The 144179-nt window shown below is 42.6% G+C and overlaps 7 protein-coding genes and 2 non-coding genes across 30 annotated transcripts; 4 read left to right on the forward strand and 5 right to left on the reverse strand.

The window, feature by feature from the left end:
* Positions 1–2564: 2564 nt before the first annotated feature.
* On the forward strand, positions 2565–16377 carry slc31a1 (solute carrier family 31 member 1). 5 transcript variants are annotated; one of them, XM_014128234.2, is made up of 6 exons: positions 2590–2825; positions 4047–4155; positions 12993–13116; positions 13376–13448; positions 13603–13771; positions 14226–16377. In XM_014128234.2, exons 3-6 carry the CDS (start codon positions 13006–13008, stop codon positions 14425–14427), a joined length of 555 nt encoding a protein of 184 aa, XP_013983709.1. In that variant the 5' UTR covers positions 2590–2825; positions 4047–4155; positions 12993–13005; the 3' UTR covers positions 14428–16377. The 5 variants fall into 5 exon arrangements, with proteins under 5 accessions (XP_013983708.1, XP_013983709.1, XP_045545869.1 ...); XM_014128233.2 differs by lacking the exon at positions 4047–4155 and having other exon boundaries at positions 2565–2825; XM_045689913.1 differs by lacking the exons at positions 2590–2825; positions 4047–4155 and adding an exon at positions 5462–5743.
* On the reverse strand, positions 16366–17859 carry cdc26 (cell division cycle 26 homolog). 2 transcript variants are annotated; one of them, NM_001140845.2, is given in 3 exon segments: positions 16366–17004; positions 17170–17270; positions 17758–17832. In NM_001140845.2, coding segments are annotated over 2 exon segments (267 nt in total). In that variant the 5' UTR covers positions 17251–17270; positions 17758–17832; the 3' UTR covers positions 16366–16818.
* Positions 17860–17910: 51 nt separating this feature from the next.
* Positions 17911–29664, forward strand: prpf4 (pre-mRNA splicing tri-snRNP complex factor PRPF4). Of its 5 annotated transcripts, none has more exons than XM_014128188.2 (14): positions 17911–18187; positions 24281–24487; positions 24574–24760; positions 25030–25117; positions 25228–25307; positions 25421–25514; positions 25608–25702; positions 26114–26172; positions 26316–26439; positions 26699–26788; positions 27006–27128; positions 27999–28106; positions 28302–28420; positions 29088–29664. In XM_014128188.2, exons 2-14 carry the CDS (start codon positions 24328–24330, stop codon positions 29279–29281), a joined length of 1521 nt encoding a protein of 506 aa, XP_013983663.1. In that variant the 5' UTR covers positions 17911–18187; positions 24281–24327; the 3' UTR covers positions 29282–29664.
* LOC123725287 (small nucleolar RNA SNORA47) lies at positions 27706–27842 on the forward strand. The gene has a single exon (XR_006757788.1). It is a non-coding gene; the product is annotated as a small nucleolar RNA SNORA47 (small nucleolar RNA).
* On the forward strand, positions 28817–28950 carry LOC123725286 (small nucleolar RNA SNORA47). The gene has a single exon (XR_006757787.1). It is a non-coding gene; the product is annotated as a small nucleolar RNA SNORA47 (small nucleolar RNA).
* A 230-nt stretch (positions 29665–29894) lies between the features above and the next one.
* Positions 29895–33281, reverse strand: LOC106563026 (RING finger protein 224-like). Its single transcript, XM_014128231.2, has 3 exons — positions 32725–33281; positions 31758–32034; positions 29895–30475 (listed from the first exon to the last, which is right to left on the reverse strand). The coding sequence occupies exons 2-3, from the start codon at positions 32031–32033 to the stop codon at positions 30176–30178; spliced, it is 576 nt and encodes a 191-aa protein (XP_013983706.2). The 5' UTR covers position 32034; positions 32725–33281; the 3' UTR covers positions 29895–30175.
* A 9407-nt stretch (positions 33282–42688) lies between these two features.
* On the reverse strand, positions 42689–45323 carry si:ch211-202f5.3 (uncharacterized). Of its 2 annotated transcripts, none has more exons than XM_014128229.2 (2): positions 44945–45323; positions 42689–44441 (listed from the first exon to the last, which is right to left on the reverse strand). In XM_014128229.2, exon 2 carries the CDS (start codon positions 44419–44421, stop codon positions 44101–44103), a length of 321 nt encoding a protein of 106 aa, XP_013983704.1. In that variant the 5' UTR covers positions 44422–44441; positions 44945–45323; the 3' UTR covers positions 42689–44100. The 2 variants fall into 2 exon arrangements, with proteins under 2 accessions (XP_013983704.1, XP_013983703.1); XM_014128228.2 differs by having other exon boundaries at positions 42689–44569; positions 44945–45316.
* Positions 45324–49776: 4453 nt separating this feature from the next.
* On the reverse strand, positions 49777–99276 carry pisd (phosphatidylserine decarboxylase). Of its 7 annotated transcripts, XM_045689915.1 has the most exons (9): positions 99037–99275; positions 97411–97481; positions 93597–93772; positions 65299–65464; positions 61111–61347; positions 55173–55320; positions 54732–54881; positions 53347–53507; positions 49777–52162 (listed from the first exon to the last, which is right to left on the reverse strand). In XM_045689915.1, exons 3-9 carry the CDS (start codon positions 93605–93607, stop codon positions 51938–51940), a joined length of 1098 nt encoding a protein of 365 aa, XP_045545871.1. In that variant the 5' UTR covers positions 93608–93772; positions 97411–97481; positions 99037–99275; the 3' UTR covers positions 49777–51937. The 7 variants fall into 7 exon arrangements, with proteins under 7 accessions (XP_045545871.1, XP_013983696.1, XP_013983698.1 ...); XM_014128221.2 differs by lacking the exon at positions 65299–65464 and having other exon boundaries at positions 99037–99276; XM_014128223.2 differs by lacking the exons at positions 65299–65464; positions 99037–99275 and adding an exon at positions 98311–98449.
* Positions 99277–110946: 11670 nt separating this feature from the next.
* LOC106563022 (protein PRR14L) lies at positions 110947–131744 on the reverse strand. Of its 6 annotated transcripts, none has more exons than XM_045689917.1 (6): positions 131615–131744; positions 121452–121837; positions 121305–121365; positions 120700–121029; positions 118466–120439; positions 115271–115478 (listed from the first exon to the last, which is right to left on the reverse strand). In XM_045689917.1, exons 2-5 carry the CDS (start codon positions 121827–121829, stop codon positions 118668–118670), a joined length of 2541 nt encoding a protein of 846 aa, XP_045545873.1. In that variant the 5' UTR covers positions 121830–121837; positions 131615–131744; the 3' UTR covers positions 115271–115478; positions 118466–118667. The 6 variants fall into 6 exon arrangements, with proteins under 6 accessions (XP_045545876.1, XP_045545875.1, XP_045545873.1 ...); XM_045689916.1 differs by having other exon boundaries at positions 131379–131741; XM_045689918.1 differs by lacking the exon at positions 131615–131744 and adding an exon at positions 131127–131367.
* Between the last annotated feature and the right edge of the window lie 12435 nt (positions 131745–144179).

Raw genomic sequence — 144179 nt, forward strand, 5'->3', positions numbered from 1 at the left:
GCTTCCTCCAGGCTATTGTTCAGCAGCCCAATCCAGGCACACAGGAACGGACCAAAGAAAGCAGAACAACTGCAGCCATGTCTGTGACTTATAAGACAATTTGTTATGTACATCTAGGCAAACTCAATATCTGCCCCTGCTGAGGTTTACATGCCACTGTTGTTCTCAACTATTCAAGTACCCAAATAGTTCCTCCAGAGGTCACTACAACTTGCCTGACGACTCAAACTAAATTCTTCTACTGCTCTATTTGTTACATATGTCAGTGAGACTGCCATCATTTAAGTCGTTTGTGGTGATGTCAAAAAGAGGGGTGTTGTACAAAACAAAGTCATCAGCGATTGGATCAGCTCTAACCAATCAGAGTATCAAAGCCAATGACACATTTTCAAAACTCTGCTTTACCCACGTGTTCTGGCCCAAACCAATCAGAACGGTTAGAATGTGTTTGCATTCTTGGGGGGGTACTCGGATCCAGACTCAACTGCGGAGAAGAAACTAACGTCTGTGGTTGTGGCGCAGCATTTGGCCGGAGCCAGTTGGCCCAATTTGTAGTTCCAACAAAGACAGTACAGGATAAAGATAGGCAGAAATCAAATAGAAATAGAATCAAAGAAACTGCTTCAATAGAAATCTCCAACAATGCTTGTAGGTGATATCATGGCAACGTTGGCTAGCTAAGCCACAGAAACGTAATCGGGGTCGATGCATATGCATTTTGTTTTGCCGGATGTTTAGCCTGCATTTTCCATACTTGACGCACATGTGCTTCGCTTTTCAACTAGCTAAACCCTAGCTAATTGGAGTGGTGTGTGTACTTCTGTTTGTACCACCGCACGGTATTTTAAAGGCTTAATTTTAGGGGCTTAATCTGTGTCCGGGAAACCTGCCCTTAATGAGCAAGTACCCCAGACACCAGTCGTGGGGTCAATACCAAGTGCATTTGACTGCTTAGCATATTGTTTACACAGTAAATTATGTGAACTGATGTATAGTACATGTAGTCTAATCCTTTTCATATTGTTTAACCAGTAATTTATGTGACCTGATGTACATGTATAGTCTAATCCTTTTCTGTACAGTGAGTGTTTTGTACATGTGATTGAATCAAATTCTGTTCTTCACATGTTTACTGACAAAAGCTACATAAAGGTTAAAAATTACTGCCGGCTGTAGTGATGCTGACATGCAATCAATTACCGTACAGTAAGAATATTTGTGGACTGTTACAATTCCATGTTGCACAATCACAAATAATAATGAGGAAGGTGCAAGGGCATGAAGTAATGGCAAACCCATATGCGGCAAATCCCATATGCTGCAAAAACACCTCTCATTCTAGTAGCCTATGCACTCACTACTACCTGGTTATATTTTGAGAAAACCATCACAAACATACAAAACAAGTCTTGTGAATGTTAGAAAGAGTTTGGGCTGGTATGTAATTTCCTTATTAAGATATGCATGTCTTGGACCGTGTTGTTCATGTTCAGCTTCGTGTAGGAGAAGTGGAATTTCGATGGCATCCACTTCATCGGCAATAACAAAGGCGAATTCCATGTCTGCCATTTAACATTTCCTAGAAAAAAACAGAAGTTGTCAGACAGCAAACTGTCAGTGCATAAATATGTACCTCCCTGACTTTACTCGTTGACTTACGTCTACAGTCGGTTTACCACTCAAACGCGCACATTTACTTCTCAATCCTAGGCCTGGTCTGTCTGCTTGGTCTGTGTCGCAGGCATTCCCGGAAGTCTCACAATGTTATGCTTCTGGTTTAAGAACGCAGTAGGCCAGCGGTACTAATATTGGTACTTGAAATTATTCTCATCATATATATTTGTTAAAATTAGGTAATTTAAAATGTGGAGTGAAGCAGCCTGGTCTCTAGATGTAACATAGTAAAAGTAAATCCGGAATTCTAAAATAGCATTATATATTGTGTTTAATATGGTTACATAAAACAGATGGTTACTTGAGGCAAAACGAAAGTAGATTGGTTGTTCTGAATGGGTGTACAATGCAAATGAATAGCAACCCAAAGATTGTAAATTCGTATCTCTCTGGACAATTTAAGCTTTTTAGCTAATTAGCAGCTTTTCAACCACTTACCTACTTTGCAACTATTTATTATGTTAGTTAACCCTTCCCCTAACGTTAGCCAGCCAGCTAGAATTAGTAACATATCATATGTTTTGCAAATTCGTTACATATTATGTTATGCAAATTCGTAAAATATTGTACGTTTAGCAAATTGGTAATATATCATACGAAATGGGTGATGGAGTTCTACAAATTAATACATGCCATATGAAACGTAACATATCATCCTAAATGGAGTGTCTCGGATTTACATACAGAATAATACGAAATACTCTGAGACCAGGTTGCCATCCAACCCAGCCATTGAAGAGACCACCACGAAAATACACACATTTTCTGAGAATATCTGTGAATTAAAAAAATACATTCGGTGGTATTTTGAGGGCTACATTAAATGTAAAATACACACAGGAGATGTTATAAGGCGTTATGTAGGCTTACGGGCTGCCATGTGGCGGCGGAAGTGCCTACCCTGAACGGGGTCGCCTGATAAGCTACTACATGAAAACATCCGTGCTACGTCTACATTTTCCTGCGCTGTCAAATGTCAGCTTACTTGGGCTGTCTGCGTTTTGCCAGTAGAATAAACGTGAGTCTGAAAGCTCATAGTTAATGATTAGGTTGTGAGTTATCTTGGCCCAAGAAAATCACGCTGGAACCACAGCTTTTCTGAACGTACTGTACTGTCGACGTTGCAGGCACCGTGTTATCTATATTGTGAGGTAAGCGCGTGCGTGCTTTCCCAGACTAAGTTAAACTTGTTCTTTTGGACTTGTTTGACCTCTGTAGCTACTAGATAAGCTAGTTGGCTAGCAAGTACAGCGACTATCTAGTTCATTAGTTAGCAAAGTCGTTTTTTGGTATTATGCAACTTGAGCCATCTCACAATTTCAAACAAATGTGCATATGTTAGATCCCATTTTTTAAATGTGTGTATATATATATATATATATATATCTCATTTCTTTTTTTTCTTTTTTTAAGACAACCCCATACAGCTAGTTAGCTGCCACCAAAACAGATTTCTAGCCTTTGACTATAATTTTACTATGCAGACGGTCAGTTGTTGAGAAACACTTGGCTTTTGTATTTGCTACACAGCTACAGTACACAAAACTCTACATTGTTTGCCAAAGACTCATTGATCTTAGTCTCTCCACTACCTCAAGGTTTTACTGTGCTCTTTTTCATCATACTCTCATATTGTGAAACAATTAAGCTATCAATATCTATCACATTGTCATGCTCATGAACTTGTCATGAAGCACAAACGTGCAATGTTCCCTATTCCAATGTCTTTCCTGTTCCACAACTAGAAATTAAGCTACAAATATGCAAAATAATATTTTTTTTCAAGCTATTTCAATTGCAGCCTTTTCAGAGCATTGTGTTGTGCGTTGATGATGATGCCGAAACAGAACCAATTGTACTGTGGTCCTTTTATATACTCTTTTCAATTACAGCTTTGAACACATTACCTGTCAGTTATCCCCTTTATAACAGAGAAAAAAAAGTGAGCCTCTCTAGAGCCAGAAAGTTCCATGACCTGGTAGTCATTATTTATGTCAATCCAAAAGTACATCAAAAAATGGTCAAGGCTGGTCAACCACAAGAAATGTATGGAACTTTTATCTCTCAAATGGTCGGTGCTCACTGATCTTATTGTGGGAAGTCTGCTATTGAGTGGCACTCAACAGCCACGACAAACTCTTGCCACAAGACTTGAACCCCAATGCACAAAAATCTATGCAACTTAGATGCTGTTATAAAGATCTGCTTTTCACTTTTGGATTTCGCTTTCAATTCGACTGCTCTGGGAATAACAGGGTCACTCATAGTTAACTGACTTTGTTATATTTTCATTTACTCACAGATATGTGAATGGGAGGAATGTTTATGAGTGGGTCTGAGTGAAACAGTGCCCAATTGTCTTTATGTATCAGGAGGACAGGGACAGTATCCAATGGGCCAGGCTGTCCTCCAGCTATGCTGCTGTAGTTGGCCCTCCTTCCCTTTGGCATCACTCCTACATGACTGAACCGTGTTTGCCTGGTAAGGGTTCTCATTCTCAACAACCAGTTTACTTTACAGACAGACTTATACTTAGGCTAGTTGATGATGAAGGCGGCAGGGACCAAGTGTATTTGAATACAACTTGTCAGACCTCCGCCAAGCTTAACTGACCACCTTAAAAGTTGAAGTGGATTGTAAGTAATTGTTTTGATCTTGGTTATTGATTGAGATTGCATCATAGTTACAGTAGAGAAAATCAATCCCCTCCTGGACCAAGATCCCTGCAGCCTAAATTTGTTTTTCTTACACTTAAAGTAATAGCGCCCCTTGTGTCCACTGCCAGTAATACAGTATACCCCGGGATGCTACAGGAACGGTATGCAAATCTGGTGACCGCCCAACCCTAGTCACATACAACATTCCATGAATGGAAAGCAGTGGATTGATAACACAGACATGACAGGTAAAATAAAACAGGGCTAAAACAACACCTGTAAATCAAAGATGGATTGATGAGAACATGATCAGAATCTAATGGAGAAATTCAAGTTTGAATTGACAAACTTTTGGTTATTGTACCTCAACCTGTATTGTTCTGTACCATCTTGTTTTAAAAGTCGGAAAGTAGGCTAACTTTGCCATTGTACACTCTTAGCTAGCCTGTGTACCCTTTACTGTACTGTATTTGCATCAGGTAGTGGGTCTTGTGCATTCATTAGGAATGTGTTTAAAGTCTGGCAATTATGTAGCAAAATTAGGTCAGTGGTGTACTGTTAAATGTGAAAGAATTAGGCTTAGGTCTACGTGATCATGTGAGGCCAGTTAGGGTAACTGATGGCGATATCATACAGTTTATTTATTTAGATAAGACTGATTAATTGCACACTTTCAAATTGCAGGTCAAGGGTTATCTTTACTGTCCACTGAAGTGATTAGTGAATTAGGCAGGCCTTTCCAAATGGCATGTTGCCACATTGACAGACACAGGCAGAGAATGGTTTTGAACGTTGTCTTCTCTACTCAGCCCTTCTTTGTTCCATCAAGGTGTTGAACTTGATGCAGCTTTTACTAAAGGCAAGAGCTGAAGAAAGTTAATCTCGCTCTCTGAACAAAGCTACAGTGTACACACACACACACACACACACACACACACACACACAAACTGTTGAGTAAATAGTAGGCTTCACTGAGTAATCATCACCTCTGACCTCTAATCACAATGTTTGAGTTGCACAATCATGGAATGTTTTGTTGGTCAGTGGTTGTTGATGCTCTTTTTTCCGTTCCGTAATTTTGTACATTGTGCTATTTACTGAACATTTCATCATTGCTTCAGTCACTTTAATCTTCGGCGAGGATTATTATGAGCCCGTTTTATCAGCGCCTATGGCTTTCATATAATATGCCTACGTCGGCCTTGACTTGACATGCACTTTTACGTCGTGTTCCACAAAGCTGGAGGTCGGACTGTTCTGTCACAGTCACACTGTAACTCATTTTAGACTAAAGGTGCAAGTACATTACATGTACAGTGCCTTCAGAAACAATTTGGCGGCAGGTAGCCTAGTGGTTAGAGCGTTGGACTAGTAACCGAAAGGTTGCAACATCAAATCCCCGAGCTGACAAGGTAAAAATCTGTCATTCTGCCCCTGAACATTACATTTACATTTTTACATTTTAGTCATTTAGCAGACGCTCTTATCCAGAGCGACTTACAAATTGGTGCATTCACCTATAATATCCAGTGGAACAACCACTTTACATGGCAGTTAACTCACTGTTCCTAGGACGTCTTTGTAAATAAGAATTTATTCTTAACTGACTTGCCTGGTTAAATAAAGGTAAAATAAAAAAACGTTACTTTTTCCACATTTTATTGTTACATTGCTTAAACTTGAGGTGTTGTGTTACTGATCTACACACAATGCCCCATATTGTCAGTGGAATTTTGTTTGTAGAACATTTTCCAAATTGATAAAAAATGGAAAGCTAAAATGTCTTGAGTCATTAAGTATTCAACCCCGTTGTTATTGCAAGCCTAAATAAGTTCAGGAGTAAAAAAGTTGGTTAAAAAATCACAAGTTGCATGGACTCATTCTGTGTTCAATAATAGTGGTTAATGTCTTTTTTGAACGATACCCCATCTCTCCCACATACAATTATCTGTAAGCCCCCTCAATCGAGTAGTGAATTTCTAGCACAGATTCAACCACAAAGACCAGGGAGGTTTTCAATGCCTCGCATTTTTCATCCACTTTGACCTTACAAAGTATTTTATGTAGATCGTTGCCCAAAAATGTCAATTAAATCCATTTTAATCCCACTTTGTAACACAATAAAATCTGGAAAAAGTCAAGGGGTGTGTATACTTTCTAAAGGCATTGCATCGCTGCAGTGTATCCATTATCCTTTATCTTTGTCTCCGATTGGTCGCCATAAAGTCTAATGATTAACAATTCCCTGTACGTGGACCCAAGCACAGGAAATGGCATTATTAGTTGTGTTCTATGCATCAGCATTCAGTTTATGATCAATTATTTTGATCAGGAAAGTGTTCTTGTGTTACTGTATAGGCTAGCTTATGTGGGTTTTACCGAACACTGATGAACACAAGCCTACACTGTTTGGTCCTGACTGTTTGTCTGGTCAAAGGACAGTTTTATGAAATATAAAAGATTGTCTGAGCAGCAAACAAATAAGTGAGTGGACATCCCATTATTTCGTCAGCTAATGTATGTTTTGTCCAGCACTTGTAGGGTATGTTTTGGATGTGTTTTAAAGTATTTGCTTTTGAATTGGCTCTTTTCCTCATTGGGGGGGGAACCCATGTGATTGGCTGGATCAGAGGAAATAAGAGGCAGATGAACAGTCACATGAGGAGGGCAGTCATGAGAGAGAGCAGTTTATTGCACAACACACAGTCACTTTCCCAGACTCAAGCAGGAGAGCACACTCAGGATCAGACCACACACCTATACGCATTGATAGGTTGCATGAACACACACACATTGACAAGTATCTTGTCATTGATTTGGCTGTAACAGAGACATTTGGGTAAGTTTTAATGTGGTGAGACATTTGGGTAAGTTTTCAAATTGGGTGAGATTTTATCTGGAATGAAACTATTTCATATAAATTATCGAATCAAGAATGTTTAGGCTACCATTTAATAATGTACATGTTCCTTGTATGAAATGTAATTCAGCTGTTTTTACTTCTGCATGCTCCAAACAGTCTGACTGTTCTGGGGGGGAGCATGGACTCTGTTAATTATGTGTTTCCTGTTTTTATGTCTAGCTCAACCGAGTAAGCGAATATATGCAGGGTTTAGGCTTTTAATTTGTAAGTCGCTCTGGATAAGAGCGTCTGCTAAATGACTTAAATGTTAAATGTTTTATCCACAGTACTTTGAGAGCAGTCGTTTCTAATGTGAGTCCTATCTATATGATGATCACCGTTGTTTTTTATTTAAGGGGCTAGATCAGCTTTAATTTTGCAGAAAATGCTGGGTTCTATCAATGTCATTTTTGGCATAATTTCCAATCCCCCCCCAAAAATATTTTTTTACATTTCCATATTTTTAATTTATTTTACCCTAACCCTCCCCTAATTGGAGTAAACCAAGGACAACTATACTTAGGCATCTACTTCCAGCTTATACATACTAAATACATTTTACAGACACAGTAAAATTTTTTATATTGGTTTACTTTTTTCATTTTTATTTCATCCTTCAGCCACCCTCAACCCCTAAAAACTATCCAGTCTTGACTTATTTCTGCTGTGATGTTTCACAAAAGTTCTGAACCTTTCTATTCTCAAGTTTCCACAGATTCTAAATGAAAGATGAACACCTTTACTAAAAGTACAATTATATTATTGATCGACTGACCATGGCTTTTCAAGTCACCCAGCAGTGCTATTTGCAAAGATAGATTTAAGTAAATGTTGTGATTTATTTTTGTATTATTTTTCTCAGCCATTCATGAACCTGCAACCAAAAACAAGCTACATAGGGGCAGTACCAAAATAAATGATCTAATGATTCTCTTTGCAGCAAAATCTGCAGAGCTGGGATGGTTGTATCCTCCATATGAACTCAGCAAAAAAAACAAACGTCCTCTCACTGTCAACTGCATTTATTTTCAGCAAACTTAACATGTGTAAATATTTGTATGAACATAAGATTTAACAACTGAGACATAAACTGAACAAGTTCCACAGACATGTGACTACAATAAATGGAATAATGTGTCCCTGAACAAAGGGGGGTCAAAATGAAAAGTAACAGTCACTATCTGGTGTGGCCACCAGCTGCATTAAGTACTGCAGTGCGTCTCCTCCTCATGGACTGCACCAGATTTGCCAGTTCTTGCTGTGAGATGTTACCCCACTCTTCCACCAAGGCACCTGCAGTATGGCTGGTGGCATTGTCATGCTGGAGGGTCATGTCAGGATGAGCCTGCAGGAAGGGTACCACATGAGGGAGGAGGATGTCTTCCCTGTAACGCACAGCGTTGAGATTGCCTGCAATGACAACAAGCTCAGTCTGATGATGCTGTGACACACCGCCCCAGACCATGACAGACCCTCCAACTCCAAATCGATCCAGCTCCAGAGTACAGGCCTCGGTGTAACGCTCATTCCTTCGACGATAAACGCAAATCCGACCATCACCCCTGGTGAGACAAAACCGCGACTCGTCAGTGAAGAGCACTTTTTTGCCAGTCCTGTCTGGTCCAGCGACGGTGGGTTTGTGCCCATAGGCAACGTTGTTGCCGGTGATGTCTGGTGAGGACCTCAGTCCAGCCTCTCTCAGCCTATTGTGGACAGTCTGAGCACTGATGGAGGGATTGTGCGTTCCTGGTGTAACTCGGGCAGTTATTGTTGCCATCCTGTACCTGTCCCGCAGGTGTGACGTTCGGATGTACAAATCCTGTGCAGGGGTTGTTGCATGTGGTCTGCCACTGCGAGGACGATCAGCTGTCCGTCCTGTCTCCCTGTAGTGCTGTCTAAGGGTCTCACAGTACAGACATTGCAATTTATTGCCCTGGCCACATCTGCAGTCCTAATGCCTCCTTGCAGCATGCCTAAGGCATGTTCACGCAAATGAGCAGGGACCCTGGGCATCTTTCTTTTGGTGTTTTTGAAAGTCAGTTGAAAGGCCTCTTTGGGGTCCTAAGTTTTCAGAACTGTGATCTTAATTGCTTAGGAGTGGGACGCCCCGGTGTACAACTGAGCACGAGGAGAAGTACATTAGTGTCTAGTTTGAGAAGCAGAGTTGCAAAGAAGAAGCCATATCTCAGACTGGCCAATAAAAATAAAATATTAAGATGTGCAAAAGAACACACACTGGACAGAGGAACTCTGCCTAGAAGGCCAGCATCCCGGAGTTGCCTCTTCACTGTTGAGACTGGTGTTTTGCGGGTACTATTTAATGAAGCTGCCAGTTGAGGACTTGAGGGGTCTGTTTCTCAAACTAGACACTCTAATGTACTTGTGCTCGGTTGTGCACCGGGGCCTCCCACTCTTTCTATTCTGGTTAAAGCCAGTTTGCGCTGTTCTGTGAAGGGAGTAGTACACCGCTTTGTATGAGATCTTCAGTTTCTTGGCAATTTCTCGCATGGAATAGCCTTAATTTCTCAGAACAAGAATAGACTGACGAGTTTCAGAAGAAATTTCTTTGTTTCTGGCCATTTTGAGCCTGTAATTGAACCCGCAAATGCTGATACTCCAGATTCTCAACTAGTCTAAAGAAGGCCAGTTTTATTGCTTCTTTAATTAGCACAACCGTTTTCAGCTGTGCTAACATAGTTGCAAAAGGGTTTTCTAATGATCAATTAGCCTTTTAAAATGATAGACTTGATTAGATAAACAACGTGCCATTGGAACACAGGAGTGAATGTTGCTGATAATGGGCCTCTATACGCCTATGTAGATATTCCATTAAAAATCAGCCGTTCCCAGTTACAATAGTCATTTACAACATTGTCTACACTGTGTTTCTGATCAATTTGATGTTATTTTAATGAACAAGAAATTTGCTTTTCTTTCAAAAACAAGGACATTTCTAAGTGACCTCAACTTTTGAACGGTAGTGTATGTAAATAAGGTATCTGTTTTTGTATTTTTATAAATTTGCAAACATTCTGAAAACATTTTTACGCTTTGTCATTATGGGGTATTGTGTGTCGATTGCTGAGGATTTAATTTTTTTTTTTAATCAATTTTAGAATAAGGCTGTAACGTAACAAAATGTGTAAAAGTCAAGGGGTCTGAATACTTTCCCGAAGGCACTGTACGTTTGTGTAATGGCTAACTTCTCGCTGTGGTAGTAACTGAGTCTAGCAGAGCAGAACAATATGAGGCAACAGATGTTTTGACTGGAAACCAGCAGTTTAAAAGATGTGGTTTTTGTGTCTTCATTTAGATTCTCGATGTCTGTTTTGCTGATGCCATTGGTTTCCCCCTCTGGGTGTTCCAGGCCTTTTTCATATATCTTGTGTTTCTCAAATTAATTGACATTGTCCATTTAAGTGGGCATTTATTGTGTTATAAAGGCAGTTTTTACAGATGTGGCCTTGGGTTGTTTAGACATTAGATTAGTAAGGGTCCTAATGGCGCTCTCGACTCAAGTGGCTAATTCTTCCTCTTCGAATGATTGCTCTCTTAAGTAGGGAGTGAAGGTGATTTTCAAAGTGACATGTATAGTAGATTTAGATTTAACCTGAAGCCGTGTATGAAATAGCCTTGGCACACACTGGTCCGAACTGGCTTCACAGGGACCATGTTGTTCTATCTGTAGCCTAATATGTGTCTGTTCTTTCCTCAATTTAGGTACTCTTCAGATCTGACAAATGCAACTATAATTAGCCTAACTATTATAATTGCATTATCAATAACTCGATTACAAAATGGCAACGCTGTAATCGTTATTTTGACCTATATACGTTTATGGTCTGGATACTGTGCTTCCTTTTGCACGTACTTAATGTCCAAGAAAACCGTTTCAATTAGCGTTTACAATAGACCCCGGCCACCAGTGGGTTCAGTACAGTAGGTTGAGGTTCATGGTTAAAACACCTCTCAACTGAATCGCACCATCACCGTCTCTCCATAGCAATAACACTGGGTACTTTGGAGACTTTGACTGACTCGTTTTAATTACGGTCCTAACTTTTTCAATCGGTGCTAACCAAGGAGCATTAGAGAGGATCTGGGGCTTGTCCTCAGGCTAGTGGCATGGTGCCAAGCCAAGGACCAGGCTACTCCAATTCTGAGGGATTACCCACTTCATCCCTCTTTAAGCTCACAGTCAAACACGGACCTGTGTCCTTACAAACCTGGAAAATTTAGCTTGAGAGGACCTAAATTCGACGTGCAGGCCTACACCTGGAAAATTGCACACTATGCATTTTTCCTAGACGATAATAAGCAGGAGTCCTACACTGTGCTGCTAAGGGTGGGGCAGTGTTCCCTCTAAGCTGTGTGCGTGCGTGGGTGCTGAAGAAATATCAGCCCACAGAGAGAAGCATGAGATTTAACTTGACTTGAAATAAGGGCTGTGTTTCATGTAGGCTTACCCTGGCATGATGTTTTGATAACCATGTAAATCTCTCTCAGACAAGGGGGACTTTTTTATCAATATATTCGTCTATATTTCCGAAAATGCTAATTAGCATCAGAGTAGACATCATGCAAGACTACAAATCCCTGCAAGCTCCTGCACGTCATCTCTAGCTGACACCTTTGCTAACGGGTATTGTGTCAATTAAAAACTTGCACAAGACAGTTCATAGAATTGTCAATTTAAAGAAATATTTCCAATTTATTAATTACAAAATGTAGCTAACTTTACATAGTTAATCCAGAGATTCTTACCTTTGCCTTGAATCAGGCTGTCGCATCCAGATCATGGCATTTGTTATAGCCGCATTAGCAGCTAATTTAGCATTTCAATTTTGGGGGGTAAATACAGGGAACTATGTTGATATAAATCACCTTGTCCTAGAGAGATTTACACTTATCAAAACGTCATGCCAGGGTAAGCCTACACGAAACGCAGCCCTTATTTTAAGTGTTTCTAAAATCCCCTATAGGAAAAATGAATGGTGGAAAAACGATTAGACCCATTTCCTTGTTTGACCCCAAGGTTTTATGGGTATTATGACTCAGACTCTGGTACTCTATAGGCAGCAGGTAGCATAATTTGTCTGATTCTCTGTAATAATGGAATGGGCATAATGCATTTTATTTTGTAAAGTGGTTTCCTGCATCAAACAACACATTTTCAGTCACCTCCTTGTCTATTGGACAAGTGGATAAACAGCTTAATATCAAGCCTTGCATGTTTTTTTACATAAATCTCAAGGAATGTAGGCCTACATTGAACACACCACATTGGCTGCTACTGTAGGCTGAATGATAGAACAACTATTTCCATGTTAAAATGTTAAGGGATGCATTTTTCTCCATTGTTTTCAATGGTAGGCCACTCTGGTAGCACTACATTATGATCAAATAGCCACAGTAGCCTACTTGGCCACTGTTAAAACTGTAACTTAAAGCGGGTACAGCCTCAGTGTTCACAGTAAACGTGTGTTGGAAGTTGCACAGAATTTTCACAACGTTCAAGTTTGGGCTCAGCAGACCTTAAATGTGCTCAGTGCCCAATTTATTTTTAGTGAACATTTGGGGTGGGGTTTGTTTTATTTTTGGCTTGATGTCTGTTTCCGTCTTGTCTTCACAAGAATTTTCTGAACACCTTTGGCACTGCCAAATACCTACCACAAAAGCCACCTGTCGTGGTCTGTGTGGAGATGTGAAGTGTGTGTGACTGATGTGTGTTTTGTCTCTGTATTTCCTGGTTCTTGCAGTCCTACAGTACAGATGAACATGGACATGCACCATGATCACCACAACCACGGCACCATGGCTCCTCCCACGGGGACAGACTCCCATGAGGATGGAGCAGTACACTGTGCAGGAGGAATGATGATGGTGAGTGGGCCTGGCATTCAGAAATATGTCACACACTAATTTCTCTCTGTTACAGTGTGGGATTTACTTAGGCTTGGCACCCTGTCACTGCACTTTCTACCACCAAAGTTGCAAATCTGATTTTAAGATGAATGGTTTTAAACTCTTAATTCAAATGGCCTGCTTGACATTTCTCTCTGCTGTGTGAGCTGAATCACTGTAAACCCCTTGGCTCTGTAGATGTGTGTGATACAATTTGTTTTCTGTTCCTCTTCTGAAGCAAATGACCTTCTACTTTGGCTACACAAACGTGGAGCTGCTGTTTGCCGGTCTTGTCATCAACACACCTGGAGGTAAGAGTGTGTGTGGTTTCCAGGATGCATTTGTAGACTTGAAATGTAGTGCAAAAAGTATTTTATGACCATGGCCATTAACGATTCATTATTATCCCCAAAAAGAAGTTGAATATCTAACCAACATTAACATCTCAATCATGTCTCCTCTCAGAGATGGCAGGGGCCTGCATTGGTTGTTTCCTGCTGGCTGTGCTCTACGAGGGGCTGAAGATCGGCAGGGAGTTCCTGTTGAGGAGGAACCAGGTCAACGTGCGCTATAACTCCATGCCTGTCCCGGGAGCAGACGGTACCATGCTCATGGAGACCCACAAGACTGTAGGGTAAGTGAGACCAAATATGCAACAGGCCTCCTCACTAAACGGACACACAGTAGTACTGCAGTGAAGTGTTCCGATTTATACCCCAAATGTGAGACTTCTAGACATGGCAGCCAAAAAGGGCTACTGGCTCCACATTAACTTGTAGTAGGACATTTTGAAGCTTATTTGTCCCATTTCACACATGTACACATGTGTATTAATACACGTGTGAATTGTAAATGTGTTTTTTGCATATCCCAACTCTCCCTGAGACACACTTGTAGACTGGCCCAATGCTCTAACCACTAGGCTACCTGCTGCCCTGCCTTACTGTTTGTGGGGAATGTTGTAGCCATAACAGGAATTTTAAAAATGTCTAAGTAGCCACTAACACCTGACTTGCAGAGTGCTGTGAATGAGTTGATTGAAAACATGACTCTCTTAATATTCCTGTTTCCTTCTCTCTCCCCTGCAGCCAGCGGATGCTGAGTCTGTCCCACTTGCTGCAGACTGTGTTACACATCATCCAGGTGATGGTCAGCTACTTCCTTATGTTGGTCTTCATGACCTACAACGCTTACCTGTGTATCGCCGTGGCAGTGGGGGCCGGGGTGGGATACTTCTTATTCAGCTGGAAAAAGGCTGTGGTTGTTGACATCACCGAACACTGTCACTGACACCCCCACCTGGTCTATTCATCCTACCACACATGTAAAACACACACACACATACAGGCATTCTCCTTTCAATCCCCATCGTCATGCATCCAGTTTGTTTTGTTGCATGTATCACATTTAGACAGTTCACTTTGTCACACTAACGCTTGATGGTAAATCTAAATTATGACCACGAGCTTTTACATTTGTGAGTCTGTCCTATTGGTAGCTCTAGATGACTACCCGTGTCACCGTAACACGATGTTGGTATTCCAAATTCTTACGCCTCCTGTCTCAATCTCCACGTCTCTGTCAAAAGAGCTGAACGTTCACTCTTCCCCCAATCGTGCCATTCTTAATCAGTATTTTTATTATTGCACAACAATCGGTGCACGTTCATTCTTACAGCATCGGACCTAGGGTTTTCTGCTCACACAGGGCATTTGTGACATTTACAACTACTTTCTCCTTGAAGAACAGTGTGCTGGTACAAGCAGTCATATGAATAGGGCCTACAGTATCTCCTGACCAGGGAACAATGCTGGGCCCTAGTTGAAGCATTCTGAAGCCAAGTCCTCTGCATTCCATCTGACAGTCCGGTGGGGGCCATACATAATCAGTGTCTCACAACAGGAGTCAAAAGTCATACTTGAGATTGGCTGTATAACTGAGCCTTAGTAAACCCTTTGCCTTAGAGGAAAACATGTGACAGCCTAGGCCAACTGTAGACAGGACCCATAGTCTACTGATAAGTGCGAGCACCATTTTAAAGAAGTTTGTCCTTGTACTCGTCACGTGATTATATTAATTAGAATATAATGCAGCAGAAAGTGACAACCCTTAAAACCCTCATGATACACACTGCTATGCAATGTTCAATTTTGGATAGATTAATTTTTTTTAAACTCAGTATTTACAAATAACGCTTCACTTAAGCATAGGCTTGATCTGACCCATAAATGTACAATAAAAATTTGCTCTTGCACATTAAGAAGCCAATGTAATTACAATATGTACATGTCAAACACACCTACTGCTAGTATCACTTCCAATGAAGATCATTTCACATCTAAATTCAAGTGTCTGCCTTTCTAAATCTTTACTACCATAAATTGTTGCTGGACAAATCTTTAATTTGCTTGTTTCAAGAAACTAATTCATGTTGAACAGATTACTGGGTCTAATCTGAGCACATAAGGAGGTCCCTAAAAACCTCAACCTAAAAAGAGTTAACTTTATCACTTCATGAAGTGGGATTCCCCGCTATAATTAGGGAGTAACTTTTGGTGTGTTCATTCAATAGGCTTAAAGTAGTGCATGTCAACACAACATGGACACTAGTGTCCTTATTGGAGCAAGTGCTCAGGTCCCAAGGACAAGCAGAGAACTGGGAAAGTAGCAGGCTGGATCCAGTGCTTTCTCAGACTGGCCTAGTAACACATGATTTCTGCACTACTTTGTGACCCATCAGTGTCACACACTACAGACCGTACATACTTTGACAGAAGGGTGATTTCTATGAAGTAGAACCTAAAAGAGAAAATATTTCACTTATATAGGTATGTCTTTTTAGTTTCTTAATGGTGTACCTTTTTTCCATTTGAGATAAATGACTGTAGTACATTTATCAGTTGCCTGAGTGACATTGTGTTGTGCCTGGTTTGGGGATCAAATTCCCAGTTGCTATAACTGGATTTAACAGCCACGTGTTCTCATTACATTACATTACAATAAAGCCAGGGACATTAGTATATACTTGAACATAACCGTTTCTGCTTTACCATGTGGGATCATGTATAAAGAGGATATATTATGGTCTACTGTACAAATGGAGTGAATTGGCCAAAAACAACAGTGGGAATCTGACCCCCAATCCAGCACAGCCTCAGTGTGAACATGTCTGTATAGTTTTACATATTTATAGTGCTGTAATCTTTTTAGAGAAAACAAGTAATAAATGGTATCATTCAAGAACTGTATTTGTTCAATTCTGTTGCAGTCTCCTGTCCTTGACAACACAGCCTTGAAGGCAAATAAAAGTACAATCATACCATTGTAAGTAATGACTGATTTAGTTAGTCCATTCAGTTAATCCGTCTTTCCACAGATGCTACCAAGTCCGGATGTTTGTAATAAAGGAGGAAACCACTGTACACGACCCCTCCCATCAAACATGACATTGTACAATAGGCTACCCTTTGCATCACAAGTCATAACTTTTCAGGTAAATGTAGCAACATTACTTTAGACTTATGAATGCAATATGATCCTCAAAATACACATTTCTTTGTAGAGAAACTTCTCAGGTAAACAAATACCCCTGACCATGTCAAGAGCAGTCACGGTGCCAACCACACACCAATGCTGGAGGGGCCAACCATTTTAGCGGTCTCTAATGTGCCCATTAGGAACCTAAAATTGCAGGTTTCCAAAGAGCGATGGCAAGGTGTTGGGTTTAGGATGGGGCTTGTAGCCTATTCTCTCATTGATCATCTGTTCCCGTGTCTTCCCATCCCCTGTTCCACTACCGGCCCCCACCATGTCACTCGACATCGCCACGCCAACAACATCCACCTCATCTCGCTGTTTCTTCCGACTCTGAAAGAGGAAAGTGTGGGTGGTAGTTAGACACATGGAAGTTCTGCTAATCATCAAGCTTTTCTTGCAAAGTTAATAGGGAACTGCATTGTTCATACACTAATAAGATAGCATTTTATACCTGCAAATACTATAGAGATTATTCATGATGGTGTGGCTACTCACCTCAAGCTCTTTCTTGACACTCTCAAACTCCTCCGTGTCGTCCAACTTCAGCTCCAGACGGGTGGGCTTTCTGCGCAGCATCTTCTACCCACTAACGTTAGCTGGGAAGCAGATGTGCCGTATCAATGAATACTTATTCACACAAGTGCCATAGGAAACTGTTGTACTATTATAGCTGGCTAAAGATAGAGAGAAAAGGTGACAAGTCAAGTGCTGAGTGCAATAGGTAACGTTAGCATTAAATCACTTAGTGCTGCATATGAACATATGAAATTACAGAGTAATTGTTAACTCTGCATTGTTGAAAAAGGACACGTAAGTATGAATGTCACTGTTAGTCTAGACCTGTTGTTTACGAAGCATGTGACAAATAACATTTGATTTGATTTAGGCTGCCAAAGAAATTAATTGCACTAATATCTCTGCAACGTCCTACTCCTAGCTAGCTAAATAGCAAGCTGGCTAACTAGAACTAAGACTACAGTGACGGACCAAACTTGGCAAAGGAGACCAAAATAGCGAGCTTCCCACGTCAATACTTTGTCTCTGAGACCCAATGAAACAAGCAAATCGTTCATATTTACTTACATTTTGTTGTTTATTTGGATAGTAGCTAGCCACGCTCTGTAGAATCCGCCATAAATTGACGAAGAGCTTCTGGGTAAAGTAGTTTTTCAGCTGTGCCTTGCTTCGGCGTGTTTGACCCTTGATTACAGTCAGTCGGCTTGTTCGACATAGAGATCGCCATCTTGTAGTCCTAAAACCCAGAAATTAGTTACCTCTGGTTCGTTCAGCCATACATATGGCGAAAAGGAATTGGAAAGAATAGGGTTTTGGGATCAATGCCGAAAATAATGTCTGAGGTTAACACAGGCTTAATATCAGTCAGTTAACATGACCTTTATGAATTCTTTCCCCATACATTTTTGTCATTTGAATGGCTGAACGAACCAGATGTAACTCATTTTCGGGTTTTTGGATTACAAACTGGCGAGCTCTATTGCAGCCGACTTTAAAGGTGAGTCAAGACTGACTTATTTACAAATCACCTTATAACCAGTGGTGTAAAGTACTTAAGTAGCACTTTACTATTCATATTTTTGACAACATTGACTTTTACTTCACTACATTCCTAAAGAAAATAATGTACTTTTTACTCCATACATTTTCCCTGACGCCCAAAAGTACTAGTTACATGTTGAATGCTTAGCAGGACAGGAAGATGGTCCAATTCACGCCCTTCTCAAGAGAACATCCCTGGCATCTCTACTGCCTCTGATCTGATGGACTCACTTAAACACAAATGCTTTGTGTTGGAGTATGCCTCTGGCTATCCGTACATTTCAAAAACAAGAACATTGTGCGGTCTGGTATGCTTAATATAAGGAATTTGAAGTGATTTATACTTTTACTTTCAATCTTTAAGTATATTTTAGCAATTTCATGTATTTTTGATACTTAAGTATATTTAAAACCAAATACGTTTAGACTTACTCGAGTAGTATTTAAGTGGATGACTTTCACTTTTACTTGAGTCATTTTCTATTAAGGTATCTTTACTTTTCCTCAAGTATGACAAATTGGGTACTTTTTCCACCACTGCTTATAACTTACTCAATGGGCGCGCGAAAGTAGACGACTGTAGACAGAAGTCGATGAATGAACCAACTGCAAGTCGGACAACTTCAACTGTTTCTAGGAAACGTGACAATGGCAGACATGGCATTCGCCTTTGTTATTGCCGATATAGTGGATGCTATCAACATTCCACTTCTTCTACACAAAGCTTAACATAATCAACATGGTTCAAGGAATGAATATCCTGATGATAAAGAAATTAGATACCAGCCCAAGCTCTTTCTAACATTTACAAGACCAGGTAGTGAGTGCATAGGCTATTAGAATGAGAGGTGTTTTTGCAGCATATAGGACATGCTCTGTTGTTTGCCATTACTTCATGCCTTTGTACCTTCCTCATTATTTGTGATTGTGCAACATCAAGATTCAACACCAAGATTCTTACTGTATGGTAATTGCTGCATGTCAGCATCACTACAGCATGCAGTGTATGTCTTTAATACTCAGCCTTTATGTTGCTTTTGTCAGTAAGCATGTAAAGAACAGAATTTGATTCAATCACATGAAAGACAAAACACTCACTGTAGAGAAAAGTATTAGACAATAAATGTACACCAGTTCACATACTGGGCAAACAATACGTATACGATCACTTCATATAAGTTACTGAGTAAACAATATGCCAAGCAGACAAATGCACTTGGTATTGACCCCACGACTGGTGTCTGGGGTACTTGCTCATTAGGGACCGGTTTCCCGGACACAGATTAAGCCTCTAAAATTGCCAGTGTAGAAATGCATGACAATAACCCATGTGTAGCCTACAATATGTATTCAATTTTATTCACACTTAATAGACAATCAACCAATTACAATTTGTTTGGTGACAACAATATTACAAACAAGACAATTGTAGGCTATAACATTGGACACATTACAGTAACATCTAGATAAATACATTAGCTAAATTGTCACAAGTGGGATATTTTATTTATGTTAGAAATGTGGATCACATGTAGGCCTATGCAATTAGCGAATCCAAGATGGCGTAGTAGTCGGACATGCGTGTTTGTCTTGTCCCATGTAAATAGTCGGTCTCACTGTTTTTTTTCTTCATATATATTTTTTATATTTTAATCTCACTTTCCACCTAAGATCTAAATATACTTTCCTGCAACCCGCCCCATCCATTGTGGTACGGATCTGTTATTTTTATACGTTATAACTGGAACCTCCATCAGAAGCTAGCCAGTTAACTAGCTAATAGTCACTGTTAGCCCTGCTAGCGGACTTAATCTTTAGCTCGGTCACCAGCCAGCTTTAGCTCGGTCAATACCTGCAAGTCTGCACAGCGCGATATCAGACTGCTTTTCTCCACCATGTCATCGGATTCCTGCTGCAAGCTCTGAGCCATTACACCGGATCATCGCAGCTAGCTAGCTGCAAATGATTGGCTAACGCCTCTGTCCCGAAGCAAGCACCAGTTAGCCTTGAGCTAGCCTCGAGCTATGCCCATCTCCCGGCTAGCCGAAGAGGTATACCCGCTAATTCATGGGCTACAATACCTCTTTTGCCAATTGGCCTGGACCCCTTTATTGCCGACACGGAGCCCCGCCGGTCCATCACGACTGGTCTGCCGACGTAATCATCCGATGTGGTTTCAACAGGCTTTTCCGTTGCTTTGTCACTGAAGACCCTTCTGCTATCCCCGGCCCGCTACCTTTCTGAACGCCGTGCCTCCCGCTCGCCTAGCATAGTAGCGACTACCGAACGGCTCCCGGACTCATCTATTGCTGCTCATTGAACCCTATGGTCACTCGGCTACACATGCCTCTCTAATGTCAATATGCCTTGTCTTCTGCTTTTTCAGTTAGTTATTGTTTTATTTCACTGTAGAGCCCCTAGTCCAGCTCAACATGCCTTAGATTGCTCTTTTGTCACACACCCCACACATGGGGAGACCTCACCTGGCTTAGCTGGTGTGTCCAGAGATGCAAGCTCTCTCATCGTCACTCAATGCCTAGGTTTACCCCCACTGTACTCACATCCTACCATACCCTCGTCTGTACATTATGCCCTGAATCTATTCTACCACGCCCAGAAATCTGCCCCTTTTATTCTCTGTTCCCAACGCACTAAACGACCAGTTCTTATAGACTTTATCCTACTCGTTCTCTGTTCCTCTGGTGATGTAGAGGTTAACCCTGGCCCTGTAGCCCCCAGCATCACACCTATTCCCCAGGCCCTCTCATTTGTTGACTTCTGTAACCGTAAATGCCTTGGTTTCATGAATGTTAACATCAGAAGCCCCCTCCCTAAATGTGTTTTATTCACTGCTTTAGCACACTCCGCCAACAATGACGTCCTAGCCGTGTCTGAATCCTGGCTTTGGAAGGCCCCCAAAAAGTCTGACATTTCCATCCCCAACTACAACATTTTCCATCAAGATAGAACTGCCAAAGGGAACGGAGTTGCAATCTACTGCAGAGATAGCCTGCAGAGTTCTGTCATACTATCCAGGTCTGTGCCCAAACAGTTCGAGCTTCTACTTTTAAAAATCCACCTTTCCAGAAGTAAGTCTCTCTCACTGTTGCCGCTTGTTATAGACCCCTCTCAGCCCCCAGCTGTGCCCTGGACACCATATGTGAATTGATTGCTCCCCATCTATCTTCAGAGTTCGTACTGTTAGGTCACCTAAACTGGGAAATGTTTATTACCCCAGCCGTCCTACAATCTAAGCTAGATGCCCTAAATCTCACACAAATTATCAAGGAACCTACCAGGTACAACCCTAAATCAGTAAACATGGGCACCCTCATAGATATCATCCTGACCAATTTGCCCTCTAAATACACCTCTGCTGTCTTCAACTAGGACCTCAGCGATCACTGCCTCATTGCCTGCGTCCGTAAGGGGCCCGCGGTCAAACGACCACCCCTCATCACTGTCAAATGCTCCCTAAAACACTTCAGCGAGCAGGCCTTTCTAATCGACCTGACCCGGGTATCCTGGAAGGATATTGACCTCATCCCGTCAGTAGAGGATGCCTGGTTGTTCTTTAAAAGTGCTTTCCTCACCATCATGCCCAATTCAAAAAATGTAGAACTAAGAACAGATATAGCCCTTGGTTCACTCCAGACTTGACTGCCCTTGACCAGCACAAAAACATCCTGTGGCGTACTGAATTAGCATCGAATAGCCCCCACGATATGCAAGTTTTCAGCGAAGTCAGGCACAAATATACACAGTCAGTTCAAACAGAAATTTGCATCCTGTAGCACTAATTCCAAAAAGTTTTGGGACACTGTAAAGTCCATGGAGAATAAGAGCACCTCCTCCCAGCTGCCCACTGCACTGAGGCTAGGAAATACTGTCAACGCCGATAAATCTACAATAATCGAGAATTTCAATAAGCATTTTTCTACGGCTGGCCAAGCTTTCCACCTGGCCAGCCTTACCCAGGCCAACAGCTCTGCACCCCCCGCAGCAACTTGCCCAAGCTGCCCGCACCTGCCCGCCCGCCTAGCATCACTACTCTGGACGGTTCTGACTTAGAATATGTGGACAACTACAAATACCTAGGTGTCTGGTTAGACTATAAACTCTCCTTCCAGGCTCACATTAAGCATCTCCAATCCAAAATTAAATCTAGAATTGGCTTCCTATTTCGCAAAAAAAGCATCCTTCACTCATGCTGCCAAACATGCCCTCGTAAAACTGTCTATCTTACCGATCTTTGACTTCGGCGAAATACAAAATAGCTTCCAAAACTCTACTCAGCAAATTGGATGTATTCTATCACAGTTCCATCCGTTTTGTCACCAAAGCCCCATATACTACCCACCACCGTGACCTGTATGCTCTCGTTGGCTGGCCCTCACTACATATTCGTCGCCAAACCCACTGACTCCAGGTCATCTCTAAGTCTTTGCTAGGTAAATCCCCGCCTTATCTCAGCTCACTGGTCTCCATAGCAACACCCAACTGTAGCACGCGTTCCAGCAGGTATATTTCACTGGTCACCCCAAAGCCAACATCTCCTTTGGCTGCCTTTCCTTCCAGTTCTCTGCTGCCAATGACTGGAACGAATTGCAAAAAATCACTGAAGCTGGAGACTTATATCTCCCTCATTAACTTTAAGCATCAGCTGTCAGAGCAGCTTACCGATCACTGTGCTTTTACACAGCCCATCTGTAAATAGCATACCCAACTACCTCATCCCCATATTGTTATTTATTGTTGTTGCTCTTTTGCACCACAGTATCTCTACTTGCACATCATCATCTGCACATCCATCACTCCAGTGTTAATGCTAAATTGTAATTATTTCGCCACTATGGCCTATTTATTGCCTTACCTCCCTAACCTTACTACATTTGCACACACTGTACATAGATTTTTCTATTGTGTTTTTGGCTGTACATTTGTTTTTCCTATGTGTAACTCTGTGTTGTTGTTTTTGTCGCAATGCTTTGCTTTATCTTGGCCAGGTCGCAGTTGTAAATGAGAACTTGTTCTCAACTGGCCTACCTGGTTAAATAAAGGTGAAATACTTTTTATTTTATTTTTATTTGATTGTAAGGATAAAGATATACTTAAGCTCTAAATAGTCATCCATCTAAAACAGTAAACATGCACTGATAATAACCAATGATAGTTATGCGACATCAACCATTTATGAGCATGTAGTGCCCTTTGCTTCCAAAAAACAGAAGCCTGTCTCCTACAATGCTTTAGTTCCGACTTCATGTTGCAGTTGGTGAGGGGCAAATGCAGAAATTTCCAGTTGACTGCAGTCAAAAGTTTATTACCTTTGATCACATGGTTGTTGTAAAGGTCATGCAGTCGACATGTCATCGCAAATCTGACCTATACCCATAATGCAACACACTTTCAAAAGTGGTGACCAACGTTGGTCAACGTGATCTGCTTGTTTCTAGATCAATCAGTCAGAATTTACAGAATTTAACGTCACGGTTTGGATGCTCTCGAACACGCCCATTGATTTGACCCAGAGGAAAATATTTGGTTTGACTCCTTTACACTAGATGTCGCTGTGAAATTTCTAACCAACGTTTTCGATTAACAACTTCCTGTTCCCAGACCGAGATACAACGCGGCTACCACTTCTGTAATTTGATTTTGATAGTTACTTTTCTTTTGTAGTTGCTTTGTTATTTGAAACCCAATACTGAAATACAGCTAAACCAATCCCCGTAATGTTGAGCATTTTGTTTGGTTGGGGATGCTTTTGCTGTTGGCAAACTCTTGAGTATTGTTTGCTAACGTTAGCTAGCCAGTTTAACTAGCTAGGCTATGTCGACGTGCTCTTGTATAGGAAGGCAGCACGAACTCCCAATATTTTGTCAATGCATCTTATCCATTTGATTTACTGATTAGGGACTTGGCTATTGTTGGTCACCAAATTGCTTGGTTTAATAGCTTTACACTTTGCCTCATTAACTATAGCGATTGAGGTGGTTGGCTATCAAGTACTCAAATCATTAATCTGCGTATTTCTTGTCTATTCCAGGGCAGTATCTTTGTGGTAAACAGTGGGACTATACATAAGGACCAGAGATGTCTGACGATGAAGAAGCTCCGCTGGTGAAGAAGACCAGGATCTTCTATGGCAGTTTGGAGGAGAAGGAGAGGGAGAGGCTGGGACGAGAGGCCTCTGGGTCAGGCAAAGATTCTGTCAAAGCAGGAATCGAGGCTGGCAACATCAACATCTCCAGTGGTTAGTATACCAAACCCAAATCTGTATTTGAAAAGAGTTATGAAGAGTTTGTTGAGGTATCATCTAACTTCTCCTCTCCCCTCAAGGCGAGTCCCTTGAACTTGAGGAACGTGTGACTGAGCGCCAGTCTGAGGTATTGGCTGACTTTGAGCGCAGAAAGAGAGCAAGACAAATCACAGTATCCACCGACGACGCAGAGGTCAAAGCCTGCTTACGGGCCCTCAGGGAACCAATCACACTGTTTGGGGAGGGGCCTGCTGAGAGACGAGAGAGGTGAGGGACACAAGCATGGCTCTGTCCACCCCTTCAAATATTTGAATGTGTGAATCAACAATTAGACAACAATCCACACATCTGTGACCCTTTGATGCTTTTACAACATGTTAACTCACCATTTAAAACAGCCGTTTTGAGGAATTGCCCTAATGCTTTAACACACTGTATCGATAGTTATTTCACGTGCATTATGTCCACCTTTTTAATCATTGCTCACAATCTCTCTTCCCCTCTCCTGCTCAATTTGTACTTGCTCTCTTTTCCAGGCTAAGGAATATCCTCTCTGTAGTGGGTCCAGATGCATTGAAGAAATCGAAGAAGGACGATGAGAAATCCAAACGCTCCCAAGAGGAGGTGTGATATGTGGCTTGACTCTCCTATATCTTTCTCTCACTACTACAGTCCGTATTCATGCAATATGGAGACACACGCGTTTGATGTCTTCTCCTGTTCCCCCCTTTCAGTGTCAGCAGACATGGTACCATGAAGGGCCGACCACTCTTAAGGAGGCAAGGCTTTGGTTGGCCAGATACTCTCTGCCCAGGTACAGCTTGATTCTAATGTTGGACCATAGTTACCATGATGACAATGATAGTTTCAAAGGTTGTTTTGCAGCAAAATCGTATTGATAAAAAAGCGCGCGCGATGTCTCAACAGGGCCGTCAAAAGGTTAGAAGATGCCAGAGCTCACAGGGAGATCCCAGAATCTACACGGACAGTCCGGACGCAAGAACTTCACAAGACGCTCAGGGTACGTCCTCCATCAGTCTCCGAAAGCATTAAAGGACTTGTCTTGTTTGTGAAAAACAGTTGTAGAATGACATGATTTTCTCTGTCTATCTAGAACCTGAATAACTTCTGCAGTCAGATCGGTGACGACAGGCCTATATCCTTTTGCCAGTTCAGCCCCAACTCCAAAATGCTGGTGACCGCGTCTTGGTGAGTCCCTTCTCTCACTCCTCTCTCAGTGCACCGCACAGGCAGCAGTGAGCATGATTACGTGCACACAATAATACGATTATTGTGGATAGTAAGATGAATATAATAGTTTGTTTTAAAATGTTTACGTACTTCTCCAAACTCACTTCACTCGCGCACAAGAGGAAGGCTTGAGCTACCGTTGCAGGCACATGCACAGATCAGATACACCGTTGGAACGCTGATTTTATTAAAGCTGTTTACATGTCCTAATAATTCTAAAGATTGTTCAGAAAACCGTTTTAATATCAAATTGTTCGTTTGCATGTAAACGTACTGTTTGACTTTGGGTGTTTTTTGTATTTAAAATGTTGCCATCAATAAAGGTATTTGACTTTTCCTCATCTCTTCCTGACTTGTTCTTTTCTCTAGGAGTGGCCTGTGTAAACTGTGGAATGTTCCTGACTGTACCCTTGTCCGTACCCTTCGAGGTAAGAAGGATCTCTTGTTTTCCTCTTTCTTATCCCTTTGCAATTCCTCTTTGCTTGGGCAACGGTAGTCCGTAATAATTGTAAGTATATCCAACCCTAATACATCCTTATCATCGCGTGATCTTCTCTTTCCCTTCCCACAGGCCACAACACCCATGTGGGGGCCATCTGTTTTCATCCTCAGGCCACTCTGACTCTGGAGGACTCTGATGTTAACATGGCCTCCTGTGCTGCCGACGGCTCCGTCAAACTCTGGAGTCTGGACAGGTCTGCTCCGATTGCTATCGTTACTGTGTTTCTGTCTTTATTGCCATCTGTCAAATAAGGAAGGCTACCAAATATTATTCAGGCATAAAAGGGTGAGGGGTCGACCAAGAGCAGTGAAGCTTATTCCCAAATGTTCCTCGGGTACCGTCATAAACAGTAGCTGAGGTTGTGGAGTGAGCTGCTGAAATCAATGGTGGCCATTTAAAAAAAGAAAATGCATGTTGATGTGTTGTAACTGTGGTAACCCCTCTCTTCACAGCGACGTGCCTGTCGCTGACATCGAGGGCCACTCCATGAGGGTGGCAAGAGTAGCCTGGCACCCCTCTGGAAGGTTCCTGGGCACCACCTGGTGGGTGAATTTATTCCCAAGCATTATTTAATCCGGCAACGCCAGTTGAGAACTTGTTCTATTGTTTTTAGAACGGCCCATCCAGGCAATACAATAAAAACAAACATGATCACTTGCCTCCACCATAGACCATAGATAAATTGTATTCTGGCCGGGCTTGTGTTGTTCAAAGTGAATCTAAAGTGGGGCTTAATCCTCTCTCCCCTCTCCCTGGCAGCTATGATAATTCGTGGAGGCTGTGGGACCTGGAGGCCCAGGAAGAGATCCTGCACCAAGAGGGACATAGTAAAGGAGTCCATGACATGCAATTCCACCCTGATGGATCTCTGGCAGCTACTGGGTAAGATCTCACTGGATATGCTATGAAAGTCAATGTCGGTTGTCAATATTTGTTCACAATACGTCATTATTGGAGAGACGGTTGAAAATATCTCTGAAACGTCTAAAACAAATCGCATTCATTTCTGTGTTCTCTTTTGCTTGTCTCTGTTGCAATGTATGTTGCCAGTAAATCTAGCACTTTTGGAGAGTATTACCCCATTATTTCTACAACAAACCTTGGCTTCAGATAACTGGGATCTGTGTCCTCCCCGAAACGAAAGTACTATCTAGAAAAGGCTTTAATCAACCCCGTAATTGAAGTGCTGTCAGGTCAAAGAGCAGATCTAGATTAGCCTATTAAAGGGAATGGTTGCTATAGTAAAACAATGGTTGGATTCAGTAGTCTGTTTTAATGAAGGCCAGTAGATGTCCACCCAGTTTTCTCAATTAGAGGTTTGGCAGAACGAGAGCCTCTGTGGCTGGCTTGGTCTGAAACATACAGGGATGTTCCCTTCATGTCCCCTAATGATAACATGCTTCCTTACACACACCCACACACACGCTACTCTTTCAGTGCACATTGTTGCTGAACAATTTGGAGGACCGAGAAGGTTTAGCAGCTTGTTCTGTGCTGTTATAACTGGTTATAACCTCCTAAATGGAAAATTAGGCAGATGCAACAAACCGGCTGCATGTTACACATTAGAGCTGGCGTTGTGTTTGTGTACAGATCCATCTTATTGTTTGTTGTAAAGCTTCTTGACAGGTGCAATTCAGCACAGAATCATTTACAGTCGAAAGAATTACAGATCCCTATTTACCCCTCATCAGCAGTACTGTTGGCTGAATCCTAGTTTGCCTCAGTACACAATATTCATCTCTCTCTCAGGGGTCTGGATTCATTTGGCCGTATTTGGGACCTTCGGACCGGGCGCTGTGTGATGTTCCTGGAGGGCCACCTCAAAGAGATCTACAGCATCGACTTCTCTCCCAACGGGTAAATGACATGGAAGATGTTGTGTTATTCATATCTTATGGATGGGGTCAGATATTCCTCAAACATATGATCTAGAACTACAGCCTGGAGTTATTCAATGGTCAGGAAGAACTCCTGGCCCTACGTATTGATGATGATGATGATAAGCCGGAGTGTGTTTATAGGTCCACTAATGAAACCATCTTCTCCGTTTAGCTACCACGCAGCAACAGGAAGTGGGGATAACACCTGTAAGGTGTGGGACCTGCGTCGCAGGAAGTGCATCTACACCATCCCCTCCCATCAGAACCTGGTGTCCTCTGTCAAATTCCAACGTGAGTTTCTCCAGGTCCCACAGACCTCCATTTTTTAAAATATTTAATCAAGCAATTGAGTAATCACAGGGTTCAAAGTTGTTAGTCACTGCGACGGATTTCTGCCATGTGGATGACCCGTCAGGTTTAAAACGTCTACAACTGGTTAGAAAGTATGAGGAAATGAGGATGGACCTATATATTTTCAAATAGCTGCCGTTTTCTGGCCTGCAAATCCAATTTTGACCGATAAATCGGACATAAAGACATCTGTGCTGCCCTATGTTGAATTGTGAAATCCCAAATGTGGTCCTCAAGCCAAAAACGTTTGAGATGGACTTGTTTGTCATGGGATTTTTTTTAGATATATTTTTTGCGTTAGACTGAGCTGATTACAGGGGTTATCTCACACACTTTTGGAGGACTGAGAAAGTTTAGCAGCTTGTTCTGTGCTGTTAACACTGGTTATAACCTCCTAAATGGAAAATATGGCAGACACAACAACCGGCTCTGAGACACTTAAGAACTGATGTTGTGTTTGTGAACATCATTTTGGACTAGTAATACCACTGTCTTTAACCAGTTTAAAAAGTCTGGACTGAAAGTCTAACTGGATTTATAAAAAGAAAAAAAGTTTGTTGCAATATTTCTGTGCTCACATTTCCCTCCATCAATCTCCCTCTGTTAGCCAATAACGGTCACTTCCTCCTGACTGGGGCCTATGACAACACAGCCAAGGTGTGGACCCACCCGGGCTGGTCCCCGCTGAAGACCCTGGCGGGCCACGAGGGAAAGGTGATGGGCGTGGACATGTCCCCTGACGGACAGCTCATCGCCACCTGCTCCTACGACCGCACCTTCAAGCTCTGGATGTCAGAATGAGGAGGGGAGGGAGGACAACTCGTAGAAATAGAATGTACCATAGAATGTCATTCTATTTCTATGGCAATACCTGACTGTCATTCCATTCAAGTAGAAGAATGTTGAACCAAGATCTGTAAAATGTTAACTTCTCGATTGATGGATTAATCTGAACATCCTAAATATTCGGAATTTGTCTTGACATTTAGTAGATTGTTCGATTTATTATTGAACAACATTTGAGGCTATTAATATCTACAACTTTGAAGTTGTGGGTATACTTTGTCCTTTCTCCCAGATATTTTTGTTTGTTAATAACATTGTTTTAGGTGATTTTTAAACACGAGTAATTTGGTGTCAAGTTGATCCAATTGCCTTTTTTTAAATAAAAACAAACTCACTAATATCTTTCATTATTTTACACTTGCACATGACAAAATGGTTACATATATTCATTAAACACACTTACAAATAGTACTATAACTCAACAAGGTGTGCATATAATGATTCAACAGTTGACTCCCACAAGGTACCAATAGCCCATATGTCCAGTTGCCTATTTGAAAGGAGGCAGCAGAGGATTCTTTGGGTTGTAGGCGAGCTTAAAAATGATGTCCTTATCAAGCATCCCATTTTGAGTGCTGAAACATTTTTCTAGGAGTCTTCAAATCGTAAACGGACAACAATGTAAAAAAAAAAAAAAACTATCTTTGTAAAACGACAGACTCAATGTTGTCTCCCACACAACTAAGGCCTGTTGTCTTGGTTAGGTCGGGCAGACAGGCCCTAGGTATTTTCCACTTTGTAGCCTTGGAAGCCCAGGCATCCCTATAATCAGCTGCAGGAGGTATTGTAATGGGAACTCTTGGCCAGATGCTTTAACCAACTCCTGTCATTCATACATGCCTGAGCAGCCTAGCAGCACCACCAGCAGCAGAAGAAGCGCCTGCAGCAGGGGCTCCTATGGAAGCGAGGCTCAGCCAATCCTCCATGGTTCCAGGTGGCCTGAGGCTGCTCTATGATGGACTGCTTCCCAAAAGAGGGCTTGTGCTCCAGCTGGGTGCCTAGCTCTCTTCCTCCCTGCCGTGAGCAGGACCTCTGGTTTTCCATCTCGGCCTTGACCCCCAAGAAGGCTACTAGGTCCAGGTCCAGGGCTGTAGCACCCCCGCGTGGGAGGGGGGTGTTCTGCCGACACTGTGGACAGGGGATCCACATCTGCTGGGAGTAGAAGAGAGGGCAGGGTAAGGGTTGTCACTTGGGACACGTTAGTGTCAAACTGAACAGACCTCTTTTCTAAGGTTTTCTAAGTGGTCTGACTGTTGTGCTCAATACAGAGTCCCTCCTTAGAAAAGTACAGCTGAAGTCAGAAGTTTACATACACCTTAGCCAAATACATTTAAACTCAGTTTTCACAATTCTTTTGCTGTTGTTCTGGGATTGATTTGCACTTTTCGCACCAAAGTACGTTCATCTGTTTGGAAATTGCTCCCAAGGATGAACCAGACATGTGGTCTACAATTTTTTTCAGAGGTCTTGGCTGATTTCTTTTGATTTTCCCATGATGTCAAGCAAAGAGGCACTGAGTTTGAAGGTAGGCCTTGAAATACATCCACAGGTACACCTCCAATTGACTCAAATTATGTCAGTCTATCAGAAGCGTCTAAAGACATGACATAATTTTCTGGAATTTTCAAGATGCTTAAAGGCACAGTCAACTTAGTGTATGGAAACTTCTGACCCACTGGAACTGTGATAAGTGAAATAATCTGTCTGTAAACAGATCATGTTGGAAAAATGACTTGTATCATGCACAAAGTAGATATTATAACCGACTTGCCAAAACTATAGTTTGTTAACAAGAAATGTGTGGAGTAGTTGAAAAACAAGTTTTAATGACTCCAACCTAAGTGGATGTAAACTTCCTGCTTCAACTGTATCTTGACGCGGCAGGATCTATTGTGGGACCGGTGTCGTGACAGTCAGTCAGACCCACCTGTTCATTGAGGATGGTGTCGTGACAGTCAGTCAGACCCACCTGTTCATGGAGGATGGTGTCGTGACAGTCAGTCAGACCCACCTGTTCATTGAGGATGGTGTCGTGACAGTCAGTCAGACCCACCTGTTCATTGAGGATGGTGTCGTGACAGTCAGTCAGACCCACCTGTTCATTGAGGATGGTGTCGTGACAGTCAGTCAGACCCACCTGTTCATTGAGGATGGTGTCGTGACAGTCAGTCAGACCCACCTGTTCATTGAGGATGGTGTCGTGACAGTCAGTCAGACCCACCTGTTCATTGAGGATGGTGTCGTGACAGTCAGTCAGACCCACCTGTTCATTGAGGATGGTGTCGTGACAGTCAGTCAGACCCACCTGTTCATTGAGGATGGTGTCGTGACAGTCAGTCAGACCCACCTGTTCATTGAGGATGGTGTCGTGACAGTCAGTCAGACCCACCTGTTCATTGAGGATGGTGTCTTGACAGTCAGTCAGACCCACCTGTTCATTGAGGATGGTGTCGAGGCGTCTCAGGCAGGCCTGGCAGAAGGTGTGGCTGCAGTAGAGTTTCCGTGGCAGCCTCTCAGTCAGGTTGAAGGCACAGTAGCAGATGATACAGTCCAGTTTACGGCTGTCTCTGGATGGCTGAACTCCCCCTCCCTCCACACCACTCTCTACTGGGGGATCTTCTGGGGCCTCTAGGTCAGGGGACTCCGCTGGGTCCTCTGAGGCAAGAAAGTCTGGGGCATTAGGAACTGGGGCTTCCTCCTCGTCCATCCTGTACAGGAGAACAGATTAGGAATGGGTGCTTATTGCTATGGCCCAGAGTTTCTCCTGGTTAGGTTGGATTCTCAAGAAAAACTCAGGGCCCTTTAGTGACATTACTACTACTACTACTACTACTTTATAGTTAGCATTTCAAATAATCAAACACACATGCAACCATGATTGAAGTAAACAGTTACAGTTGATTAATACAAAAATAGAGATATTGAATTGCTAATAAATTTAGACTCAAGAAAAGGATTGAGACCCAGATGTTTGATGTTAGCTGTGAACTTCTGTTACGACATTCTCTGTCCGTTCAGTCAGTTGTGGGATGATACAACACAACAGGTTGGTTGTAAGCAGAGACACATATCTATTTACTGGCTGAAACGATGTCACTGAAAAGGGGAGATGGTTATCCTGATGTGCTAGGCTAGGTGCTTCTCCCTTTCTGCCGTGTCCGTGTCTAATACTTCATTGAAACGTTCATACTATTTTAAGTATTTTTAAACTCATAGCTAACAATCTGTTGGAAATGTATTCAATACATTTGGACGTCAACTCGGTGAGAAAAACGTGTTAGAAAATCGAATGTGTCAGTCACACTCAGATCTTCTTTACCACCTGTTGATAGAAAACTGGCCTCAACCAAAAGCATGCGTAACAGAACTGAAAACCTCCATAACAAAACATGACATACCTTCTAGTTTGTCCTCCAAACCCCCTGAAGGTCCTTGGTAGTTCTCTGGAGTCCTGCCATGGCTTCTGTTTTCAAAGCAACCTCCTTCCCAGGACTAATCCACTGTAGTTTTCCTTTACCAGTTTTCATTATGACAAACTAATGCTACACTACTGATGTACATTATAGGATCAGATAGTAGCGAGAGAAACTTATTACCTAGTCCCTGTGGATCCCTAGCACAGCTCACTAGAGGGTACGTCCTCCCTTTATCTCCCCCGCTGCTCTGCTCTGCTCTTCCACAGAAACTGCTCTCCTCTCTAATGAAGGGCAAACAATGCGAGCCTGCAGCAGGTCATCAGGCCCTTTAATATTTCAGGCCGCCCTTCCGTGTGAACTCCCGCTCATAGGCCTGTCAATGGAGCGGGTTACATATTAAAGAGGCCCCAGAGAACAATGGGGTTCTCCGGGGGAGAGGGAGCTTATTATCCGCATCTATGGGACCCGATGGGATGGGCCCTCTGCTTCTCTGCCCTAGCATGTATACAATCCAGCGCACATTGGCACAGGTATGCACATTGGCACGTGCACGCAAACACGTGCGTGTGTAACCGATGTGAAATGGCTAGTTAGTTAGCGGTGGTGCGCGCTAATAGCGTTTCAATCGGTGACGTCACTCGCTCTGAGACTTGAAGTAGGGTTGCCCCTTGCGTTGCAAGGGCCGCGGCTTTTGTGGCGCGATGGGTAACGATGCTTCGTGGGGTGTCAGTTGTTGATGTGTGCAAGGGTCCCTGGTTCGAGCCCGGGTTGGGGCGAAGAGTTGTTACACGTGCTAACAACACTCACACACACGCGGACGGACGGAGCTGGTTGTGTGACAAGTCCTTTTCCACCTCCTACTTCTTGTTGTGAGTATCCCAACAGTCTGGCCAGCTGAAAGGCGAGCCAGGCTCACGTTCCTGTATGGAGGGAGCAGGCAGCAGATCAGCTTACACTGGCAACAATAGACAAGCAGAAACCCTACACTCTCGATCCACCAGCACTCACAGGAGCCAGTTGCCAGCACAGTGGGTTGGCCAGCTGAGTCCATAAGAACCAGTCACCCAGGGCCATAAAGCAAAATACTGCAGGTATCCTAAAGTAACCTTTACAATGTGATATTGCCTTGTCCAGGCTGAAAATCACCCTAGCCCCCATTAGCCTCTTCTCCCAGCAAACCACATTCAGTTCTGAAGAGACTGGATAAGTGAAAGCAATTATATGGCGATGGACTTCATAGAACTTACACCTATCCAGTTCCTAGTGATCTGAAAACACCAGTGTCAGGAACAAGGTTACCCTTCATTAGGTTACCCTCTTGTCTATGCCGTAAACTCCCTTCTTGTCTATGTTGTAAACTCTAGGTTTGTTCATAATCAATGTACAATATAGACATGCATACAAGTACAAAGCATTGTTTAATTGCAGGCTTGAGGAATGTTTTAAATGGACTGTCATGAAAAAAAAACGGTGCTTGATATGTTGGTGTTCAGACACTAGATGGTAGCAAAGATTAGATAGACAGCCAGAGATGTACATTTCAAGCCAACTCCACAGCATGTTCAGGGATGTCGGCGGCCGAGCTGAGTGGAAGATGACCGCGACAAATGGACTGTCTACACAAAGACTGACCACTGCAACATATGATTGAGGGAAGTTACTGTTGTTTGTTGTCGAGTGCGTTCCTTGCTTGTGACCGTAAAACAGGTCTATGAAAGATGAGTAAAGGATGAAAACGGTTGATTCTCATCTTGGTCTTTCCCTGTCCCTCTGAACTTCTGTAAAGTTTCAGTTCTCACCAAGTTTTCCTAGAGAGTATATTGTAGGTAGTTTATTAGCTTACTGTAGGTTATTGTACTAGATTAAATTGGGATATATATTTTTTTTTATAGCGGAACAGTCCTTCATATAACAGAAATATGATTAATTTCCACCATATACTGTCTGCTATGTGATGGAAAAACATTGTACTTGATTTTTAATATATATTTTCAATGAAGCCAATGTTCCATCCTACAAAGTAACACCCGAATAGCACTGTTAATGTTTGATAGACGGTCACCTCCAAAATTATTGGCACCCTTGATAAAGATGAGCAAAAAAGATTGTATAAAATAAATAATACAAATACTGAGCTATATTTTATGCTCAATTTTATTTTATACTAACGCAATTGCTCAGAGAACGAGATTTTGTCTCTTTCTTTAAATGTAAAAAAAAATCTAAAAGATAGGTGTAAAAAGTATTGGCACCCCTGTTTTCAATACTCCGGCACCCTCCCCTTTCGAGGATAAGGGCAATGAACCTTTTTCTGAACTGTTTTTTTTTTTAGATTGGAGAGGGATCTTAGTCAAGTCGTCCGTACAGAATCTTCCCAGAGCCTTGATATCCTTCAGTCTGCGTTCATGGACTGCCCTCTTCAATTCAAACCACTGGTTTTCATCTTGTTACTGTTGTCTGTGAGATAGCGTTGCAAAATATTGATTTTGTGGTCAATTAACCATTTCTTTGTGGATTTTGATGTGTGTTTGGGGTTATTGTCTTGCTGAAAGATCCACTTGGGCCAAGTTTCAGACTCTTTTAGTATCAGGAAATATTCCAAATGTGTGCAAAGCAGCTTTTGTGCTACCATTCCATGAGGGTGGGGATAGTAGTGATCTTGATAATTATTGACCCATTTCCAGGCTCCCTTGTCTTGCGAAAATACTAGAATCACTGGTTAACAAACAGCTACGTTATTTTCTATCTGTAAATTGTAGTTTTACTGTTAATCCATCCGGATTCAGACCTAAACGTAGCACCACTACAGCTACGGTGCTTGTTGTAAATCACGCGTCAAACTCATTCCACGGAGGGTCGAGTGTGCGTGTTTTCGCATAATTGACTAATTAAGGTCACTAATTAGTAAGGAACTACCCTCACCTGGTCCTCTAGGTCTTAATTGAAAGGAAAAACTAAAACCAGCAGACACTAGGCCCTCCGTGAAATGAGTTTGACACGTGCCTTAGATGATTGAAATAATTGTGCTGCCATGTTTGTAGACTTGTCAAAAGCTTCTGATACTGTACACCATGTTATTCTGCTGAATAAGATGTCCACGATAGGGTTGGGTACTGTTGCTTGCCAATGGTTTCATAATTATGTCAATGACAGAAATCAGGCCATCAAGGTAGCTGGGGTCAAATCTGAGGTCATTGAGTTACATAAAGGGCTTCCCCAAGGTTCGATACTTGGCCAACTACTGTTTGCAATCTATATAAATAACATTGGTAATGCTGTAAAAAAAATTATCAATATTCATTTGTATGCAGATGATGCAGTGTTGTATTCCATTGCTCCATCGTTTGACCCGTTGCTCCATCGTTAATCTCATCCCAGATCAGTGGTTGGTTGGGCACAACTTCTCCCTCAGTCCACGTCAAACCTTACCCGTCACGATCTCCTGTACTGCACAGCTGAGTGAATGAACGGCTAACACACCTCACAAACTTTATTACGAAAGAACCGACCAAGGGTACTTCCAGTGCAGCATGTGTGCTAGTGTCATGGGGAGGAGTGTTTCAGTAGCTGGTGAATTGTATATTGAAACTCGTATTCACCAACACTTAAACAGGCTTTACATGAGCACACAAAGGACAAAATGTGAGCTAGTGATGATTCCCTAATGTAAAACACATTCATGTATGAAACATGTTGTGAGCCAAATAGTCCCTATACTGAGAGATTTATACCCACATTGGGTCAGCAAAGATGAAATGTTCAACTATCTCATTTGTTAATCATTTACCCATACAGACCACCCAATTTCTTTATTTGCTTATTTGGATCCCTGTTAGCTTATGCAGAAGCAGCAGCTACTCTTCCTGGGTTCCACAAAAAAAAAAAAAAACCCATGACAAGTAAAAAAACACTGATAGACAAGGACAGTCACACAAATTTACGCAAAGACTGGTCCAAATTGTCAACCCCTAATAACTTCTAGGTCTCAATAGCTAATAAGGCAGCAAGAGCTTCTGTTTCTGGGAATTGCCAAAAATAAAAACCCTGACTACCATTTCCCCAGTCACGTGAGGTGACTGGAGGCCGTATGTGGGAAGGACCGTCAACTGACTGGCCAAGACCAGTATGACCACAATTTCTTTCAAATATGAAACCAGTTGAAATAAAATGCAGATTAAAAGCATCACAAATCTTAACTGATCAGAGTGACCTATGTTGTATTGAATGCAAATGTGAATCGTGACGTCATCTTGAGTCTTACTCCTGCCACAGAATTTGACTGTACAATCAAGCCACTGCCGATTGGCTTTGGCATCACAGAGATTCATAACATATCCTATAGGCTGTGTGTGGGTTGCTCCACCAATTTGGTGCCTTTTGAGAAGTGTAACTTGGTAAAAACATAAAAAATATGTTTGATGTCACCTAATTTAAACCATCTGTCATAAAGAACACATGGTCAACTTCATAAAAAAAATGTTTTTTCCATTTCAAGAGGTTAAATTTAAAAAATGACTAGAATAAGTGCCAATTAAAGTAACAGGTTGACCATAACAGGGTTGCGATTTCCTCTGAAATCAGCCACGAATCCTCTTGTGACAGAGGAAATGGAAGCGTCTTGTGTGCAACAAGGATGGGTAATTGAATGCAAGCTTAAATGTATTTTATTGTTAAAGGTCCAGTGCAGTCAAAAACTTTATTTCCACAATATGAGGTTGGAATAATACTGTGAAATTGTAAAATGCTGATAATGCCCTTTTAAGTTTAAGCCTTCCATGGCGACATCACAATGCGGTAAAATAGTTAATAGACCAATAAGAAATAGAGTTCCAAACCCATAGAGACCCTATACAATTATGTCTAAACCTCTCTGCCAATAACAGCACATTTAGATTTTTTTCTTTCCTTACCTAGACCACTCCCTGACAATCCTATCAAAATTCTTGCTTGAGAAATTGTCCTTTGCTAAGAAGCTATTTTTGTTTCTTATTTTCTACCATTTTAATTGAAAATGCACACAGAAAAGTATTTAATGGTTACCCAGAAATGATTTGATATTGACCTCGTGAAGATACCATTGGACCTTTAAAACATTTCTAGCCTGTCTATCTATGGGTAAGAGGGTTGACTTGTTATGCTTGACCCGGTCAGTTTTCTACCGTAAAACAACAGAAAATGGCCAAAAAAAGAGTAGAATCAGCTCACCTGCTTTTACACTAGTTGACTATTAGATTTTCAATGTTCGTTTTGAAAATAATACTTAAATATGAATAGTTTCACCATATTAAAATGAGAGTTCAGTTTGCGTAGCTGGGTTGACTTTAAAATGAGGGACAGACACTAATCACTAATCACAAATAATACTCTTCAGAAATGACTTAATAATAACAAAATGACTAGAGCTTTACAATGATGGTGAAAATGTAAAACATTTGGGGGTTAAAGTGGGTTAAAATCTTTCTAGAAGTCACAGATGGTGCACGGACAGACATGTCTAAATGCAGAATTTTGGCACTTTAGCAAGTCTTTATTCATATTGAAAATCAGATTTATTGAATTCTCCAGGTGATCTATATTAAAGGGCACTACGTTTAATATGACAGATTTGAAAAATTCAATATTGGTGCACAGTTGCTACTTAAAATATCAAAGGGACGCAAAAGGCACTCATTTTGTGGAAGACCCAGTTACATTGATGGACATATCCTCTGTACTTTTACATTAAATGTTGGTAAATGTTATCTTTCTGGGTTGTTGTATGTGTACAAGCAAAACAGACTTCCCTTACAGGCACAATAACGTTGTATATTATTGTCTTGTTGTATGATTACTGTGAAATGTAGAGATCTATAATGTATGATGTTGTGCACGTCATGAGAAGTACATTGCATTTGGTGGATGTTTTCTGGTGTGTTATTATTTTCTAGCTATGACCTAACTCTGTTTATACTGTCAACCATCTGTGGGAAGTAGAACAAATACACTTGCCTAACCCTTTTTTCTCTCTTTCTCTCTCTCTGTGTTGCCATGGATACAAATGGTTTTCACTAGCACTTAAAGAACCTATTAATCTTGGTGCCACTGATAGCTACAATACCTGATCTAACAGCATGTACACATAAACATAGAGGACACTGTGAGAGAAATTACATCTTATTATGCAAATGTCTATATCGCCCACAACCGACCAATGATAGGTGTCTTTGAGTCGACTAACTCTCAGATCATCCTTCACTGACTGGGCCCTGTTTACGCCTCCAAGGTGCCCCCTCACACAGGAATACACACTCAGAGCTTACATAACAGAGGCTTTTCTTAAAAACTCCACTTCGCGTGTTTCACTCACCTCTTTCTTTTAAAAAGAAAAACTAAGTTCGAGATGTGGTATCCACTCGCATCTCTGCCTCTCAGAACATGGGTGGGTCCATCTGCTCCGTTCCCAAAGTGTGGTCTCCCTGAGATCCCAAGTTTGAAGGATCCCTCGTCTACGATTTACCCAAGTCGTCATGAGCGGTCACCAAGTGAAGATTCACATCAAATCAAATCAAACTTTATTTGCCACATGCACCGAATACAACAAGTGTAGACTTCACCGTGAAATGCTTACTTACAAGCCCTTAACCAACAGTGCAGTTCAAGAAGAAGAAAATATTTACCAAGTAGGCTAAAATATAAAGTTATAATAAAAAGTAACACAATAAGAATAAGGCTATATACAGGGGGCACCGGTACCGATATCCCCATCCCCGTCGCCAAATGTGGTGGTTAATTTCTTTATTATTAAATGAGGAGAGACAAACTTATCACACAAGTCAGTTATACTTAAACTAAATCTTTATTCACTTGTTAATAAGGGAGCAGGTCAATACAACACACACATATAAAGTGAATCGATTGAGCGCTCTACGTTAATGATGGCTGGTCGACGAATTGAGAGGCCCGAGACAAAAGTACAAAGGTCTTTTATAGCAAAGATACACCCCCTTCAGGCTACATGACAAACAACAGATGTATGGAATGGGTCACAAGGTTAAGATTAGTATGAAAGATACTGTCTGCTGTGAATTATAAGTATCTCATTGTATAGAGACCAGGGTCTGGCCCTGGGGTCATCTCTCCCTGGTACCTTATAGAACAGAAACATTAACTCATGTTCTGGAATGCGGTATCACCCAAAGACATCGTAAATCTTCTAGAGGCCCATCCTCAGTAGAACACACACACAGATGAGCGTTCTAACAACCCATTATTCTGTTGCATAAAACAACCATTTGATGCAATAACAGCATTATAACATCATCTTGTAATTTCTCTCACAACACTGGCGTAGCTAGCTCGTTGCAGCTGCAACATTTTCTCTCAGCCTCATGGCAAAATGTGTAGCTAGATTAGCAGGAAATGAGCTCTAAAACAGCAACATTTTCTCTCAGATGAATGGCAAAATGTGTAAAATAGGTTTTGCCTTGCGAAACTGTGCTACGCCACTGATAGAGGACAGAACATTCCATGTTGACCAGACTGAGGGCAGGGGCCTATGGGCAAAGAGCAGGTAAGGCCAGTTATTCCAGTAAGTATCTTGGTGGAGAGACTTGTAAGGCATGCATGTCATAGAAAACAGACACACCAGTGGCCTATCCGGTTCCACTAGCCGGGACCGGGATGTAGATACAGCCGTATATAGTACACTCTACTCCAGAACACTTACATATTACTCAGGAATCACAACCTCTGATGGAATGTGTGAGCTGGAACAGGTGCATTAATTGTTCTGTGACACAAGCTTCCGAGCAATGCACTCAAACCTGTTATTGGTACTCTGACAGCTCACTGAAATGAGTTGAGGACCATTAAGGACAGGAATGCATTCTTGTACTCCCACAGACACATTAGTAAAATGGTCTGTTGCTAACAAGTGACAAAGTTACTGTAAAGGGTGAACGAAAATGGGGTAGTAACTCCATAAATTCAACAAGTCGTGCATTTCAGTATCCTCATAAGTGCAGTACGACATAATGATCATAATTATAATCACCAATAATGTGAATGAATGGCAGTAGAAGTAATAGATTCATCTGTAGCTCACTATTTCTGAGGAGCTTAAAAGGCTGGAATTCAATGTTTACCCACTGCCTTTATTTACAAGTGTCTACCTGCACAATGTCTACCTATTATTTTGAAAAAACATTAAGCCTCAACTTCCTGCTTTGAGAAGCACAGCAAGTTCAACCTAAACTGGTTCTGTCGCTGCCGTCACCATCCTGTGACTGTTACACCTTAACCTCGTCATGGGTAGAAAGAAGACAGGGGTAACCTTTTATCTGTCAGTGTTTGACTGAATCACACACCATCATGAAAAGGACCAATATTTGGGTCAAACAATAATTCTATTGGGTTACCTGACCAGGAAAAGCTCTAAAAACTCCTATGAAAAAACCTATACTAATGCAGTTATGTATACTGAACAAAAATAGAAACACAACATACAACAATTTCAAAGATGTTCCTGAGTTACAGTTCATATAAGGAAATCAGTCAAAGGAAATAAATGAATTAGGCCCTAATCTATGGATTTCACATGACTGGGAATACAGATATGCATCTGTTGGTCACAGATACCTTAAAAAAAAAGGTATGTGCGTGGATCAGAAAACCAGTCAGTATCTGGTAACCACCATTTGCCTCATGCTTGCAGGACACATCTCCTTCACATAGAGTTGATCAGACTGTTGACTGTGGCCTGTGGAATGTTGTCCCACTCCTCTTCAATGGCTGTGCGAAGCTGCTGGCTTTTGGCGGAAACTGGAACACGCTGTCGTACACGCCGATTCCGAGGATCCCAAACATTTTCAAATGGGTGACAGGCCATGGAAGAACTTTGACATTTTCAGCTTCCTGGAATTGTGTACAGGTCCTTGCGACATGGGGCCATGCATTATCATGCTGAAACATGAGGTGATGGCGGTGGATGATTGGCACGACAATGGGCCTCAGGATATCGTCACGGTATCTCTGTGCATTCAAAATTGCCATCAATAAAATGTTAACTGTGTTCGTTGTCCGTAGCTTAAGCCTGCCCATACCATAACCCAACCACCAACATGGGGCACCCTGTTCACAACGTTGACATCAGCAAACCTCTCGCCCACACAATGCCATACACCCTGCCATCTGCCTGGTACAGTTGAAACTGGGATTCATCCGTAAAGAGCACACTTTTCCAGCGTGCCAGTGGCCATCGAAAATGAGCATTTGCCCACTGAAGTCGGTTATGACGCCTAACAGCAGTCAGGTCAAGACCTTGGTGAGGATGACGAGCACGCAGAGGAGCTTCCCTGAGACGGTTTCTAACAGTTTGTGCAGAAATTCTACAGTTGTGCTAACCAATAGTGTCATCAGCTGTCCAGGTGGCTGGTCTCAGACCATCCCGCAGGTGAAGAAGCCGGATGTGGAGGTCCTCAGCTGGCGTGGTTACAAGAGGTCTGCGGTTGCGAGGCCGGGTGGATGTACTGCCAAATTCTCTAAAACGACTTATGGTAGAGAAATTAACATGGCAACAGCTCTGGTGGATATTCCTGCAGTCAGAATGCCAATTGCATGCTCTATCAAAATGTGAGATATCTGTGGCATCTATGTTGTGTGACAAAACTGCACATTTTAGAGTGACCTTTTACTGTTCCCTGCACAAGGTGCACCTGTGTAATGATCATGCTGTTTAAATCAGCTTCTTGATATGCCACACCTGTCAGGGGGATGGATTATCTTGGCAAGGAGAAATGCTCACTAACAGGGATGTAAACAAATTTGTGCACATTTTAGAGCAATGAGAAGCTTTTTGTACATATGGAACATTTCTGGTATGTTTTATTTCAGCTCATGAAACATGGGACCAACACTTTACATGTTGTGTTTATATTTTTGTTCAGTGTAGTTAATACCACAGTCCCAATTATCATTCGTATATGCTTTATTTAAAACATTTTATTCCACTTTATCATTACACAAAATCAAGCATACATAGTGTCGACCTTTGCTATACATTCCTTTAACTGGGTCCTAGTAACCTACGGAGCTTTGCTGAGTCATTGCAGTCCACTGCTGTCTGGAGAAACAAATACCAGTTCACCCATTGAAGTTCTAACTCCTACACGTCATGTCATCCTGTTGGGGGATTAGGGGCTTGAACTAAGAGGGGCTTTTATACATGGGACCAGTTCATGAGGTGACCCTAATATGCTGTACAAGTTTGCAAAAACATTTTTTATATCGAATTTCTAAAAACGAACAATGCAGAGTAGAGTTTCAGTAATCGTTTCACAAGGCTAAACTACGGGACGCACAGTGGTTGTGTAACTCACACAAACAAGACAGCATGAGCATGGCCATATCACATTTCAATTCTCATCCAGTCAGGCCTCGCTTTCAACTCTTTATGGTCAGGAGGGACAGTGAGGTACTGTTTTACCACATACACAGAGCAGAATGACTGGGGTTGGAGCTGGGGCTGCGGGGGCCTGTGGCCTGGTTTCCTGGGACCCAGTTGCACAAAGGCAGCATTGTAAAGCAGCAGCAGCAGAGCAACCAGCCCAACAGATGGATCAGCAGGACGGAGGGGTGTGTTATGGTGTGGTATGGGTTGGGAAGACTGGACTCAGTAAGACCCATAGAAACTAACCTAGCCTCTGAGCTAGCTGCCCCTCCTCTAGATCCACCTCACTGGTTCGGTCAGGTCTGTCCGTGACAAATCAAAAAAGGCCTAGCATGTCATCTTTTGTGACGGGTTGGTTTGACAGAGGAAGTAAAAGGTTGTTGCATATTAATTCATTGACATGTGTACTGTAGCATTTGTCTTACTCTCTACCACTCCCTGAACACTGGCTAGTTGCATCATCCACCCAAGTGGCCTTTTTGACGTCATTCAAACACTGACAGATAAAAAACTAATAAGGCATAAAGACATTAGGGTATAAATATTTAACAAAAAAAACCATAGCTAAATATAGTCGACAGTCTTGTCGACTAGAAGAAAAAAAGCAAGCATACAAAGTCGTAAGTGAAAGGCTTATGTAAAACACTTCTGTTTCAAAGGCAGATTCTGCCATAGTGGCTGTGAGTGCATCTTGCATCCAATCTCAAAAAGAATCCCTTTGGAAATTGCATAAAATTTAAATGATACCACTGATGAATCCTTCAAAAACTATACGTTTCACCAGTAATGGCTTTGGCTTTTAATCCAGCTGGTAACACCAGGTTGGACAGTGTCTGCCGACAGTGTCCCTTGATTGTCTTAGTTCCTATACCCTGAACCTTTGTAGCCGGGCGTTGTTTGACGGTTTCCTGATCCGGGTGGAAGTTGCCAGTTCACTTCCGTCGGCAGCGCAGGCAGCAGGCCCGAGAGCGACCCACCTCCTCTTCCTTGTCTTCCTTCACTGTGTAGGAGGACTGGCCGTTGTTGCGCGGGGGGTTTGAGGTGTCACCATCCCCATCCTTGGTAACTTCTGAGGGGCCTTGCGACTCCCCATTGGGTTTGAAGGCACCGTACGGGTTGAGGGAAGAGTTGCGGTTGCTGTAGGTACTTCCAACGGCCATGGGGTTGGTGATGATCGTGCTGTCCTCTGCAGAACGTAGCTTGGCCCGAGGGATGGTCACGTCTCCATAAGAGCTGTCCAGAGACAGATTCATGATGGCTGGTTTATAGAAGGCTGAGAGGACGAAACACAGGTAGATAGGGTCTGTGACTGTCAATGTCTTAGATCTCAGACATGGTATTGAGGCTCTGAGACTCTGATCTGAACATTAAGCTTTGCTGTCACCATTTCCAAGAATACTCCTGTAAAAGACAGATTGAAAAACAACTGTATAGTTATAGAGAATTCTGAAACTACAAAAGCTCTGGTTTTGTTCTGCTTGACATTTGAGAAATTTGGGGAAGAGGAGTATCACATTAGAGTAAAATAAAAGTCATTTTCAGTCCCTCTGCTTCATAATGTTCCTGCATATTCCTGATCCAAAGCTCACTGTAGGATCTTTCTCACTTTCGGGTTTATCCATTAACTCATCTTACTGCTAGAATTGTTCTGTCCCATTCTCTTTCCAAATCATTTTCATGATCATATGTCACGTCGACACTGAAACGTCTTTTATATGGAACTTTTAAAAATACAAAATACTTCACCAGTAACAAGCACTGATTGTTCACGCTTACCTCTTCAACTTGTGGAGTTCCTCAGCAGTCAAGTGTTGTATGACATCCAATGTCAATTCCCCTGGTCTTTAGATGGCTCATACAATCCAGTGAGTACTTAAAGGTTTAATGGTTGTCTCTTGAAGATCCTTCTAGGCGTACTTCCTCTGTGTCTCTTTACAGGAAAAGGGAGCCACACCTGTAGCAGTGTGTGTCAGAGTAAAGACTGAGATGGCCCACACACATGCTCCGGTGAGGTAGAGTGCTGTTGCTGTACCTGGGAGCCACCTGACCCCACCCCTATGAGAACAGAGCAGACGCCCGAAACCCTGAGAGGGTGTGGTGACGCCTGGCAGCCTCAGTCCTGGAATGTCATTCCTCTCGCTGCTCAACACGGGTGCATTTGACATGGTGACCAGGTCACTCCTCTCCCTTTGTCTCTCACAGTATCTCAAATAGTATCTGTAGCCTGCTGCTAAACTACACCGCCCATCGAAATATGTAACTGGTAAATGAGTGTGACCACTCAAAGCTATAATCACACAGGTAGTGTGTCATAGTGACATGACAGTCTTGTTTGTTGTATTTGATACTTTTTGAGTTGCAGATAGTGGTCTATAGAGACCTCAAGTTCAAACCATGATACTACAGTACCTGTATGGGTTTTGTTGAATTTGGGTTCATTCCAGTGTTACATATGAAACACATTCAAGTGGCTATTTATTCTGCTTTCACCAAGAACCTTTACATTTGTATGATCAGCATGTTTGTGAAATGAGTCAAAGTGAACAAGCGCATGCAGACAAATGGACACACAAATGCAAACACACACAGTCTTGTATAACTAACCTTGTGGGGACACACAATTCAGTCCCATTCAAAATCCTATTTTCCCTAACCCTATCTCCTGACTCTAATTTTAACCTTAACCCCCTAGAAATAGTATTTGACCTTGTGGGGACTGACAAAATATACCCAGTTGGTCAATTTCTTTTTTCATTTACAAGTGTTGTGGGGACTTCTGGTCCCCACAAGTATAGTTAAACACAACCGCAGTCACTCTCTCACACACATACGTACAAGCATGCACACACACACACGTCATGATTTTGTAAGATAACAATTCTATGGCCCTTTGTTTCCCTCAAGTGGTTTTACTGGTCAATGCGTTTCACTTTACAGCAACTAAGGTTCCGTACTTTTTTTGTGCATTTATGCTATTGAGTATATTATTCTACATTACAGTTGAAGTCGGAAGTTTACATACTTAGGTTGGAGTCATTAAAACTCGTTTTTCAACCACTCCACAAATTTATTGTTAACAAACTATAGTTTTGACAAGTCGGTTAGGACATCTACTTTGCGCATGACAAGTAATTTTTCCAACAATTGTTTACAGATTATTCCAGTGGGTCAGAAGTTTACATACACTAAATTGACCGTGCTTTTAAACAACTTCGAAATTCTAGAAAATTATGTCATGGCTTTAGAAGCTTCTGATAGGCTAATAGACATAATTTGAGTCAATTGGAGGTGTACCTGTGGATGTATTTCAAGGCCTACCTTCAAACTCAGTGCCTCTTTGCTTGACATCATGGGAAAATCTAACGAAACCAGCCAAGACCTCAGAAAAAAAAAATGGTAGATCTCCACAAGTCTGGTTCATCCTTGGGAGCAATTTCCAAACACCTGAAGGTACCACGTTCATCTGTACAAACAATAGTACGCAAGGATAAACACCATGGGACCACGCAGCCGTCATACTGCTCAGGAAGGAGACGCGTTTTGTCTCCTAGAGATAAACGTATTTTGGTGCGAAAAGTGCAAATCAATCCCAGAACAACAGCAAAGGACCTTGTGAAGATGCTGGAGGAAACAGGTACAAAAGTATCTATATCCACAGTGAAACGAGTCCTATATCGACATAACCTGAATGGCCGCTCAGCAAGGAAGAAGCCACTGCTCCATAACCGCCATAAAAAAGCCAGACTATGGTTTGCAACTGCACATGGGGACAAAGATTGTACTTTTTGGAGAAATGTCCCCTGGTCTGATAAAACAAAAATAGAACTGTTTGGCAATAATGACCATTGTTATGTTTGGAGGAAAAAGGGGGAGGCTTGCAAGCCAAAGAACACCATCCCAACCTTGAAGGGGTGGCAGCATCATGCTGTGGGGGTGCTTTGCTACAGGAGGGACTGGTGCACTTCACAAAATAGAGATGGCAGCATGAGGAAGTAAAATTATGTGGATACATTGAAGCAACATCTCAAGACATCAGTCAGGAAGTTAAAGCTTGGTCGCAAATGGGTCTTCCCAAGCATACTTCCAAAGCTGTGGCAAAATGGCTTAAGGACAACAAAGTCAAGGTATTGGATTGGCCATCACAAAGCCCTGACCTCAATCCTATAGAACATTTGTGGGCAGAACTGAAAAAGCGTGTGTGAGCAAGGAGGCCTACAAACCTGACTCAGTTACACCAGCTCTGTCAGGAGGAATGTGCCAAAATTCACCCAACTTATTGTGGGAAGCTTGTGGAAGGCTACCCAAAACGTTTTACCCAAGTTAAACAATTTAAAGACCATCCTACCAAATACTAATTGAGTGTATGTACATTTCTGACCCACTGGGAATGTGATGATAGAAATAAAAGTTGAAATAAATCATTCTCTGTACTATTATTCTGACATTTCACATTCTTAAAATAAAGTGGTGATCCTAACTGATGTAAGACAGGGAATTTTTACTAGGATTAAATGTCAGGAATTGTGAAAAACTGAGTTTAAATGTATTTGGTTACGGTGTATGTAAACTTCCGACTTCAACTGTATATTTCAGTTTTTCACTTTCAGAATTAGCCTCAAATTCTGGGAGTTACACTACAAGTATGTGGACACCTGCTCGTTGAACATCTCATTCCAAAATCATGGGCATTAATATGGAATTGGTCCCCCCCTTTGCTGCTATAACAGCTTCCAATCTTCTGGGAAGGCTTTCCAATAGATGTTGGAACATTGCCGCGGGGACTTGCTTCCGTTCAGCCACAAGAGCATTAGTGAGGTTGGGCACTGATGTCGGGTGATTAGGCCTGGCACGCAGTAGGCTTTCCAATTCATCCAAAAGGTGTTCAATGGGGTTGAGGTCAGGGATCTGTGCAGGCCAGTTAAGTTCTTCCACACCAATCTTGACAATTTCTGTAAGGACCTCGCTTTGTGCATGGGGGACAAAGTCATGCTGAAACAGGAAATGGCCTTCCCCAAACTGTTTCCACAAAGTTGGAAGCACAGAATCGTCTAGAATGTAATTGTATGCTGTAGCATTAAGGGGCCTAACCCGAAACATGAAAAACCTGCCCCAGACCATTATTCCTCCTCCACCAAACCTTACAGTTGGCACTATGAATTTATACAGGTAGTGTTCTCCTGGAATCCGCCAAACCCAGATTCGCCTGTCGGACTGCCAGATGGTGAAGCGTGATTGATCACTCCAGCGAACGCGTTTCCACTGCTCCAGCGGTGTCGAGCTTTACACCACTCCAGCCGACATTTGATCTTAGGCTTATGCTCAGCCATGGAAACCCATTTCATGAAGATCCCTACAAACAGTTTCTTTACGTGCTACAGCACTTTGCGTTCCCGTCCTGTGAGCTTGTGTGGCCTACCACTTCACAGCTAAGCAGTTGTTGCTCCTAGATGTTTCCACTTCACAGTAACAGCACTTACAGTTGACCGGGGCACCTCTAGTAGGGTAGAAATTTGACGAACGGACTTGATGGAAAGGTGCTATCCTATGACAGTGCAATTTTGAAAGTCACTGAGGTTTTCAGTAAGGCCATTCTACTGCCAATGTTTGTCTATGGAAATTGCATGGCTGTGTGCTCGATTATGTGTGGCTGAAAATAGCCGAATCCACTCATTTGAAGAAAGGGGAATCCACACTTGAACCGGGTGTTTTTACACTTGGTTACTTTTAGCACGTTTGTGAACTTAATTTTTTGTGCAGTGTGACCACTCCAAAGGAACTCAGACCCCTCAAAAGAACACCCGAAGGGAATCAAACTGAGTCCATCTTGAGGTGATCGGAGTTCAGTTTGATTGAATTCTGAAGTCTGGTTCCCTTTTTTAGCGCAATGTGAACAAAGCTCCATGTTCTCGTCATTATTCCCGCACCACACACTAGACTACTGCAACACCGTTTCCCCTGACATAAACCCTCACATTGTTGCCACAAGAGAGAAGATATGCAGGTTTGCGGAAAAAACGTGTGCCGTTTTGGGATATTGATTACAATTGATGCACAGAAAGTGTTTTAATTCAGATTATTTGTTTGCAATATGTGATCTTTAGGCTAAGAGTGTCCTAGGTGGTTTATTCAATTGTGGGGTTTGAATAGTGTGAGAAGAAAACATTGGGTAAGAATCACATCATAGAGCTAGAATTGATTTTGTACCCTTAACGGGGAAGTAGCCTACATTGGGTGTACAACTTTCAATTAGCTTCCAAACTAAGTAGTTATATCAAGCTGGCCAATAAAGCAATCTGATGGAATGGCTTATCTTGCACTTTGTAAAAACCCAGAGTGCATTGAGTGAACGTTGGAAAAATATCTATCAACATTAGGATAGGAGAATTTGATCCTAAATCTGTGGTTTAGGGTAACTTCTACCTCAAGCTAATTTACATAGCAGACCATTGCTACCAATAACCAATATGACCTTTGGGACATTTTTCCTTGTGCTCCAATCAAATCACTCTTCTAACATTAAAATTGAGCAGTGGTTAGCTCCAGAGATCAACACCAATACTATAATATGTGAAGTACATATTTTCTTGTCACACACATACACAAAAATATATTTTTTAAAGAATACGCCAAAATTTATTAGACATGTTTTCCTGTATCTAAAAAAAAAAAAGAAGTGAGATTAAAGTCTATGCAGTGTTGAATGAGTCACATGATTCAAGTATATTACAATGTACATATAAAAACAAGTGTGCAGCAGGCAGTGGCCAGGCCCTGGTGTTTGGTTTCTGTATGTGACACTATTTGTGGGACGACGATGTAGCCAAGGGGTTTGGTGTCACCGGCATCTCGCCGGTCCATCACGTCTGTGACCACCGCTCGTCGTACGCAGGAGGTCAGAATTCCGTTACCGAGGGGTCAGAGTCAGAAGAGGTCGCTACCCCCTCAAAACAGAGCAATAGTTCAGCAGCAGAAACACAAAAAGCACCAGGAAGTCTACATTTGTTCAAAGCAATTTTTTTTTGAATACATCGAAAAACAACCCAAAAAAACGTATTTTTGGCACTACTAGAAAATCTAAAACAGAAGCACAGAAAAAAAAATAGCTTTAAATAGCTCAGCCCTGGGTATCTGAAGGGTGTCACAATCGTTAGTATCGATATCAGCATAAGTTTTACAGTCTTAAAAAGGTTTAGCCCAACTTAATTGAATATTATCACAGGCAGATAACTTCCAGTTTAACAACTTATTCAAATTCAACTGAACAGCAGAAGATAAAAAGTAAGTTACCAGTACCAGCTTGCACATTCTCTCCCATGATCCTACCACCAGTGCTGCACTTCGGCATGGGTTTGTTTTTGTAATGATGGTCAGATGGCTGTATATCAGCATAACATTAATGGCTCCATTCAGAGGAATACATCAGGATTTAGTCCATTGACGAATTGGGTTAGATTAACACACGTCATCGTAAATCATCTTCACTGAAGTCATCATCACATGTTAATGTCTACTCTAAAATGTGACATACCCCTTTTGGAAGTCATTTACGGTTAGGGTTACAGGAGAAGTAATTGGCAGCAGGCAGCGCTTCTAGCTACCTCTAATGATGATGAATAATGCATGGCTGTGATGGCAGAGATCGTACACCATGGGCTTAATACAACAGGGAAGTTTTCATTAGGGCACACCATAGCAAAACATATCTTTTTTTCCCATCACACACTGAAAATAAGGAGGTTCCTATTGGACCAAGTCCAGGTACTCCTGGCTGGTTTCAGACAGTTATCTCCCTGCAGGTGCCTAATGAATACAACCCAGACACATTTGACTGGGAGGAATCGTGCCAGTCTTTACCTCCATGACAGGAAGGGGGAAGAGTCCACATAGTCACCCCAACACAAGCACCTTCTCTGGGGATGGCAGAAGAGGGAGAGCCAGCAGTGCGGACGGAGAGTGTAAGAGACAGGAGAGGAGGAAGGCGCTCAGTATCAGAGTGAAGGAGGGAGGGAAAGAGAAGAGGGTAGCTCTGTATATAGTCTCTGGTACATTCCTTCTTCATGGTGTGTTTACTGTAGGTGTGTATACTATATAGGGAAGCCTGTCCACATGATAGTGGCTTAGTGTGACAGGGGTAACCTGTGTGTGGATGCGTCTCGCAGCTCGCTAGCCTAGTCCCAGATCTGTTTGTGATGTATGGCCAACGGACAAAGGAGTTGGGCTCCACGGCACTAAGCAGATCTTTAAAATCAGGCTAGTGCTGCTCGTGTCTGAAACCTCAGAGAAACTCCCCATTGACGAGGAGACCCCTGACAAAAGGCAATATGGGTAAAATGTATCAAAACAAAATAAAAGATGCTAATAAAATGTAAAAGCTATGTTATTCTTATGGAACAAAAAAGTAACTAATTGCTGTAAACTATCTTGCTTTTGCTGGTCGTAATCAATTGTGAAAATAAGTAAATAGTTAATTGAAACTAGTCGATGGAGCAGGGAGACCCCTTTGTTAGTAAAGCAACAGTGGTGGCTTGTGAGTTTTTGCTGTGAGTCAGTCAGTGCATCGTATGGTAGCTGTACATCTCTCAATTTCAATGTACAGTACATTTACTGAATGTCAGTGTATGAATGAGTGTGTGTGTGCGTGTGTGTGTGTGTTTGTTTGTGCGCACGCAAGTCCCCTTGGATCTGTACACGCACGTTAGCGTGTCCATCAGTTTCTTATAGTTTAGTCTGTTTCCCCCAGAAAGCGTCTCTCTGGTCAGCCATCTTGGCTCACATAGTCCCCAGGGGTTCTCCGTAGCGGATCTTCTGGCCGGCCTTCAGGTTGAAGGTGAAGTCGTGCGGAGCCTCGAAGAGCAGGACGATGGTGGAGCCCAGGTTGAACTCTCCCAGGTGCTCCCCTTTTCTCATGCTCACGCCCTCCTGGTTGTTGTTAGACAAGTAGCTGAAGTCGTTGTACGAGCCTTTGCTGTAGCGTGGGCTGTTGGTCCGAAGCTCCTGGGGGGGAAGTGGGGCCAGTTTAATAAATCTATAATAATGATCATATATTGGTTATAGAGCATAGCTTTATACCCCCCCCCCATAAATTCAGTGTCCATCCCCATCATCTTTCTCGCCTCTCCTCCCACTCACCTCTACTTTATCCTCTCTTCCCACCTGACGAATTGACAAGGAAAACTGTAGGGCCTAATCTCATGACAACTGAATCCGGAATCCTATGACTAGGACCCCAAAAAAAGATGGAGTATTTCCTGGTCAGGTCATAAGGTAAGGAGAAACTCCTGTATCCATCTACTTCAGATGAAACAGGAGACAGCAGGCTGCGCCAGCCAGCAGAACGTCCCATTTTTGGTCTGCTCTCTGTTGACTGACCCAGGTAGGCAGCCCAGTGGCGAGCGTTGATCCAGAGGACCAAACGCATTAGCCTGTCTGCTCCCGAAGCCAAGATCCTATTGACCTACAGTAGGGAAGTCGGAGGGAGGGCTTTTAAAACGTCCACGTCAATTTAAGCCTCTGCTCTAATCAATGGGAGTCTACAGGACATCAGTCAGTTTGAACACAGTGAGTGTGGAGATTAAATAGGCCTACCAGTGTGTGTGTGTGTGTGTGTGTGTGTGTGTGGGCAGCTTAGGGAAATGGCTTGACGTACAGGTAAGTGAGACAGGAAGCAGAGGGAGCTTAATGAAGTGATAAGAAGTGTAACATGGCTCAGAGAGAGAAGGGGTCAGAAACCCTGAGTCAGGCTGGCCCACTCTCAGCTTTATGTCACACTGACTTTGTACTGCATGTACTGTTATGTCCTAATAGGTTAAGCAGGTGACCCTTGTCTGTTCTCACAATATCAGAGAAAGAGATCGCCATCAGTAATACATCGAACGGCAGTTTAAAAATGTGTACGCACACAATAATTGCACAGCTTGTGAACAGTATAGAATTGTGGTGTAAATACATGTTTAAGGAACAATAGCGGGACCACTAACTTCGATGCTCCCATTCAGAACTTCCTCCATGTATGGACAACGCCAAGGTCCCTAAATACTCTGACGTGGAGAGACATTGATGCTGCACTATGCACCAGCCGGCGCAAAATGGACGAGTGAGTAATTATATACTATGACAGAACCAGAACAGGTTCAGACTAGTGAAACATCCAACCTAAGTGGGGTTCAGCTCCAACCAACCTTGTCAAAGTAGATGCGTATGGAGCCCACGTTGGTGGCTCCTACAGCGGTGAGGGAGAAGAAGCCGTGCGTCCACTCTCCGCTCAGCACCACTCTCTCGTTATGGCAGAACAGTTCTTTGATCCAGCGAGCCACGCCAGGGTTCACTGACATCAGAGAGCCTGGCAGGGACACAGAGGAAGCAGAAAGTAAATACACAGTATACCGACACAGATACAAAACACAATACAAACACTGCAAGCAGCACTATACACCAGTTATTAGGTACACCCTGTTCATGAAAATGGTTCGCGCCTACAGACCGTGAGTCACGTGGCTGTGGCTTGCTATATAAAGCAGGCACTCAGGCATCAAGGCATTCAGTTACTGTTCGATTGAACGTTATAAAACGGGCAAAATTAGTGACCTAAGCGACTCAGAGCGGTATGGTTGTTGGTGTCAGGCGCGCCGGTTCCAGTAACTATGAAACGGCCAGCCTGCTGGGCTTTTCACGCACAACAGTGTTTAGGGTTTACCGAGGATGCTGGGACAAACATCCTGTCAGCGGCAGTCCTGTGGGTGAAAAAGGCTCGTTGATGAGAGGTCGAAGGAGAAGGCCAAGAATCGTGCCAGCTAACAGATGGGTCACAAAGACGCAAATAACGGCGCAGTACAACAGTGGTTTGCAGAATGGCATCTCGGAATACACTACTTGTCTGTCCTTGTCACAGATGGGTTATTGCAGATGACCACACCGGGTTCCACTCCTATCTGCTAAAAACAAAGAGAAGTGGCTCCAGTGGACACGCAATCAAAAACACTGGGCAACTGAGGACTGGAAAAACATTGCCTGGTCTTGTGAGGCGTCCTAGAACAAAACGACCGACATGTTTGTAAAAGGGGTCATATTAGTGTGTAGCCCAAACTCTTCGGACGGTACAGACAGAAGTTGGCAGAAGAGGCTGTAACGAATTCAGATGTTTTTTTTTAAAATGATGTTAGATTTCTGCGTGGCCACGGAAATTGTAGGAGAAAGGTTAACAAAATAACCACCGGTCAGGAGGATACAGACAGCTCAGCTCAAGAGGTATGCTTAGATATGTAGAAAAACCTACATATGTATTATCTTATTTACATAGAATGAAGCATAATGATTATTGCTCTAGATTGCAGGAAGCCGTTTCTGGTTTTCGAAAAACAATACAAATTCTCCAATTTACCAGCCCCAGCCATCCTCACATACTTTGTGCCTCCACATGTTTTGGGGTGCATGACGCCCCTGATTATGATGTGTGTGTCCTGAACGTCCTGGGATTGTCCTAGCGTAGCGGAGTAATTCTGGTGTTTAATATAGGGAAATTTCAATGTCGAATGTATGAGCAGGACAGTCCTAATAGCGCACTGACCAGGGAAGTGTCTTCTGTGGGCCACTCTCCAGTCTGTGGGGGAGTGGAAGCAGTGGTAGTCTCCTGGAGCCAGGTACACCACACAGTGGAACAGCTCATTCCCCTCTTTAGTCACCAGCAGGTCCTGGAATGAGCTGGGGTCCTCTTCATCTGGGAAACCCACACATAATTATGGTCAGCAGGCAGGGTGGTAAGGTGCATCATACAAACCAATCCTAAATCTCTAGACTCTAAACAAAACAGGATTAGATGTGTCTAATTCTGATAAGATGTATAAAAATTGTTGGGAGCAAGGTGGGCCTATTAGGTCTACAACATCAGTTATACTGTATTTACCTGCCCAACCCTTTGAGATCAACAAGTCTCAAAGGGATTAAGGAATTGAATTAGGATTAGGTATTAGATCCCATTAGACCGGGGGGGAAGGGAAGAGGTACTCACTTGATGGCTTGATGGTACAATTGATGGCCTCAGCCCAGGTGTGGGGTCCCAGGAAGGTCTCCAAAGAGTAGGTGACTCCTTTGACTTGCTCCACCTCACAGTTCCGCACCCGCCCAAAGTGCAGGATCTTCCCGTCTGCTGGGCTGATCTGAAGAGAAAAAAAAAGACTCCAACATTTACGGCTTAAGCCAGGGATCTACTCCTCCATGTCTAGAATATACAGTACCTTCAGAAAGTATTCATACCCCTTAACTTCACATTTTGTTGAGTAACCGCTTGAATTCAAAATGGATTAAATATAGTTTCTCACTCATCCACACACACAAAATGACAAAGTGAAAACATGTTTTGAGAAATGTTCGCAAATGTATTGAAAATGAAATACAGGGATCTCATTTACATAAGTATTCACACCCTGGAGTCAATACATGTTAGAAACACCTTTGGCAGCGATTAATTAAAGCTATGCGTCTTTCTGGGTAAGTCTCTAAAAACGTTGCACAAATGGATTGTACAATATTTGCACATTTTAAATTCTACAAGCTCTGTCAAGTTGGTTGATCATTGCTAGACAGCCATTTAAGTCTTGGCATAGATTCTCAAGCCGACTTAAGTCAAAACTGTAACTAGGCCACTCAGGAACATTCAACGTCATCTTGATGAGCTTGTGAGCTGTACATTTGGCCTTGTGTTTTAGGTTATAATCCTGCTGAAAGGGGAATGGGTCTACCAGTGTCAGCTGGAAAACAGACAACCAGGTTTTCCTCTAGGATTGTGCCTGAGCTTAGCTCTATTCCGTTTCTTTTTTATATATATATAAAAATGCAGAGTCCTTGCCGATGACAAGCATACCTATAACATGATGCAGCTACCACCATGCTTGATAATATGAAGAGTGGTACTCAGTGATGTGTTGGATTTGCTCCAAACATAAAGCTTTGTATTCAGGACATGAAGTTAATTTCTTTGCGACATTGTTTGCAGTTTTACTTTAGTACCTTATTGCAAATAGGTGTCCTCCTTTGCGAGTCATTGGAAAACCTCCCTGTAAAACTCCCTGTAGATGATTCTGTGTTTGAAATGTACTGCTCAACTGAGGGACCTTACAGATACCTCATCTCTGTACCCCACATATCGGTTATCATAAAAAACGACACACTTATTGCACATACCGAGCCCATGCAACTTGTGACTTAAGCAAATTTTTTACTCCTTTCCATAACAAAGGAGTTGAATACTTACTAACTCAATACCTTTCAGCTTTTCATTTTTTATTAATTTGTTAACATTTCTAAAAACACAATTCCACTTTAACATTCAAATCAAATCTATTTGTCACATACACATGGTTAGCAGATGTTAATGCAAGTGTAGCGAAATGCTTGTGCTTCTAGTTCTGACCATGCAGTAATATCTAACAAGTAATATAACCTAACAATTCCACAACAACTACCTTATACACACACACACACAAAAGTCTAAAGGAATGAATACGAATATGTACATAAAAATATATAAATGAGTGATGGCCGAACGGCATAGGCAAGATGCAGTAGATGGTAATAGTACAGTATATACATGAGGTGAGTAATGTAGGGTATGAAACATAAAGCGGCATTGTTTAACGTCTATGGGCTACGTGAGACGCTAGCGTCCCACCTGCGGGACACAGCCAGTGAAATATCAGGGCTGCAAATTCAAAACAACAAAATGTCATAATTCAACTTTCTCAAACATACACTTCTCCTTGATGTAACCACATTGTCCGATTTCAAAAAGGCTTTACAGCGAAAGCAAAACATTAGATTATGTTAGGAGAGTACCTGGACAAAAATAATCACACAGCCATTTTCCAATCAAGGACATGTGTCAATAAAACCCAAAACACAGCTAAATGAAGCACTAACCTTTGATGATCTTCATCAGATGACACTCCTAGGAGATTATGTTACACAATACATGTATGTTTTGTTCAATAAAGTTCATATTTATATCCAAAAACAGCATTTTACATTGGTGCGTGATGTTCAGAAAATGTATTCCCACCAAAACTTTCAGTGAATGTGCACATCAATTTACAAAAATACTCAAACGTTGACAAAATATATAACAATTATTTAAAGAATTATAGATGGACTACTCCTGGATGCAACCGCTGTGTCAGATTTTAAAATAGCTTTACGGAGAAAGCACATTTTTCAATCTTCCGAGTACATAGCTCAGCCATCACAGCGAGCTATACAGACACCCGCCAAGTTCGGGGCAACCTAAACTCAGAATTAGTATTAGAAATATTGTCTTACCTTTGCTGATCTTCGTCAGAATGCACTCCCAGGACTGCTACTTCCACAAGAAATGTTTTTGTTCGAAATACTCCATATTTATGTCCAAATTCTCAGTTTTATTCGTGCGTACAGATCACTTATCCAAAGGCATAACGCACGAGCGCGGAACCAGAGACGAAAAGTCAAAATGTTCCATTACCGTACTTAGAAGCATGTCAAACGCTGTTTAAAATCAATCTTTATGGTATTTTTAACGTAAAATTGCGATAATATTCCAACCGGACAATAGCATATTCATTCAAGAAGAAAAAGAACGAACAGTGCACTCGCGGGATCGAGCATATCCAATCCCTTTGTTGCCAGGCAGTCCACTCAGTAACTGAGCTCCTATTATCTGTCCAGTGACAGGGGAATGCTCAAACCACTTTCTGAAGGCTTTAGACAGCCAATGGAAGCCTTAGGAAGTGCAACGTCACCCCACAGACACTGTAGTTTCGATAGAGAATCAAAAGAACTACAATTCTCAGACTTTCCACTTCCTGCTTGGATTTTTCTCAGGTTTTTGGCTGCCATATGAGTTCTGTTATACTCACAGACACCATTGAGTGTTTTCTATCCAAATATACACATTCTAGTTTCTGGGCCAGAGTAGTAACCCGTTTAAATTGGGTACGTTTTTCATCCTGCAGTGAAAATACTGCCCCCTACACCCCAACAGGTTAAAGTGGCTAGTGATACATTACATCAAGATGGCAAGGTGCAGTAGATGGTATAGTGTACAGTATATACATATGAGATTAGTAATGTAGGGTATGGGAACAGGGTGGTACTCAGTGATGTGTAGGCCAGTAACACAATCAAAATTAAATCCATTTTAAATTCAGGCTGTAATTTTTGGGGAGGAAGTCAAGAGGTGTGAATACGGCACCTTTACGGCACTTTTCACACCATGACGTTTTTCAGTCAACTTTACCAATGCCGCCAAATGTTTCCGCATTTTCTTTATATATCTGCCGGTAACAAAGCCTGTACTTTAACTTCCACCAACCGACCTAGCCACGATTGCGGTAATGCATTTAAAAGTCCTGTTGGGTGTTTGAAAAAGAAAGTGCGAGATGGTGTGATCACATCCAACGTGGATCAATAAAGAAACTTTGATATCATCCTACAGAGGTTCATCCAGGTCAAAATTGTTTGACCTGGATAGAGCAAATGCTTCTATAGCAAAAAAACGAGGACATGGGCTCAAAAAAATTTTGGGCTCCGTTTTGAAATAAAATGACAGCGGTTCCACACATTCTAAATATTTTTTTCTATTTTATTCTGTTATATTCCATTATATTAAATCTTACTATAAAATAGTGTTGACTGATCAGGGCAGGGGAAAGTAGGCTAAGTGTGTCTCTTGTCTGTTTAATTAACAAAATAAGAACTATTGATTTCATTTGCCTTGCACAGCTATGGGTTGAACAGACCAGTAGCCTATCATTAAACTCAAAATATACTATTCTATTGAAAATAAAAATGGTTATTAGTCTTCTGTCTTAGGACCTGCATAAACACATTTATAGATTTGTCTATCCACCTCATAATTACCAGAACATCTGACAATGTTTTGAATAGCCAACTTTTTATTCACCATAAAAAGAAAATACAAATCATTATTTACAATTATAAACTTGGTGGTTCGAGCCCTGAATGCTGATTGGCTGACAGCCGTGGTATATCAGACCGGTTTGTGGTATATGGCCAATATGCCACGGCTAAGGGATGTATATAAACACTCATTTTGTACAGCGTGACATCCATAACGGTCAATTTTCCTCTAAAGTATGACAATTTTTATATTTTCATCATTGTTTTTGTGTGTAGCCATGCCTTACTATCAAAGTGGCTATTAATATTTAACCCTAAGACTTTGAGATTCACACTTCTACAGAGGTGTCCATTCTCCACACGATGTGTTTACAATACTGCGTCGCTAATAAGGCATTATTTGGTCAACAGAATTGGAGCATTTGAAATAAGATCAAGCTCAAACGAGAAGAATAAACATTTAAAAAATATATATATATTTTTTTAAACATCTTTGATACAGATGTTTCTAGCAACTTCTGGGGTAGCTAGCTTTAACTTGGTACCTAGCACCAATGCAACCAGCCTGAAAACAATGACCAGTAGAAAGTGCATTCATTGTCAATATTCTTAGCAATGATTTAGAAATCCATGTAAGTATTAGCTAGGTAGCCACTTGTTCTCTAATTGAAATCCAACCTCAGTTCATGGAAATAAAGCTAGATAACGAACCCCAGGCTAACATAAGCAGCTAGCTAGCTTCATCTGGCTAGTGTGGCTTGACCGGTCCGGGTTATGTGTTGTGAAGCTAGCCACAATAAGGATTAGCCACAAAAGTGGAATTCGCGGTTCGACTTCAAACAAACCGCAAAAAAGTCCCTCTTTGGAAGTGATGCAAATGGTTACAATTAGTGAAATCATGCCATATTTAGACTAGATAATGTTAAACAACGTTGGAGTATTGGAATGTGGAGCAATGAAATTAGGTATCAGTCTACTTGGTGACACCCACAGAACATAACTGAAGAGTTCACACAAATATTAGCATCTTAGCTCCTATTGCCGGAGTTTGACTGTGGGAAATGAAATATCAGTCTGCTCAGTACCCAGGTGTGTGCCCCCCCAAGTCCTCCACGGAGTTATCAGACTCCAAAACATCCACGTTGTATTGTTTTTCCTCTGGAATAGTGTTCAATCCAAATAGTAGGTTGACTGGTATAATAAATGTTGCTTATTTCACAGTGGTTTCAGAGTCACGCAATAAGAGCTACGATGCTAATGTTCTCTGGATGTCACGGAGCACACTGATGCCCCATGCCATTGACCCATAATCCATAGGCTGTACAGTGAAATAAGTACGCCCCTAATGCAATTCTCAAGTTTAACACATGATTTGTCAAATTAACAAAGTCTCTTTGTTGAATTTATATAACATTCGAACATCGTTTAGCATGATCTATTACATTATGGCATGATACCACTATTTGTGTCACTTTCAATTAGAGACATATTTTGAAGGTGAACCGCAAATTCCACTATTGTGTCTACTCCTTATTGTGGCCAGCTTCACATAGGTGGGTCTAAAACCGACACTGGAGTTGCTTCCCAAGAAGACAGTGAACGTTCCTGAGTGGCTGAGTTACAGTTTTGACTTAAATCTACTTGAAAAACAAATGGCAAGACCTGAAAATGGTTGTCTAGCAATGATCAACAACGATGACATAGCTTGAAGAATTTTAAAATTAATACACATGCAAATGTTGCACAATTCAGGTGTAGTAAAGCTCTTAGACTTACCCAGTAAGACTTGCAGCTGTAGTCACTGCCAAAGGTGCTTCTACAAAGTATTAACTCAGGGGTTGAATACTTATGTAAAATAGACATCTCTGCATTTCATTTTAAATACATTTGCTAACATGTTTTCACATTGCCATTATGGGCTATTGTGTGTAGATGAGTTAGAAAAAAAAACATTTTATCCATTTTGAATGCAGGCTGTAACACAAAATGTGGAATAAGTAAAGAGGTATGAATACTTTGAAGGCACAGTACACACACGCACGCTTACACACACTCACCACGCAGTGCGAGTTGCACACGGGCCGGAGAGCCGGTTTGAGTTTCCGTCTAAAGAACTCTCCCAGGTTCCTGTATTGAATTAGGTCTTCCACAGCCGCCTCCTGCATGTTGACGCCAAACGTCCAGATATACAGACTATAGACTGGCTTTCTCAGCCAGGTCGGTAGTTCCACCTGGTTCAGGCGACCCCAGGCCCGAGACAGCAGCCGTGTTGGGATGGTCTTGTACAGAGCAACCTGGGCCAGGGAGTGAGAGATGATTGGGTTAGTCTACACATAGTTAAACTGCATGTTCTCACATTGGCTGCATCCTGGCTTATCCCAGATCGGTTTGTGCTGTCTGGCCAACTCCTATGCTCATTGTTACACCAAACAACCATAGGAGTTGGCAAGACTACACAAACAGATGAGACAGGGCTACTACTTCTCTACTGGGTGAACTGTAACAGGAGAAGCTAGAACCATGGCAGACGTGGCTATAAAGTTGACTAGATCACTAAGCTTAAGGCAAGGCGCCATCTCAATTCTGAAAATAGCATTAAAAGTCAACTGCATCAAGGCCATGTGCAGGATAGGTAGCAAGCGAGAGTTGACAGTGTTTTAACGCGCCTGAATAGATTGAACTTTTGCACTCCTGAAGTACGGTCTTCGTTTACAGGTGCATTGTAGAAGCCAAACGTGAACCATCAGAACTTGCATAGATCATGTACATTTGCAAATTAAACTTAGTTTAAGTCGCATTGAAAGCCATCTTGTCACGGCCTTAGACACCTTCCAGAAAATTGGAACGGAAATGGCGCTAGACCAAACTGGAAGTCTTCTGACTAGCTTGGAAAGACCGTAATGTGCAGTATCAAAAGAGCCCTCACTGCTGCTCGATCATCCTATTTTTCCAACTTAATTGAGGAGAATAAGAACAATCCAAAATTTATTTTTGATACTGTCGCAAAGCTAACTAAAAAGCAGCAGGATGGCTTTCACTTCAGCAGTGACAAATTCATGAACTTTGACGAAAAGATCATGCTCATTAGAAAGCAAATTACAGACTATTTAAATCTGCGTATTTCTCCAATGCTCAGTTGTCCTGAATCTGCACAACACTGCCAGGACCTAGCAAATGTTTTACTTTTAAACTGACAAAAACAGATGCTAGTTCTAGGTCCCAAGAAAAAGAGATCTTCTGTTGGATCTGGCAATTAATCTTGATGGTTGTACAGTCATCTCAAATAAAACTGAAGGACCTCGACGTTACTCTGGACCCTTATCGCTCTTTTGATGAACACATCAAGAATACTTTAAGGACAGCTTTTTTCCATCTTCATAACATTGCAAAAATCAGAAACTTGCTGTCCAAAAATGATACATTTTTCTGCATCTATGCTTTTGTCACTTTTAGATTAGACTACTGCAACGCTCTACTTTCCGGCTACCCAGATACAGCACTAAATTAACTTCAGTTAGTGCTAAACACAGCTGCTAGAATCTTGACAAGAACCCCAAAAATGTGATCATATTACTCCAGTGCTAGTCTCTCCACACTGGCTTCCTGTTAAGGCTAGGGCTGATTTCAAGGTATTACTGCTAACCTACAAAGCATTACATGGGCTTGCTCCTACCCATCTTTCCGATTTGGTCCTGTAGTACATAACTACACGTACGCTATGTCACAAGACGCAGGCCTCCTTACTGTCCCTGGAATTTCTAAGCAAACAGCTGGAGGCAGGGCTTTCTCCTATAGAGCTCAATTTTTATGGAATGGTCTGCCTATCCATGTGAGACTCATCTCTTCAGTAGGTCCTATGATTGAGTGTAGTCTGGCCCAGGAGTGTGAAGGTGAACGGAAAGGCACCGGAGCGACGAACCGCCCTTGTCACCTCTGCCTGGCCGGTTCCCCTCTCTCCACTGTGATTCTCTGCCTCTAACCCCATTACGGGGGCTGAGTCACTGGCTTACTGGTGCCCTTCCATGCCGTCCCTAGGAGGGGTGCGTCACTTGAGTGGGTTGAGTCACTGACGTGAACTTCCTCTCCGGGTTGGCACCCCCCTTGGGTTTGTGCCGCAGGGGAGGTCTTAGTGGGCTATACTCAGCCTTGTCTCAGGATATTAGGTTGGTGGTTGAAGATATCCCTCTGGTGGTGTGGGGGCTGTGCCTTGGCAAAGTGGGTGGGGTTATATCCTGCCTGTTTGGCCCTGTCCAGGGGTATCGTTGGACAGGGACACTGTCTCCCGACCCCTCCTGTCTCAGCATATGTATGCTGCAATAGCTTGTGTGTCGGGGGGCTAGGGTCAGTCTGTTATATCTGGAGTATTTCTCATGACTTATCCTGTGAATTTAAGTATGCGCCCTGTCACTCTCTTTCCTCCCTCTCAGAGGACCTGAGCCCTAGGACCACACCTCAGGACTACCTGGCCTGATGACTTCTTACGGTCCCCAGTCCACCTGGTCATGCTGCTGCACCAGTTTCAACTGTTCTGCCTGCGGCTATGGAACCCTGACCTGCTCACTGGACGTGCTACCTTGTCCTGTACCTGCTGTTTTGGACTCTCTACCGCACCTGCTGTCTCTAACGCTGAATGATCGGCTATGAAAAGCCAACTGACATTTACACCTGAGGTGCTGACCTGTTGCACCCTCTACAACCACGGTGATTACTATTATCTGACCCTGCTGGTCATCTATGAAGGTTTGAACATTTTGGCCATGTTCTGTTATAATCTCCACCCGGCACAGGCAGAAGAGGACTGGCCACCTCTCAGAGCCTGGTTCCTCTAGGTTTCTTCCTAGGTTCTAGCCTTTCTAGGAAGTTTTTCCTAACCATCGTGCTTCTACATCTGCATTGCTTGCCGTTTGGGGTTTTAGGCTGGGTTTCTGTACAGCGCTTTGTGACATCGGCTGATGTATAAAGGGCTTTATAAATAAATTATTGAATTCTAATTTGTTAACTGTGCACTTTAGGGATCGGCCGCCTGGGGATCTTCCCCACCCCTTATCCCTGCCGAACAGCTGAAGCCCATAATGATATTCCATCTCAAATCCAACGCGGCTACGAACGGACCGCCGGCACAAAAAAATGCATTGGAATAGCCATTTCTTTATATGGCCTCAGATGCGAGGTCACGGTGACACATGTAGAAATCAGATTTAAAATACGCCTGCAATAGAATAGAAGTTTAACAGGTAGGTAGGAGGATTCGAGGGTCTCAAAAAGCCATTTGACCCCAGGATTAAAAACCTTAAAGCTGATCAGAGTTCAGACTTTAAAACAGAGAAATACTGGAGCTTATTTCGGAGCTTAACATTGCCGATAGAAATATAATGTATAGATCAAAACTGACAAACCGATTAAATGTGCACAATAGAGACAAGCATGTCTGTTCTACAACATTTCAATGCAAATTCTCTGGAACTTTGCGCACCCTCCTGAATTTAAGCCAAACCGGTGCTGCATGCTGAGCCTGGACCCACACACATAACTCATAGGCAGTAAAGTCCTGTAGCTCCAGAGATGATCTTGTCCAAACTGCAGGAAATAGATCAGCTGAGGAGATGGGTGGCAGACAAGTTCTATCTCCATGATTAAGTATCCACTTTGATTAATAGGCCAAGGGAGGCGGAATAGGTCAACATTTCATTAATAACATTAAATGCTTATTGGCTGATGGTAAGGGAGAAACAGCATCCATTGAAACTTAAGCCACTCACTCGCCCCTTTACCGCGACAATGTGAGCGAGCACAGCAGGAGAAGAAAACAAAGCATTCCTCCCGTTATTGTGTGGATCACACAAAGGGCCTTTGATAGGCGTTACGATAGAGCCTGGGCCGAGATCAGAGCACTGCAGGTCCATATGGGTCCGGCCATCTGTGACGGGGGAGGGGGCTCACCTCACACATCAGTGGCTCTAACAGAGCACTTCTAGCCAAGAAAACCTAGTGCCACGACACAGGGGAAACAAACTGTTTGGTAGGAACTGTAATGACCATAGGGGTTATTCGAGTGGATTTAAAGCGCCTTTTCAAGTGTTCCAGCTGCGATTTACTTTGTATGGGAGGAACTGGTATCCTACTCAACTAGTATTATAGGACTTGGTACCTCTGGATGCTGAGATTGACATTCATTCATTCTCTCACACACAAACAGAGAGAGAGAGAAAAACGCTATAGTAGCTCGTTATTAGGAAAGTACTCACCCTGCTTGTTGGTCTCCAGCCAACCTTGGCCAGGGGCTTGAGTGCACCGAAGGTCAGGAAGTAGTAGAGGAAGCTGAGCGGCCATGAGCGCAGCCGCAAGACGGGCCGGGACATGCAGCTCAACTGGCCAAGACGACGCCGCAAGGCCAACTGAGGGAACTGCAACCTGTGCAACCATACAAAGCCCTGGGTTGGCACAGATATGGCAGTGTACACACAGAGTCTCCGACTCACAAACACAGGCAGGACAGAGACTCACATTCACAGACACCCACAGATATCTCTCACCCACGCACACCCACAAAGCACGTTAAAAATGACAGAATGCACAGGCGTGTCCACGCAAAGACGTGGGTAAATACATGTATAACGGGAACTAAATGACACGACAACAAAGCACAAACAGAAATAGCTGACAGATGATGCTCTCTTACATTATACTGTTCAAACACAGCACATAGCCATCAGGGAAATAGGCTACTGAGCCATCACACGTTCTGACTGCACAACCTCCCCAGAATCTCCTCAACCACACAGATCTTCTACAGTATCTCATCTAAACCCCCACGTGGTTAGTTTCCTAAAAATTAATATTTCATGCAGAATCCACTCTACTCTTCAGGCTGCTTTTAGTCAAGTCAACTGTCTCTCCTTAAAATATCCTCATTTCTAACTCCCATCCATCCAGATCTCTCAATATGCCATGTTAAAAAATGCATCACTTTACTCGCTTAGCCTTAGGCGATAAACGCGGAGAGGGATTTTAATGACAAACTCGGTGCTCGAAGTGTGGGCGGTAAACACACAGCTAAAAATGCATAGAAAACAGCATATCCACCCAACAGTCAAATCCATAATCTGTCCATGACTATGCCTGGCCGCACTGCATAGGTCTATTAAAATAGGCTTCAGTGATGCTTGTGTTGTCCTGACTCTGTACAATAGGAACAACTAGGGCAGCAGTGCTGCGGTGGACTGGACTCTAAGGGGGAGACCAATGTTATCTCAACAAGGGACATCCAACACACACAAATGTACAACACCAAAGGCTTTTATATGGGATATGGGGGGTATAGCTAGTTCTCAGCCAAGTGACACATGGAGGTGCTGCAGCCTTAGCTCTACAAAGTCCAGACTTGTGAAAAGAAAATTAGCGAGTGAGAGAGTCCAGATTTGAGAGAAGAGGTGGTATAACACAGGCTAGCTGTATAGCCTCTGTGGGGCTATCTATAGGCCTAAAGAAGACCTGTCCACTCTAATCAGGATAAGGGCAAAGCGTGAGGCTATGCATGGTTTAGCCACTGACACCCTAACGGACAGCCGTCAGTCAGCAGCACCTTATCGCCACAATCGGGCTGGAAACAGTTGACCGACGATCTCTCACACATGCACACAATCCAGAGACACCGATATTACGCACACTGACATGAGAGAAAAAAGGGGTGTAGTGACTGGTGTACAGTAGGTTACATAGGTCATCTCCCGTGGCGTCTATATTAATCCCTGTGTTATTATAGACCTGTTTGGCCTCTGCGTTGAATCAGATCAATTGAATGGTGCTTCACAGGCTGGTGTTGATGCCCCCTTTTGTGAAACTGCTGCCAGTGCCGAGTGATCGTGTCTCAGCACAGCCGTACAGACAACACTGCCCATATTGTTCATCTGAATACACATCTGAGGATGGCCTATAGATCCGGAGCAGCGTGTGGGGCTGTGCGGTTCAGTGGGTCCGCACAGACAGCCGCACACCCCACCACCACACGGTGTCATTTCTCAAGGGTTTGATGACCACAGCACGGCAGTCGTGAAAGAAAAGGCTATCATTAAACACATCTGAATGATCCACAGCGATTTAAGATCGCCCCATTCTGGAAATCTGGACTGAAATTCCTGATTCATCAGGGAAAATCCCATCTCTGATTACTTTGGCTCCACGGTAGCTGGGTACGGGATTACTTCCACCAAGGCACACTGCTGTATGGTGCCTAGTTTACTGGAGATAGCGACTGCTCTCCTCAGTCACCGCTGGCTGGCTGGCCTAGTTTGGACTGCAGAGCGTTAGACTGGGCCACTCATCCTCTAAGCTCTAAAAACAGGAAAGCAACGTTTACTACAGAGCCTGGCCGGGTACACAGCCTATAATTAGATTCCAGCTAATGGCGCTAATATAGATTTAGGGCAATTCCACGATAACGGAATTGCACCGAGACTGAGATTTCTCGCTTAAAATGCCAGCAAAACAAATACCATTGATTTAAAAAAAGGTTTAACAAAACCATACAACTCTGTGCACAAAGACTACTTTTAAAATGTTGTATAAATTGTTACAAAAAACATTTTAAAAAAAAGAATAACTCTGCAGATGCAAAGTTGGGTACATTTATTATAATTTTTTTTTTTAAGTCCACGGTTTCCAATAACTGCTCCAAATTAACATTCAAAATATAAAATGAAAGAAAAAAAATGGGGTGTCAGCTATGACATGACACATTGAATTTAATGAACTACAGTAAGTGAAGTGGATTTACACCCGGTAACGGAATTGCTTCATGGCTCCCTGATCTGTACTACACAGAAACACGTAATTATGGATATGAATGTAACTCTTTATAGAGATGTATACTAAATAGGTACAAAAAAAAGGTTGAAATATGCAATATCCATTGCATATTTCAATATTATTCTACACACTGGCTCTTATTTTAATGAGCCCCCCCCCAAACAAGACAACGTTTGAACCATCCTATATGTTTCACAAGTTAAACATCAAAGTACAGCAGAGTATAGTTCAGTACAACTCTAGTGTGCTCTACTGAACTTTACAATACTGTTTAACTCTACGCTGCTTTTCTTTACTGTACTGTGTTGTACTGTCAAAACTTGTGAACCAAACTGTGGTGTGACTGATTTTCCATCGCAGCCAATTCAATTGCAGAATGTCTGTTACTGTTTTTTCAGAAATTCTTTGAAGATTTGGTAACGGAATTTAGAGGTCACTTAATTCATCAACAAAATTGATATCAGTAAAAACACTAAGTAATTGATAGACCTTCCTTCACTTGTTACTTCTGTAAACGTTCATTATCCTCCCCACATGAGGAAGAGAAATTGGAAAATATCTTAAAGACACACTATATACACAAACGTATGTGGACACACCTTAAAATGTGTGGATTCAGCTTCTTCAGCCACACCCGTTGCTGACAAGTGTAAAAATCGAGCACACCGCCATGCAATCTCCATAAAGAAACATTGTCAGTAGAACGGCCTTACGGAAGAGCTCACTGACATTAAACGTGGCACCATCATAGGATGGCACCTTTCTAACTAGTCAGTTCTGACCCGGTCAACTGTAACTGCTGTTATTGTGAAGTGGAAATGTCTAGGAGTTACAACGGCTCAGCAACGAGGTGGTAGACCACACAAGTTCACAGAACGAGGCCGCCGAGTGCTGAAGCATGTGGAAATAGTCTGTCCTCGTTTGCAAGACACTACCGAATTCCAAACTGCCTCTGGAAGCACTGTTCGAACGGTTTGTCGGGAGCTTCATGAAATGGGTTTACATGGCCGAGCAAAAGCCTAAGATCACCATGCGCAATGCCAAGTGTCAGCTGGAGTGGTGTAATGCTCGCCGCCATTGGACTCGAACAGTGGAAACACCTTCTCTGGAGTGATGAATCACGCTTCACCATCTGGCTGTCAGACGGACGAATCTGGGTTTGGCGGATGCCAGGTGAACGCTACCTGCCCGAATGAATAGTGCCAACTGTAAAGTTAAGGTGTAGGAGGAATAATGGTCTGGGGCTGTTTTTCACAGTTCGGGTTAGACCCCTTAGTTCCAGTGAAGGGAAATCTTAATGCTACAGAATAGAATGACATTCTGGACAATTCTGTGCGTACAACTTTGTGGCAACAGTTTGGGGAAGGCCTCTCCTGTTTCAGCATGACAATGTTCACAGGAGCAAAGTGAGGACAAAAATAGAAATGGTTTGTCGAGATCGGTGTGGAAGGACTAGACTGGCCTGCACAAAGCCCTTACCTCAATCCCATTGAACACCTTTGGGATGAATTGGAACGCCGACTGTGAGCCAGGCCTAATCGTCCAACGTCAGTGCCCAACCTCACTAATGCTCGTGGCTGAATGGAAGCAAGTCCCCGCAGCAACATTCCAACATCTAGTGGAAAGCCTTCCCAGCAGAGTGGAGGCTGTTCTAGCAGCAAAGGGGGGGGGACCAACTCCATATTAATGCCCATGGAACGAGATGTTTGACGAGCAGGTGTCCACATACTTTTGGTCATGTAGTGTATGTGGGTTTTTAGGTAATGGAATTTCAAGGCACTAGGACATGTTTCTTAAACTTACCGAAGGGAGAAAGATTACTCCTAAACTAAATGTGTTGATATTAATTGGCAGGGGTCTTTACTTCAAAATTATGTATTTCTAATACCTTAACACTTCTTAGTAGATGTTTTCTAAAGACCACTTTTCCATCTGTTTGACCAGAAATCAAAGCCTTTACTTATTCCTAATATTTATGATGGAAAATGGTAAAAGAAAAAAGAAAAGAAAATCTATCATTTCTCAAAAAAGCTTAAATTTGACACCTAATCTGAGATGCTCCTATGAACTTTACGTTGGTCCTTTTACATGGAAATTACCCTGAAAGTCATTCATTTGATGTAATTGAATCTCAATTCTCTTACAAGTCAACCAGTGCAGTATCATTTAAATATTATTTACCGTAGCCTGTCATGCACCTTGGTTTCAGCAATCGCAAAGTATTGCTAAATATCCCAGCCAACCACAAAAACGCAACAAAAGTAACAAAAAGCCAACACGTAAAGAATACACTTCTGTAATTGTTTTATTTCCCGGCTATCCAGTCTCCCTCGGCCACAAAACGCAGGCTCCAACAGCACCCCCCCTCTTCAATGCAGGCACATATTAGCCAATCACTGGCTGCATAGCATTCTCTCTCTCCTGCCTCGCTCTATCTACATAAACAGAGTCTCTCAGCCGCCACACAGATCTCTAAAACTCCATCTATCCCTCACTTCTTTCAGGCCCACTTCCGAGGTTGGCTGGGTAAGGCTAGCTAACTGGCTGCATAGGGCTGGCCTTGGCCTGGCCCAGATACATTGTTCCTCCTTAGACTGGCCTGCCTGGATGGGGCTTAAGGGCATTACGCTGCAATTAGGCCAAACAGAGGCTTTGTGCTGCCTGGGACAGAGAAAGAGAGAGAGAGAGAGAGAGAAAGAGCGAGAAAGACAGGGCTTTGGGAGAGCGGGCCGACTGTGGCCACTCAATATTCAGCCCCTCGGCTCACGGTTGTCCCTCTCCTCATGTAGCAGCTCAACACGCGACGTGCACACAACCCCCCCACTCACAAACCATAACTGCTCGAGCTTCAATCTCACAGCAGAACATTACATTAATCATCCCCTCTATGCTCGCTCTGGTCATCCCTCATTCGCCTTTAATCCATCTCTCACATACTGTAAACAATCACTTTATAGGCTGAAAAGCATTCGTTCTCCCTCCGCGTCAGTCCTGTCTTTGTCATGTCATGTCTAACAACCATGTTATACACATGCTAAGGCATCCTGTGGTCATTCATCTCTTGTTCTCACTCTCATTCTCTCAGCATACCTGAATCGGTTCCTGTGGCTGAGTGCTTGGGCCCCGTGGCCTGAGACGTTGCCGCCGTTGCTTCCCCCCTGCTCCCCGGCAGCTCCTGTGGAGCTGATCGTCCGGAGCCGGCGCACATCAACCCTAACTCTGTGGAGATTGTAGCAAGACGGAGGGCTGTGCAAAGACCTGCAGCATCTCACCATTTCCCTGAGCTCTGCGCTGCCGCCCGCTGAAGGCTCCTGTTCTGACACATTATCACTGAAGGCGTGGGGGGGGATTACAGATGCTTCTCTCTCGCGCTCACTGGGGCTGCCGCTCTCGCTCGGTGTGCGCACTTCTGTTCTCTTGCTGGATCTCGTTCTCTCGCTCTGCTACTCTCAAGCCCAGCCCCTTCTCTGGTAGGACGGATGTGACGTGGTGGAGGGTAATCCGTTCGCTCCTCTTCTCTCTCAGGGATCCAAGGGCCTCTGGAAGTGATTTTGTACTAGAGAACGGGAATCTTCTGGGTGGGCTGACTGTTTCACGGCTGACCTGAGAGGAACTGCAGGAGACTGGTGACGGTGGAAGACTGGAGGAGGACTGGTCTGTCTGGGGGAGGGGCAACTTGATAGGAGGGAAATGCGACAAGTTCGGTTTGCGATTCCTATGGTCGTTGATGTAAAGAATATTTTCTGGTCCGTGGTGTGTAATGAGGAGTAACCAGATGCTGCACTTGACACATTCATGATATTGCTTATCCCAGTTACTAATAAGCATGCACCCTTTAAGAAAATGACTAGAAAATGTTAAATCCCAAAGGATTGATAAGGAATTGAAAAACTATGGTTGAGAGGGGTGTGGCAAAAGAGATGGCAAATAGGTCTGGCTGTACAACCGATTGGCAAACGTACTGCAAATTGAGAAATCATGTGACTAAACTGAATTTAAAAAAGTAGTAACTACACTATGAAAGACAGATACATGACTAAGAATGATAGTAAAAAGATTTGGAGCACCTTACAAAAAAAACGTTGTCTATCAACAATGACAAGCCACTTGGATGGAAAATTTGTGAGAACATTAGCGGACAATATTGCCACTCCTACTTACCATATCTTCAATTTAAGCCTACTGGAAAGTGTGCGTCCTCAGGCCTGGAAGGAAGCAAAAGTCACTCCCCTACCTAAGGATAGTAAAGTCCCCTTCACTGGTTCAAATAGCAGACCAATCAGCCTGTTACCAACCCATAGTAAAGTTTTGGGAAAAAATATAGTGTTTGACCAGATACAATGCTATTTTACAGTAAACAAACAGACTTTCAGAACGCTTATTGGGAAGGACATTCAACAAGCACAGCACTTACACAAATTACTGATGACTGGCTGAGAGAAATTGATAAGATTGTGGGGGCTGTTTAGTTAGACTTCAGTGTGGCTTTTGACATTATTGATCATAGTCTGCTGCTGGAAAAACTTGTGTTATGCTTTACACCCCCTGCTATATTGTGGATAAAGAGTTACCTGCCTAACAGAACACAGAGGTTGTTCTTTAAATGGAAGCCTCTCAAACAAAATCCAGGTAGAATCAGAAATTCCCCAGGGCAGCTGTCTAGGCCCCTTACTTTTTTCAATCTTCACCAATGACGTGCCACTGGCTTTGAGTAAAGCCAGTGTGTCTACGTACGCGGATGACTCAACACTTCAGTTGCTGTGGTAGCTGACATGACTAACACTTAAAGAGCTGCAGTTAGTTTCAGAATGTGTGGCAAGAAATAAATTAGTCCTAAATACTTCAAAAACAAAAATGTGTATTTGGGACAAATCATTCACTAAACTTCAACTTAATCTTGTAATGAATAATGTGGAAATTGAGCAAGTTGAGGAGACTAAACTGCTTGAAGTAACCCTGGATTGTAAACCGTCATGGTCAAAACATTGATAAAACTGTAGCTAGGATAGGGAGAAGTCTGTCCATAATAAAGTGTTACTCTAACTTCTTAACATTACTATCAACAAGGCAGGTCCTACAGGCTCTAGTCTTGTCGCACCTGGACTACTGTTCAGGCGTGTGGTCAGGTGCCACAGAGGGACTTAGGAAAATTGCAATTGGCTCAGAACATGTTGAATGCACCGAGCTGCCTGTCTGAACTTCTGGCACACAGACACCCATGCATACCCCACAAGACATGCCACCAGAGGTTTCTTCACAGTCCCGAAGTCCAGAACAAACTATGGAAGGGGCACAGCACTACATAGAGCCATGACCACATGGAACTCTGTTCCACATCAAGTAAATCAAAAAGAATTCCACCTTATGGAACAGCGGGGAATGTGAAGCAACACACAGGCACAGACATGCATAAAAACACTAACACGATAACATGCGCACTATACACACACACACTAGTACACATGGATTTTGTGTTGTGATTTTGTGGTAGTAGATTAGGGGCCTGAGGGCACACTGTTGTGAAATCTGTTATACAATTTTAAAACCATTACAATACATTCATAACTGGCTTAATTTTGCTGGACCCCAGGAAGAGTAGCTGCAGCCTTGGCAGCAGCTAATGGGTTCCATAATAGATACAAATAATCCCATCAGCTATAGTGTTCACGGACCCTGTTATAGACTCCTGGCAGCTCCACTATACTGCTGATCTGTATCGTTTTGTATTACAGTATCTTTTTGGCATTCATAAGCATGCCATACCTTGTTTTTCTCCTTAGGTTTTGGCCTGATTTAGGGAGCCTGGAGTCCACTGAGTCCTACCTTATCCTATCCTACCATCAGCAAAGCTCAGTGTGTGTGGGGGGGGGAGTTAATCTATTCACTATCTGCTGTTTCGTCAGTTAATCATTTCAGAAAGGTAAGCGTCATCATTACACATTGTTGCCTGACTGGTCATTTTTTAAGTAAGATTTTAAAAGGCTACTCAAGATGCAGTTCCAGTGTTTCCCCTATATATAGCCCACCTCTGCTGCAAAAGACATGTAATTTAAAAGATACAGTACCAGTCAAAAGTTGACAGCTACTCATTCAAGGGTTTCTTTATTTACTATTTTCTACATTGTAGAATAAGTGAAGACATCAAAACTATGAAATAACACATAAGGAATCATGTAGTAACAAAAAAAAAAGTATTAAATCAAAATCTATTTTACATTCTTCAAAGTAGCCACCCTTTGCCTTGACAGATTTGCACACTCTTGGCATTCTCTCAACCAGCTTCAAGAGGTAGTCACCTGGAATGCATTTCAAATAACAGGTGTGCCTTGTTAAAAGTTAATTTGTGGAATTTCTTTCCTTAATGCGTTTGAGCCAATCAGTTTTGTATACAGAAGATAGCCATATGTTAAAATACCATATTATGGCAAGAGCAGCTCAAATAAGCAAAGAGAATGACAGTCCATTACTATAAAGACATGAAGGTCAGTCAATGCTGAACATTTCAAGAACTTTTCAAGTTTCTTCAAGTGCAGTCGCAAAAACCATCAAGCACTATGGTGAAACTGGCTCTCATGAGAACCGCCACAGGAAAGGAAGACCGAGAGTTCCCTCTGCTGCAGAGGATAAGTTCATTAGAGAGTTACCAGCCTCAGAAATTGCAGCCCAAATAAATGCTTCAGAGTTCAGACAGACAACTGTTCAGAGAAGACTGCGTGAAATAGCAAAGAAACCACTACTAAAGGACACCAATAAGAAGAGACTTGCTTGGGCCAAGAAACATGAGCAATGGACATTAGACCGGTGGAAATCTGTCCTTTGGTCTGATGAGTTCAAATTTGAGCTTTTTGGTTGCAACCGCCGTGTCTTTGTGAGACGCAGAGTAGGTGAACGGATGATCTCTGCATGTGTGGCTCCCACCGTGAAGCATGGAGGTGGTGGTGTGATGGTGTGAGGGGGGTTTGCTGGTGACATTGTCAGTGATTTATTTAGAATTCAATGCACACTTAACCAGCATGGCTACCACAGTATTCTGCAGTGATACGCCATGCCATTTGGTTTGCGCTTAGTGGGACTATAATTTGTTTTTCAACAGGACAATGACTCAACATACAGCCAGGCTGTGTAAGGGCAATTTGACCAAGGATGAGAGTAACGGAGCGCTGCATCAGATGACCTTGCCTCCTCAATCACCGGACCTCAACCCAATTGAGATGGTTTGGGATGAGTTGGACTTTTAGCGCGAAGGAAAAGCAGCCAACAAGTGCTCAGCATATGTGGGAACTCCTTCAAGAATGCTAGAAACGCATTTCTCATGAAGCTGGTTGAGAGTGTGCAAAGCTGTCAAGGAAAAGGGCAGATATGTGGAAGAATCTTTAATATAAAATATATTTTGATTTGTTTAACACTTTTTTGGTTACTACATGATTCCATAGGTGCTATTTCATAGTAGAGTTCTTATTCTACAATGTAGAAAAATCCTTGAATAGGTGTTCAAACTTTTGACTGGTACTGTGTGTTTTTCAACCACTCCACAAATGTATTGTTAACAAACTATAGTTTTGGAAAGTCGGTTAGGACATCTACTTTGTGCATGACAAGTAATTTTTCCAACAATTGTTTACAGAGATTATGTCACTGCATCACAATTCCAGTGGGTGAGAAGTTTACATACATTGAGTTCACTGCCTTTAACCTCTCTTGGGTAGGGGGCAGTATTTTGACGTCCAGATGAAAAGCGTGCCTGTAGTAAACTGCCTGCTACTCAGGCCCAGAAGGTAGGATATGCATATTATAGTAGATTTGGATAGAAAACACTCAAGTTTCTAAAACTGTTTGAATGATTTCTGTTATACTCACAGACCTCATATGGCAGGCAAAAACCTGAGAAAGAAATCCAACCAGGAAGTGTGGAAATCTGAGGTTTGTAGTTTTTCAAGTGATTCCCTATCCAATATACAGTGTCTGTGGGGTCATTTTGCACTTTTTAAGGCTTCCACTAGATGTCAACAGGCTTTAGAATGTTGTTTCATGCCTCTACTGTAAATGGGGAGAGAATAAGAGGTCTTGGAATCAGATACTGAGAAAATGACATGAGCTCAGTGGCGCACACTCCCGTGAGAGTAAGCCGTGTTCCTTTTCCTTTTTGAAGACAAAGGAATCGTCCGGTTGGAATATTATGGAAGATTTATGATAAAAACATCCTAAAGATTGATTCTATATATCGTTTTACATGTTTCTACGAACTGTAATATAACTTTTTTGACTTTGTCTGAACTTACTGCGCGAGCACAGTGCATTTGGGTTACTCGACTGAACGCGCGAACAAAACGGAGGTATTTGGACATAAATATGGACTTTATCAAAACAAATTAACATTTATTGTGGAACTGGGATTCCTGGGAGTGCATTCCGATGAAGATCATCGAAGGTAAGTGAATATTTATAATGGTATTTCTGACTCCACAAAATGGCGGGTTTGGTTTTGTGACTGAGCGCTGTACTCAGATTATTGCAAAGTGTGCTTTCGCTGTAAAGCTTTTTTTTTTAAATCTGACACAGCGGTTGCATTAACTTGTTATGGATAGGGGGCAGTATTTTCACGGCCGGATAAAAAAAACGTACCCGATTTAATCTGGTTATTACTCCTGCCCAGAAACTAGAATATGCATATGATTAGTAGCTTTGGATAGAAAACACTCCAAAGTTTCTAAAACTGTTTGAATGGTGTCTGTGAGTATAACAGAACTCAAATGGCAGGCCAAAACCTGAGAAGATTCTGTACAGGAAGTACCCTGTCTGACCATTTCTTGGCCTTCTTTGTCATCTCTATCCAAAACAGAGGATCTCTGCTGTAACGTGACACTTTCTAAGGCTCCCATAGGCTCTCAGAATGCGCCAGAACGTTGAATGATGACTCTGCTGTCCATGGCTGAAAAACAGTAGCGTATTTAGTAAGTGGTCGATCTGAGAACAATGAGACGGGTGCGCACGTGCACGTGAAGAGTCCATTTTACATTTTCAGTCTTTGAACGAAAACAACGACTCCCGGTCGGAATACTGTCGCTATTTTACGAGAAAAGGTTGCATAAAAATGTATTTTAAACAGCGTTTGACATGCTTCGAAGTACGGTAATGGAATATTTTGAAATGTTTTGTCACGATACGCGTCCGTGCGTCACCCTTCGGATAGTGTCTTGAACGCACGAACAAAACGCCGCTATTTGGATATAACTATGGATTATTTGGAACCAAACCAACATTTGTTGTTGAAGTAGAAGTCCTGGGAGTGCATTCTGACGAAGAACAGGAAAGGTAAAAACATTTTTCTTATAGGAAATAGGATTTTGGTGAAGGCTAATCTTGCCGGGTGTCTAAATAGCTAGCCGTGATGGCTGGGCTATGTACTTAGAATATTGCAAAATGTGCTTCATCCGAAAAGCTATTTTAAAATCGGACATATCGAGTGCATAGAGGAGTAATGCATCTATAATTCTTAAAATAATTGTTATGCTTTTTGTGAACGTTTATCGTGAGTAATTTAGCAAACTGTTAGTAAATTCCCCGGAATGCCTTTTCTGAACGTCACATGCTAATGTAAAAAGCTGTTTTTTGATATAAATATGAACTTGATTGAACAGACATGCATGTATTGTATAACATAATGCCCTAGGTGTGTCATCTGATGAAGATCATAAAAGGTTAGTGCTGCATTTAGCTGTGGTTTGGGTTTTTGTGACATTATATGCTAGCTTGAAAAATGGGTGTCTGATTATTTCTGGCTGGGCACTCTCCTGACAATCTAAATCTAATGTTTTGCTTTCGTTGTAAAGCCTTTTTGAAATCGGACAGTGTGGTTAGATTAAGGAGAGTCTTGTCTTTAAATAGCTGTAAAATAGTCATATGTTTGAGAAATTGAAGTAATAGTATTTCAAACGATTCAAAAATCGCGCCACTGAATTCAGGTGGCTGTTACGTAGGTGGGACGAATTCGTCCCGCCTTGCCCATAGAGGTTTAAGACCCTCACAAGTCTGGTTCATCCTTAGGAGCAATTTCCAAATGCCTGAAGGGACCACATTTATCTGTAAAAACAATAGTACGCAAGTATAAACACCATGGGACCATGCAGCCATCATACCGCTCAGGAAGGAGACGCGTTCGGTCTCCTAGAGATGAACGTATTTGTGCGAAAAGTGCAAATCAATCCCAGAACAGCAGCAAAGGACCTTGTGAAGATGCTGGAGGAAACGGGTACAAAAGCATCTACAGCCACAGTAAAACAAGTCCTATATCGACATAACCTGAAAGGCTGCTCAGCAAGGAAGAAGCCACTGCTCCAAAACCACCATAAAAAAGCCAAACTACGGTTTGCAACTGCACATGGGGACAAAGATCATCATGAGGAAAATTGTGTGGATATTTTGAAGCAACATCTCAAGACATCACTCAGGAAGTTAAAGCTTGGTCGCAAATGGGTCTTCCAAATGGTCAATGACCCCAAGCATACTTTCAAAGTTGTGGCAAAATGGCTTAAGGACAACAAAATCAAGGTATTGGCGTGGCCATCACAAAGCCCTGACCTCAATCCTATGGAAAATGTGTAGGCAGAACTGAAAAAGCATGTGCGTGCAAGGAGGCCTACAAACCTGACTCAATTACACCAGATCTGTCAGGAGGAACGGGCCAAAATTCACCCAACGTATTGTGGGAAGCTTGTGGAAGGCTACCCGACACATTTGACACATGTTAAACAATTTAAAGGCAATGCTACCAAACACTAATTGAGTGTATGTAAACTTCTGACCCACTGGAAATGTGATGAAAGAAATAAAAGCTGAAATAAAATCAGTACTATTATTCTGATATTTCACATTCTAAAAATAAAGTGGTGATCCAAACTGACCTAAGACAGGGCATTTTTACTAGGATTAAATGTCAGGAATTGTGAAAAGTTTAAATGCATTTGGCTAAGGTGTATATAAACTTCCGACTTCAACTGTGTGTGTGTGTGTGTGTGTGTGTATGCGTATGCATGTATGCATGTATGTATGTATTCTTCCAAGACACGCTTTTAAATGGATAGTCATTGGCTCAATGACTGGATGTCTATGGGAACAGCTAGCATGTCATTATGCTAAAGCTAGTAGCCGCACACTATAGGCCTACTATACTCCCAACAGTGTGCAACTATTTTCTTAATATTGTTTATCCAGCAGTCTGATGTTGGACTTTAGGGGTGAGTTCCTACTCTATTAGTCTCTCAACCAACCTGTCTTGACTAAACAGGAAGGCGGTCCCTAAAAGCCGCAAAAAGCAGGAAACAGGACCCACTTCCTTATCTGAAACACTGATGCTACAGACTACGTATCCTGTGAGATGACTCATCTAAACAGTTACCGTAAAGACATAGGAACCGTCCAAATAAAACTTCAGTACAGATTGTTTATCCCTAAATTCACTTAGGTTTTTGACCACTTTACTGTAACAGTTCCATATTAAAACACTCTTCGGTTTAACTAGAATACATTGAACAATTTCCATAAACAGTTACGCATTTCAGCTAATGCATTATACAAAATTCAAACAGTATTGAGCTTATTTTAAAAAAGAAACTCAGAACCTTACCTTCTCTTGGTGTTGTCTGAAATGTGAATAAAACTGACAAAGGCAAAGTTAACTAGCATACAGTGAGAGACTTAACGGTGAAGGCTCTACTCTCACAATAAAGTGCTGCATGCTGGCTAGACAAGCCCTTTAAGAGACTAGAGGTGGGTGGGCAGATATCACATTCAAAAGACTGTCATTGGTGGGTGATGTCATCAGAAAAAGTAGCCTGATGGTCCAAACACACAACTCTACTGTAGCTGTACAATATCTCATCATTCATCAAGTTTACAGCAGAGCTAAGTTAAAAGCTAGAATCCTTAATTGATACAATAAAGTGTTCTGCTATGGGTACAAGGACTGACCATCCATGATATCAAAGGTATAGTTTTAACCATGTTTTGAGACTAGTGTTTGTTAACATATGTTGTTTCCAAACATTGACCTAAAACAAGCTTATATTTTGAGTTCTGATGGGGTATGACAGTTGAACTAAGCTCATGAAGCATTTATAAGTTATATTCTTCTAGAATCAATGGGTATATCACTAAATGTATAAGTAAAAATTTTTTTGCAACTAAGGAGTCTTTGACGATTTGGGGTGATGAACTGTATTCAACTAGGCCGACATGCATCCATGAGCAGAGATAGGCTAATTGTGGCGCTTCCTATTTAAATATTTGGTCATTTTATTTTGAGTAGTCTGGATTTTCTATCGGTAGAGGATTTACAGATACTACTAACAAACTACGACCATCTGTTGATAAGCAACTGCTTGCTAAGGTTACAGTAAGGATTAATGTTAGGATAAGGGTTAGAGCTAGGGATGCACGATATAAAACAGTGAAAATATCTGGAATCGGACAATATTAGCTAAAAATGCCAAAATCGGTATCTATGTCTAGTTTAACGCCGATGTGCAAAACCATTGTCAAAGCTGCCGTGCATACCTATATATGGTAGGTACGTGACGTAATGATGCCACGTAAAATGTTGCGGTACACGTGCAACACAGCATTCCTAACCTAACCTGTTCTGCATGCCGTCCCTAGGAGGGGTGCGTCACTTGAGTGGGTTGAGTTACTAACGTGGTCTTCCTGTCTTGGTAGGCGCCCCCCTTGGGTTGTGCTGTGGCGGAGATCTTTGTGGGCTATACTCAGCCTTGTCTCAGGATGGTAAGTTGGTGGTTGAAGATATCCCTCTAGTGGTGTGGGGGCTGTGCCTTGGCAAAGTGGGTGGGGTTATATCCTGCCTGTTTGGTCCTGTCCGGGGGTATCATCGGATGGGGCCACAGTGTCTCCTTACCCCTCCTGTCTCAGCCTCCAGTATTTATGCTGCAGTAGTTTGTGTCTGGGGGCTAGGCTCAGTCTGTTATATCTGGAGTATTTCTCCTGCCTTATCCGGTGTCCTGTGTGAATTTAAGTATGCTCGCTCTAATTCTCTTTCTCTCGGAGGACCTGAGCCCTAGGACCATGCCTCAGGACTACCTGGCATGATGACTCCTTGTTGTCCCCAGTCCACCTGGCCGTGCTGCTGCTCCAGTTTCAACTGTTCTGCCTGCGGCTAAGGAACCCTGACCTGTTCACTGTGATTACTATTATTTGACCATGCTGGTCATTTAAGAACATTTGAACATCTTGGCCATGTTCTGTTATAATCTCCACCCGGCACAGCCAGAAGAGGACTGGCCAGCCCTCATAGCCTGGTTCCTCTCTAGGTTTTGGCCTTTCGAGGGAGTTTTTCCTAGCCACCGTGCTTCTACACCTGCATTGCTTGCTGTTTGGGGTTTTAGGCTAGGTTACTGTACAGCACTTTTATATATCAGCTGATGTAAGAAGGGCTATATAAATTTGATTTCAATCGCGCAGTCAACAAGTCAAGCAGTCATTTGAAAGAGTAACATTTCAGCAAGACAACTCAACACCAAGATAATGGAATTCATTGCCCTTGACAATCAACCGTTCTGTCGTGGGTGATGTTGGCTTTCGCCGACTGGTCGAGCACCGGTACACGTTGCCCTACCAGAGTTACACAGTAATAGCATCACTGCTATTAGCTTCACGACATACTATGAAACACTGTTTGGGTCTTTACGTGTCAAAAAAAGATGCATGTCAAATAACAGTTCTATTATAGAATGTTGTGTGTTCTGAATGTGCACGTGTAAGCCAAGCACCACCACTACAATCAGTAGCACGATCAAAGCTGTACAAAAAGTCTGCAAACAAGCAAACACCGGCCACGAACGATGTGTTTACAATACGGCCTTGGAAATAACTCATTTGTTAGACCGCAACTTCTGGGGTAGCTAGCTTTAGCTTGGTACCTAGCTAGCACCAATAGCCTGAAAACAATGACCAGTAGAAACGGCAGACATTTCATTTTTCTTAGTTATGATTTAGGAATCCTTGTAAGTATTAGCTAGGTAGCCACTTGTTGTTCGCCTATTGAAATTGAACTTCAGTTCATGAAAATAAATAGCTTGCCAGCTACTTATAACGATAGCTTTGGGCAACCGGGTTAAGCAGCCAGCTAGCTTCATCTGGCTAGTGAGGCTCGACTGGACCGGGTTGTGAAGCTAGCTACAATAAGGTTTAGGCACAATAGTGGAATTTGCAGTTGGCTTTAAAAATAAAAGTACCTATTTGAAAGCAATGAAGGTTACAATTGATGGAATCATGCCATATTTAGAATAGATCATGTTAAACACGGTTGGAATGTGAAGCAATGAAATGGGCTATCAGTCTACTCGGTGACACACACAAAACTGAAGAGTTTACACAAATATTAGCATTGTAGCCATTGCAGGACTGTGAAATCACCTCCCCAGTCAGCCTATTGGGTGTATTGACATTCATATCAGCTATCCCTTAGCTCGAAAAGCTATGACCAGTTTTGTACAACGCGACTCAGACCAGAGCATACCGGACCTATTTTCTCTCCATATCTACCGCAAGCTCTGGACATTTACACCTGGATCTTGCAGCTAGCTAGCTGCTATCCGAGTGACTATTGGGTAACGTCGGTCCCGTAGCTAGCATCAATTATTCCGGAGCTAGCCAGCTGAAGAGTTCCATCAGCCACTCCTGGGCGACAATCACCTATCCGGACCCGTTTACTGCCGATGTGGAGCCCCATCGGGCCTTCACGACTGGACTACTGACGTTATCTGCCCGAGGGAGTAATCCAACTGGCCCCTCCGTCGCGACATAACCTCAACGCCCATCTGCGGCCAGCTAATCGTTAGCGGTCTTATCTGCTGCCATCTGAATAGGTCTATCGGCCAATTTTCTTGGGCCACTATAACTATATTGCCAATTGGATTGGTCCCCTCTACCATACGGAACCCCACTAATCTACCGACGGAAACGCACGAGGTGGCTAAAAACAGACCATCTTCTGCCAACTTGCTACCCATGGCCCGGCTAGTTGTTTGAATCGCCGTGACCGCAACCGACCTCACTACTCACTGGACCCTTTTGATCACTTGGCTAAGCATGCCTCTCCTTAATGTCAATTTGCCTTGTCCATTGCTGTTCTGGTTAGTGTTTTTGTTCCGGACGTCCTAGATGACCAATTCTCATAGCTTTTAGCCGTACCCTTATCCTACTCCTCCTCCGTTCCTCTGGCGATGTAGAGGTGAATCCAGGCCCTGCAGTGCCTAGCTCCACTCCTATTCCCCAGGCGCTCTCTTTTGATGACTTCTGTAACCGTAATAGCCTTGGTTTCATGCATGTTAACATTAGAAGCTTCCTCCCTAAGGTTGTTTTATTCACTGCTTTAGCACACTCTGCCAACCCGGATGTCCTTATCAATGAACCTACCAGGTACCACCCCCAAAGCCGTAAACACGGGCACCCTCATAAATATCATCCTAACCAATTTGCCCTCTAAATACACCTCTACTGTTTTCAACCAAGATCTCAGCCTCATTGCCTGCGTCCGTAATGGGTCAGCGGTTAAACGACCTCCACTCATCACTGTTAAACGCTCCCTGAAACACTTTAGCGAGCAGGCCTTTCTAATCGACCTGGCCCTGGTATCATGGAAGGATATTGACCTCATCCCTTCAGTAGAGGATGACTGTTTTTTTTTTTTTTTTAAATGCCTTCCTCACCATCTTAAATAAGCATGCCCCATTCAAGAAATTTAGAACCAGGAGCAGATATAGCCCTTGGTTCTCTCCAGACCTGACTGCCCTTAACCAACACAAAAACATCCTGTGGCGTTCTGCATTAGCGTCGAACGGCCCCCGTGATATGCAGCTATTCAGGGAAGTTAGAAACCAATATACACAGGCAGTTAGAAAAGCCAAGGCTAGCTTTTTCCAAGCAGAAATTTGCTTCCTGCAACACAAACTCCAAAAAGTTCTGGGACACTGTAAGAGCAGAATAAGAGCACCTCCTCCCAGCTGCCCACTGCACTGAGGATAGGAAACTCTGTCAACACCGATAAATCCACTATAATTGAGAATTTCAATAAGCATTTTTCTACGGCTGGCCATGCTTTGGCTACCCCAACTCCGGTCAACAGCACTGCACCCCCCACAGCAACTCGCCCAAGCCTTCCCCATTTCTCCTTCTCCCAAATCCAGTCAGCTGATGTTCTGAAAGAGCTGCAAAAATCTGGACCCCTACAAATCCGCCGGGCTAGACAATCTGGACCCTTTCTTTCTAACATTATCTGCCGAAATTGTTGCAACCCCTATTACTAGCCTGTTCAACCTCTCGTGTCGTCTGAGATTCCCAGAGATTGGAAAGCAGCTGCGGTCATCCCCCTCTTCAAAGGGGGACACACTCTTGACCCAAACTGCTACAGACCTATATCCTACCCTGCCCTTCTAAAGTCTTCGAATGCCAAGTCAACAAACAGATTACCAACCATTTCAAATCCCACCGCACCTTCTCTGCAATGCAATCTGGTTTCAGAGCTGGTCAAGGGTGCACCTCAGCCATGCTCAAGGTCATAAATGATATCCTAACTGCCATCGATAAGAAACAATACTGTGCTGTCGTATTCATTGACCTGGCCAAGGCTTTCGACTCTGTCAATCACCACATCCTCATCGGCAGACTCAATAGCCTTGGTTTCTCAAACGATTGCCTCATCTGGTTTACCAACTAATTCTCTGATAGAGTTCAGTGTGTCAAATCGGAGGGCCTGTTGTCCGGGCCTCTGGCAGTCTATGGGGGTGCCACAGGGTTCAATTCTCGGGCCAACTATTTTCTCTGTATACATCAATGATGTCGCTCTTGCTGCTAGTGAGTCTCTGATCCACCTCTACGCAGACGATACCATTCTGTATACTTCTGGCCCTTCTTTGGACACTGTTAACTACCCTCCAGATGAGCTTCAACGCCATACAACTCCACTTCCGTGGCCTCCAACTGCTCTTAACCTGTTGGGGATAGGGGGCAGTATTTGCACGGCCGGATAAAAAACGTACCCGATTTAATCTGGTTACTACTCCTGCCCAGTAACTAGAATATGCATATAATCCAAGTAGATTTGGAACGAAACCACTAAAAAGTTTCTAAAACTGTTTGAATGGTGTCTGAGTATAACAGAACTCATATGGCAGTCAAAACCCTGAGACAAATCCTAACAGGAAATGGAAATCTGATGTGTGGAATCACTTCAAACCTTTGCCATTGAAACACACGGACTTATTAATCATTTAGCACTTCCTGAGGCTTCCACTAGATGTCAACAGTCTTTATAAAGTGGTTTGATTCTTCTATGGTAGAAACTGACCCAAAGAGAGGCTTGGGAAGTTGGTCACAGGGAGAGGGCTATTACTACTATGACGCGGGCCCCCATGGGAAACCTTTTGTTCCTAAAGGTTTAGTAAGACAATGCAATCGTCCGCCTTGAATATTATTGAAGCTCTGGTTGAAAAAGGCCCTAAAGATTTGTTAAACAACGTTTGACATGTTTGAACGAACGTAAATAAATATTTTTTTACACATTCGTGACGACAAGTCCCGCGCTCTTCAGTACATTATGAGTAGCCTTCGGAACGCGCTAACAAGAAGGAACTATTGGGACATAAATTATTAACTTTTTCAAACAAAACTACATTTGTTGTGGATCTGGGATACCTGGAAGTGCCTTCTGATGAAGATAATCAAAGGTAAGGGAATATTTACAATAGTATATTTGATTTTAGATGGTTCCAAGATGGCGCTAACATGTATCGCCTAGCCTATTTTTCTGAACATACCACGTCGTTTATTGCAAAGTGTGATTTCGCAGTAAAGTTATTTTTAAATCTGGCAATGTGGTTGCATTCACGAGATGTTAATCTATAATTCTTTGAATGACAATATTACATTTTAACAATGTTTTCGAATAGTAATTTTGTAAATTGTAGCGCTGATCCACCGGAAGCATTTGAGGGAAAATATTTTCTGAACTTCATGCGCCGATGTAAAATGCTGTTTTTATATATAAATATGAACTATCGAACAAAAAATGCATGTATTGTGTAACATGATGTCCTAGGAGTGTCATCTGATGAAGATTGTCAAAGGTTAGTGCTGCATTTAGCTGTGTTTGGGGTATTTGTGATGCATCTAGTTGCTTTGAAAATGGCAGTGTGATTTTTTTTTGCCAGGGTACTCTCCTAACAATCTAATGTTTTGCTTTTGCTGTAAAGCCTTTTTGAAAATCGGACAATGTGGTTCGATTCAGGAGAGGCATCTATAAAATGGTGTAAAATAGTCACATGTTTGAGAAATTGAAGTTATAGCATTTATGGGGTTTTGTATTTCGCGCGACGTGATTCCACTGGCTGTTGACTACCACGTTCCCAGATGGGTTAAATACAAGTAAAACTAAATGCATGCTCTTCAACCGATCGCTGCCTGCACCTGCCCACCATCACTACTCTGGACGGTTCTGAATGAGAACATGTGAACAACTACAAATACCTAGGTGTCTGGTTAGACTGTAAACTCTCCTTCCAGACTCACATCAAACATCTCCAATCCAAAGTTAAATCTAGAATTGGGTTCCTATTTCGCATCAAAGCATCTTTCACTCATGCTGCCAAACATACCCTCGTAAAACTGACCATCCTACCGATCCTCGACGATGTCATTTACAAAATAGCCTCCAATACCCTACTCAATAAATTGGATGCAGTCTATCACAGTGCCATTCGTTTTGTCACCAAAGCTCCATATACTACCCACCACTGCGACCTGTACGCTCTCGTTGGCTGGCCCTCGCTTCATACTCGTCGCCAAACCCACTGGCTCCAGGTCATCTACAAGACCCTGCTAGGTAAAGTTCCCCCTTAGCTCGCTGGTCACCATAGCAGCACCCACCTGTAGCACGCACTCCAGCAGGTATATCTCTCGTCACCCCCAAAGCCAGTTGCTCCTTCGGCCGCCTCTCCTTCCAGTTCTCTGCTGCCAATGATAGGAACTAGAAAAATCTCAAACAGGAAACACTTCTCCCTCACTAGCTTTAAGCACCAGCTCTCAGAGCAGCTCACAGATCACAGCACCTGTACATAGCCCATCTATAATTTAGCCCAAATAACTACCTCTTCCCCTTCTGTATTTATTTATGCTTCTTTGCACCCCATTATTTCTACTTTGCACTTTCTTCCACTGCAAATCTACCATTCCAGTGTTTTACTTGATATATTGTATTTACTTCGCCACCATCGCCTTTACCTCCCTTATCTCACCTCATTTGCTCATTTTTTATAGACTTATTTTTCTACTATATTATTGACTGTATGTTTGTTTTACTCCATGTGTAACTCTGTTGTATGTGTCAAACGGCTTGCTTTATCTTGGCCAGGTCGCAATTGTAAATGAGAACTTGTTCTCAACTTGCCTACCTGGTTAAATAAAGGTGAAATAAATATTGCACTGTACAGGTTTACCTAAGGATTGGGGATCAATGCAATGGGTTATCAGTCTACTCAATACCCAAGATATTTTTTCCCAACGTCATCCTCAGAGTTATCAGACTCCAAAACATCCATGCAGTATTGTTTTCCCTCTGGAAGTGTTCAATACACAAAGGTCGACAATACATGTGGCTCATCTCAGTTGTTTCAGAGTCCCGCAATAAGAGCTACGATGCTAATGTTCTCTGGGTGTCACCGAATAGACTGATGCACCATGTCATTGATCCACAATCATAGGTAAGGCTGTACAGTGAAATAAGTATGCCCCCAATGCAATTCTAAAGTATAATACATCCAGTGTGATTGCAACAGATTGTCATCAAATTATTGTCTTATTGATTTTATAAGACATTCCAACCTCGTTTAGCATGATCTATTCAATTATGGCATAATTCTACCATTTATATTCATTTGCATCACTGTTAATGAGGTACTTTTATTTTGAAGGCTAACCGCAAAGTCCACTATTGTGGCTAATCCTTATTGTGGGTAGCTTCACATAGATGGACTCCCAATCACAGCCAGATGTGATACAGCCTGGATTCAAACCAGGGAGTGTAGTGACACCTCTTGCACGGAGATGCAGTACCTTAGACCACTGCGTCCGTGTGTGTGTGTAGCTATTTAACAGTACTAGAATGCTTAAAAAGGCCGCAGAAATGTTAAATAATCGGTATCGGGTTTTTTTGGCAAGGAAAATATCGGAAACGGCCAAAATTGTCATATCGGTGCATCACTAGTTAGAGCTACGGTTAGTAGATATAGTTGAAATCTTACTGAGTCTGTAGAGCATCTACAGATGGACTATCAGAATAAGGTGTTACGAAATATTTAAATGTTCAAGATGTATCCATCCACACAAATGTAAGATAGGTTACACCAATACACAATACCTCAGTGGCACTCTTTACAGACAGATTTAGCTGTTCCTATTTGGGTAGAGACTAGAGAGTGAGACAAACAGTGAATTCTTCTATCCCTGTAGCTGGCTCAGAATTGTGCATGTGTCTTTGGCTTGTCCGAGGGAAAAGTGAGGGCCCCTCTCCAGTCTGCTCATTACCATTCCAGTCACGTCTCAGCCCAAATTCATCCGGAGAAAAACTCAGGCCATTGTTAGGAGGGCATGTGCATTTGGTTCTTTGAGAAGCGTGGGCCAAACTATGTATTTGTTCCAATGGGTTGTGTGTGTGTGTTGTCTAGGGCTGGGCGATAAACTGTAAAAACTATAACGGTATTCATTCACGGACCAGTTTGGATTTTTACATGACCTTCTATAAAAACGGTATTTTTATGTTTTATTTGTCACATTAAATATTTCAGAGCTGGGCAAAAGATACATCAAAATGTATCTTGTTACAAACACAAGACACTAAAGACCAACATATCAAACCAAAACACTTTTTCAAAGTATTGTATTACGATTAAATACAGGTATATTGGAGGTATTTAGTCATTTCGAAATACATTTGCAACATTATCAGCAACAACAAAAAAACTCAGTTGCTATGTCTGTGATTGTTTATCTACCTTAGTCGAATGCACTGACTAAGTCGCTCTGGTTAAGTGTGTCTGATAAAATGACCAAAACGTAAACAATTCCAAAGCACACTGGTTATTATTTTAGGCCTTGTTTCAGGGGTATCATTCAAATAATACCCAGCGTGCGTTGCAAGTGTTCATTTAGCAGACACTTATCACACCATGAGACTTTGATACGAATGCAGGGTGAAATGGTGCCAGAAAGTTGTGAATTGCACAACAACAAAAAGTATAGAAAACTATTTTGAAAACAAATTACAGTTTTCGGAAATATCTTGTTACAAAATACATTGGATTGTAGTTCAGGCCGTAAAAATCTACTTTACAAAATACTAAAGTAATTTAAATACGCATTTCAAAATACAAATACAGTATGAAACTGCCAACAGCTGAGGACTGCTAGCAAACTTGCCAGCATAACAAGTCAACAACTTCAGGAAGGTACGCTTGCCAAATAGAGACGCCTGGAATTCCCTCGTGGCAAAAGTAAGAACCGCAATTGAAGCCGAACATGCAGTCAAAGGATAATTATTGTGAATGAGAAATGTAGATATTTTATCATTCCGAAAAAAGAATAGGACCAAATACTGTAAAGAAAATTAGGAAAGTACCATACGATGTATTTTGGCCATGTCATCCAGCCCTAGTGTTCACATTTCACTGTGTGTATGTGCGCGCCCAGGTGTGTCTGCATGTGTGTGTGTTCACAATCAGTATGTGACTGTGCGGGAAGTTGAGCTGCCAATGCTGGCCTTGACCATAGAACCTTGCTAAGCACTTTCTGATCGTTGCATGTTGTACTGAACAGTTCACAGGGGGTGGAACCGAAAGTCCATCATGTTTGCTGTTCCATGTTTATTTACAATATAGCGAGAACTTCATTTGCAGTCAAGGAAATTCCCTAAAACAATCCCCCATACCATCAATGAGCTTGCATTTCCACTGGGAACCTCACCCCACACTCGATTCATTGCAAAGCCCTATTGAGCAAGTCTGCTGGCCAGGCCCCCCAAAGAGTATATTTCACAATAAGCAAAAATGTATTACAGTTTTGGTGAATAAATAATCGCCCTTTTGTAGCTACAGCAAATAAGACCACCAAACTGTCAGTTTACAGATGTTTTGTCAGGTCGAATTTTGTCAAAAGAAAGTCTCTCGCTTAACAGTACAGTAGTAGGAAAGTATAAGAGACTTAAATGGGCAAGGTGGGACGCTTGCGTCCCACCTACTCAACAGCCAGTTGAATCCTGTGGCGCGTTATTCAAATACCTTAGAAATGCTATTACTTCAATTTTTCAAAAATATGACTATTTTACACCATTTTAAAGATAAGACTCTCGTTAATCTAACCACACTGTCCGATTTCAAAAAGGCTTTACAACGAAAGCAAAACATTAGATTGTCAGCAGAGTACCGAGCCAGAAATAATCAGACACCCATTTTTCAAGCTAGCATATAATGTCACATAAACCCAAACCACAGCTAAATGTAGCACTAAACTTTGATGATCTTCATCAGATGACAACCCTAGGACATTATGTTATACAATACATGCATGTTTTGTTCAATCAAGTTCATATTTATATCAAAACCAGCTTTTTACATTAGCATGTGACTAGCATGTGACTAGCATTCCCACCGAACACTGCCGGTGAATTTACTAAATTACTCACGATAAACGTTCACAAAAAGCATAACAATTATTTTAAGAATTATAGATACAGAACTCCTCTATGCACTCGATATGTCCGATTTTAAAATAGCTTTTCGGTGAAAGCACATTTTGCAATATTCTCAGTAGATAGCCCGGCATCACAGGGCTAGCTATTTAGACACCCAGCAGGTTTAGCACTCATCAAAGTCAGATTTACTATAAGAAAAATGTTATTACCTTTGTTGTCTTCGTCAGAATGCACTCCCAGGACTTCTACTTCAATAACAAATGTTGGTTTGGACCAAAATAATCCATCGTTATATCCAAACAGCGGCGTTTTGTTCGTGCGTTCTAGACACTATCCTAAAGGCTAAATAAGGGTGACGAGCATGGCGCAATTCGTGACAAAAGAATTCTAAATATTCCATTACCGTACTTCGAAGCATGTCAACCGCTGTTTAAAATCAATTTTTATGCAATTTTTCTCATAAAAAAGCGATAATATTCCGACCGGGAATCTGCGTTTAGATAAACAGACAAAGGAAAAGAAAGCATTCGGTCGAAGCGGGCACGCGCCTAAGCCCATAGTACTCCGAGTGGCCACTTGCCAAAAGCGATAAAGTGTTTCAGCCAGAGCCTGCCTCGATATCGTTCAACGTTTTCTCGGGCTCTGAGACCCTATGGAAGACGTAGGAAGTGTCACGTTATTGCAGATCCTGAGTCTTCAATAAAAAGAGCCAAGATGAAACACTACTTCTCAGACAGGCCACTTCCTGCTTGAAATCTTCTCAGGTTTTGGCCTGCCATAGGAGTTCTGTTATACTCACAGACACCATTCAAACAGTTTTAGAAACTTTAGGGTGTTTTCTATCCAAAGCCAATAATTATATGCATATTCTAGTTACTGGGCAGGAGTAGTAACCAGATTAAAAAATCGGGTTCGTTTTTTTATCCAGCCGTGTCAATACTGCCCCCTAGCCCTAACAGGTTAAGTCCATAAATAGTGTGAACAAAGGCACTGAATCTACAGAGGGAAAGAGAATAGAAAATGTCCTCATATTAAAGAAATAGCATTTTATTTGGTATATTTAGCACGTCTTGGGGGTATGATATTTGTGTGTGGACCCCAGGAAGTGTAGCTGCAGCTTTTGCAACAGCTAATGAGGATCCTAATAAAATACCAAACCTGACTGAGCTTGAGAGGATCTGCAGAGGAAAAATGGGAAAAACTCCCCAAATACAGGTGTGTCAAGCTTGTAGCGTCATACCCAAGAAGATTTGAGGCTGTTATCGCTGCCAAAGGTGCTTCAACAAAGTATAGTAAAGGGTCTGAATACTTATGTAAATCTGATAAACATTTATCTATATATAAAAAAAAGTCTAAAACCCCGTTTATGCTTTGTCATTATGGGGTATTGTGTGTAGATTGATGAGGGGGGAAAAAACGATGTCATACATTTTAGAAAAAGGCTGTAACGTAACAATGTGGAAAAAGCCAAGGGGTCTGAATACATTGTATGGAATCGTGACAATCGCAATACATATCGGCACCCAAGTATTGTGATAATATCATGAGGTCCCTGGCAATTCCCAAACCTACCTTTCAGGCTATCACTTGACCTCAACTGTACACATTGCTTTATGCCTAGTGCCTACACACACACACACACACACACACACACACACACTTGCAAATACAATACTGCAACCTGGGCTTTACCCATGATAACTTGCGCAAGAAGTGAGATATATATTGCTTCATGTATAGGCTACGTTATTGCTGCATCTTGTCTCTGCAGCGCTGTGATCCTCTTGAACTTCATGTAGGTAAATGCCCTGAAGGCTCCAAAATGGACCGTTAAATAGATAGGTGATTTTAAAAAGTCGGCCTTGTACAGTATCTAACACTCATGGTAAGATGATTACACTACAGAAAGAGGAGAAAAAGTCCCTGAAACGGCATGGAAAACAGGCTTATAACCTATGCTTAGCCAATCCGATCTGATGTTACGGAAGTTATCTGCAATGACATCACCTACGGTGCCACTTGGCTCTCTCCCATGTTAAATAGCCTAAGCAAACAATAGGCTTTGTGAAGCCTGTTGTGATTATTCCTATGGCACACAGACAAAGGGCCTGTTTTGATTACTCCTATATGACACCAACACTATGGACACTAAAAACACGGTGACCCTCCTCACGTGTCACAAATCGAACAGTAAAATCTCACAGAATGAGCCTCAGTATCACTTCTGGATCAGGTTCGCTAATCCAGCTGTTCCAAACCAACTTGATTAAGTCAAAAACGTGTAAGGCGTTAGAGGCCCAAATAGGCCTTGTTCTGTACTCAGAAAAACAGAACTAAACACGGAGAACATAAACTGATGAAGCCAACATACCTGGCATCATTCAAAGCAATGTTGTGTTCTCAGCAAACAATATTTTGCCTACATAGGCTAGATCATAGGTGCAACAGACCTGAAAATGTCTTCATGTGAAAGCAATTCATTTCACAACAGCTGCTCATCTTGAACATGAGGGTAAGTACTTTCCAACTATTGGGGAAGGAACAGCGTTATGGCGACACAAACATATTCCCTGTGGAGCCACAAAATACAGACAACGCAAAATAGAGCAACAGAACACAGACAATGCCAGCAAGCAGGAAGAAAAGAAAAGAGCGGACAAACACGTAGGAGCTCAATCATCCATAACAAATTCTTTGAGTCTTAGATCTGTACACACTTCTCAGCATCCAGAGGTGTCAACTTGAGGTTGTGCATTGGTCTTACATGGAGGGACTGAAAAACCACGGTGCTCAATCATACCAGGTGTGGATTTTCCTTGCTGGCGAGTTGCAATTCGAGTAAGCTACTCAAGTCCAACCAATAAACAGTGCACTGAATTAGTGTTGACAGCAAGCATAAGACAAGTGATATTCTTCTGCACAATACACATCCTGGTAGCTGGGACCATGACCAGGTCCAAAGATACAGTACAATAGAATTTATCCTACCTGGGTTTCATTGGCGATGCGTGGAGGCACCTCGATGCCAATCTTTGTTAACTCGCGGTCCTTGTAGCGACCGTACTGGTCGTATCCCATGTACCCTCCGCCGGTGGCGATGAGGAGGGGAAAGGGCCTGACACGAGCCTGAAGGCCTAGAGAGGCTGCATTGAAACGCCCTCGCCCTGCATATACACAGAGGTTTATATTAGGAACAGTTTAAGCATTTCCCATAACAAGTATTGCATATCCAGTACCAGTCAAAAGTTTTCAGACCTACTCATTACAGGGTTTTTCAATATTTTACACATTGTAGAATAGTAAAGAAATCAAAACTATGAAATAACACATATGGAATCATGTAGTAACCAAAAAAAAAAGTGTTAACCTGTCTGGGCTAGGGGGCAGTATTTTCACGGCCGGATGAAAAACGTACCCAATTTGAACAGGTTACTACTCTGGCCCAGAAACTAGAATATGCATATTATTAGTAGATTTGGATAGAAAACACTCTGAAGTATCTAAAACTGTTTGAATGGTGTCTGTAAGTATAACCGAACTCATATGGCTGGCAAAAAACTGAGAAAAATACAAGCAGGAAATGAAAATCTGGTGCCTGTAGGTTTTTCAAGTCATTGCCAATCGAACACAGTGACTAAGGATTAATTTTGCACTTCCTAAGGCTTCCACTAGATGTCAACAGTCTTTAGAAAGTTGTTTGAGGCGTCTATGATGAACAGAGACCGAATGAGAAGGCTGGGAAGTTGGTCACCCAGGGAAGGACATCACTTCATTGGCGCGCATTCACGAGAGAGGAAGCTCTGTTCCAAAACGTTTTTCAAGACACAGGAATGTTCAGGTTGAAATATTACTGAATCTTCACGTTCTAAAGGCCCTAAAGATTGATGCTATACAACGTTTGACATGTTTGAACGAACGTAAATAGATTTATTTTTTTACTTTTCGTCGTCACATTTTCCGCGCGCTTCCTACATTCGGAGTAGCTGAACTGAACGCGCAAACAACAAGGAGTTATTTGGACATAAATTATGAACTTTATCGAACAAAACATTTGTTGTGGAGCTGGGATTCCTGGAAGTGCCTTCTGATGAAGATTATTAAAGGTAAGTAAATATTTCTAATGCTATTTATGCATTTAGATGACTGGCGGGTATCTGTATTGCGTAGTGTATTTTTCTGAGCACAGTACTCAGATTGCAAAGTGTGCTTTCCCAGTAAAGTTATTTTGAAATCTGTCAATGCGGTTGCATTCAGGAGATGTTAATCTATAATTCTTTGAATAACAGTTTAATATTTTATCAACGTTTATGACGAGTATTTTTGTAAATTGTAGTACTGATTCACCGGAAGTTTTGGGGGAAATACATTTTCTGAACGTCACGCGCCAATGTAAAATGCTGTTTTTGGATATAAATATGAACTTGATAGAACAAAAAATGCATGTATTGTCTAACATAATGTCCTAGGAGTGTCATCTGATGAAGCTTGTCAAAGGTTAGTGCATAATTTTAGCTGGTTTTCTGCTTTTGGTGACGCCTGTCCTTGCATTGAAAATGGCTGTGTGTAATTTTTTGTCTATGTACTGTCCTAACATAATCTAACTTTATGCTTTCGCCGTAAAGTCTTTTTGAAATCGGACAACGTGGTTGGATTAAGGAGATGTTTATCTTTCAAATGGTGTAAAATAGTTGATTGTTTGAGAAATTGAAATTATTCGATTTTTGCTATCTTGTCAAGCAATCCTGTTACCGGGATGAGAACGGGGTCCGATAGAGGTTAAATCAATATATTTTATATTAAAGATTCTTCAAAGTAGCCACCCTTTGCCTTGACAGATTTGCACACTCTTGGCATTCGCTCAACCTGCTTCATGAGTTAGTTATCTGGAATGCATTTCAATTAACAGGTGTGCCTTGTTAAAAGTTAATTTGTGGAATCTCTTTCCTTCTTAATGCGTTTGAGCAAATCAGTTGTGTTGTGACAAGGTAGGGGTGGCATACAGAAAGACCTATTTGGTAAAAGAGCATGTCCATATTATGGCAAGAACAGCTCAAATAAGCAAAGAGAAACAACAGTCCATCATTACTTTAAGAAATGAAAGTCAGTCAATACTGAAAATGTAAAGAACTTTGAAAGTTTCTTCAAGTGCAGTCACAAAAACCATCAAGCACTATGATGAAACTGGCTCTCATGAGGACCACCACAGGAAAGGAAGGCCCAGAGTTACCTCTGCTGCAGAGGATAAGTTCATTAGTTACCAGTTCAGAAATTGCAGGCTAAATGAATGCTTCAGAGGTCAAGTAACGGACATCTCGACATCAACTGTGCAGAGGAGACTGCGTGAAAAAGGCCTTCATGGTCGATTTGCTGCAAAGAAACCACTACTAAAGGACACCAATAAGAAGAAGAGACTTGCTTGGGCCAAGAAACACGAGCAATGGTCATTAGACTGGTGGAAATCTGTCCTTTGGTCTGATGAGTCCAAATGAGATTGTTGGTTGCAACCGCCGTGTCTTTGTGAGACGCCGAGTAGGTAAACGGATGATCTCCGCATGTGTAGTTCCCACCATGAAGTATGGAGGAGTTGTGTTGGTCTGTGATTTATTTAGAATTCAAGGTACACTTTACCAGCATGGCTACCACAGCGTTCTGCAGCGATACGCCATCCCATCTGGTATGCGCTTAGTGGGACTATCATTTTTTTCAACAGGACAATGACGCAACCCACCTCCAGGCTGTCTAAGGGCTATTTGACCAAGAAAAGTGATGGTGCTGCATCAGATGACCTGGCCTCACTGTCTCTGAATTTGCTACCTTGGTGTCAGAGGTGAGATGGCGACCCTGTGAGGCCATTGGAGGATATGCATATTATTGGTACCATTTGAAAGAAAACACTTTGAAGTTTGTAGAAATGTTAAAATAATGTAGGAGAATATAACAGATATGGTAGGAGAAAATCAAAAGAAAAACCAAGCAGATGTTTATTTTTTTGAGAGACCATCCTCTTAGAAATGTAAGAGAAAGCTCATATTGTAAAATAGCTCCCTGGACGCAATTCCTATGGCTTCCACGGGGTGTCAGCAGTCTGTTCAAAGTTTCAGGCTTGTAACTTCAAAAACAAAGAAATAAGAGTTTTTGTATGTAAACAGTCTTGAAAATCCGTGTCATCGCGCGCCATGATGAAGTTGCGCACCTGCTAAAATTGGTTTCACATACTTCTTTCCGAAAGATATATTATAGTTTGATTACATTTTAGGGTGTCTGAGGAGTAAATAAACATATTTTGACTTGAAACAAAGTTTAGGGGTAGATTTTCGGATTCCTTTCCCTGCTAGTTGAACGAGTGGATTAGTCAAATCAATTGCGCCAACTAAACTGACTTTTTGGGATATAAAAAAGATGTTACCTAACAAAACGACACTACATGTCATCTCTGGGACTCTGGAAGACAAATCAGAGGAAGATTTTCAAAAAGTAAGTGAATATTTAATCTTTATGTGAATGTATGAAACCTTTGCCGGTGGAAAATATATTTTGATGTGGGGCGCCGTCCTCAAACAATCGCATGGCATGTTTTCGCTGTAATAGCTCCTGTAAATTGGACAGCGCAGTTAGATTAAAAGAAAGTTTGTAAGCGATACAGAAGGGTAGAGTGTAGTAAAGCTTGTGTGTTCATCTTATTTATTAGCACAGGGACTAATGCGAAGGTAGCCTAAGAGTGTGTCACAGCCTCAGTCACCAATATGTAGGTTGTAAAAACCTGGGTCAGGTCTGGGACTGAGGATGTCAGTGTGAAACTCACCACTGGATAATGAACACCATGGCCACTGCTGAAACTGCCGGGCTCTTTGTGCTCTGAGGAGGAGCCAGTCACTGCAGACAGACAGAAGCAGCACATATTGTAAATGTACCCAATGAGATGGACTCCAAAATGTAGATTTTCCTACTTGTCTGTGTCAACAAACTTATTGGCATTATGATACAATACCCAAACCAAAAACCATTGCAAACTATACCAAGAACTGAGAAGTGGCAGTTTGACAGTCAGATGAGGTCAAAAAGGAACATAAACGGCAACCCTCCTGTTCTGGTTGGACATGTCTGTAAGGCTATTAATATTAAGGCATGTTCCAGAAACAGCACTACACCAGAGCATATTATTGGTGCAATAAAGCTACTATTTTGCTGGCGGTGCAACAACTAAACTGTGTGACACTGTCACTGACAGTTTGACAGAGACAATGCAGAATCATAAAGTGGTGTGGTACACTTAAGCAATAAGGCACGAGGGGGTGTACCTGGATACAGCCCTTAGCTGTGGTATACTGGCTATATACTACAAACCTCCGAGGTGCCCCATTTCTGTTATAAACAGAATTACAACAGTAAAACAAATGTTTGTCATACCAGTGGTATAGGACACTTTTTTGCCAATTCCGGGCTCAAACCACCCGGTTTATATAAGTATATAATATACTATATTGCTGACAAGTAGATTTGTTGACACGAGTAACACGACATTGGCATCATAAGATAAGAGCTTGCTAGTTAGCTAACACTAGCTGGCTAGCTAATGTTTGCTGCAAGAATTTATGAAATGAGCAAACCAGTATTAATTTTCTCCCACCAAGACAGCTACTGTGTCTTACGACTCTTCCAATAGTGTGAAGCTACCACACATTGAAAAAGCAACGTATATTACCTGCCACATCTCCCTGCAGTCAGTGGCAGCTGATAAGAGCACACCTTTCCTAAGGACGCTGCCATCTTGTGAGTGTGTAGAACGCGAATGTTCTTCTTTGAAAGCGTTATGGCAGACAACACCTATCGATGTATTGCCGCCACCTACTGTACGGGGTCTTTAAGAAATATATTACTCCCCAAACAAATGCTATAGGTGCATGCTGCCACCTACTGTTTGTTGTATTTCAGGCCAAATAATTCAAATAAAACTAAAACAAAATAAACGATGTACTCCTTTATTTCAGAATAAACTGTGAACGCCCATCCCTATAGGAAGAGCATCTTCGGACATGCTTTGCAATGTTTCAGCAGTGAAGTCCTGGATACTCAAACTTTTCAGCCGCAGATACTGTATCGTTACAATGTCCAGTTTTTCCTTTGACTTTTTGTTAAGTACAATTAATCATATGTGCAATAAACACCATTAAAAAAAATCCACCTTCACGATCAGCATATCAGTTTCCCCTCAACTGTTGAACACTGAATCTACGGTCTGCGGAGCATCCACCGCCACATTTTCAGCTCCCTTCGCTCCTTCAACTATTTCACTTGTAGCCCTGGTCACTTCACTCGTGTTAACCCTAAGCGGGAATTGGGAATGTGGTTTCCATCACAATTACAACAGCGAACACTCTCAGATTCTTCAACAACATTGCTTCTGCACACACTTGATACATGTCCATACCTTTTGCAATTCCGGCAAAACAACGGATTGGACACAAACGTTCTCGCCGAAAATCTAACACATCCCATCTTCACATGTGAAGGGAGATACTCTTCGTCAAACATCAATAATACCAAAAGGCTTTTTAATTTCCTCAAATCCACTACAAAATTCCAGCGTGCTTCAACTACTCCTTGTATGCTCCTACATAAACCATGCGGCCTCCACATCCAACGCGACGCCTAGAACGCTAGCGTTAACAACCAATCATAACTCGGTATTGAGGAACGCTGCTGTTAATTATTCTTCTTCTTCGGGGTTTATCGGCGGTTGGCATCCACGTGTGGTGCGTTACCGACACATACTGTACTGGAGTGTGGGCCAGAGACCGGGAGAAACTAAATCCTACCTGCCAGCTCCATTGCTCTTAAACAAAGATAACATATTTGAGACTATATCTAATGACGTTCTACTCAATATACTCTGATACTAGATATCAGCCTCTCTCTTTCCCTCTGGTACTGCCCTCCACACTGTAGTAATACATGCTCCATGGTCTCTGTTTCCTGGCAATAATCACACTTTCCTGTTGGATGCTTTCCTATCACATTTAAAGTCTTATTCAACCGGCCGTGTCCCACCCTTCATCTTGTAAAAATATCCTCTTCTCTTCTGTCCCTTCCTGCTGTCCTCCCCTCCCTGACGTTCCGCTGTACTTTAAATAAATGCCTGCCTTTAGTATCTCTATTGCACTGCTCCTGCCATCTCTGCACCATCACTGTCCATATCAGGCTTTTCCCCTCTGTCTTGCTTATCACCTCCACATGGGGTAGCATCCAAGTTAATCTGATCTGTATACCCATCTGTCTAATCCTGCCATGGATTTGTAGCACCTCAAAGCAGGTTGTGTCTGCTATGTGAGCTAAAGGACTGGAGACACATCAACACTGCACATGAATCAGAGCAAACAACTACTCTGTCTGGCTTGACTTCCTCCACCCACTGCAAGGCCAACAGTATGGCCATCAGCTCCGCCGTATATACAGCAAGATGATCTGTAATATGTTTCCTGACTGCCACCCCACATTCTTACACTACAAATGCTGACCCAGTACGTCCTGTTCTTGGATCTTTTGAACCATCTGTGTAAATGGCCACAAAATTCTGATACACAGTATCCAGATGTCTCTTAAACAAATCAGATGGATCAACACCCTCCCTATCTTTCTGTAGTCTCTCCAACACTTCTAGATCAACTACTGGAGGCGGGAGTAGCAATGGTGGATTTACAGGAATTTACAGGAATAGCTACTGTTGGACTTAACTCCGTTTCATACAGTCCCATCTCCTTCACCTGGGTATTACCCACCCACCAAAAGCTTGTGTTCTGTCTTCACTCATGTTCCCAGCATGCCTGTAAAATCCCTTTTGCCGGATGACACACCCCATGTCCCTGTAGGTTGACCCAATAATTAATTTCCAGCTGCTGTCTCCTAATCTGCAATGGCATATCCCCCATTTCCACCTATAGTGCAGCCACTGGGGACATCCGAAACGCCTCACTACATATTCTGAGTCCTTGCCCCTGTATGACATCTAGCCTTTCCAATCATATGCTATACTGCCATAGTCTATTACAGATCAGATCAATGCAACATACGTGGTCCTTACCGAGGAACACCCAGCCCCCCACTCCTTCCTTGTCAGACAGCGCATCACATTTAACATTTACATTTTAGTCATTTAGCAGACGCTCTTATCCAGAGCGATTTACAGTAGTGAATGCATACATTTCATACATTTTTTTTCTTCTCCGTACTGGTCCCCCGTGGGAATCAAACCCACAACCCTGGCGTTGCAAACACCTTGCTCTACCAACTGAGCCAAACTCTCTCAATGTGTTCTGCCCAGATCATCCTAGTGTCAAAGTACACCTCAAGGAACCTGAAGGCCCCCACCCTCTCCAAGTTTCTCCGAAATAACCTCATCTCCCAATAACCTCATCTCCCACCTTCTTTCTGGTAAAGAACACTGTCTCAGTTCTCTACAGAGAACCTGAATCCTCACATTAATGCCCACCGCTCTACCTCATCAATTGCTTCCTGTACCTTCCTGACTACGTAAGGGACATTTCTTCCCCTCTTCCATAAGGCCCCATCATCTGCAAATAACAACCTCCCAATATCCGGCCGTACCTGAGACTAAACTTCATTGACCATGATTGATCTTCCTCCTACCCTTATTATATCAAGCATGAATTTTATTTAATTTATTTCACCTTTATTTAACCAGGTAGGCAAGTTGAGAACCAGTTCTCATTTACAATTGCGACCTGGCCAAGATAAAGCAAAGCAGTTCGACACATACAACAACACAGAGTTACACATGGAGTAAAACAAACATACAGTCAATAATACAGTAGAAAAATAAGTCTATATACAATATGAGCAAATGAGGTGAGATAAGGGAGGTAAAGGCAAAAAAGGCCATGGTGGCAAAGTAAATACAATATAGCAAGTAAAACACTGGAATGGTAGATTTGTAGTGGAAGAAAGTGCAAAGTAGAAATATAAATAATGGGGTGCAAAGGAGCAAAATAAATAAATAAATACAGTAGGGGAAGAGGTAGTTGTTTGGGCTAAATTATAGATGGGCTATGTACAGGTGCAGTGATCTGTGAGCTGCTCTGACAGCTGGTGTTTAAAGCTAGTGAGGGAGATAAGTGTTTCCAGTTTCAGAGATTTTTGTAGTTCGTTCCAGTCATTGGCAGCAGAGAACTGGAAGGAGAAACGGCCAAAGGAGGAATTGGCTTTGGGGGTGACAAGAGAGATATACCTGCTGGAGCGCGTGCTACAGGTGGGTGCTGCTATGGTGACCAGTGAGCGGAGATAAGGGGGGACTTTACCTAGCAGAGTCTTGTAGATGACCTGGAGCCAGTGGGTTTGGCGACGATTATGAAGCGAGGGCCAGCCAACGAGAGCGTACAGGTCGCAGTGGTGGGTAGTATATGGGGATTGGTGACAAAACAGATGGCACTATGATAGACTGCATCCAGTTTATTGAGTAGGGTATTGGAGGCTATTTTGTAAATGACATCGCCGAAGTCGAGGATCGGTAGGATGGTCAGTTTTACGAGGGTATGTTTGGCAGCATGAGTGAAGGATGCTTTGTTGCGAAATAGGAAGACAATTCTAGATTTAACTTTGGATTGGAGATGTTTGATGTGAGTCTGGAAGGAGAGCTTACAGTCTAACCAGACAGCTAGGTATTTGTAGTTGTCCACATATAAGTCAGAACCGTCCAGAGTAGTGATGCTGGATGGGCGGGCAGGTGCAGGCAGCGATCGGTTGAAGAGCATGCATTTAGTTTGAATATGCATTTAGAATGAATAACAACCCCTCCTTCCACATCATATCATAGGTCTTCTCCACATCAAAAAAGACAGCTGCAACAGTCTCCTTGTTCACCTGAGCCTTCCTGACCTCTGCTTCTAAGCAGAGCACTGGGTCCATAGTTCCCCTACCATTCCTGAACGCACTCTGATCTGGCGATACTAGGCCCCTGCTCTCCAAGAAGTAAGTTAGCCTCTCCGTAATCATACGTTCCATAATCTTACATGTGATGTTAATGCTATTGGCCGATGGCTTGTTGGCCTCAATGGGTCCTTCCCTGGCTTCCGGATTGGTACCACTACCGTCTCCTTCCAGCTGCCTGGTAGTTTCCCCTCCTCCCATACTATGTTGTGCAACATCAATACATTATCCAGTACCTCATCACTAAGATGGGCCAACATAACATAGCCCACCTCATCTTTCCCAGGTGAAGTTAACCCAGCCTTACTTATTGCCCGTTTCACCTCTGCCATGGTAAATGGTGCATTCAACGCATCATTTACATCCTCCCTCCTATCCAGCACTCCTGGATGCTCCTCTCTCATTCTCTCTCTCCCCATCTGCCCCATTTACCAAGCTATGCACTTAGACAAATGCTTTGGCCATCATCTCTGCCTTCTCCTCATCTGCCACTGCCACATCCTTCCCACTCGTCAACACTGGATAATCCCACTCCCTTCTAACCCCACTCATCTGCTTAATCATCCCCCACACTTCTCCCACAGGTATCACCCTTCTAATGGTGTCACAGAACCAACGCCAACATGACCTCTTTGCCTGACGGATAGTTCTCCTCACCAGGGCCTGGGCCTGCTTATACTGAATCAGATGTTGGAAGTTATGCGTCCTTTTCAGTACTTTAAATGCCCTGTTCCTACTCCTCACCATTGCCCCACACTCCTCTGTCCACCATGGGACTGCTTTCCTCCTCCTCCTCCCTGAACTCTTAGGTATAACCTCAGTAGCTGCCACCACTAACGCTGTTCTCACCCAGTTATTCATACTATCCACATCCCTTCTCATATCCACCCGAGCCATCACCTGCTCACTCAGCTCCTGAAACTGATCCCATTTTTCCCTTCCAAACACCCACCTGCCTACTCTATCCACTGACACCTCCTCCTCCCTCTGACCTACTGTGCATACTATGGGGTAATGGTCACTCCCTACTGTCGACTCCTCCCATACCTCCCACTCACAGATTCCTGCCATTGCACTAGTTACCAGAGTGAGGTCCAAGGCAGACTTTCCCTGTGGCTACATTAATACTTATCCCTCGGCCATCATTCAGGCACACCAGATCTTTCCTTTTTATCAGATGCTCCATCACTTGGCCGTTTCCATCCATCTCCACACCACATTACCTTACTTCTATCCTGGCCCTCCACCCTCTCCAGCACTTCCAGGTCCAATATCTGACACGGAGTATAGTAGTTCACTACCACTAGCTCCACTCCTCTCAACCACACCTGCACCACCACATATTCCTGTTCAATACCTTTGCCTAGCATCCTGTAAGGAAGTCCTTGCTTTATGAACGTGGTACATCCCCCTCTAGCCTACATCACTGTCCCTACGAACCACTACATATCCCTTTATGATAAACTCCACCGTCGGTTTGAGCCATGTTTCCTGACAAATTAAAGGGATAGTTCACCCAAATTACAAAATTATATTTGTTTCCTTACCCTGTAAGCAGTCTATGGACAAGCTATCACCCCATAGCGCTCACTTCTGTCATCATGAAGTGCTTTGAAAGGCTAGTTAGGGATCATATCACCTCAACCTTAACCAACACCCTAGACCCACTAAAATGTGAGTCTGAACCCCACCCTGTGCAACTGGGTGCTGGACTTCCTGACGGGCCGACCCCAGATGGTGAAGGTAGGCAACAACACCTTTGCTACGCTGATCATCAACATGGGGGCCCTACAAGGGTGTGTGCTCAGTCCCGTCCTGTATTGTACTCCCTGTTCACCCATGACTGACTGGCCACCCATTTCTCCAACTCAATCACCAATTTGCAGATGACACAACAGTCGTAGGCCTGGTTACCAACAATTATGAGACAGCCTACAGCAGCGGTTCCCAAACTAGGGGTTGCGACCCCATGTGGGTTTGCCTGATATGAAAATGGGGTCACGGGAGAATATCCAAAATCCTGAAGAAAAAAACGTACCTACAAAAAAAGATATACCGTCTTCGTATCTCAAAATCATTGCAATGTGGTTAACCTTAATCTAAATGAAAATGATTCAAATCTAAAAGCTCAAATTCAACTAGAGAGCGTCCTTAGATAATGGGAAAAGGCCGCACTTAGCCGTTGCACTTGAATCATTCCCACGGTGAATGACAAGGCACTGTGGCAAAGAAGGGGGTCGAGTGATAAATGGCAGATATGTGAGAGCAGAACTAATAAACGGGCTCTGCCCGATCCCTAAAATGGCCACCCCGATCAGAATTACAGATCACAAAATGGCCGACTGCCAAAACTACAATTCCCAGAAGCAAGGGGAACCCTCAGAAGGTGGAGCCGACCCACAGATAAAGGGTCAAGACAAACCAGGAAGGGAGAAAGAGGGCTGGAAGGATCTATGAACTATAGAGAAAGAGACAATATATATTGGCTGGATTTACCATGTATGAGCTGGACTGTTTTGGACTTACCTATTGGCGTTTGGACCTGGACCTACCGAGAACCAGATTCGTGTACCGAACCCTGCTATCCTTGACCTTGCCTGCGGCCTGGGTGGACCAGGTGGAGAAACAAACACGTAGGTACTGTCACGTTTGATAGAACTTTCATTCTGGGGTGATTTTGGTGACAGTTTCCCACTTAATTTGTGACAAACGCTCCTAACCTTGAAGAGGTTTGCCACGTGGTGGAGAATGCGGGCAATGGACTAACCATACCTCTGGTTAGGTAGAAGAAGAAAAACATGTTTAGTTAGCACTCCAAAGGGGAGTCAGGTTTTTTTTGTGGCTTTGTTTGGTTAGGACAGTTTCTCAGGAAAATGAGTATGGAGGGAGCCATACAGGCCCTGTTACAAGCGACGGCCGCCCAACAAGAGGCAACTAGAGCTCAACAAATAGCTCATCAGGATGCAATGCGAATGTATCAGGACACGTTACAGGTCCAGCACCGCACCAACCAGCTGCTCAGAGAAGAGCAAGAGAGAAACACCCGGGAGTTAAGAGAAGGCCTAAAGGGGCTAGCTGACCAAATTGGGGCTCAGTTACCAGCTGCAAATACCCAGAGGCGGGCCAATCATTTTCTTCAAAAAATGACAGCACAGGATGATGTGGAAGCATATCTTACCACCTTCGAAAGGACAGCAGAGAGGGAGAAGTGGCCGAAAGAAGAATGGGCTGGGCTTCTGGCACCATACCTGTCAGGGGACGCTCAAAAAGCGTATTTCGACCTGGAGTTGAAAGATGCACAGGATTACGATAAACTAAAGGGAGAGCAGCGTGGGGCCATGAGGAAAGAATCAGAATCTGGCCGAGACACTAAGGAAAAAGCCGGAAACCAGGACCGGGGGTCTCCCCGCCGAAACCCTATTATCTGTTACAATTGTAATCGACCGGGACATATTGCAGCCTATTGCCCTATTAAAGAAGAGCCAATGCAATGTAACCTCGGTGAAAAAGAAGATGAGATATGGTATGAATGTCCTGTGGTAACCACTGTACTTGAAAGATCAAGAAACAAACATATGTGCAGGGTGAAGGTTGAAGGGAAAGAGGTTGAAGCACTGCTGGATTCCGGCAGTATGCTAACCCTGGTCGTTGCAAACCTACTGCCGACTCATAAACTGGATAAAAGTCAGGATATCAGTGTTACGTGCATTCATGGGGATACCTGTCTGTACCCCAAAGCCTTAGTGAGCATACAAACAGAGGACGGTCTGCTGGATTATGAGGTCAGCGTGGTCCAGCAGATGCCATATGATGTAATATTGGGTAGATACTTTCCTAACTTGCGAAGTTAGGCCAAAAGAACGGCATATTTGAGAAGCCAACAACCCTGACCAAGCAGGAAGAAGCATGGGGCCTTCAACCAAAGCCAAGAAAAGAGGTCTCCCAGGGGCCAACCTCACAGGTACTAGTAGGGGAGGATGAGGATGAAGTGGCAAACCTCGTTGATAACGAACAGCCCGGTACTAGTGGGGCTGGGGTCGATCTGAATCCAGAGGACGACTATCTAGAACCAGCAAACCTGGCAAGGTCCATGATCGGGACGGCCCAAAACCAGGATCCAACCCTGCAGCAAGCCAGAGCAGAAATGCAGGTCGTAGATGGTACTCCCATAAATGATGGGATGATGCCTAATAGTTTTCCCCACTTCATCATGAAAAAGGGTTTGGTGTACAGAGTCTCAAAAATAGGGGTTGATGTGGTGGAACAGTCGTTGGTCCCCACCCGGTACCGGAGGACAGTACTGGATCTAGCTCATGGGCACATTCTGGGTGGACACCTTGGTATCGATAAAACCCAAGACCGGATTGTATGGAGGTTTTACTGGCCAAGAATTCAGGCTGAAGTGGCTCGGCATTGTGGAGAGTGCCCAGAGTGCCAGTTAACAGCTCCCCGATCAGCTGTTAGAAGTCCGTTAGTGCCACTCCATAATCGAAATGCCATTTGAGAGGATAGCGATGGATATAGTGGGCCCACTACCCAAATCCGCAAGAGGGTACCAATACAATCTGGTGATTCTAGACTATGCCACTCGCTACCCAGAAGCCATTCCCCTTCGGACGATGGCTTCCAAAAACATTGCCAAGGAATTAGTGCTCTTGTTCACCAGGGTAGGGGTTCCAAAGGAGATCCTTACTGACCAGGGGACCCCCTTTATGTCCCGCCTTATGGCGGACCATTGTAAATTGTGGCAGGTGAAACAGTTGAGGACATCGGTTTACCATCCTCAGACGGACGGGCTGGTTGAGAGATTCAACTGGACCCTGAAGTCAATGCTCAGGAAGGTAATCGATAAGGATGGGAAAAACTGGGATTGGATGTTGCCGTATCTGATGTTTGCCAATAGAGGTTTCTCAAGCCTCGCTGGGGTTTTCTCCCTTTGAGCTGGTATATGGGAGGCACCCCCGGGGAATCTTAAACATTGCCCGGGAAACCTGGGAGCACCAATCCACCCCGTATACTAGTGTCATAGAGCACGTCACGGCAATGCAAAACAGGATAGCCACAGTCATGCGCATCGTCAGAGAGCACATGAGACAAGCACAAGAGCACCAGCAGCACACTTATAACCGGCAGGCTACCCTGAGAGAATTTCAACCGGGAGATAAGGTGTTAGTGCTGATCCCCACAGTAGAGTGCAAACTGCTAGCCACATGGAAAGGACCATATGAAGTGCTGGAGAGAATAGGAGAAGTTAATTAGCCAGGTCGACGGCCAGGTCGACGGTCCCAGGAACAGATTTATCACATGAACCTGTTAAAAGCATGGAGAGAGAAACACTAATGGTCACCTACCCCACACACACTCAGGAGACAGCCAAAGTAAATATTTCACCTACTCTGTCCCCAGCACAAGTACAGGAAGTAAAGACCCTGATCCAGACCCTGATCCAGTGTTTTCAGAGGTACCCGGCCGAACTGAGGATACGGCTCATGATATCGTTTCCCTACCAGGGAGAAAAGTGAGCATGAGGCCATATCGTGTACCCGAGGCTCGACAGGCCGCGATTAGAGTAGAGACGGAGAAAATGTTGACAGCTGGAGTGATCGAAGAGTCACATAGTGAGTGGACTAGCCCAATTGTGATGGTCTCCAAGCCCGATGGGACTCTGCGGTTCTGTAACAACTTTTGGAAGGTAAATGAAATCTCCAAGTTTGATGCCTACCCCATGCCCAGAGTAGACGAACTACTGGAGACAATTGGTAAAGCTCGGTACATTACGACCCTGGACCTGACAAAAGGGTACTGGCAAATTCCTCTGACCCCCAGGGCCAAAGAAAAGACAGCAGATGGAGCACGCCCCCATCCACATTGATGGGCTGCAATGGAGAGGGTGAAAATCTTCATGTTCCTCGATGTACACATCACTGACAACCTGAAATGGTCCATACATAGACAGTGTGTTGAAGAAGGCGCAACAGCGCCTCTTCAACCACAGGAGGCTGAAGATATTCGGTTTGGCCTCTAAGACCATCACGCACTTCTACAGATGCACCATTGAGAGCATCCTGTAGGGCTGTATCACTGCCTGGTACAGCAACTGCACTGTCTGCAACCGCAGGGCTCTCCAGAGATCGGTACTCAACCCTGCACCTTAGAAATTGCTGCCGATAGTCATTGTAAATATCATTAAAGTGACCACTTCATACTGTTTTACCCACTTCATATGTATATACTGTATTCTAGACAGGGCTCATCCTATACAACTAATGCTGTACACAGCTTTTCTATTATTAATATACTATACACACAATCATATACATTTATATTACGGACTCCGACATCACATTTTTGGGATTTGCGTATATTGTTAGGTATTACTGCACTGTTAGAGCTAGGAACATAGGCATTTCGCTACATCCTGTTTCCATTGATCATCTTGAGATTTTCTACAACTTGATTGGAGTCCACCTGTGGTAGATTCAATTGATTGGACATGATTTATAAATGCACACACCTGTCTATATAAGGTCCCACAATTTACAATGCATGTCAGAGCAAAAACCAAGCCATAAGGTTGTTAGAGGTTCACCTAGGGGTCATGATTGGGGCTGTACCAAATGTTTGATGTATTAGAATAATTGATTATGCTTATGTTGTATTAATAGAAGGGGAGGGGTTATAAGACCCCTCCCTCCTTACATTTATAGGGTCCTAGACTACAGATTAACAATATATATACATTATGAGGTTTAATATTGTTCCACAGCACTTTTCTAGGCTCTCTGCCTCTTATGAAGAAACTGTCTGAGAAATGTGTGACTGTGAAGACAGAACTCTGCAGGGGAGTGTAAGAGAGGAGACTAGTCAGACGTTCCACTATAAATCAAGTTGGACATTTACTGCTAAGCTTTTAGATAACACTAAAAGCCTTGTTTATATAGCTGTGTAAGCATGGTTTTGGTCTCATGAGTAAAAGGTAATGACGTAGGCAGTGACATCACTAAGGCTGGACTTCGGGCTTAATAAAAGCAACTTGGGACCTTTTTCTATTTTGCATTACTTACTCGGTAACATGCGTTATGTTCCTGTTGTCAACTTCTGTCTGCAATTGCATTAATAAATGTTTTTGAATGATTTAATTAAAGATAGTCATAATGCTAATTTCACCAATGATTGACAAGGAACAATGAACAAACCCCAACAAGGTCAAAGGAATTGTCCGTAGAGCTCCGAGACAGGATTGTGTCGAGGCACAGATCCGGGGACCACCAAGCCTCTTCCTAGAGCTGGCCACCCGGCCAAACTGTGCAATCAGGGGAGAAGGGTCTTGGTCAGGGAGTTTGCCAAAAGGCTAGATTCTCTGGTCTGATGAAACCAAGGTTCAACTCAATGCCAAGCGTCACGTCTGGAGTAAACCTGGCACCATTCTTGCAGTGAAGCATGGTGGTGGCAGCATCATGCTGTGGGGGTGTTTTTCAGCAGCAGGGACTGGGAGACTAGTCAGGATTGAGGCAAAGATGAACGGAGAAAAGTACAGAGAGATCCTTGATAAAATCCTGCTCCAGAGCACTCAGGACCTCAGACTGGGGCGAAGGTTCACCCTCCAACAGGTCAACGACCCTAAGCACACAGCCAAGACAACGCAGGAGTGGCTTTGGGACAAGTCTCTGAATGTCTTTGAGTGGCTCAGCCACTCAGCCAGAGCCCGGACTTGAACCCGATCGAACATCTGTGGAGAGATAAATAGCTGTGCAGCAACACTCCCCATCCAACCTGACAGAGCTTGAGAGGATCTACAGAGAATGGGAGAAACTCCCCAAATACAGGTGCCAAGCTTGTAGCGTCATACCCAAGAAGACCTGAGGCCATAATTGCTGTCAAAGGTGCTTCAACAAAGTACTGGGTAATGGGTCTGAACACTTATGTAAATGTGTTTTTTTTATTATAAATTAGCAAACATTTAAAGTTTTCACTTTGTCATTATGGGGTATGGTGTGTAAATTGATGAGGAAAAAAACCTATTTAATACATTTTAGAACCTGACAAGGTCAAGGGGTCTGAATACTTTCTGAAGGCACTGGATATTAGCATTTTCACACTTCATGTCCAAATCTATGATTTGTAACTTAATTTAGTTACACAATCAATTTAACATACTTTAGAATGTTTTGGACATGACGTGTGAAAATGCTAATATGATTAATATGACCACTGATTTTCATTGGATTTGTCCCACAACAGCAGCAAGGTAAAGCATGGATTTCTGTCATACCTTGTCCATAAACTGCTTACAATACATGATGAAATGGTCTCACTTCTAGATTTCTCAAACGGAGCAATGGTTTCAGCCAAACAAATAAATCAGTTCTAAGCACATTAAACCAACTAAGAAACGACACATTTCAATACCATTTTATTCATAAAAATATATTACAATAATTGACAATACTAACCTTCAGTCTGAGATACATTTCCGCAGTAAGCACCCATCCCTTTTAACAGAGGATGAAATAAGGAATACGAGGGATTTAATGAAAAACACAATATAAAATTCATATTTTCACAGACATATGGGATCCCAAAGTGTGTCTCTTCTTACACTGCACACCAGTGTAAACACAAATAATCCTCTGCTACAGCTAAATTAAAAGAACTTGTTTCTACAATTCAGTCTCTGGCCTAAAGAGGTCAGAGGACAGGAGAGAATGTGCAATAGAACACTTCACATGGTCTGCCTCTGGCTCTTTTTGGGGGGGGGGGGGGCGTCAATAAGTGAAGACTTCTGCCACACAAGAAAAGCTACTGGCAAATAGGTCCAGGGAAGCAGAAAAGTATACAAACAATGATTGCAATCCACATGAGGGCTCTCTTAGAAAGTAACCATACAAAAGAAAATGAATTAAAAAAACATAAGAAAAGTATGAACAGTATTATTTGGCCGTTAAATACAAACCCCATTAGATCACTGTCAGATAATGACACTTTCATTTTGTGCTGAACAATTCAAGAGAGGATTATGTCAATGTGTGTGGCTGCGGAGCTGAACGTTTCCACTTCAATACGCACCAAGACCTGTCTGATATGTAATGATGACTGACCACAGTTCAAAAACTCAAATGATTCACCTGAAATTAGTGTTTCATAACAAATGCTGACATAACAAAATGCAAAAAGTGGTACGCAAACACTACAAAAAAATAGTTACAGCCTGGTTCCCAGATAAGGATATTGCTAAAGCATAAACGTATCTTGACAGTCATTATGCAATGTGAAAATGAGATTGCACTAAGGCCAGACTGTTTGGTTTGACAACGCTAGAAGTATAAACAGATCTGGCAACCAGGTTAAGTCTTCCAATCTAAGGCAGTTTATTTTATAACTTTGCCAAAAATGTCTAAAAACCTGTTTTTTTCTGTGTCATTATGGGGTATTGTGTGTAGATGTGTGATGAAAAACATTTAATACATTTTAAAATAAGGTTGTAACGTAACAAAATATTGAAAAAGGGAAGGGGTCTGAATACTTTCCCAATGCACCGAATATGACTATGGATCACGTGGTTTAAAAAATAAAACGTATGTTCTGAACTTTAAGATAACATCTATAATATAATTTAGCAATGTACTAGGTAGGGGGTATAGCAGCAATAGGAATTAGGGAAATAACTACAGGCACACAGCCCACACTCTCACTGCACTCGAAGCACGGACCACTCAGTGCACATAACTTGAACTCCTCAAACACCCCCATCCAACGGAAAATGGTTAAAGACAAGAGTTTTTCCTAACCAACAAAGATTCTGGGTCTTATCTATAACCCAGAGTTTTTCCCAGTACAGGTCACATGGTCTGAATAAGGTAAGAAGGAAAGTGCTCAGGTATGGGTTGGTGAACTTGTTATCCATGTGCTTGTGTAGTCTACAGTGTTCATATGCAAAAGTTTCATGTGTGTGCATGTGTGTGAACGAACGCACACATTTAGGTATCAGTGTTCCACATTCTCCGTTTCAATTATTAGTTCCTAAGAAGACAGTTATTGTTCAACCACTATTCATCGTCTATCAACAAAATCATATCTTTGCTGGATTGAGGGATTGAGGTTAAACTTCCACTAAGGCATGCATTAAAGCTGGAATCCATAGCGGTGAAGCTGCAATGTCCGTTTGCGATATTACAATACTATACTTCAAACAACGAACACTGCCCCCCCCGGACATCACTGTATGCGCAGTAGAACAGCACAGTATGTTCAAATATATTTAATTTTAAATGATGCCGAATGCTCATTTCCTCAAAACAATAACAAATGCGCCTGGGCTGGCCAGTGGCGCGGCTTGCCTTTGCTCTTTTCTAGCTCTTCAAATGCTAGCAGTTATAAAGCAATAATGTGAATGGCTGGGTATTTCAAGTACACCTAACAAAACTTTAAAAAACTGAGAATGAGGAACTGTGTGCAATGCATGTGTAGCATGTCACAAATTATACTATGTTTGTCCCGGTGGGCTTGGGTCAAAAGTAGAGCACTATATGCTGAACAGGGTGCCATTTGGGACACAGACTGTGCATTTGGCTGTGAAGGAGGGGGTATTGAGGGACTGCTCAGTCCTCCAGGCCTTGGCAGGTGAAGAAGTCCTCCAGCTCGCTCAGCCTCTCGATGAGCATAATGTCCAGGTCGGAATCGTCGGGCCTCCCCCTCCGGCCCCGGCCCCTGGGGCCCTTCACGCGCAGGGGCAGCAGGTTGGCTCTGGCTTTTCGTTTGCGCGGCAGTGTGAAGTCTTGGAAGTCCAGCACGCGCTTCCTCTTCTGGTGGCCGATGCAGACCAGCGAACCGTTCTTCTCCTTGGGCTCCTCAAAGATGGTCTCTAGGCTCCTGGTATGGGAAAACAATATGATTAAACCATATACTAAAGAAAATATGAACCATATAATAAAATAATATTACGGGTAAAATGTGTATTTTGAGCATAATGAGAGAAAGACAAAGAGATTCTTCAGTGCCTTCGACACATATGGGCAATACAAAACATTAGGAACACCTGCTATTTCCATGACAGACTGACCAGGTAAAAGCTATGATCCCTTATTGATCTCACTTGTTAAATCCACTTCAAATCAGTGCAGATGGAGAGGAGACAGGTTAAATGTTTTTTTAAGCCTTGAGACAAAAATGGTGTATGTGCAAGACAAAATATTTAAGTGCCTTTGAACAGGGTATGGTAGTAGGTGCCAGGTGCAAGTTTGAGTGTGTCAAGAACTGTAACGCTGCTGGGTTTTTCATGCTCAACAGTTTCCCATGTGTATCAAGAATGGTCCACCACCAAAAGGACATCTAGTCAACTTGACACAACTGTGGGAAGAATTGGAGTCAACATGGGGCCAGCATCCATGAGGAAAGCTTGACACCTTGTAGAGTCCATGCCCTGAAAAATTGAGGCTGTCCTGAGGGCAAAAGGGGGTGAAACTCAATTTTAAGAAGCTGCGCCTAATGTTTTGTACACTCAGTGTACGTGTTGTGGCCCTAAAATGGCACACCTGATTCAATTTGTCAACTAATCACCAAGCCCTTGACTAATTGAAACAGGTGTTCCTAATGTTTCGTACACTCAGTGTATGTGGCCACCGTGTACATATAAAGTATGTATAAAGTAAGCCAAGCATCAGGTCTAATATCATGAGCCAAGGTGGCTGCAAGAGGAGATCTCTGGGCAGCGATGAGAGGTATAGACTACAGTAGATATGCCCATTTAAAAACAGCCTACTGACTGACAAAGTGTTTCAATAAACTGTGCGTTGTCATGCTCAACTTAAGGTACAGTTTGAATAATAAAAATGATGACTGACCTGTTGGGAGTGGGTGATCTATAATTCTTGTTGGTGTAAATCTCCTCCAAGCTGAACTCCTTCTTCTTCAGTCTGATGCAATGTACACACAAATAAAAACATGTGAAACACAGTTGAGACACAGGAGGATAGTTGATCAAACTACTAGTTCGACATAACGGCCCTGTTCAGACGCATCTTCCAGCTTGACTTAAGTATTTACTATTGGCAATCTGTGTGATCACACGAGCCCCTATAAAATCAATAATCCTGTTGTTTTGTTAGTTACTGTTTCCCCCTCACCTCTTTGGTTTGGGCAGGCCCATGGGCGTGAGGTTGTTGTCTGGTTTGGGAACAGTCTTCCGAATGCGGATCTGGGAAACCCTCTTGGAGTGCTGGCCTGGCTGGGCCCCCACATTCGCCTCATACAGACCTCCCTGCAGGGCCACAGAAAGAAAAAAGTGAACAAGGTCACAGAACCCGGAAAATATTTGTATTTTAATATGGCAAGGAAGTCACATGGGAGAGGTACAACTAACTGGATTGCAAGCGTTTGTACGAAAACAAGGGAAGAGGTGCTCAAAGGGAATAAAAGATATGTATCCCTCTCCATGGAGAAAAATGAGCATCCTCATTAGTCAACACCAAAATGGTGTTCCCACTGTCCCACGGCATTCACCAGCCCCCTTAGGACCAGGGCTAGACTGCAGAGACTGCAAATGAGATTTCGCTAAAATCTGCTGGAATGTTTGTTGAGCATGGTCCCAATAAATTGTTAGGATAGTACATAGCATCAGAGCCACACCTATATTGAGTAGAAGGCTTTGTATAGTACAACCAAACAAAGCCCAGGCTAAGAGTATAGTGTAGGATGTGTACAGTTACTGTATATGGCAGGCTCACCTCTCTGGATGGGCTGCAGCCATGCCCATGCAGACCTGGGTATTTGACGTTGGCAGTAGCGATGGCAAGACTGGGTACAGGCTCAGGCAGGTTATCCAGACGCATGGTCTTGGGGCTGTGCCCATGGCTGGTTCTGGGTTTGGAAAGGGCCCGCTCTGGGGTGAGTCTGACCCTACATTGCTGTGTGGGTTGAGACGTGAGAGATGTGCTGCTGGGGCAGGACAGGAAGGAGAAAAACAGTTCAACTGTTAGAAAAGGTATTTTTGATCAAATTCATAGGTTGTGCACCGTTACAAATCATAGCCACGGGAAGTAGGTGTGCTGAAGCACCTGCTCAAAAATCGGAATTAACTAAAAATCTTCATTACAAAATCAATCCAAAAATTAAACAATGATATAGCCTGTAGTGTGGGTGTAGGAAAAAAACATTCTACCCCCCCCCGTCGGCGAAAGAGTCACCGCACCCCCACCCCCCAAAATCTTCCCGCTGCTATGATTACAACATTGTGTTTATATTTCAGATGCCACTGACAAAAGAAGTAAAGGATGCAATGTACAGAGTGTACAAAACATTAAAAACACCTTAATATTGACTTGAACCCCCCCCCCCCTTCCCTTTTCAGCAGCCTCAATTCATCGGGGCATGGACTCTACAAGGTGTCGAAAGCGTTCCACAGGGATGCTGGCCCATGTTGACTCCAGTGCAGTTGTGTCAAGTTGGCTGGATGTCCTTTGGGTGGTGGACCATTCTTGATACACGCGGGAAACTGTTGAGCATGAAAAACCCAGAAGCGTTGCAGTTCTTGACACAAACCGGTGCGCCTGGCATCTACTACCATACCCTGTTCAAAGTCACAAAACTTTCGTCTTGCCCATTCACCCTCTGAATGGCACACATACACAATCCATGTCACAATTGTCTCAAGGCTTAAAAATCCCCTCGTCTACACTGATTGAAGTGGATTTAACAGGTGACATCAATAAAGGATCATAGCATTCACCTGGTCAGTCGATGTCATGGAAAGAGCAGCCAATACCTAATGTTTTGTACACTCAGTGTAATCTGGCCACATTGATATTTAATCCAATCCGTTATTACATTGTGTGGTGGATCTGCATTTTATGGAGATTCAATACTGTCCCACGTCTAGACAAAACAGGCATTCATCATACTGAGTGGCTTGTTGCATGTGCTGATCACCTTGCTGCGGTAGAATTAAGCAATAAGGCCCGAGGGGGTGTTGTATATGGTCAATATACCACGGCTAACAGAGGCTCCTCAGAGGAGGAAGGAAAGGACCATCCTCCTCGGTGAAATGTAATTTAGAAAAAGACAACAAAAAAATAATACTATACTAATATATTCATATGTCACCAAATAATTGATTAAAATACACTGTTTAGCAATTATATTTTTTGGTTTTTAAATGTAACCTTTGTTTAACAAGGCAAGTCAGTTAAGAACAAATTCTTATTTACAATGACGGCCTACCCCGGCCAAACCTGGACGACGCTGGGACAATTGTGTGCAAATTTATAGTCAATTTGTGTGTAGGGAGAAAATATGAATGTGATCAAATTTAGTTTATATTCAAAATTGGGCTGGCTAGTCTGCCTATGCGTTTTTTTAAATCCAAAATGATTAACTGGAACTAATCAATCAACATAGTGATGACAGATGTTAAGTCTGTTTTTTATAAGGCCTACAGTTGCATAGGCCTGCATGATGTAAACACGCATAAAGCTCAGCCTGGTGAGTTCTATTGTCTATCAGTTGTTGTCTATGTGTCTGGGTAGAGAAAACCCCCATCCTAATCTAGTCTAAATATAATGTATATGAACAAATATAAGGTAGCTGCAGTTTGACAGGGTTTTCATCTTCCCCAGGGCCATACATTTTTTTCAGGAGTTTTTTAAAACCAATTTGTAAGTCGCTCTGGATAAGAGCGTCTGCTAAATGACTTAAATGTAAATGTGACCGGATTAGGAAAAACGGGTCCCATTATAGCCCATATAAAACCTTTTTACAACTGATTAATCACTGTCGTACCTTATTAGGGTCCAGAGTTTTCCTACTTAGGTTAACATATAAGGCAAAACCCCAGGGGGTAAAAACTGCCCCACGACAGTGGGACCTATGGTGCCACCAGTCTGCTTGCAGGACTCAGTTATCGTCAGGTATGTGGATGATCAGGGCTTTATTCAGGAATGTTTCTTGGGATACTTTGATTTGTCAAGTGGGCGCGATGCGTAATCTGTGTTTGACTTTATGAATTTTGAGACGTCTGAGTTTAACTTCATAGAGCAAATCGTTGTCCAAACCTACAATGGCACAGCTGTAAAATAATGTATCTGCTATTTGTATTTACAGTCAAGTCCCCTCCTGTTCCCTGATTTAAGAGGTGATGACCACTCCACTACCATTGTCAACTTTTCCTGACATTAACTGAAGCCACATCTCATGTGCCCGCTCATCCACTGGTACATTGAATGTTTCCCCTCCAAATAGTGAGTACCCCTATCAATTTTCTCTCATGTATGTAGAGTCAATCACATAGACAAAACACATTACACATCAATGATGTTACCTTGCTGAGACTCATTCTTAGCTCTTTTGTCTAACAGTGTAGTGTCTTGTGTTATTGTTTTTTGTCTTCTAAGTCAAATCCTGTCCTGCACTGGTCACACCTCTGAACACCTCAACTCATGCCTCATTCAATCACTGCTCTCATTTCCCATAATATTGTACTATAAACGTCTTTATTAAATGCTTTAGGTTAAAATAATTAGTCTGCCGATTTTGACACATTTTGTTGTATCCGTGCATTCGGCGCTTATACCGTGGGTCTCCCATCCTCTTCAATTATTCAAGTCACCAGCCTCCACTGACGGCTAAGGTGCCTTAATGCGATTATAAAACTGGTTACCAAAGTTATTAGAGCAGTAAAAATAAATGTTTTGTCATACCCGTGGTATACAGTCTGATATACCACGGCTACCAGCCAATTAGCATTCAGGGCTCGAACCACCCAGTATATAATTCCTGATAGAGGAAGTATCCTGACAACAAGGCCGAGCATAACTACAAATACAAACAAGAAATCAGATGAGTTTCTTCAAACGCTACCTCTAAATCCCTCATTATCTCAGAGCATCACGTCATTTTCACAAGTCAAGATCACGTTATAGACTGACCTGTGGTCATTGCCCAGGCCAGGAGGGCCAGTGTAGTCCTTGAGGGGCAGCAGGGGAAGATGCATGTACTTCTTCCGCGACTCCATGATCTGACACACCACAGTCTTCACCTCCGTGGCCGACAGTCTCATGAGGGGAGCGGGGCGCTTGTGTCTGAACCAGTGGCGGAAGGAGGTCGGGGAGGAGGCGGCCAGCACAGTGCTCAGACCCCCTTGGAGATCTTAGAAAAGCCCATCTGGCTGAAGAGGGACATGGGGAACTGGCCAGTGGCGTGGAGTAGGCGGGAGAGACCACGCTGCAGGGTAGAGGTGTCTCCGTTCAGGAGTTTGCTGCAGCAGCGGGAGAAGGTCTGGGCTAGGGACGCCAGCTGCAGGGGGGAAAGAAGCAAGACTGGGCTGCCTAGAATCACCAGTGGCTGCCAGTGGTGCTGCGACGTCTCCTCCTGCAGCTCCAGGAGTGTCATGGCTAGAGCGCCACCAGTGCTGCTAATACCTTTTAGCTGCCGCTTCTTACAGGAGGGCCGGTCCTTATCCCAGTGGCGCTTGAGCTTGGAGTTGAAGAAGTGCGGGAGGTTCCCCCGTCTGCTTTGACCACCATCCGGGGGTGAGGGGAGCTCCGGAGAGGGGCTGGCAGCTATGAGGTGGTTGGCTGTGTTCGACAGCTGGAGCAGGAGGGTCTGGCACTCATGGTGGGTGGATTGAACACCAACGATGAGAGATTTACAAGAGCCATTTCGGGGAGAGGGGAACTTGGAGGCCACGGAGGTGTCCAGAGAGGGGCTGGTAGAGTGGAATGGCAGGAGGGCTTGTTTGCCCTTCTGAGGGTCCATGTAGCCAGTCATGGGTGGAAACCAGGAATACGGCACAAAGACTGAACCTGATGGTGATGATGATAGTCGGTCTGGAGATTTAAATTGGGCATGGCACAATGGAGAGTGTTGCTGATTAGTAGGTACGGTTAATCTAAGAGAGTGATTTTCTTGTCTGCCGTATGACACCCTTATACTCTCCACAAACCTCTCGTGTTGTTGACTCCACTGCTTCTCATCGGCTGTCTCCCTGCCCACACCAGCCTGCGGTTGATCCTGTACCTGGGCGGAGAAGCTACCCTTGATGGACATGGCGGCAGTGGAGTCGAACTCACCAACCGGGTGTGCCTTTGCTTCCCTCTTGTTCCGCGTCTTCCTCTCAGGCTTCCGGTCTTTCTCTGCCTCTTTGGAGGACTGAGTGTAGGCCGTGTGGTCAGTGCGAGGTGGGCTGGTGATTCTTCGCTGGAAATCAGTTGGAGCTATTCTGCCTGTGTGCTCGTACCTAGATGAGCCTACGACTTTAACAGAATGTGCCAACAGAGAGCAAGCTCCTATAGGGCTCAACTGGACCACCTCAGAAAATGCAGCCATAGTCCGACCCTTACCTAGAATTGGACACGTTGGGACCTCAGTGCTTTTGGATTGGCCTTGTGATTGAGTGGGGACGTGTATATGAGGAGGGTGTGGATGTGTCTCCATACTCCCTCTCCTGTTCCCTTGAGTGTCCCCAGATTGTGCCTTCCAAGGGGATAGAAGGGTCACTTCCTGGCTGTCATTAGACTCTGTGTCCACCAGGGCAGAATTGACCAACCAGGTGGGAGCGTCCTGCCCCTTCTCGCCAGCCAGCTCCATGTCCAGATCCTCAAAGTCCGACATGGGGGAGTAGTTTCCCTGTATGCACCCCTCTGTGACCGCCTCTTTTCCGACAGAGGATAAGAAGTGTCCTGACTCTGTCTTTTTCATTTCCCCACCTAATCCCTCATCGTGGTCACAGTGCCGGGCCGGACTGTGGCTAGGTGAAAATGTAGTCGCCATCCTCCATTGACATCCAGTGAGGCTCCCCTTGTCTGTTCCAGAGCAGCCCATATTGCATGAAGGGTTTGGACCATGTGGTAATAGCTTGGTGAAGTCCAACTTTTCTTCGCTCAGCGCTCTTGGTTCCTTTCCTGTACCAACACAAGAAACCAAAACATTACTCACCAACAAAATATTCAATCAAGTACTTAAACACAGCAGCATCTAGCACACAGACAACAACCTAGCCTTTCATATCCTGTGTGTGTCAGTATGACTTAACGAACGATCGATATGATCCACACTCATCTTAAAAACAATTAAACATTACTTTATAAAATGTAACAGGGGAGCATGCACCCACTTTTTAGTGTGGTGCCTTCTAATCTTTAGCGCGTCAGCCTCAACTCACCCAGACCATGGAGAGGTGACAAGTCCTGTTTGGTGGTGGCGGTCATCCTTCTCGCCAGCTGGCCCACCTGGGTGTTGAGCAGGGCCAGGCTATTGCCATGTTTTGTTCCCTGCTCGTAGAGCTCCTCCATCCTCCTCTCCACCACCTGTAGCCGCTGGCACAGGGTGCCCAGGGCACCCGTCAGCAGCCGCTTCATCTCTGCCTGGTGGGGTGCCAGGCAGCGCTCCAGGATGCCCAGCTGCTCACCTGTGGGGCTGGCCGGAGGAGCAGGGCCAGGGGGGCTGGCTTGAAGCGGAGGCGAGGCCCTGGCTGAGGCTCTGGAGGTAGGCTCTGTGTACAGAACACACAGTCACAGATAGGTGAGAAGCTGCGTGGGGACTGGGGAGGTAGGCGGTTTGGGTAGCTGAAGGATTTGGTTGCACTGTTTGAGATTTGGCATGGTGGCTAATGACCAAATGGGAACGGCATCTCTAAAACCTTGGCAGTGCTCAAATGAAATTCTTAGATTCACTGATTCGCCTCCTTGACTCATCTGATGTCTGTACTATGTAGTGTCATCACTGCTGTTTCTATATAACAGACTGATATCAACAATGGTACATTACCTAGTTGTTTTGGATTAACCAAGACATTGCCTTTGTTGCCGGGTCTTTGAAAGCCTTGGACCTGAAAATGTCAACACACAAGTTTACACAAGACACACACATGCAGAAACATAATCATACACTAAAAACAAGACACACATTCCACACCTGGTCTGACACTTGTCTCTCTGTCCTTCTGAAGTCGGCAGAGCCAGCAGTCCCATAGACATGACCTCTCAGACTGGAGACTGAGCCCAAAGTGCTCTGCCTGTGCTCCACCGGGATCTGTTGCTCTCTCCCACCAGAGTCCATCCCAAGATTACCATCTCTAGCTTTGCTCTCTGCTGGTCTGAGAGACATGGTCATCAGAGGTCCTACACCCGCCGCAGCAGTCTTCTGGTCCTTGCTAGTCTCTCTGCACCCTGTGGCCAGTTGTTCATGGTACAACTGGGAAAGAGGGGGGATTGGATTCACCAGACCCACCGACATGGTGCTGGGTATCTGCTGACCACCTCTTGGACCAGCCGGAACAGATGACAACATCATCACATGGGCTGAGAGACCAGTACAGGGAGAAGAAAGGGGACAAGAGTGGTACCTGGGTCAAATTCCAGTTCAGACAATTGTATGGCCAATACAGCATGGTTGATAGATATCTTGGTCTAAGACATTATGATAGCTGGATAGTCAACTTCATGTAATCCAAAACGTCATACATCTACATTTTAAAATGTCTAAAATAAGATCAGATTTAAATCTTATTCTTGCAGGGAACCTAGTGGCCAATACCAAATAAATTCAGTATTATTGCCCAAAGCAGTGTGATACATTCTCTTCATATAGCTATCGTTACCTTACCCCACACATAATTCTTGATTGCTGCAACAAGTAAACTGATTCGCTGCACGCACAACCTATGTTTTGTGGTTTGACGGATTGAATATACAAGCATGACCAAAACAGACACCAAACATAAATAGCCCTACGAAGCTCGCCGTCACGTATAGACATAACAAGCTAGGGCTGTCCCCGAATCTTGGTCGACCGAGAGTCATCGGTTCTTTCAACCAATCAATTGGTCCAAATTTTTAAACATGTATTTTTCCATATATAGACACACCCTATGTTTGAATAAAATCAACTATATTGTGCACTTGGAAAGTATTCATACCGCTTGACTTTTTCAACATTTTATGTTACAGCCTTATTCTAAAATAGTTACAGCCTTATTCTAAAATAGTTTCCTCCCCCCTCAATCTACACACAATACTCCATAATGACAATTTGGACATTTTTGCAAATGTAATCAAATTTAAAAACCAAAATACCTTATTTTCGTAAGGGTTCAGAACCTTTGCTATGGGACTCAAAATTGAGCTCAGGTGCACCCTGTTTCCATTGATCATCCTTGAGATGTTTCTACAACTTGATTGGAGTCCACCTGTGGTAAATTAAATTGATTGGACATGATTTGGAAAGGCACACACACGTGTCTATATAAGGTCCCACATTTGACAGTGCATGTCAGAGCAAAAACCAAGCCATGAATTTGAAGGAATTAGCCATTGAGCGCCGAGACAGAATTGTGTTCAGGCACAGATCTGGGGAAGGGTACCAAAAAATATCTGCAGCATTGAAGGTTCCCAAGAACACAGTGGCCTCCATCATTCTTAAATAGAAGAAGTTTGGAACCACCAAGACTCTTCCTAGAGCTGGCCGCCCAGCCAAACTGAGCAATCGGGGGAGAAGGGCCTCAGGGAGGTGACCAAGAACCCATTGGTCAATCTGACAGAGCTCCTCTGTGGAGCTGGGAGAACCATCCAGAAGGACAACCATCTTTGTAACACTCCACCAAATCAGGCCTTTATGGTAGAGTTGCCAGACGGAAGCCACTCCCCAGTAAAAGGCTCATGACAGAACGCTTGGAGTTTTCCCAAAAGGCACCTAAAGGACTCTCAGACCATGAGAAACAAGATTCTCTGGTCTGATGAAACCAATGCTGAACTCTTTGGCCTGAATGTCAATTGTCACATCGGGAGGAAACTTGGCATCAACGGAGAAAAGTACAGAGACACCATAGTGCCCTCGAAGCTCATCCCTAAGCTAAGGACCCTGGGACTAAACACCTTCCTCTGCAACTGGATCCTGTCGGGCCGCCCCCAACTGGTAAGGGTAGGTAACAACACAGCCACCACACTGATCCTCAGCACAGGGGCCCCTAGGGTGGGTGCTCAGTCCACTCCTGTACTCCCTGTTCACTCATGACTGCACAGCCAGGCACGACTCCAACATCATCATTAAGCTTGCCGATGACACAACTGTCATGACGTTGGCCTCTTTTGGTACAGGGAGGACAGTTGACCCCCTCCCCTTTGTACCATTTCCCAACCTACCTTCCCCCCACCCAGTCCCTGTGTGAAAGGGTTGCAAAAACCCTAAGAGGAGAATCTCCTACCACATGTTTCATAGAGAGACAAAGGAAATTCTTCCAACTCATAGGATTGAAGAACCGAGCGACATGTGTGTTTGGGAGAAGGTATGGAAGATTGGTGAAGAATCCAGCTACGAACTGATCCGCTTGGTACAATTTTGTGATACTCAGAAGAGACAATATAGCCATATTACCATAAAACTGTTTATATAATAGCATCAGCTTGAGACTTGCATCATAATGGTTGTATAGAATGTATTAATAATGATAAAGCTTTTGTAAGACATTGAGATGCTATGTACTGATGTAATGTGATAGAATTGTATTTCTGTAACCAAGTCTAGCTCAGTCATCGGCCCGCCCCCAGGGACACATACAGGACCAGGCGTCATTTGACAAGCCTGTTCTATGGGCACTATAAAACACCCCCTGATTTACATTTCCCCAGACCAGGCCTCGACTCCATGGCCAATAGGTTTTACCATCCAATTCCTCTACTGAAAGTGAACCATACCACGTGGTTAACTTTTAGACTATTGATACCGACAGAATAAGAACAAGTCTTTGATATTAATTATTAGTCTGCAGCTAAGTAAATTATATCATCGAACGCGAAGACCAACGAAACAACCATTCTATGACGACATTAATGAATGTCGCTCTGAAAGATCCATTCTAACCGAGAGAGAGAGAGAACGCGGAGAAAACTTCCCAACAGAACCGAACTCTCCAACAAAGAACGACGACACACTGAGCGTAAATATATATTGATTGCAATTGTTCCCGAATGAGTGAGCCGTCAATTGTTAATATTAATGAACTCTGTGTAACTTCTCAGCTGACCGTTTATGACCCATTGTCTAACAGACCAGCCATGCCTGTTAGCCATTAGCGCATATTACTATACCAATCCTTTGTGACGATAATTACTGTTTGTATGTTTTTCTGTTAATTACTTAGTTTAGTAAATAAATGATTTTAAGACAATTGATGTATGGATGATTTTAGTAAAGACTGGGTTCGTGCAGATACAACAATTTACGACGTTTGGAATGAGACTGGACTAAAGGTAAAATACACCATTTAAACCAGAAGATAATCGGCCTATACTATAATAGAATAGAATATTATAGTACAGGAAAGTTATATTAGGAAAATTATAGCTTTGTAATCTGAATATTCTCCTTGGTGCCCCGATCTCCTAGTTAATTACAATTAAACGATTAATCAGTTTAATCGCGTGATAATAATTACAGGGAGCTAATTGATAAACATATCTTCAGTTTAATGGTACCCCCAAAGACACGACACAACAGTGGTAGGCCTGATCACTGACAACGATGTGACAGCCTATAGGGGAAGTCAGAGACCTGACCGTATGGTGCAAGGGCAACAACCTCTCCCTCAACGTGATCAAGACAAAATGAGATGATTGTGGACTACAGGAAAAGGAGGGGGCGAGCACGCCCCCATTCTCATCGGGCTGTAGTGGAAAAGGTTGAGAGCTTCAAGTTCTGTGGTGTCCACATCACCAACAAACTTTCATGGGCCAAACACACTAAGACAGTCGTAAAGAGGGCACGACAAAGCCTATTCCCCTCAGGAGACTGAAAAGATCTGGCATGGGCCCCCAGATTCTCAAAAAGTTATACAGCTGCACCATCGAGAGCATTCTGACTGGATGCATCACTGCCTGATATGGCAACTGCTCAGCCTCAAGGCACTACAGAGGGTTGTGAGTATGGCCCAGTACGTCACTGGGGCCAAGCTTCCTGCCATCCAGGACCTATATACCAGGCGGTGTCAGAGGAAGGCCCTAAAAATTGTCAGACTCTAGCCACCCTAGTCATAGACGGTTCTCTCTGCTACCGCACAGCAAGCGGTACTGGAGTGCCAAGTCTTGGTCCAAAATACTTAACAGATTCTACCCCCAAGCCATAAGACTCCTGAACACCTAATGAAATGGCTACGCAGACTATTTGCACTGCACCCCCCTTCTTTTACAACGCTGCTATGCTCGGTTTATCATCTATGCATTGTCACTAACTCTACCTACACTACCGTTCAAAAGTTTGGGGTCACTTAGAAATGTCCTTGTTTTGAAAGAAAAGGCAATTTTTTGTCCATCAAAATACAGTGTAGATATCGTTAACGTTGTAAATTACTATTGTAGCTGGAAACGGCAGATTTTTTATGGAATATCTACATAGGCCTATTATCAGCAACCATCACTCCTGTGTTCCAAAGGCACGTTGTGTTAGCTAATCCAAGTTTATAATTTTAAAAGGCTAATTGTCCTCTTGCTCAGATGTGCACCGGGGCCTCCCACTCCTCTTTCTATTCTGGTTAGTGCCAGTTTGCGCTGTGTCTGGAGACACCTGAAAATAGCTGTGCAGCAATGCTCCCCATCCAACCTGACAGAGCTTGATAGGATCTACAGAGAAGAATGGGAGACACTCCCCAAATATAGGTGTGCCATGCTTATAGTGCCATACCCAAGAAGACTGATTACTTATCTAAATGTCATATTTCTGTAAAATAAAAAAAATAAAAAGTTGCAACAATTAATAAAAAACTGTTGCTTTGTCATTATGGGGTATTGTGTGTAGATTTGAGTAACATTTTTTATTTAATCAATTTTAGAATAAGGCTGTAACGTAACAAAATATTGAAAAAGTCAAGTGGTCTGAATACTTTCTGAATGCACTGTATGTAGGCTATTGAGCTTGTCTGTTGCTTTAGCTGATGTAACAAGGCTATAGAAATACATTTGATTTGACTTTCAGCACTGCCATTCAAAATTAAGACGGAACGGTTCCGTATTTCACTGAAAGATTAAACGTTTTGTTTTCAAAATTATAGTTTCCGGATTTGACCATATTAATGACCAACGGCTTGTATTTCTGTGTTTAATTATATTATATCGAACCCACAACCCTGGCGTTGCAAACACCATGCTCTACCAACTGAGCCACACGGGACCTACTACCATACCCTGTTCAAAGGCACTTAATCTCTTAAGGATTAGCCCCTTAAATCTTTTGTCTTGCCCATTCACCCTCTGATTGGCACACACACGTGACATCAAGGGATCATAGCTTTCACCTGGATTCACTTGGACAATACATTGGAGATTAAAAAAATTACAAGTACTGGAAACAATAGAACACTATGAAAAATCTGGGAAACCAGGCCAAGTATTCATAGCTGACTTTGAAAAAGGCTTTTGATATAGTACGACTGGAATTTATATATAAATGCCTGAATCACATTTGGTGAAAGTTACGTATAGTAATCCTAGGTGTAAAATAGAAAATAATGGCTACTTCTTAGGAAGTATTAAACTGTAAAGAGGAGTAAAACAAAGGATGTCCATTATCGGCATATCTATTTGTTATGGCAATCGAAATGTTAGCTATTAAAAATCTTTACAAAAATGAATCAGATCCAACAATATCAAGGGGCAAGAAATCCAGGGCTAAAAAACTAAGGCGTCATTGTACGCTGATGATTCAGGTTCTTTTAAATACACAACTTGGATCCCTCCACAGCCTCAGAGGATCTAGATATTTTTTCTGGACAATTTAATGTTTCACTATAAAAAAATATATAAAAAACTGAGTAGGATGGTCGTTCTTAGGGGTTGGGCAGTATCCAGATTTTCATAGTCATTACCGTCCTTCTCTCAACTTCGGATCTACGGTATTACTGGCTTAGTACACATGCGCCAAAAAATGCAAAAAAGCCCATTACCTGAATGCTAACAAAATTAGTACAAGTAATAGCTAATTTCCAGAGGCTGCAAACTAAATATGCGAGCGCAAAGGAAAATAAACAAATTGCAGACAGGCAATCCAGCTCATAAAGTTATACATTTAGGTAGGCGCTACCGAATGTCGTTTTTGGTGAGTTTGGACATTTACAAGTGAATGTGAACGAGAGACATTGTGCAAATGAGCAAAGTTTTGACACATGCAGTACTGTCTCTTCAGCAGTATGTCTACATGTTGTGTCTGTGTGGAGTCTGGAGTCACTAGGGCAACAGACCTGCCTGCTAGGAGAAGAGGGGGGATGAGCCGATGGGCTGAGAACTGAGGGGAGGAGAGGACTTGCCTAGTTAAATAAAATAAAAAAATGTAAAGAGACAAAACACAAGGAAATCAAGATAACAGTGGCAGCTGTACAAATAACCAATTTTGACTTCTCAAACATGGCAGAAAGCTAACACAATATGATTCGCCGTCACCTTATTAATTCAGACACTTACTTAGATAGCAAGTTAAACTAGGGGTCGTGTTAACGCATAATTCTGCGTTTTTTCACACAGGATAAAAAGATAACCCACAAGAAATATCTTGCTGCATTTTATAAATGCATATCTAAAATGGTTATTTTTGTAATTTCGGCTGGGCGTCATACCAATTTTGTGCTTCAGTTGCACTTTTCCACTCAGATGAAAATTCACTAATGGGCATTCTATCAGCACACAGTTCTCCGACCGGTGTGGTTTATTTTCTGCAGTACTTTTCTTGTGTAGCCAGCCTATTTTTCTCCGCTAAAATGCTAGATTAACTTTAAGCAAAACATTAGGAAATGTAGCTGGCTACCTTCTTTCGATGATAGGCCTAAACATTAGAAATAATGATGGCCATGAATCATTTTTGCAAAAAAGACCTTGCTTTTTCATTTTAAGTTAATTTACTTGTGTGGCTGCCAGCCAAATAGCGTTGCACTTCTGTCATCTGATGAAAATTAAGCTATTTTCTGCCGAATGTGTTGCACTAATGTATTTTCTGTGAAGGAAAACTATAGCTGTACTTCCCTGATCACTCTATTGAAGCAAAACACTTGACTTTCAATATAAAAACGCAACCCTTGTAAATACACAGCTGGACTCACCTGCTCCCGCTTTCTCCTCTTCTGCTATTTAAAACAAACACATGACTGGCTCAACTGTGCTGGGGAACTAAGTAAGATTCATCATGTAAAATGTGACAGGTGAAATAAGAACACAATCTGCTTTATCTCCTAAGCACAAGTTGACTGCAGTTATTTACTTGAATTTCAACAAATATTAAAACGTATTGAAAACTTAAGTTTCAGTGATATTGACTTTTGAAAAACCATCCCGTGGCCATTTCCAAATACCCCGGTATATACATAGTGCCCAAACATAGTCCTTCCCTTCCTCCTCTGAGGAGCCTCCACTGGATCACTTGACTTGTATCTGCTCTGTGAGTTAACGTTACAGACTGCAATGCTGTATTGGATGAGTTATTTGTTTGCCCCCAGTAACTCTGGTATGTATGTTTACTCTTTTCCCATATATCGCACAGTTTTTGTAAAGGGATTTTTCATCTTTTGAATGAATGGTTCAATACCTGAGATTTTTGTAGCTATTCCAACGTTTGGAACCACCATAACCAGAATGCTGTTGAAATTTGTATGCTAAAAATGAGTAGCCATGCCAGTTCCTGGAACCATAACCGCAGAAACAGGGGCGCCCGTAGCTGCCCTCTAGCAAGCAAACTATATAGAATTAGGCTTGGCTGCAGTGATTTCAATGATAAAATATTGCTTCCGTACCACACTCGTCCCCACTTGTGTGAATTTAGTTGAAAAAGTCACTTTGCCATGTGGACATAGGGGCGAGGGAGCGTGAACAGGACCGGACCTAAGATGGGGTGGGGGGGCAATCTTTATGCGAATATACCACATTCATTGCGGCACGCTTGACCAATTGAAGCTCACTACAGCCCCTACTGGATTGGCAGTTGATACCTAGCACTAAGAAATAACGACACACATAGTTTACATTTCTTTTGTATTAGAACTGGATCATTGCTCCCATCAAAATGTTGTGAATGACATATATTCCTGTCATAGTCACCAGTCAACTCCATTACACTCAAAAGTTACTTCAACCAGTGAATACTAGCGATGGCTAACTATTCTACCTGTCGGTCTTAATGAGTGTTAGCACGCTAATAGCAAACCTTGCACACAAAAAGGTATATTTTCTCAAGGGGAATGTAGTAGTTTGCTGGATTGAATCCCTGAGCTGACAAGGTAAAAATCTGTCGTTCTGCATCTGAGAAAGACCGTAAACCCACTGTTCCCCGGGCGCCAAAGACGTGGATGTCGATTAAGGCAGCCCCCCGCACCTCTCTGATTCAGATGGGTTGGGTTAAATGCAGAAGACCCATTTCAGTTGAATGCATTCAGGTTGTACAACTGACTAGGTATCCCCTTTCCATAGTTTAATAATGACACCACCAAAGTATGTTTTATCAGACATTTCAAACATTCCCAGCTAATAAGAAAACAGTCATGGTATTTCATTTAAGAGAATGAACAAGGCAACCTTGGGGCTAATTTGTATGGGCACCTATGGCCGATTGAGGGACTTTTGAATCCGTATCCCAGTACGGCCCACGTGACTGCAACTCCGCGAGGGGCTGTGCTTGCGTCGCCCAACCGTCCCCCCGCCCACTTCGCTCATTGGAAAAAAATAAATGGGACAATGTTGTTTCATCGCCCCAAACGTGCTCTACGGATCTTGGCTGGTACATATCATGTTAACTATTAGCAAAAATGTGGATAACCATGCTAGCATTGCCCTCATGTAGGTTCTAACAAGTTAGCAAGCATAATAGGTCATGCTAGGTATCAACAGTAAATTCAGTAAGGCCTGGAAGCTATAACTTTGATTGGTCAATAGCGCTCGGATGTCATGTCATGGAGTATTTGCATAACGTTCAGCTTTACCCAACTTTGGTCCCACCCATAGAGAATGATGGAGAAAGCATCCCCATATAGTTCCTTTTATGCCATCTCTGAGTGCACTGGCAGATCAATTTTTAAGTAGTCAATTATCTTCACGATTGTCTGACCCATCCTGATGACCCGGTTGCACATGACTCCAACAGGGTGATCAGGAGGGATCAACCCATAAAGTTTAAAGTCCCACCCAGTTGACTACATTAAAATGGTGGAAGCCCACAATGGCACTGCCCTTGCTAAAACAGCCTTTTGGCCTCTATCATTCTCTATGATCCCACCCTGTTCATGTACCCTCGCCCCCCTCTATCGTGTTCAGTGAAGAGGTACCGATAGACCCGGTTAATTTATACATTTAATAATGAATAAAACGGTGTCTAAATGTGGGTTACGCACATAATAGCTAGTCTACTGAAACGATACAATTGTTGAAACACTGAATAGTTTATCACTCTATAATAGTACGACTGGCTACACTTTGTATATTATAGCTAGAAATTAGTTTAACCAGAATCTGGGTTTACATGAGACGTTGAATATGGCGATTATCCTTTAAACCCAGTAAGCAGCCATTCAACTTGGCATTCACCAGCTTTCAAGTTGAATAATGTCACATTACATTTTGTACTTACCAAAGAATGGAGTTACTCTGTGCAACTATCGTTATTATTGCTGCCACGGCCAATATGTGGTTCTAAAAAAGGTGTAGATAAAAAGTTACACGCAACCGAAAAATGGAGAATCGCCATATTCAATGTCTCCTGTAAACACAGATTCTGGTTCACAATGCGATCAAAACGATGTGGAAGGGCACGTGCTACACGCCTCTCGCTCTGTTCAAGCATTTTAGCCGGCAGGTTTAGAAAATTGTAATTATACCCTACCTCGGCCGGAGCTCTGCGCCCGCTGTGAATATTTGGCGTTATCAAGTGTGCCCTACAAATTCCTAGATAAAAGTCCAGTTTGCTGTTCCGTCCCGTAAAGACTTCATTAGTTCGCTAACCGCTGCGCATACGGTGGAAGCGGATCTTGTCGGACAGGAGAAAGGCAGGTTATTACATTTCAGAACCGACCCCCTTATAAGCCAGTTCAAGAAGTCTGTTTAATATATCTAGATTACCTTATACCGGTATTTGGCAATGTTTGTTGGCAAGAAATACATATTTCTTTACGAAAAAATAACTAAATTAGTCTCGGATCAGGGCGAGACAATTGACAGGATTGGATTCTAACTTCCTTACGAACGACTCAGCCATTGGCGGAGAACAACGGGCTAGGCGTACTCAACTCCTATTGGTGCATCGATGAGACATTGCATTATGGGTTACCAAGATATTAACGTAAATACAGTAGGCATAAGCAGTTTGCCTAATAATGTGGCCCAGTGGCCACTAATCATTTTTGAGCCGTGAGTCAAAATGCAGGCCAAGATCTACAGCTCAGATTTAAAAAAAAAAAAAAACGTTTTAAAAAGCATAAGCCGATGCAACGTTAACCTATTAAAAACAGTTATGTAGCCATGATCTAGGTTTGTTCAGTAGGCTATAGGCTCAATACATTATCATTGCATATTGGCTATTATTGAATTGCCCTGCCAATGTTGTTCTCAGACCATTATTAAATAATATTTCAAAACGTGGGGTATATGATTACACTGGTAATATATCATTTGTTGTATTACTTGTGAGGCATAAATTGAAATAATTAACGTTTTTATTTTACTGAATTGATGGTTAGGCTCTCTCTCAGCTCATCCTCCCTCCGCTGACTGGACGAAAAGGGATACAGTCTTCCAGCTGATGGTGAAACTTAAATCGCAGACACGATTATCTGAGCTATCTAATTGGCCAGTGGTAGGCCTATAGGTGCTCTTGATTTGCTCTTCGGAAGGCGGAATTTGTACCTTCTGAGACACATGAGATGGTTCAAAATGGGAAAACTCCATTAGCTTAAGTATTAAGGCAGTCGCATGCTTCCCAGTCGAAACAGTTCACGCAAATATTGTGCCGGAATTGTGTGACGTTTTTGTTTGTTTTGGTGTTTGGCAGATTTTTTATTGTTTGGCTGTTTACTGCACACAGCATATTGGGCGCGTTTCTTTCCCCGAGCGTTGACCATGTGTCGCTGACGCCTACCAGATCTTACAATGCCTGGATATGTATTTTATGTATCAGCTAATCACAGTATGTTATAGCAATCTGTCAGTTGAGGACGATGACGTGCATGCAACGTCAGAGCAGTGAATGCAACTTTTTCTTGATTGTCTATTATATTGACAAGATAGTCAAGTGACCGCTCTCACAATGGAAATGCATGTCCTCAAAGATGGAATGCAGGCGGAGGAGGAGAGATCAGGTGGGACCATTCTAGCCAATGAGAGGGCAGAAAAGCATGAGAACAACAGATTGATAGAGGACTCCTCTTTGTAACTGTGCCATGATAGCGTCTGTTAGCCTTATGGGGCGGCAGTTAGGCTAGCGGCTAGATCTTTGGCCCAATAAACAACAGGTTGCTAGTTTGAATTCCCAAGCAGACTAGATGAAAAATCTGTCGAACTGCCCTTGAGCATGACTCTTAAACCTAACTGCGCCAGGGTCGCCATCAATAATTGCTAATCCCTGGCCGTGACCCCACTCTCTGAGGGTGTCTCAGGCAGAGAGGGATTTGCAAAAACCACATTTCCATTTTCACAACACACTTGTACAGGTTACACACTTATATCAGTGCATTCATAACAACCTAACCATTGCAAAACTTTTATTAGAATAAAATAAGTCAACATTTTATTAGCCAAAGGCCGCGTTCTCTTTTGTCAAGTTGTTGACCGTCGTTGGTCACCACCTTTCAAAGTGTGTAGCATTCTGGGGCAAAAATTGTCAGATTTACATGTCGACTGCATTACCTGTTCAAAAATCATGTGTTCAAAGGTCATGACGTTTTGACTGTAGTCAACTGTAAGGTTTTGCAGTTGCTCTTCACCAACTTAATCCTGCAGCCATCACCTGCATTGTGGGAGGCTCAACTGTCAACCATGTGTACAGTAAATACTGTATATACAAATACATGTGATATTTGAGGCTCTCTCACTAATTGATTGTATAATGTACACATATGATTTCAGTTTGTGAGTGTTTGATATGTTTTGGATTCGATTTTTATTAATTATGATCCCCGTTACACAACACCAATAGCGACAGCTAGTCTTATTGGGGTCTGACACATTACGAAAAAGCCAGACAAAAAAAGACTACAATTTACATACATTTAAAAAAAGTAATATGTAGTGTGTGTGTGTGCGTGCGTGCGTGAGTGCATCTATCAGTTACACATACAGTACATTCGGAAAGTATTCAGACCCCTTGACGTTTTCCACATTTTGTTACAGCCTCATTCTAAAATAGATTCGATTGTTTGTTTTTTCCCCTCATCAATCTACACACAATACCCCATGATGACAAAGCAAAAAAAATGAATAAATGAAGAATCACATTTATATAAGTATTCAGACCCTTTCCTCAGTACTTTGTTGAAGCACCTTTGGCAGCGTTTACAGTCTTGAGTCTTCTTGGGTATAACACTACAAGCTTGACACACCTTCTTCTCTGCAGATCCTCTCAAGCTCTGTCAGGTTGGATGGGGAGCGTCGCTGCACAGCTATTTTCAGGTCTCTCCAGAGATGTTCGATCGGGTTCAAGTCCGGGCTTTGGCTAGGCCACTCAAGGGCATTCAGATACTGGTCCCAAAGCCACCCCTGCATTGTCTTGGCTGTGTGTTTAGGATTGTTGTCCTGTTGGAAGGTGAACCTTTGCCCCAATCTGAGGTCCTGGGCAATCTGGAGCAGGTTATTATCAAGTATCTCTATACTTTGCTCCATTATTCTTTCCCTCGATCCTGACTAGTCTCCCAGTCCCTGCTGCTGAAAAACATCCCCACAGCATGATGCTCCCACCACCATGCTTCACCGTAGGGATGGTGCCAGGTTTACTCCAGATGTGACGCTTGGCATTCCGGCCAAAGAGTTCAATGTTGGTTTCATCAGACCAGAGAATCTTGTTTCTTATGGTCTGAGTCTCCCTTAGGTGTTTTTTGGCAAACTCCAAGCGGGCTGTCATGTGCCTTTTACTGAGGAGTGGCTTCTGTCTTGCCACTCTACCATAAAGGCCTGATTGGTGGAGTACAGCAGAGATGGGAGAACCTTCCAGAAGGACAACCATCTCCACAGAGGAACTCTGGAGCTCTGTCAGAGAGACCATCGGGTTCTTGGTCACCTCCCTGACCAAGGCCCTTCTCCCCTGATTGCTCAATTTGGCCAGGCGGCCAGCTCTAGGAGCATTGGTGGTTCCAAACTTCTTCCATTTAAGAATGATGGAGGCCACTGTCTTCTTCTTATTGTAAATAAGAATTTGTTCTTAACTGACTTGCCTAGTTAAATAAAGGCTAAATAAATAAATAAAATAAACATACACACAACAAGTAGATCACATGGGTGAGAGGCGTTGTGTCGTTAGGTGTTGCTTTATTTGTATTTTGAAACCAGGTTTGCTGTTCACTTGCGTAATATAAGATGTAAGGGAGTTCCATGCACTCAAGGCTCTGTATAATCCTGTACATTTCCTTGCATTTGTTCTGGACCTGGGGACTGTGAAAAGACCCCTGGTGGCATGTCTGGTGGGGTAAGCGTGTTTCAGAACTGTGTGTAAGTTGACTATGCAAACAATTTGCAATTTCCAACACAATGTTCCTTATAAAAAGAAGTGAAGCAGTCAGCCTTTCCTCAACTCTCAGCCAAGAGAAACTGGTATGCATAGTATTAATATTAGCCCTCTGATTACAATGAAGAGCAAGACGTGCCACTCTGTTCTGCACCAGCTGCAATTTAACTAGGTCTTTCTTTGCAGCACTTGACCAAATGATTGGACAATAATCAAGATAAGATCAAATTGAGCCTGCAGGACTTGCTTTGTGGAGTGTGGTGTCCAAAAAGCAGAGCATCTCTTAATTACGGAAAGACCTCTCGCCATCTTTACAACCATTGAATCTATATGTTTTGACCATGACAGTTTATAATCGAAGGTAACACCAAGTAATTTAGTCTCCTCAACTTGTTCAACAGCCACACCATTCATTACCAGATTCAGCTAAGGTCTAGAACTTAGGAAATAAGTTGTACCAAATACAATGCTCTTAGTTTTAGAGATGTTCAGGACCAGTTTGTTACTGGTCACCCTTTCCAAATCAGACTGCAATTCTTTGTTAAGGGTTTCAATGACTTCATTAGCTGTGGTTGTTGATTTGTATATGGTTTAATCATCGGCATACATGGAAACACATGCTTTGGCAGGTCATTGATAAAAATAGAAAAGAGTAGAGCGCCTAGAGAGCTGCCCTGCGGTACACCACACTACATGTTTGACATTAGAGAATCTTCCATTAAAGAAAACCATCAGAGTTCTATTAGATATACTGTAGCTCTGAATCCATGATATGGCAGATGTTAAAAAGCCATAACACAAGTTCTCAACAACAGGTTATGGTCAATAATATCGAAGGCTGCACTGAAATCAAACAGTACAGCTCCCACAATCTTCTTATCAATTTCTTTCAACCAACCATCAGTCATTTTGTCAGTGCAGTGCATGTTGAGTGCCCTCCTCTATAAGCATGCTGAAAGTATGTTGTTAATTTGTTTACATGGAAATAGCATTGTATTTGGTCAAATAGAACATTTCTTCCAAAAGTTTTCTAAGAGCTGGCATCAAGCTGATGTTTGACCAAATACAATGCTACATCTTAATTGGAGACATGTTTATTTCAACATTAAAAAGGAAACCTTTTATAAACAATGGCAACACTGCCATGTTGATCTGAGCCTTGCAGTTGGAAACCACATTAGTTAGTCTCTAACTTTCGACTATCGCTGATGCACCTCCCCCGACTTCACTCCTCGACTTTCGTCTACAGTCAGTTGCTTTAGCCTTACCACTCAAACACGCCCAAAGTCTACGCCCCTTTGTTGGTGATTGGTCAACAGTATTACTCCTAGTAGGAGTTGGAACTATGGATGGGCTTCTTCTATTAAGTGTTTGTCATTCAACGAGAGGACTAGTTTTAATGCACATTTTTTCACTTGAGAAATACTGCTCCAAACATGTAAAATTGTAAGACCTCCTCGGCAAAAACTTTGATCTGTCTTAGAATAATTCAGACTATTTTGAGGAAGTGTTACTGGCTATGTTGTTGTTATGGCATCTCAAGAGGGACACACAGTAATATTGCCATATTACAATATTTTCAAGTGAAGGTCTTTATAGAACCCCACAGTGGACGCATCATAATACCCATAATACTTAGCGGTCAAACAAATGGTTCCAATCGTTTTCACCATACATTTTTCCCATAGGGGCTTTTAGAACCACTTCAAACAAGGTCTGTGTTTCCTGTAGGCTTTCCCTAGTGTGACGTTTCGATAACCATGGAAATCTCTCTCGAATAAGGTGACTCATCATTATATTCGGCTCTATTTACTCTGATTTGAAAATGATAATTATCATGCAAGACTACAAATCCCTGCAAGCTCCTGCACATCATCTCTAGCTGACACCTTCGCTGTTAGCTAGCTAGCTTCTAGCTACCTTGATTCAAAATGAAAGATAAATTGAACATTTTAATTTACTGTTCCATATTTTATTTAACTAATATTTGTTGGCTTATTTATGCGTTTGGTCTTGGCTTGTACAGAATACTATCCTAGTTGCAGTCATATATTTACGATGCGCCATGAATACTAGGCTAGCTTTTTTGCAAACAAGCTAGCTAGCTACCTAGATGATATTAGCAACATACGCATATTGTTCTGTTGCAGATTCAAAACCAGATTAACTCATTGCAGAATGTATCCATAATCATGAATGAATAAGCATTTATTTCACAAGAATGTACCTAGTCACCCATCAATCATGTCAAACACCTGAAATCCATCAATGATTATTTTAAACAAATCAAAGTAGTAAACAATGCATACATATGCCTTTTATCAGTGCATGATTAGGCAGGAGCTCAACGGAGCTGATTACCGGCACCTTATATTTTCTACTGCTTGAACTGCTGTTCCTCTTAGAATATTAGCTCAATAGTATTCTGGAGCACCTGCCCCTAAATACTGTATAAACAGTACAGGCACCTATTACAGTCCATGTCAATCACTGCCTTTTATACATATAAACATCTGACTTGAAGTAAAGATTACATTATTTATTCATCAATGCCACAAATCTTGGACATTAAAGAGGCATACACCATATTAACTATTATTTATCTGAGAGAGCACAGATTTTTCAGCTTTTCCATTTTAGAAATTAGACCAGCTCAAATAACACCAAATGTAAAACCAGCATTTTGTGATTTGTTGTGGGTGAGTTATAAATGGAGAAAGAACTGGATGTGTAAGGCATGTTTAATATAAAATATTAGGTAAACTCCAGCAGAATAAGAAACACTTAACAGATTCAAAACAAGGAAGCCATGCCTAAACGCATCTATATCAACACCCTTCTTATCAATTTAACAGGTCCATGTTGCTGGTGTGAATTGTGAGTAGCAAAAACAAGTAACCTAACCTTTTATTGTAATTGAAATTAGTTTGTACTAGTTAAGTGCTACCTCAATCGCGTCATGCGATATAGAGTCTTTATGGATGTGTTATGAATGACCGAAGTTGTATCACTTCATACAAAGTATTACAGGACACTAGATAAAGTGTCCTTAAATAGGTTATTAAGGTTCTGATGATTTATGACGGACAGCCACAGAGTCATAATTATGGCTAATCACTGGCCATTTCCTCAATTTATCTGATTCAAATTTCATTTGAAACCTAACCCTAACTAATGAAGGCCAAGTTTCATGCATTGGTCCACTAGACCTTCTGCGCGTTTGGGCAAAAGTGTCTGGGATCGGGATTAGGTGTAATGTGACTAACATGACTTCACTTTTGCGCATGTGCCATCCTTCAGCACGACATGTCACCCATTATAAAGCAATTGATTATATCATATTCGACATAAGTAGGTTATGTCACATTTGACATTGGTGATTATGTAACACAGTTATGCCACGTTTATGAACCCTTTATAAAGCACGACATACGGTTATAGATGCTTTGTAACACTTGTGTTGTGCTTATGAAGGCTTCATAAGCAGAACGTCATTTAAAGCAGGACCACATTTAAACGTGTTACTGATTCTAGATGTTATCAGAAGAACAAGTGAAGGAAGCAGCATAGCAAAAATCGGTGAAGGTAGGGTGGGAAGATGGATAGTTCCAAAGTGTCTGAAGTTGAGGGGGCATACACGGCATAGTGTGGAATAAGGGGTAGCTAGTGGGATGGTTGGCCATGAAATAACATAAGTTGGGGTGCTGGTGTGCCTATGCACCCCTTTTAAGTCGTTGTCACAGATATCCGGCCCATGTCCAGTCATACTCGGTGTCAGCGTGTGTCCCTCAATGTTATTCCATCTCAGTTGCAGCATTCAAATTGTGGTCATCGTCTGTCTTAAAATCACAACATTTAAGACGATGATTTATCACAGCATTTCCACAGATTGAGCCAAACACAATACAACTTTAAGCATTGAGGACAGCATTTTGTTGACAGGATGGTAGTTTACACTGTCTACTGTGTGTGAATGATGGAAGAATCTTACCCCAGCAGTTGGTCCATTTGGTCCACTTAGGCCAGCACATCAACCAGTACTGGGATCCCAGTACATCCCAGGATGCTGTGCCACTACATTATCATTATGCCCATCTGCATTGACCTCAGCCTGGGGCTGTGGATCATCCATGTTGGTTGTGTGTATCGGGGATCCTGCCGACTATGCCAAAATGAAGTTGTCACCAGAGAGGAAGGACTGAATAACCATCCTACTACTGCAACCATAAATTCACAGTTATTTTGGTAAGACGAATAGTACACACAAAACGGCCTGAACGCCTATGATAACCATTATATTACTCAATGTCGTAAGGCCTGACAGCTATAACACACAAACCTACTAAATGTTTCATAAGGCCTGTAACTCCTGTCAAAAAGGGCAACACAGCATCCCCCACTGGGCATTCGGGAACTCGTGAGAAAAACTCCCAAAATAGTGGTACTGTATAGGGATTATTCGAGGCATAGACGTTCACTGCGCCAAGCCGAGTGACGAAAAAAACATGCAACCACCCCCCTACAAAATTATAATTTTAATTAAATAGTAGGTAATATTAAATCCCTTTTTAGTAGGGTGTCAATGTTGCTGTCATTATTTCTGTCAAATCAAACAGTGGTTGAGAACCACTGCATTATTCATACCACATTCATGTTAGAGGGTGGCATTTACCAATGTCACATCCTGACCAGTAAAAGGGGTTATTTGTTATTGTAGTTTGGTCAGAACGTGCAGGGGGTATTTGTTTTATGTGGTTCGGGCTGGTTGTGTTAGTAGTTGGGTGTTTGATTTATTATTCCGGGTTTTTGGGCACTGTTCTATGTTTAAGTATTTCTATGTTTAGTCTAGTAATTTGTAGTTCTATGTTTAGTTAATTGGGGGTTGGACTCTCAATTGGAGGCAGGTCTTTTCTAGTTGCCTCTGATTGAGGGTCCTATAAATAGGTATGTGTTTGTTAGTATTTTGTGGGAGATTGTTCTTGTTTAGCTATGTGTGCCTGACAAGACTGTCAAGTTCGTTTTGTGTTTTGTATACGTTTTTGGTGTTTTTCCTTCTTCACTTTAATAAAAGAAGATGAGTGTACATTTTCCCGCTGCGTCTTGGTCTCAACCCTACGACAACCATGACAACCAATTTAAGCGTTGAGGGCTGTCCGCACCAAGGACGATAACTATAACAACACATTATACATAACTGTAACACATTGGAAAGCATCCACACTAAAGGAAAGTTCACCGTTCTACAGTAGCCTACACCTGTCAGTCAACTGATCAAAGCATCCTACTGCTCGCTGTAAGCCTATTAATAAGGTGATAACATAGACCATTCAGTGCTTCAGAGTGTGTTCATTGTCATAGTGACAACAGCAAATAATACTTGTGGTCAGGAGTTGTGTTCGGTAGTTGTGGTCAGTAGTTGTGGTATGTAGTTGTGTTGTTTTGGTCAGTTTTTGTGGTCAGTAGTTGTGGGGTTGTGGTTATTGTCTAAACTACAGTTGCTGCTTGTGAAAACTGAAAGAAGTGCAATGAGAAGTGAACAGGTGAAATATGAAGCCAGTGAATGGTGGCAGTTGTTGCTAGGCAACTGTCTTGGCAGGCCTGATCCCTCCATGGCTAAAGCCAGTGTGAGAAAGATACTAACAAAACTTTATGCTTTAAAGGAGAATAGAAACACTTTGGGAAGTAAATCTTACAAAAGAGATACAGTGGGGAGAACAAGTATTTGATACACTGCCGATTTTGCAGATTTTCCTACTTACAAAACATGTAGAGGTCTGTAATTTTTATCATAGGTACACTTCAACTGTGAGAGACGGAATCTAAAACAAAAATCCAGAAAATCACATTGTATGATTTTTAAGTAATTAATTTGCATTTTATTGCATAACATAAGTATTTGATACATCAGAAAAGCAGAACTTAATATTTGGTACAGAAACCTTTGTTTGCAATTACAGAGATCATACGTTTCCTGTAGTTCTTGACCAGGTTTGCACACACTGCAGCAGGGATTTTGGCCCACTCCGCCATACAGACCTTCTCCAGATCCTTCAGGTTTCGGGGCTGTCGCTGGGCAATACGGACTTTCAGCTCCCTCCAAAGATTTTCTATTGGGTTCAGGTCTGGAGACTGGCTAGGCCACTCCAGGACCTTGAGATGCTTCTTATGGAGCCACTCCTTAGTTGCCCTGGCTGTGTGTTTCGGGTCGTTGTCATGCTGGAAAACCCAGCCACGACCCATCTTCAATGCTCTTACTGAGGGAAGGAGGTTGTTGGCCAAGATCTCGCGATACATGGCCCCATCCATCCTCCCCTCAATACGGTGCAGTCGTCCTGTCCCCTTTGCAGAAAAGCATCCCCAAAGAATGATGTTTCCACCTCCATGCTTCATGGTTGGGATGGTGTTCTTGGGGTTGTACTCATCCTTCTTCTTCCTCCAAACACAGCGAGTGGAGTTTAGACCAAAAAGCTCTATTTTTGTCTCATCAGACCACATGACCTTCTCCCATTCCTTCTCTGGATCATCCAGATGGTCATTGGCAAACTTCAGACGGGCCTGGACATGCGCTGGCTTGAGCAGGGGGACCTTGCGTGCGCTGCAGGATTTTAATCCATGATGGCGTAGTGTGTTACTAATGGCTTTCGTTGAGACTGTGGTCCCAGCTCTCTTCAGGTCATTGACCAGGTCCTGCCGTGTAGTTCTGGGCTGATCCCTCACCTTCCTCATGATCATTGATGCCCCACGCGGTGAGATCTTGCATGGAGCCCCAGACCGAGGGTGATTGACCGTTATCTTGAACTTCTTCCATTTTCTAATAATTGTGCCAACAGTTGTTGCCTTCTCATCAAGCTGCTTGCCTATTGTCCTGTAGCCCATCCCTGCCTTGTGCAGGTCTACAATTTTATCCCTGATGTCCTTACACAGCTCTCCGGTCTTGGCTATTGTGGAGAGGTTGGAGTCTGTTTGATTGAGTGTGTGGACAGGTGTATTTTATACAGGTAACGAGTTCAAACAGGTGCAGTTAATACAGGTAATGAGTGGAGAACAGGAGGGCTTCTTAAAGAAAAACAGGTCTGTGAGAGCCGGAATTCTTACTGGTTGGTAGGTGATCAAATACTTATGTCATGCAATAAAATGCAAATGAATTACTTAAAAATCATACAATGTGATTTTCTGGATTTTTGTTTTAGATTCCGTCTCTCACAGTTGAAGTGTACCTATGATAAAAATTACAGACCCCTACATGCTTTGTAAGTAGGAAAACCTGCAAAATCGGCAGTGTACCAAATACTTGTTCTCCCCACTGTATATTCAATTCATTCATACCAAACATGTGCATTTAACATAACATCTCTATATTTAGTATTTTGATCGTCGACAAGGTGTATTTGAGCTATGGTCAGCGCCATTTTAAATTGCCATAGTAACCACTGACGCCTGTGTGTCACTGGCAGGAATCAGCAAATTCTGTGGTATTGAGTTTTCGCGCGGAGAGTGAATCGAAGAGAGTGGGGTTAGGTGCGGACAACAACAAGTAGTAAATTCAAAAGAACTGTATAGTGCCAGACTGTGCGAATTGGCTCCAAAAAAATTCCTTGGTAAAAGCTACCATCGGCTGCCCAATGACCCACAACTTTTGAAGAAGTGGTTCCATGTCCTGAAGTGGAAGGATGTGCCAGCTCGAGCTAGCAGGATCTGCAGCCAGCACTTTGCGGAGGAAGACTTTGCGATGAAGGGCACTTTCGATGCGGCAACACTACCTTGAAGCCCTCTGCTTGCCCCTCAATTTTCAATGTCAAGGGTTAGGGTGTAAGGGTTACTGACCGACCATCATCAACATTGCTGACTTCGGAGTCAAGCCAAAGCCGAATTGAACGGAGGAGGCGACCCGGGTAATGGAGCCTGACAGGCTGACTACATGCGAGTGTTGCAAAATAAATGTAGAAATCTATATTATTCAATTATTGCACCCACACTGCTCGCGCGCGCCAACGAGCATTGCCAAGGGCTAAAATAGAAGTCAGTTCTATTTCTGACGCAGATCACGCTGCAAGTCCTGCCTCTCCCATCTCCTCATTGGTTTATAGAAGCAGGTACTCACGTGTCATCTCCTCATTGGTTATACCCACGTGGGTGACTGAAAGAAGAATGAGGTCGGTGGCGGTAATGCACCTAATTTATGAAAGTTGCCAATCACAATATAAAGTCAAGAGAAGAAAAAGCCTAGGAGGACAGATGAATAGAAACGATTCGGTTGACCGTTTTATGTGTGGATTAATTGCCGGAAGTAGAGGACCTTGTGCATTTCAGGTAAAATAACAACTCAATGTTTATATCCCAGGACAAATTAGCTAGCAACAGCAAGCTACGTTGCGTTTGCTGTGGGGGGACAAAACACATTTATGCACGATGGCACAGCCGGTTTGGGTTCCATGTTAAATAGAAGCCAGTTCTATTTGTGACGCAGATCGCGCTGCAAGTCCTGCCTCTCACATCTCCTCATTGGTTTATAGAAGCAGGTACCCACATGCCATCTCCTCATTGGTATACCCACGTGGGTGATTGAAAGACGAACTGTTTTTCCGGTTGTCGTGGTAAGTGTAGATGGATCACCATATAAGTTCAAAGATGAAAAAGCCTGGAAGGGGGAGAGATGACTAGAAACGATTCGGTTGGCCGTTTATGTGTTGATTAATTGGCAGAGTAGAGGACCTTGTGCATTTCAGGTAAAATAACAACTCAATGTTTATATCCCAGGACAAATTAGCTAGCAACAGCAAGCTAGCTAAACAGGACAAATTAGCTAGCAACAGCAAGCTAGCTAAACAGGATAAATTAGCTAGCAAGTGCAAGCTAACTAGCTAAATTGCCATAAATGTTTAATGCTTTTCGACCTGTCCCCAAATTAATATAATTTGTTCAGCTTCCACCTCAGATAATCAAGTAATACATTTTACTGAGATTTGTTTTTGG

This window comes from Salmo salar, chromosome ssa11 (assembly GCF_905237065.1).
Source record: "Salmo salar chromosome ssa11, Ssal_v3.1, whole genome shotgun sequence".
Taxonomy (NCBI): domain Eukaryota; kingdom Metazoa; phylum Chordata; class Actinopteri; order Salmoniformes; family Salmonidae; genus Salmo; species Salmo salar.

Excerpts from the sequence above, each read along its gene's own strand:
- cdc26 (XM_014128193.2), bottom strand. The coding sequence starts at position 17,250 with ATGCTGCGCAGAAAGCCCACCCGTCTGGAGCTGAAGTTGGACGACACG. Across the intron at positions 17,005-17,169 it reads GTGTCAAGAAAGAGCTTGAG|AGTCGGAAGAAACAGCGAGA; the intron begins GTGAGTAGCCAC and ends TTCCTCTTTCAG.
- LOC106563022 (XM_045689917.1), bottom strand. The coding sequence starts at position 121,829 with ATGATGTTGTCATCTGTTCCGGCTGGTCCAAGAGGTGGTCAGCAGATA. Across the intron at positions 121,030-121,304 it reads GGTTAATCCAAAACAACTAG|AGCCTACCTCCAGAGCCTCA; the intron begins GTAATGTACCAT and ends TTCTGTACACAG. Across the intron at positions 120,440-120,699 it reads GTCACCTCTCCATGGTCTGG|GAAAGGAACCAAGAGCGCTG; the intron begins GTGAGTTGAGGC and ends GTGTTGGTACAG.
- pisd (XM_014128221.2), bottom strand. The coding sequence starts at position 99,245 with ATGTGGAGGCCGCATGGTTTATGTAGGAGCATACAAGGAGTAGTTGAA. Across the intron at positions 93,773-97,410 it reads ATGGTGTTCATTATCCAGTG|GGCGAGGGCGTTTCAATGCA; the intron begins GTGAGTTTCACA and ends GTGTATATGCAG. Across the intron at positions 53,508-54,731 it reads CCACAGAAGACACTTCCCTG|GCTCTCTGATGTCAGTGAAC; the intron begins GTCAGTGCGCTA and ends TGTCCCTGCCAG.
- slc31a1 (XM_014128233.2), top strand. The coding sequence starts at position 13,006 with ATGAACATGGACATGCACCATGATCACCACAACCACGGCACCATGGCT. Across the intron at positions 13,449-13,602 it reads TGTCATCAACACACCTGGAG|AGATGGCAGGGGCCTGCATT; the intron begins GTAAGAGTGTGT and ends GTCTCCTCTCAG. Across the intron at positions 13,772-14,225 it reads GAGACCCACAAGACTGTAGG|CCAGCGGATGCTGAGTCTGT; the intron begins GTAAGTGAGACC and ends TCTCCCCTGCAG.
- LOC106563026 (XM_014128231.2), bottom strand. The coding sequence starts at position 32,033 with ATGGACGAGGAGGAAGCCCCAGTTCCTAATGCCCCAGACTTTCTTGCC. Across the intron at positions 30,476-31,757 it reads ACACCATCCTCAATGAACAG|ATGTGGATCCCCTGTCCACA; the intron begins GTGGGTCTGACT and ends TACTCCCAGCAG.
- si:ch211-202f5.3 (XM_014128229.2), bottom strand. The coding sequence starts at position 44,421 with ATGAATCTGTCTCTGGACAGCTCTTATGGAGACGTGACCATCCCTCGG.
- prpf4 (XM_014128188.2), top strand. The coding sequence starts at position 24,328 with ATGTCTGACGATGAAGAAGCTCCGCTGGTGAAGAAGACCAGGATCTTC. Across the intron at positions 24,488-24,573 it reads CAACATCAACATCTCCAGTG|GCGAGTCCCTTGAACTTGAG; the intron begins GTTAGTATACCA and ends TCTCCCCTCAAG. Across the intron at positions 26,440-26,698 it reads AAACTCTGGAGTCTGGACAG|CGACGTGCCTGTCGCTGACA; the intron begins GTCTGCTCCGAT and ends CTCTCTTCACAG.